This window comes from Lycorma delicatula, chromosome 1, assembly GCF_047948215.1.
Source record: "Lycorma delicatula isolate Av1 chromosome 1, ASM4794821v1, whole genome shotgun sequence".
Lineage (NCBI taxonomy): Eukaryota > Metazoa > Arthropoda > Insecta > Hemiptera > Fulgoridae > Lycorma > Lycorma delicatula.
In genome coordinates this window covers 395,201-517,236 of record NC_134455.1, presented here as the reverse complement: position 1 = coordinate 517,236, position 122,036 = coordinate 395,201, and the positions used below count along the sequence as shown (strand labels likewise).

General features: G+C 29.1%; 2 protein-coding genes and 1 pseudogene across 2 annotated transcripts; 2 read left to right on the top strand and 1 right to left on the bottom strand.

Annotated features, from left to right (window-relative positions):
* Positions 1–4,479: 4,479 nt before the first annotated feature.
* On the top strand, positions 4,480–17,719 carry LOC142318554 (E3 ubiquitin-protein ligase HERC2-like). Its single transcript, XM_075355108.1, has 5 exons — positions 4,480–4,630; positions 5,935–6,126; positions 6,938–7,072; positions 13,423–13,591; positions 17,707–17,719. The coding sequence occupies exons 1-5, from the start codon at positions 4,480–4,482 to the stop codon at positions 17,717–17,719; spliced, it is 660 nt and encodes a 219-aa protein (XP_075211223.1).
* On the top strand, positions 13,460–99,157 carry LOC142318553 (tyrosine-protein phosphatase 10D-like; annotated as a pseudogene).
* An 8,296-nt stretch (positions 99,158–107,453) lies between these two features.
* On the bottom strand, positions 107,454–120,175 carry LOC142318552 (vacuolar protein sorting-associated protein 11 homolog). The gene is made up of 5 exons (XM_075355107.1): positions 119,996–120,175; positions 119,103–119,276; positions 114,975–115,173; positions 110,538–110,704; positions 107,454–107,543 (listed from the first exon to the last, which is right to left on the bottom strand). The coding sequence occupies exons 1-5, from the start codon at positions 120,173–120,175 to the stop codon at positions 107,454–107,456; spliced, it is 810 nt and encodes a 269-aa protein (XP_075211222.1).
* Between the last annotated feature and the right edge of the window lie 1,861 nt (positions 120,176–122,036).

The following is a 122,036-nucleotide window of genomic DNA, read 5'->3' as shown; positions in this document are numbered from 1 at the left end:
ATTTTATTATAAGCTGATTTTTTACATAAAAATGGCTTTTAAGTAAAATGTGTTGGCCTACTTTTTAAATGTCATTTGAAATTTATATTTTTTTCTGATAATAATAGTTCAGATGAAACAGATAGGACATTTAATTTGAAATCAAAATTTTCTTTTGGGTATAAACCAGTTTATTATTAAGTAAAAAAATTCATAAAAATAGGACTCAACTAAATCTATTTAACTTGGTTCATATAAAGTATAATTTGATGAAAACCAATAAAAAGTTATACAATTTGCTTTAAAATTGATATTAGTTTAAGAGAAATGAGCATCATGAGAAGCAGAATAGCGTTTTATATTAATGATACAAAGAACAGAATGATGAACAACTATATAGACAAATTTTTGACATATTATATCAATGTTACCAATTACCAAATCTAAGGTCTTATTATGAGTAGTATTTCTAATACTATATAATAATTTTAGAAATACTAACATTATTGTGATCTAAAATCTTCTACATGTTGTGATCTAAAACCACAAAAGTTAAAAAAATGCAGCAAAGCTGTACAGGAAACATCACTTTAAAAGAGATCATCAACTGAACCAAAAATATACAAATTAAGATCATTTGTTATTATTAAATCTCCTTTACAGTTAGATGAATTGTAGAAATCTTCAAAATCACTGTAAAAGCATACAGGTATTCACCAAGCAGTGATTCAGCAAAATTGATACAACTAAAAAAGTTGACAGTCAGAGATATTTAACCCACATAAGTTTTCCCCTATCAGCTCTAACTGATAGCAACTTTTGGAATAAAACTGTTATAAGCAGTTAAAATTGCTATTACTTCATCCATTTTTAATTTCTAAGCATACAATACTTCCTAAATACATTAAATTTATAACCCAGGAACAATTCAGATTTCGTAGCCTTATCAATAAGCCATATCTCAGTGGTACAAGTAGTATCATTAACCAAAGATAAAATAATCATAGAGAACACTTCTGTCATCATCCTTTGACTTCTAATACTTTGATAGCAAATTAAAAATTTCCTCAAACAAATAAAAAATAATGAATTGCAGAAGGAAAAAATGAATGAAATAAAAGAAATTTAAGCAAAGAAGGTCCATTCTCACTAAATCCCACACAACTCACAATACAAGCATTGAAAATAATTTGTAAAAGTGAAGTCATTGTTTTTTTAAATTGAAAGAATTATATTTAAATTTTCATTAGTCAGAAATAATTGTTACAAACTTAAGTTACTGTAGGAGTTGAGGTATTTGAATGTTGTATTTTTTTATGTTTTGAATTGTGAAGACTTGGTCATTATTACAATGTATTACCCCTTTTGTGATAATAAAATAGCATTTTAGTTTTATAGACATTCATCATAAATAAAACTTTTTTTCTTTTTTTTTAACCTCTGGGACCACTGTTATGTATTGCTTCAGAGGATGAAATGAATGACAAGTAGCATATGAAAATGCTATACCTGGTCAAGATTCAAATCCAGGGCCTCCAGATGAAAGGCCAAGATGCTACCACTCGTGCCACAGAGGCCAACCATAAATAAAACTTGGATTTATATAAATATATATAATTTTTTTTTTTTTTTTGTTCAATTACAGATAAGTCAATCTATACTTATATATTTATAGAAATTTAGAATCATATTTTTTCTTTTAACAAAAAATTTTTTTTCTATTTTTCTCTAGGTTATTCATGCTACAATGGTTCGAGATAGACAGCATGGTCCTGTTATTGAACTGAACTGCATTCAAGTGAAAAGAGCTCGTGGTAAAGGTGGTCTTGCTGGGCCTGATGGTATCAAATCTGTATTTGGTCAGATGGTCAGTAAAGTTTCATTTCTTACTACTGAAGCTCTTTGTTTGCCACACCGTGTTTGGAAAGTGAAGTTTGTTGGTATGTAAATTCTAATTTTGAACTTCTTTTATTTTTTTAAATCTTTATACAAAACTATTTTTTAACATAATATTTTTAAAATCTTAGAACATAATGCTTTCAGTCACTTTTTCAACCATCTTTGTTAAGTATTTAATATTGTTTTTAATTGTTTGTGATTTCTCAGTTGTAAGGGTCTTAGCAGTCTTGACAATAGTATCACTAATTGCTAAACTGAATGTGATGGATTTGATGCACAGCTAGGATCTGGAATTCCATGGTGAAATTAAGCATGTTTCAAGGTCTCCCTTAAAAAAAAAATGGTTCGCTTGGAATTACCTATTCTTATAATCATATGCTGTTAGTTGTTTCTTACTTTTTAATTTAATTCTTTCGGTTTATTTTTATATAATTTTGAGCAGATTTTAAAATCATTGACAAAGTAACAATTTTGAACGAAATTTTAAAAACTATGCAGTTTCATAGATAATGATTTTTTTTTTAAATCTAAATTTTTTACGTGGAATCTACTGATATACCGTTGTTAGACACTAAACTGTTTTTCACTGTTAAATATTGGCCCACAAAATCATTACCTCTATTGTATTAAATTGCTGAGAGTTCATTGTAACTTCAGATTGCTTGACTTGTTTCATGCTCACTTGTTAGATGACATTAATTACAATATCTTTAACAGTGCATAAAATTTTTCTTTGTTTTTTAAGATTACACATATAATAATTGACCTTACCATCCAGCCAGCTAATCAGTGCCAGGCTGCAATAGCAGCAAATTTAAAGTTCTTTAACATACACAATTCAATAAAATTGTACCCAGTAACCTGCTAAGTTAGTGATCAATGGAAACTAGTTAATTAAAAGGAATTTCAGATCTTTGTATGTGTAATTCTTACCTCACATTCTTAAATTTCTAGAATCCTACACTCAGAACACCCGATTTTTTCATATTGCTCCAAAAATTAAGTGAAATTACTTTAAGAAATAGCTGACACTTCTTTGAATTATGTGGTTATTTGGAGCTTGGTAAATGGCTCTTTTAAGGGAACAATAAAACTAGATTAATTCTCTTCCGTTTTACTTAAATTTTTTTTTGTAAACATTAAATAAATTCAGAATTATTTACATAATTTTCTCATTCGGTGTAACTAGTAAAATTGTTGTATCATTTCGTTTGTCTATTGTTGCCACCATGAAAATATTATAATTAAAATATAAAAAACAGGACTTTCATCCCATAGTTAAGAACATGTATCCAAAATCGAAGTGATCAAACATTTTTTCATATTCTTTTAAATTTTGAGATTGCAATTGTTTTTTAGTTAAATCTATTGATGGAGAGTAACATACTCTTCTCTGCAACACCTTTAATATGCCTTTGACAGTGCCCTCTTCAGAAATTAATGCTTTCACTCTGCATTTTTCACTGATCTCTTTTCCTCCAACTTCTATCTCTCATCACATCTGCATACTTAAACCCCTTCATGTTTATAGCTTCCTCACTTTTGCCAACTCTATGACCTTTTGTAAGTCTAAGACCCAAATATTTCCAATGACCTTCTTGCATTTACTATTAGTTCCAGTGCTGCATGTGGAAGTTGTTCCTCCATTATATAATATGACCAAACCATTTCAATCTTCTTCACTCATCTGAGTTTCCAAGTCTGAACTCCTGTTTCCTTTCTTATAATATTCCTTATATGATCTACAATAATTAACTACAATTTATTAATATTGGAAATATACAATGTTGTCAGTACTGTTTGTCTTCATTCTTTTTTATAATAAACAATAATTATTTACATTAAAATTAGTTCATATTATGTTTTAAAACCATCACTTTTTTCTTCTTTGGTATTCCTTCATTTTCTGAATGTATTACTTATATACCACAAAATTAAAAACTACAATAAAATTAGGTGCTGTATGTTCTCATACATTTATTTTTATATATTTATTTTCATCCCATATGAGATAAGATAAGACTAAATTACCTCAATTCGCAACAAATCTACACTAATATTATAAAGAGGAAAGATTTTTTTGTTTGTTTGTATTGACTAGGCTCCGAAACTACTGGACCGATTTGAAAAATTCTTTTTCCATTAGAAGCCGACATTATCCCTGATGAACATAGGCTACTTTTTACCGCATTATTTAAGCAACATATTTTAATTTTTCTATCTTTGTAATTCATTAACTAGCAACTATCCGTCATCGTTGTCGTGTCTCTCTTGATGCTCGTGTTCCCACCACTGCTTGCCTCTGCTCCCTCGCCCCGCCCACACCCCACTCAGCTAGCTAGGCAGCAGCATGTGACCTAAGCGTCACTGCGGTGCAGGAGGGGAGTTAATGTCACAAAATAAAGTGCCGTGCGGTTCATTCGCGCGGTCGGCTTCCTACGCAGCGGTTGTGTGCGATATCGAATATTTTTCCTTGAAAATATTTTGAATTTTTTATAATTTTTTAATCACCACTTCATATACAGGCTAATTCCTGTTCAACGTGTAAGCGAATAATTTAGTATTAGTTGATGTAGTATTTAGTTTTTTTATCATTTCAAAATGCCCAAAAGATTAAGATCTCAACTTTCTAGAAATAGTTTACAGGCTAGGGCAATAAAAATAAGTCGTGATAGAGAATCTCCATCAAAAACTGAAAATCGTCTTGCAAGTCAGAGAGAATACGCGTCGCAATCGCGTGCAAGAGAGTCAAGTATTGAGCATTCACAACGGCTTGCTGAACAAAATTTGCGAACGTCTCAAGTCCGCACGCGAGAGTCGAGTATCGAGCGTTCGCAGCGGCTTGAAGAACAAAATATTAGAAATGTACAAGCTCACGCTAGGGAATCGAGCTCTTAGCGTTCCGAACGCCTTCGGAATCAGAGAGAAAGACAACAGACGTCAACGGCTAGAGTTCGCAATCGAGTTTTAGCTCACAGTAACTGGCTTTCAGATACGATCCACAGATTGATTATGCTCAACAGACTTCCGTCCAAATCGGAGCCATGAATAATGCTCTAAATGTTCTGCCAAAAAATGGGTCGATGAACCTAATGGTTTGTGCTGTGCTTCTGGAAAAGTCAGTCTCCCCAATATTCAGGAGCCTCCACAGCCAATAAAAAGTCTTTTGACAAATAATCATCCACTATCTAGACATTTTTTAACCAACATATGTAGGTACAATAGCCTATTGCAAATGACTTCGTTTGGCACGAAAGAAATTAGAGAACAAAATTTTATTCCCACTTTTAAAATAGAGGGCCAAGTTTATCATCTTATACCTCCACCACCAGCGTCTTTTACCACCATCAGGCCAAAATCCGCAATTCTTGCAGATTTATTTCATTTCAGACGCAGATCAGAAATAATACATAAAACAACAAAAAAAAAAAATACAAAATATACTGAGAGAATGAAAATAGGTGTAAGTATATAGTATATAGTAGCCATAGGTAAGCACAAAAAAATTACAAATATAACAAAAATATTTGTACTGTAGATACGCGCATAACTCTGAACGACTGCAACAAATATCTTATTTTTTTAAATGGGTACACCAACCGTGCAAAGCCGGGCCGGGCAGCTATATTCTATAAATTAAGTGATTCCGACGCGGGTGAAGTTGCAGGTTTCAGTTATGCATCATATAGTCGTTAATTTTTGCAAATCAATTTTCACAATGAAGTACTATTTGTAACTATTGAATAAATCCCACGCGGACGAAGTCGCGGGCCACGGCTAGTTATACCTAATCAGGTATTATGGCTCGTCCCAAGTACCTTTTTAACTTTATAAGTATGAATACAGATCTCTTTCCAACTGATTGAATAGTATTAATCACCTGTTAACCTTAGCTGGATCTGAAATTGAAACATTTAATTAAATTGAATCAAAAAAATAGCTCTTTGCTACTGATTGCCCTTCACTTAAAATTTTATTAAATTAAAAAATAAAAAATTTCTGATATATAATTGTATTATTTCTAACCTAACTGTATGTTTATTTATAATATTTCAGGGGAGAGTGTTGATGATTGTGGTGGAGGTTATAGTGAAAGTATTGCTGAAATGTGTGATGAATTACAAAATGGTTCCTTACCTCTTTTGATAACACCAAATGGTCGTGATGATACCGGTACCAATCGAGATTGCTTTTTACTTAATCCAACAGCAAAATCTCCACTGCATATGTCTATGTTTAGATTTTTAGGTATAGCTTTTTATGTGTTTAATAAATATATTTCTATTTTTATAATAATACAGTATCTTTTTTACATATAGCTATTACTTGAAGACCTTACGAAACAAAAAAAAAACTTAATGACCGACTGTTGAAGTTGTTTTTTATTAATAGTTATTTATTTCTTGATAATGCTGTAAGGATGATGTGAGTCTTGTTTAAATATTATTTTACTTTATCACATTAATTTTCTCAATCCTCTTTACAGCAAGAGCTATTTAAAACGTATATCACAATTTATTTGTCAGTCATATTAAGTCACTTAACAGATAATAAATTTTTCATTTTGCTTCAAAGATCACTGTTGGAGATGATAATGTTTGAAGAAATATGGTGAAAAAATAATTCAAAAAAAAGTTTTGTGTAGCATATTCTGAGTGATAAATTCTGTCAAGGAATAATCAGAAGTTTGAGTTTCAGTAGCAAGTTGCTGAAGAATGCTTTAGAATGATTTGAAAAAACATCATGTTTGTTTCCCACATTGTCTGATGTTAATAGCTTATGATTTGATGCTGGTGAAGACTTGTAACTTGTGCAGCCCAGAGTAACATCACCAGTACAACTATCATATTGTGTTGTCTTAAGTTAGCACCGATTAACCAACTATTTTTTTGTTTTCTTCTCACTTGAAAATAAAAATTCTGTGGAGGAATCTTTGATGCTACCTCATTTATAGATCAGTAATTTATAGTGATATATTTTGTTGTTTTGTTTGTAGTATTTTAGATTTAATGCTGATGCTGATATTTAGTAGCTGCCATTTTATTAATCTTGTTTGTAGGTATGTTGATGGGAATTGCTATTAGAACCGGAAGTCCTTTAAGTTTAAATCTTGCTGAGCCTGTATGGAAACAATTAGCTGGCATGCCATTGACACCTGCTGATCTTACTGAAGTAGATCGTGATTATGTTCCTGGTAATTAACAAGTTTAATTCATTTTTAATCAATGTTATTGTAATTTTTTTAAACCCATTTTAAATTAAAAAGAACACTTCAATTGAAGCATCTGTGTATATTTCTATAATTATTTTCAAAACCAAATATTTGAAAATATTTTGAATAGAAAAAGCAAGGAAGTAAATATAGGTGTTTAGGAGAAAAGTTTTGGAATGCATAGTTTTATTTAAAATCATCCATTTATTGGTCATTTTTGAATAAATTTTATCTTATTTATATTAAACAACCTGCTGCCTTCAGTATTTTTTTAATGCATGTAGTTTCTATGTATTACAAATCCCCCATTGTCATCCGGTATTCACATTCTATTGGTGTGTTACAGGACATCTGTATCATGTAAGTTTTTGCCTCGTCTAACACTATTTGTTTGTCAGTAATAGAAATATTTATAAATTTTGTATTGAAATGTTGCAGTATCGTTTACCCAGGTACAAATTTAATCTTTATAATTACTCAGTATGACAAAAAAATAATAAATGGTAGAATAGATAAGAAATAGACCTGATATACAGATGGAAAATTGAGGGGAGAATAGGATGCCTCACTTTAAATGCTTATACAAGACGTAGTAACCAGTATCAAAGCCTGTGTGTTAAAATGAGAAAATACTTTTACAAGTAGCTCTTTTTTTTAGCATACACTTAAGTTTATCACCAGAAAGGTAGAGATAATTTAATAGGAATCAATTACAAATAAAATTTAAAAAGTTGAAAATAAATCAGAAAGGATATTTAGAAGCGACATTCTTTGAATTCTGTTAAATTCATTACAAGTAAATAATTGGTTTGTAATAGTTTCAAAATGCAAAATTATGTAATTATATCAAAGGAATTTTTTTGTCAATATAGTTTTGTTAGTTCATTTTAAGGTACCCGTATTTTTTTTTTTAAGAAATAGTATTTTTTCTCTTTTATAATTTCTAAATTTTAAGTTTTATTTCCCTGTTCATTCCATAGAAGTAACAGTTTTCATTTGGTAATTTTCAGTGAAATTTGGAAAATAGTTATAATAATAAAAATAGTTAATAAATAATCATTTTTTTTTTTTAATTTAATTAAAAAAGATGTATTACTTATGAAGTATGCAATACTTACTTATTACTTAATAATATGTTATATATAAATTACAATAATTATAATAAATTTAATATTAAGTATTAATTGTAATGGTTATTTATATACAAAGGAAGAACTATGTAAAATAGTAAATGAAACAAAGTAGTACTAAAGCAGTTTATTAAAAAATTATTTTTCCAGCTGAAATTAATTGACTATCTCAATTGTTGTATCATCAAATGACAATAAAAAAGTAGTACATATGTAAAAAAAAAAAGCTGACAACACAGTTGTAGGACTTTCCCGTCGTACGGCTTCTTTCTGATGCATAGCTTACACACACAACTTAATTTAAAATATTTCTAATTTCATTTAAATATAATATTTTTTGTTTATTTAATTAAATGATTCCAATTAAAACACGCACGCTTACTGTATTTCATTCATGCAGGTGTGACGCAGTACTAGCAATCACTTTAAGTACTTTTTTACACTTTAAATATTGTTCATTTATTTAATTGTACCACTCACTTGTGATGTCACAACATAGCAAACTACAGCAGCTGCATATCAGTGCTACACTAGCGCTTTTTGTGATGAGAGGAGGCACTAATGACACAGTATATCCACTTAGCCACTAGTTCATTTAGAGAATTTTTTGAGGTGGACATGCGGTTTTGCTAAAAAAATTTTAGAAATATTATTTTTTAATTGTTAACAAATGCGCCTAAGAAAAATAAGAACTTAATTAGCCGAAATCTTGAGATACTGAGAGTGACCTTTCCTTATAGTCTCACCCCCTTGTGACCTTTTAAGTTGAGAATTTAATGGCATCAGTGCCCCATACATAAAAGTAGTCTGACCAAGTTTGGTCAAAATTGGTCAAGTAGTTCTGAAGATATAAAGTGATTTAGAGACACACATACTTCTGAACATCCAGAAAATTTCCATCTGGTTTTTGGGTTCCTTAGGTGTCAAAACGTAAATATCCAGTTAAAACCACATATGCCCAAATTGGACAGATTACTATACTTTCCCTTCTAAAGCTATAGCGCTTGACAAGAAAGTAAAAGTAATAATAAAAAAATGATAAAGACAATAGAAAATAATAATGTATAATTAATTAATAAATAATACTTATGAAACATGACATGATAAATATTTCTACCCAGTGCATAAAAATAAAAAATAAAAACAACTTGACCAAAGAGTAAGATGTACTGTTTTTTGATCCCAATAAAAAGTGTAAAGTTAGTTTAAAAAGTCTAAACAACTGAAACCTCCAAATCAGATTGCTGAGCACAACTTAAATAAATGTGCTTAAGTCATGTACAGCAATCTGAGTAGCAATTTTCAGTTGATAAGACTTTTTAAGCTAACTTTAAGTTTTTAACTGGGATCATCAAAAAACAATACAGTTTGGTCTGCATATGTTTTTATATTTTATTTTATACACTGATAAAAATATTTCTTTATAGTACTTCATAAAAATTATTTATTCATTTAAATTATGTACTATTATTGCTTTATTAAAATTTTTTAATTTGTTTTTAATTTTATTTTTTTATACATATTATTTCCGTATTTACTGATGATGGTTTTATTCAAAATGGTCATCGAATTGAGATTTTAATCATTTTTTATAAATAATCTAAAAATGTTCTTTTTTACCAGTCTATTTTAATAATTTTATTAATTATAGGCTTACCATACGTTCGGGATGAGACTGGACAGTCCTGGTTGTTTAATGCTGTCCGGGGTTTGAGAATTTTATGATTGTCTAGGATTTTTTTTTTTTAATTTTAGACCTATATGTTCAACATCACATTTTTAAACATTCTCTTACAGCCGTGTATCTCTCAGCCAACTTTGGAGCAAGTGTTGACATAGATTTTGACGGAGGTGTGGCTACTGTTCTTACCACAACTTTTACTTAGTCATTTAGCAACACAACTGGGATACGTGTTTATTTTGTTTTCATGTGTGAAGAAACTCAACTACTTGTTTTTTATCATTTTATCTCTATTTGTTTTTTTGTCTAATCTGTCTCATCATTTAGCAATGGGCAAAAGAAAATGTGTGTTTAATGTTAACCAGCAACAGGAATACAAATTTTTGAAATTGTGTGTTGACAGTAACAATGAATGTGTTTATTGCACACTATGTACTGGAGAATTTTCTGTTGCACATAAAGGAAAGGGTGAAATGGTGATATTGAAGACCATGTGAAAACAGCTAAACATAGGAGTGCTATTAATGCTACTGCTTCAGCAAAGAGATTTTTTTAAAGCCAAAGAAGCGAATAACAATAATAGTGATTTGGAGTGTGCTGCTAAAGAAGCTACATTTTCATACCATACTCAAATTTTGACTCTGTATCTTTGTCAATGTGTGAAAAAATACGAACTTGAAGAAAAGTTCGTTTATTATACTGCTGATAATACTAACAGTAATTTTGGTAGTGTGAAGAAAAAGGAATGAAAATGTGTTCAAAAAAGTTCAAATTGATTTAAATAGACCTATTTTCGGAATTGGTTGTTCATCCCACATTGTACATAATTCATTACAAACAGCATGTGATTCTCTACCCCTGGACATAGAAGTTATTGTTTTAAAAATTTATAAATATTTTCACATATATACAGTAAGAGTAACAAAACTTAGAGTTCTGTGATTTTGTGGAAACAAATTACAAAAAAGTACTATCTCAAAGCAGCACAAGGTTCCTTAGTTTGTTACCTGCAATAGAAACAATTCTTTCCATTTTTGATGGCCTAAAATCATACTTATACTTATAATATATACTCATAATTGTACTTATCATGCTTATCTTGTAACAAATGCCCAAAATTATTATTTGATTTTTTTGTAATCTAGGAAGTGAACTGTTATTGAAATTTTTATATGGCACTGTACAGTTATTTAATAATGTAGTTATAATGAAATGTATTTAATAATGAAATTGGAAGCTAATTAATTCTATACACCAACAGAAGCATTTCAGACATATTCTGAATTAATTTGTAACTTCAGGAAAGAAAAACCCACAAATTTATACCATCTTCTGCCAAAGAATTGCTATGCACTCTAAAAGAAAATAATGATGTTGTGGAGAGCCAATTTTTATAAAGCTAGTAAGTCTCAGTGGATAAATTTAGCAACTGAAATTGCCTGGTCCGATTTAGAAGAGAGTGCACAAGTTGTTAATGAAATTATAAAAGATTCCATAAATATTGACCTGTTTGATGAATGTACATTGTTGAACCAAGTAATTCAAAACTAAAGGGTAGGTTGTGGTTCAAGTTCTGAAAAAGTACTAGATACTATTGAAGAGAAGTGGAAAGTAATTTTTAAGGATTTCAAAAGATTGATATTTCATGTTGTAATATTTCTAAAATGGTTGAGTTGGCAATGTCTTTGCCTGGGATATCTGCTCCAGTTGATAGTTTTTTCAATTACAGGTAACATTTGGTCTGCAGAAAGGGGTAGACTTTTAGTATCTGCTAAATTTTAAAATTAATTCAGAATTTTCTTGTTGTGAATTTTATGATGTAATTAAAACAAACAAACCATTTCTGAAAAAAGTCGTCTAGTGAAAAATATAACTGAATAAATAAAATTTAATGTTTCAGTAAACTGTTAAGACTTTTAAGTAATTTCAAAAATATGTCTTGGGTTAGACCCAAAAAAATATGGTAAGCCTAATTAATTATAATTTTTTATCATAATTATTTTTAGTAATTCTTATTTCTTTTATAAAGTTTATTTTGTAACTTTTCAATGAACTTTATCCAGATTTGTCTTTTGCAAGTCAGAGATCAACTTGCCTGATAAGGTATTGAAAAGAATTTTTTAATTCTGTTTTTTGTGGTTAGAACATGATTTTATTTGAAGATTAAAGATGTTCAAACAGCCCCAGTTATTATGGGGTGGAGTTCTGTAAAATATTCTTTACAGTCATTTGAATGATGTAACTTTACTTGGCATTGAAATCTGAATAAATTAATTAAAAATCATAGAGGTCAACCAGTTTTTTCTTATTTAATTTTTTTATTTTCATTGGATGGATAAGATGGTGTCAAGATTAGTTTTAGAACTAGTAAAAACAATTTTTTGTGTAGTTAATAGTTGTTTGTTCTTAGAAGAAATTGCAGTAAAAATAACAAATGATTTTTTTTCAGTTCTTTAAATATTTTCTTTTGACTACCACTTTCAAATTAAAAATTTAGCAATCATCTACAACTTAAAAATCTTAAAACTTAAAGAACAGAGAACATATTGTTTGTTACTTTTTAGTATTTTTTAAATATTATATATGTATGTTAAAGAAATTTGATTAATTCACATAATTACCGGTTAATATGCATAATTCACCTCCAGTGTTGAAAATTTTAATAAATAATATAAGTATTATATAACATAATAAATTTATTAAATATACCATTCATTTTACATATCAAAATAACTCAACTATAAGCAGTAATTACTGAATTTATTATTTAAATAATCAAAACATTACACATTAATCAACGTTAGCAAGCGTAGGTTATGTTTGGTTTGATTGTTGATTCTTTGTAGTGAATATAATACATGGATTCCTGGATTGTAAAACAATGAACAAACTATGAGCTCAATAATTTGTTTGATTCTCAGCAATCTTTACTTATACATCAAAGATACATAGATCTATGTATCAAATATCTTACTCATTATATTTACTCTTTTCATTTAGATCATGTTAATCCAAATTTTTTTTTTAATTTTGTATGAAAATAGTTTGAATATAAGAATGACTTCAAGTTGACATTTCTCTACACTATAACAATTTGTTACTAAACAGTGGACAAAAAATCAATAATATTCAAATTACATATATCACTTGCTTTAAGAAAATTTTGTAAATTGATGTGGAAGAGACTTTTATCGGACCACCCTTGGAGCTTAATAAATGTAATCTTCAAAATTAGGTGCATTTGGTAAAAAGTAAAACTTGAGGGTATGTAAAAAGATCTTTTTTTAGTTTGTTAATAAAAATAATTAAAAAAAGGAAGTTAAGTTAAAAGATAAGAGTAATTCTTTATTAATTTTTTTTTTTTTCAGTAAGCAATATTAATAATAATAATATAATAAGCAATATTAATACCTATTAATATTAGTCATATCTAACAAGGAATAAATTACAGATGTATTATTAGAATTATTGTGAATTGCATGATCATTAATTCAGTATTTTTGTAATTTATTGTGATCTAGGATTACTGTGCATTCGTGACATGAATCCAGATGAAAAAGAATTTCAAAATCTTGACATGCCATTTTCTACACCATCTGCTGCTGGTGTAGATGTGCCTTTGTCATCATCTCACAGACGAATAACTTACAAAAATCAAAATGAATATATAAGACTTGCTCTTCAGTATAGGTATTATTGTTTGTTTTTTTTTAATAATATTAAAATTACCACATTTTATGTCATTTTTATTGTGTTTTTTATAAATAAACTAACATCTGCAATAGTTAACTTGTAGCTTCACTATACTTCACTATAATTTAAATAGTTGGTTGCCTACATGGTAAGAAATCAAGAGTAAAGCTGTCATAACATGTTCTAATGTGATGTGTAACAAGTCCTTTTTGCTCTTTCAGGTTTGTAGGAAGGAAGTCATTTTATTAAGCACTACATTAGAAATTCTTACCTATGCAGCCCACCAGTCTATGTTGATTTGCTCACTATAACATTTTTGTTATGTTGTGTATCCTTGTTTGGATAAATTTGTTTTATTTCTAAATATAGATTATTTATGTATTGAAAATTCTGTTTAGAAAATAAACACAATTTCAGTTTATGGATTTCAGTGTATGACTTTAGGATTATTTCTTATATATTTATATAATATATTTAAATAAATAATTTGATCCATCAAGTACAGAATAAAGTTAAATTAGGTAGGATGACACTTACCTTATATCATTAAATAAACATAAAAGTACTTTCACAATTTTTTCGCACCTTCAATAGATCCAATCTTTTAATTGTTCACGCAAAATAAAAATAAAAATAAAAATCAAATAAAAATATTAATTAAAAGTTAAAATGATAAATATGTTAAAAAAAATGATATGTGTGTGTGGTTGGCTAGCCAATATTATATTACTGTGTAGGGTTTTAAATAAATTAAACTAAAAATTAACAATGTATGATAAAGTTCTGCTATCTATTGCAGTCTTTATAATGATGTCATCGTCATATTCTGTTTGTTGATTGATCAAGCTGAATCCATTTTTATATTTATATATATAAAATCTCTCTAAAATGTCTAAACCCCTATTATTATTATTCATATTAGATTTTTTAATTTCTAATATTTCTAAGTTAGTATAAATATCAGATATTGAATATTTATTACGAATAAGATGGTCAGAAACATTAGAAAACCCCAATTTCCATTTTTGTAATATCTAAAGTGTTCAAAAAATCTGGTTTTGAAAGATCTAGTGGTCTTTACTATATAAATATGATTACAGTCGTTGCATTCTATTTTGTAAATTCCACCCAAATTATATACAGTTTGTGAATCAGTATGTCTAATGTTTTATTATGTGATTGTTTGTCTGGAATGCAAGTTTAAACCTATTTTTGTCATAAACCTTTGTAATATTTTCAACTATGCTATCAGTATTTACATATTTTAAATATACATTCTCAATTTTTTTTTTTTTTTTTTTTTTTCATTTATTGGTATTAGACATGTATTATTATTAATTTGTAATATTTATTTTTTTTGTATATGTTATCAGTTTACTGTAACCATTAAATATAACAATTTGTTTTATACACAATATAATGAAAATAAAAATAAATTAAAGAATAGATATTATAAAACAAATTGCCATATATAATGGTTATAGTGAATTTTTGATTGATAATAAATACAAAAAACAAATATTGAAAATTATCAATAATACATATCTAATACCAATAAATGAAACGCAAAAAATTGACACGGTATATACTGATAGCATAGTTGAAAATATTACAAAGGTTTATGATAAAAATAGGGATTGATAATTATCTTGAATAAAAGAAAAAGTAAATTTCAAACAAAATAATATTATCTAGATTACATCATCACATTAAAAAAATATATAAATAGTTAAAGAAAACTTGTGCTGTAAGAGCAATATTGTGGTTGATATTCTCTTAGCGTTCAATGTCCTCATTAAATTATTAAAAAAAAAAACAATTTTCAGTTGTTTATATTGTTCATAGTATTTTTTTTTGTTTTATCTAATTTATTTTTAATGTATTCTTTATGTATTTTTTATTTTTGTGTTGCTCAAATAAAGAATTTATACTAAACTTAGAGATTTTCAAATTATACTTTTCTTCTTATTTATAGATAATAATGTAATTTATAGTACATAATGGTATGTACTTCTAGATCACTCATTTGATATGTAAATTATTTTAAAGTGTAGTAAATGAATTTGTATGATATGATAATGAATTTAAGTTATGAATGAACGTATAAGTGGGTTAAGTGATGTTTAAAACTAAAAAATAATTTTAATTAACAACTATTCATACTAGACTCTGCGACTAATTAATCTACTCCACAGTTATGGAAAATACATTAAAAAATCTGTGTTTTAACATATCCCAGGTGTGCAGTTTTTTAATAATTTTCAGAGTTAGTAAGAATAAATTAAGAAAAAATTAATAAAATAAAAAAGCGAATTCAAAAGTGTCATTTGTGTCAAAAAAAATAAGAAATGACCACAAAAAGTGTGATCTTATCATACTTAAAACGTAAATCTTATCTTTTTATAATTTTTTTAATTTTATGTTTTTACTGTTCACAAGTATTTTATTATAAGAAACTTCAAAAACATCAATTTATTATCTAGCGGATTAAATTAATTTTCACTGCTAGTATGTGAAGTTTCAAAAGATTGAAAATAATAAATAGTTATATTTTCTTATTTGGTTACTTAACTTTGCATAATGTTAATCATTGGTCCTCTCCATTCTACTTGATTAATGAAGACAAAATTTGTTTTCATTTTAAATTAGTAATTAACTTAATTGTTTTTTCTAGTAAGATGTTAAAATATGCTGATTTTATTCATTTGTTGCACAAAACACATTCACAATCAGCATGTAAACTATATATTTGCTTATCGATATATTAAATTTGTTGCTGGTTTACATATTTACAATACTATGTATGCTTTCCATATTTATTTCTATGTTACCGTGTATTTTTCTGAATTTGACAAATCATCACAGCAATTAGCATTTTTCCAAATCTGATCGCTAAATACTATACCTTTTCATTTGCAAATCTATCATTTATACTTATTTTTAAAAATCCACAAACATGCAATTATAAACAAAATGTAATGTGAAGAATGCATTCCAGATTTATTTATTATTTTTATATTATATTAGATTTTATATTATACATAAAGAGGCTTATCATACGTTCAGGAATAGCCCGGACAGTCCTGGTTTTTTAGTGCTGTTCAGGGTTGCAAAAATGTCTGAGAGGTTTAAGAATTTTATGACTGGCAAGGATTTTTTTAATTTTAGACCTGTATGTTTGACATCTTGTTTTTAAACATTCTCTTACGGCCGTGCATCTCTCAGCCGACCGTGAAGCCTGGGCTGATGTAGATTTTGATGAAGGCATGGCTACTGGTCTCACCACAATTTTTTACTTATTTGGCAACACTAGATATAAAGTATTAAATAAAGTATGGTAGTATTAAATTTAATAGATTCTTTAAAACAGACCATGTCTAAACAAAAAAAATAAATAAATTTTGTTTTCACAAAATTACTTATTTTATTAAAAAATTTATTTACAATGTATGCGGGTCAAACCAACTTTTAATTATTGATAAGTACTGTTAACCTGATTAACTTTAAAAGTTAACTTTTCTTATTAATTATGAATTTAGAAAAAAAATTATCTTTAATTTTTTTCTATTCTGTAGATATATAGCAATAATGTTTTTCCTTTAATGTTTTAATAATGTTTTTACTTAATAAAGTTTTTTTTATTGTCTTATATATATATTTATTTTAATGTAAGTATTATTTGATAAAGCTTTACAGCATTTCAAATTTATTTAAATTTAGTATTTGCTTATTCACCTTATTAAATGACTATTTAAATTATTTATTATGATTGTGACTAAACATGTAAGTATATTTTTCAATAAATAAATTATTGTATTCAGAATACAATAGGTCAGTTTGGTAAATTGCATCCCAGTTATTTAATACTTTCACTTCCGGGTTCTTAAGATCCAGACTATCTCTGGCTGTACCAGATTTTTTTGTAAAAACATTTTCTCCAAATTTAGTAATTTTCAGTAGTAATATAATGAACCATAATCGTATAATTTTCACTTTGTCACTTTTAATCTCTCTTTTTTTTAAAGTCTGTTTAAATTATTTTTTTACATTTGAATTAAATTAATTACAATTCGTATTATCAACTTTAGGATTGAATACTAATTTTTTTTCAGGTGTAGCAGATGATGTTGAGGCTGTTACTACTATGACAATTGATGAGAGATTAACTTTGACTCACTTGTATCCTGGTGCCGGTTACCAAATAAAGGTTTTTGCAATCAGTCATGGCCTGCGTAGTGAACCTCATGATTATTTTCAAGCAGTGTGTAAGTAAATGTGTTTTATTGTGGCATGTGTGGAACATAATAATCTTATAAAAATAATTTGTAACGTACAATTACAGATAAATTCTTATTTTGTTTACTTCCCCAGCAATGCCCATGTAGCTGCTGCATCAGCTTTAGCTGTAAGAGAAAAGGGGTGATCCATCGAAATTTTGAGTGAGGATTTTTTGGAGTGAAGATTTGCAAAAAAAATCCTCACATTTCATGATCACCCCCCTTCTAACTGAAAAAAAACAAAAATTTATAAACGTCTTTGAAATGCCTACCGTTGGAACTTGAAATGTAGCTCAATTATTTCTGTATACAAGGCATTGATACCATTAAATTTTAACTTAATCTGTCAAAAAGGGTGGAGTATTTAATGCCATATTAATATTTAAATTTTTTATGGGGCCATTGTAGGAACTTTAAATTTGGTACAGTAGTTTTACTATAAAAGTTGTTAACAGTACTGAAATTTTAGTCATCAGACTTAGGGATGGGCATATAATCGGTATGAACAATTATACATTTTAGAATTTATTAAATGAAATGAGGACTATTAAAACTTGAGAAACCTAGAACTTTATAGGCAACTCCTATCCAACAAGAGATTATGGCTGTACGCAAAATAATTGATTTTTGATTTTATTAAATATTTCTAAAACAGAATAACCATTTAGCATCAGATTATGTCAAGATGAGATTCAAGTTTATTTTTTAAATAGATCTCTTATGACTCACCCCCCTTCTAACTGAAAAAAAACAAAAATTTATAAACGTCTTTGAAATGCCTACCGTTGGAACTTGAAATGTAGCTCAATTATTTCTGTATACAAGGCATTGATACCATTAAATTTTAACTTAATCTGTCAAAAAGGGTGGAGTATTTAATGCCATATTAATATTTAAATTTTTTATGGGGCCATTGTAGGAACTTTAAATTTGGTACAGTAGTTTTACTATAAAAGTTGTTAACAGTACTGAAATTTTAGTCATCAGACTTAGGGATGGGCATATAATCGGTATGAACAATTATACATTTTAGAATTTATTAAATGAAATGAGGACTATTAAAACTTGAGAAACCTAGAACTTTATAGGCAACTCCTATCCAACAAGAGATTATGGCTGTACGCAAAATAATTGATTTTTGATTTTATTAAATATTTCTAAAACAGAATAACCATTTAGCATCAGATTATGTCAAGATGAGATTCAAGTTTATTTTTTAAATAGATCTCTTATGACTGACTGTCTTTTTTTAATAATTTTGGCTGAGCCTCCACATCATCAATAATAAAAATAATTTACTAAGGATACTTACCTAAGGATAGTTGCACTCTTATATACTGATAAAAAAAATAGGAGATGGATTTTGTTGTATTGTGAAATGCCATGCCTGTGTTGGTATTTAAATCTAGAACCCCAAAAGTCAGAAGAAATGAAATGAAAGGAAGACGCCGTTACTCTGTCACAGAGATCAATTACACCTTATATAAACAATAATTTTTCATAAAGGATTCATAATTTAATCGATCAAAATATCTAAATCTAAGTTTTTAGTGTTTATAATTCCTGCCGCTTTCACTTTTAATTTCTCCTAAGCCAAACATATACAGAATGAACAATCAGTTTTCATTGTATATTTTTTTTAGTCATGTTCCATATGTATTTAATTTATTACAGGTATCCATTATAATAATTAATGAATGCAAAACATTACACAAACTTTTGAAGCATTTATTATATCAAAAATATTGAAAAATTTGTTAAAAATCATCGATTGCTGTAATTGTTAGCAGGATTTGTTCCTGCTTGTAAACCAAAAGACTAATTTTTATGATATTGTAAAATTAAATTGCTAGTTTTTATGGTAATTTCTAGATAAAATAGTAAACTTGCACACAATTTATATGGACAAGTGTTTTAATTAAATATCAAAATTTATTTGTTTTACTCTCTCCATTTATTATTTATTGTTATTTCTAATGTTTATGTTGTGCACTATGTTCAATTAGTGAACAATAAGCAATCCCCATGGTCCAATGAGATGAAGATGATATGTATCATATGGAAATGAGGTGTAGTCTTGTATGAACTCAGGCCAACCATTCCTAAGTTGTGTGGTTAATTGAAATCCAATCACCGAAGTACACCGGTACCCACTGTCTAGTGTTCAAATCTATATAAAAGCAACTTACCTTTACTAGTATTTGAACCTTCAGCTTCAAAAATCAGATGTTAAAGAACTGATTTGCGATGACAAGTTTACCATTAGACCAACCTGGTGGGTTTAGAATATACCCAGAATTTAATATTTGAAATTATTTTTTGTTAATTTTTAAAGTAATTTGAAGATAATTACTTAAAGATGAGTGAATTCACGAAGTAGCATTGAGAATGGTCGTTGCAAATGGATTTAATATAACTTAATTTAAGGAACTAAGAGAAGGTTTATTTGTGGCAGATTTTTACTATAGAGTATTAAATGAACTGGAGGTATTAAAGTTGGGAGGATTAAAAATATAAAGATTTGAATTGAAGAATTGGTTTTTACTTAATTATCTTTAATTTTAATTATTTTTACTATCTTTAATTTTAATTATTTCTACAGTCTTTCTGCTGAAATGTATAAAATATATTTTTTTTATTTCAGTTCCAAGACCTCCTACTAATTTGACTATTGAAAAAGTTACCAGTAATTCAGTTGTTGTTAGATGGAAAGAACCAGACAATTCTCTATTCTCAGAATATTCTATAAGGTGTGTACTTGCCAACCTTTCATATGTTAATATTTATAAGTATTTCTGATTATATGTAAATCAAAAAATAATTTGTCGGATTTTTTAGTTTTCTTTGTTGATAACAAAGAGTGAACAGATATTTATCCCTTCTGTTTGTCTTTTGGGACAAACAGATTATTTTATTGATTTGAACCGTTTGAACAGATGCTAAGTGACTGAAATCAATTGATTTCAAACGGTAATGGTTAATCAGTTTCATAAAAGAAATTGAATTGAAACCTATAAACATTACAACTTAGCTGGATGGATTTCCTATTCATGTTGTTGTGTGTTTCTTTGTAATTATCAATTCTAAGAAGTATATTTCACTTATAAAAATAATAATACTTTTATTATATTTATATAAAATAAAAATAGCAATGTTTAAACCACATGTATTACAACTTTATTGATCGATTGAGGCTCATAGGCATCTATACCCTTGTTAGTGTAGTGAGCATGCCTTTAACTTGTTATGGTATTTAGATCACCTGACCAGGCTGTTATTAATCAGAACCCATCAAAAGAACAGCGCCCAGAGTTCATTTTCAAGAAGCCATTTCTGTTAAAATGCAACTGATCTCAAAATGTCTTTCTCTTTTAATGTAATGATTAACATTTTTTTTTGTCACCTAAAAGATTAATTACTGCAAGATAAGGAAAGTTTCAACTGTAATTGAGTTAGAATAATAAAGTCTAATCAGAAAGACAATAGGAAAGCTGGTAAATGATTCTGTCATTGGTAAAAATAATCCTTGAAATAGTAGATAATGAAAAGAAGTTTTATAGCACTTCACTCACCCATTAATCATTACCTGCTTATTTTTGTTCTTCTGAGTTTGTATTCATACTATTTTTTTTTTATTATATCAACGAAAACTAAGTAGTTCAACCGCTACTCTTAGATCATGATAATGGCAATCTGTAGTACATACAAACATCTATAAATAATAAAAGTGTTATTTTTTATAGAATAACATATTTTGATGATTCCTATATAAATTTTAATACCCAGAAATTGCTTTTTACTAATTTGTGAGCTTTTTCATGATATCATCATTTTGTTAAGAAAAAATTGTTAATTACAAGGAGCAGTGATACTTTGAATGTTCTGTTTGAATTAGCAAAGGGGTATTAAATTGAGTGATTTAACCAATTACATTTTAGATCTTTAATGATAGTTGTGCCCAGTATCATAACTAAAATCAACAGAGTTTTAAAGGTGAGTTAATTATTTATTTTTTGTTAATAAATGTGTTTGTTGTTATTAAATACCAGCTTCCCGTTGCAGCTATATGGTATCTTGTGGTTCCCGTAGCTGTCAATCTTTTTATTTTTTGTTTTTGGTTAAGTAACAGGAGGCAGATGCAGCCAGTTAGATATACAACAGTAATGGTGGCAGTGGCCATTGAGAGGGGGGCATCCCTTAAAAAATCTGAATTAAAAAAAAACCTGAAAATGGTTTTTAAATATTTATCTGAAGAGTATGTGCTAGCCCTTTGCTGTAATGGGGATCGGGAAGAAGTACAATCACTGTTAAAAATTTTTTTTATCTTGATTCCCTTTCAAGGTCGAATATCAAAAATTTAGAAATTGGTTTATTCACATGAAAATTACACTCACAAAAAATCAGGTTGATTTCTTCATTTGTTACCAAGAAATTAAAACAGGGATTCAAAAAAAAATCTAAAAATCTGTTCAGAATTTCAAAAAAATCTAGAAATTGGTTTTAGATATTCATAATCATTCAGTTCAAACCCAGCTCACACAGTGATACTTGCAGTTCACAATTCATTAAAATGTGTGCTTCAACTGGCAAATCTCTGCTACTGCATAAATAAATAAAATATATATACTTTTTTTTGAGATTAATTATATCCAGAAACCTTCTCAGTTATGCCAAGAAACATGGGTAAACATTTAGTAGCAATAGATCGGGTAGTATTTTTATTTATCCCGATCAAAAAAATCTTCTTCCTCTTTAAATAATAGTATAGATTATTAAAACACAATACCTGTTATTTACAATTATTATACAGTAATTTTTAGATTATTTTTTTCTGTTTGAATAGGTATAAAACAGAGGAGGATGATACATGGGTTAAACTGCCTCCTGTAAGAGGCCATACTGAATCTGAAGTAACAGATATGACACCTGGTGAAAGATATACTATACAAGTTAATACTGTTAGTTTTGGTGTTGAAAGCAACCATCCTCAACAAGTCAATCATACAATCCGTAAGTTATACATTTTTTCAACTTTTTATTAAGATTTACCTTAATATTTTTAAAATTAGTTGCAGGTTTTAACCGCTACTTTATTTTTAGCACAGTGTGCTGTAATGTGATATAAAAACTTGTAAAGAATAAAAGCTACAATTAATCTACTATTTGTAATATATATATATATTTGTTCAAGTAACTTTTTCAATGGTATTAATATGAAATCACTGGAATTAGATGGTAACTGACGATTTTGAAATAACTTTATCATTACTACTAAAATTAATATATATTAAAAATATTTAGTTTTTAACATATGGGTTTTAATATCTAAAAAGGATTGGTCATAAACAGAATTATAACTTAAATCTGAGATGTAGACATTTCCATGAAACTAGTAAGATTCGTATTCAGTAATCCCTCATGTAGTGTTCTCTGCAAATATTGTGAAATAGAAAATTGCAAATACTGAAATGTTTTAAGTTAGTGGAAAAATGGGTGATGAGGTCTTTAAATTATAGAACAGTACTTATAGATTTTAGTTGTAATAAAAATCAATTTGGACTTACAGTTTATTTCACATTATGTTTTTTATTTTTACTCTATAGTCACATTTGTGAAAATACAAGACTTTTCAGTTGATTATTTTCATTACTTTAAAATATTACAATTCTTAGCAAATTATTAGAGGTGTGGAATAAAGTAGCTTTTAGTATCATTATTACTATTATTAGCAGCGGCAGCTCGTAGCTAAAATTAGTGGGGGTGCTACTCTAGAAACTTTTTTCTGTGACTTTTCAGGGCCATGGTTAAAGTTTTCTGTAAAATAAAGGAACTGAAAAAAATTAATCAAATAGAATAACTGGAAGCAGATGATAATCTAATTCTACACTTTATCACATTCAAGAATACGGTATATGGTTTTTAAGCACACTTTGATTAAAAACCGTATTCCAAATAAAATAAAATGTCAATACAGATAATTTTTTTAGTATTATTAGTTAATGTCCACTTAAAAACACTAGTCCAATGGTGCTTAATTTAAATTTCTATGTACACAAAACAAATACATAATTAGTAGTTACTAATTACCTTCTCTTTCACTCTTCCAGCATGATTTGGGCAGATTTAGCAATTAAAGAGGCCCTTGCTTTCCGTCATCTTCTGATCCCTACTGAAAAAACAACTAAACCAGTTTCATATTCCTTCCACCGACCGACTAAACTATAAAAGGGAACAAGGAACGTTCCATACACACGCAGAGTAAAAAAAAAAAAACTAACTACTTTCCACCAGATGCGAGAGTCTGCACTGCAGGAGTGACAGTGCTCTTTCTCCCTCTCAGCCTCGTATGCAGCTTCCTATGTGTGCATGCCCACAACAGCCTAACACCATGTTGCTGAAACTGTGAAGCGCACAGTTCCATAAGAAGATTTTTGTATCTTTTTCATAAACTGGGGGATGGCTAACTGACATTAAGTTTAAGCATTATTTATTGTACAAGTATAAAGAGAGAATTAAAGAAAAAATGATTCATTATATTAAATGTTATAGACGACATCAAGTGAAAATACGGAGTGCTGCAGTTCCGCAGTGCTTATATGCGAGCTGCCACTGATTATTAGTTCTTTATAAATGTTTCTATATTAATTCCTGCTAGAAGTTTGTACCAGTGCATTAAAAATGAGATAAATTTGTTTTTTTTATTTGGCTGGAAAGTCGTATTGGTTTGTGCATGCTGCTTTAAATCAATTAGTCCCAAGCACAAGGTCTGGGATTTTTTCACTTTTCCAGTTTCATCTTCCTTGTTATGTTCAACACACCTGAAGTGATAATATAATAGTTTTTATATATTGTTTATTATTTTTCTTTATCACCACTTTCCAATAATTATACTTTATACAATGATTTACTAATTTTAAACCACAAAGAATGGAATATTGAGATAAGAATTTCATGAAAGTATTTTCACAGGATCCTGCATCCTCAGTCATGATTGAAATAATTCTGTTATTGCCTAATAAGAATGTTAAAATAAAAATAATAAAGAAATTTCACATATTTGTATTCTAGTGCTACTATCTGTTGCAGTTTTTTATAAGACAGTCACTCTCAAACACTGTATGATGGTTTATCAAATTGAAATTTTGTATGCATTTAAAATGTAATTTTTTTTTAATATATTTAATTTTATGTCATCTTATAATATTTTTAAATTTGTGTTAATATCAGAAGTAGAATGTTTGTTGTTTATTAAATGGTATGATGCCGTGTTAGATAAACCTAATTTATTTCTGAAATTTTTATAATGTTCAAGAAATTTAGTTTTAAAGTCTCTATTTGATCTTCCTATAGAAATACCATCAAAATCATTACATTTAATTTTGTAAATTCTACACAGATTGTTTGTTTTATTATTATTTTTTATTTTTAAATATTTTATTATGTTAGGTTTGTGTGCTACTTTAAATATTTCAGTATTGTAAGTTTTAGAAATGTTTTCAATGATATTTATTATTGTATAAATACTTTATGTATATTTTTTCACTTTTTTTAGTCTTATTATGTACTGGATGTAAGGTAAACTAATACAAACTTTTTGAAGGTTTCTATCTGCACATATATTATTGTCTGAAAGAGAAGAAATAAAAACATAACTTTTAAACTTTTGATCACCTAATGTGTTAATTATCTTGAATAAAAGAAAAAGTAAATTTCAAACAAAATAATATTATCTAGATTACATCATCACATTAAAAAAATATATAAATAGTTAAAGAAAACTTGTGCTGTAAGAGCAATATTGTGGTTGATATTCTCTTAGCGTTCAATGTCCTCATTAAATTATTAAAAAAAAAAACAATTTTCAGTTGTTTATATTGTTCATAGTATTTTTTTTTGTTTTATCTAATTTATTTTTAATGTATTCTTTATGTATTTTTTATTTTTGTGTTGCTCAAATAAAGAATTTATACTAAACTTAGAGATTTTCAAATTATACTTTTCTTCTTATTTATAGATAATAATGTAATTTATAGTACATAATGGTATGTACTTCTAGATCACTCATTTGATATGTAAATTATTTTAAAGTGTAGTAAATGAATTTGTATGATATGATAATGAATTTAAGTTATGAATGAACGTATAAGTGGGTTAAGTGATGTTTAAAACTAAAAAATAATTTTAATTAACAACTATTCATACTAGACTCTGCGACTAATTAATCTACTCCACAGTTATGGAAAATACATTAAAAAATCTGTGTTTTAACATATCCCAGGTGTGCAGTTTTTTAATAATTTTCAGAGTTAGTAAGAATAAATTAAGAAAAAATTAATAAAATAAAAAAGCGAATTCAAAAGTGTCATTTGTGTCAAAAAAAATAAGAAATGACCACAAAAAGTGTGATCTTATCATACTTAAAACGTAAATCTTATCTTTTTATAATTTTTTTAATTTTATGTTTTTACTGTTCACAAGTATTTTATTATAAGAAACTTCAAAAACATCAATTTATTATCTAGCGGATTAAATTAATTTTCACTGCTAGTATGTGAAGTTTCAAAAGATTGAAAATAATAAATAGTTATATTTTCTTATTTGGTTACTTAACTTTGCATAATGTTAATCATTGGTCCTCTCCATTCTACTTGATTAATGAAGACAAAATTTGTTTTCATTTTAAATTAGTAATTAACTTAATTGTTTTTTCTAGTAAGATGTTAAAATATGCTGATTTTATTCATTTGTTGCACAAAACACATTCACAATCAGCATGTAAACTATATATTTGCTTATCGATATATTAAATTTGTTGCTGGTTTACATATTTACAATACTATGTATGCTTTCCATATTTATTTCTATGTTACCATGTATTTTTCTGAATTTGACAAATCATCACAGCAATTAGCATTTTTCCAAATCTGATCGCTAAATACTATACCTTTTCATTTGCAAATCTATCATTTATACTTATTTTTAAAAATCCACAAACATGCAATTATAAACAAAATGTAATGTGAAGAATGCATTCCAGATTTATTTATTATTTTTATATTATATTAGATTTTATATTATACATAAAGAGGCTTATCATACGTTCAGGAATAGCCCGGACAGTCCTGGTATTTTAGTGCTGTTCAGGGTTGCAAAAATGTCTGAGAGGTTTAAGAATTTTATGACTGGCAAGGATTTTTTTAATTTTAGACCTGTATGTTTGACATCTTGTTTTTAAACATTCTCTTACGGCCGTGCATCTCTCAGCCGACCGTGAAGCCTGGGCTGATGTAGATTTTGATGAAGGCATGGCTACTGGTCTCACCACAATTTTTTACTTATTTGGCAACACTAGATATAAAGTATTAAATAAAGTATGGTAGTATTAAATTTAATAGATTCTTTAAAACAGACCATGTCTAAACAAAAAAAATAAATAAATTTTGTTTTCACAAAATTACTTATTTTATTAAAAAATTTATTTACAATGTATGCGGGTCAAACCAACTTTTACTTATTGATAAGTACTGTTAACCTGATTAACTTTAAAAGTTAACTTTTCTTATTAATTATGAATTTAGAAAAAAAATTATCTTTAATTTTTTTCTATTCTGTAGATATATAGCAATAATGTTTTTCCTTTAATGTTTTAATAATGTTTTTACTTAATAAAGTTTTTTTTATTGTCTTATATATATATTTATTTTAATGTAAGTATTATTTGATAAAGCTTTACAGCATTTCAAATTTATTTAAATTTAGTATTTGCTTATTCACCTTATTAAATGACTATTTAAATTATTTATTATGATTGTGACTAAACATGTAAGTATATTTTTCAATAAATAAATTATTGTATTCAGAATACAATAGGTCAGTTTGGTAAATTGCATCCCAGTTATTTAATCCTTTCACTTCCGGGTTCTTAAGATCCAGACTATCTCTGGCTGTACCAGATTTTTTTGTAAAAACATTTTCTCCAAATTTAGTAATTTTCAGTAGTAATATAATGAACCATAATCGTATAATTTTCACTTTGTCACTTTTAATCTCTCTTTTTTTTAAAGTCTGTTTAAATTATTTTTTTACATTTGAATTAAATTAATTACAATTCGTATTATCAACTTTAGGATTGAATACTAATTTTTTTTCAGGTGTAGCAGATGATGTTGAGGCTGTTACTACTATGACAATTGATGAGAGATTAACTTTGACTCACTTGTATCCTGGTGCCGGTTACCAAATAAAAGTTTTTGCAATCAGTCATGGCCTGCGTAGTGAACCTCATGATTATTTTCAAGCAGTGTGTAAGTAAATGTGTTTTATTGTGGCATGTGTGGAACATAATAATCTTATAAAAATAATTTGTAACGTACAATTACAGATAAATTCTTATTTTGTTTACTTCCCCAGCAATGCCCATGTAGCTGCTGCATCAGCTTTAGCTGTAAGAAAAAAGGGGTGATCCATCGAAATTTTGAGTGAGGATTTTTTGGAGTGAAGATTTGCAAAAAAAATCCTCACATTTCATGATCACCCCCCTTCTAACTGAAAAAAACAAAAATTTATAAACGTCTTTGAAATGCCTACCGTTGGAACTTGAAATGTAGCTCAATTATTTCTGTATACAAGGCATTGATACCATTAAATTTTAACTTAATCTGTCAAAAAGGGTGGAGTATTTAATGCCATATTAATATTTAAATTTTTTATGGGGCCATTGTAGGAACTTTAAATTTGGTACAGTAGTTTTACTATAAAAGTTGTTAACAGTACTGAAATTTTAGTCATCAGACTTAGGGATGGGCATATAATCGGTATGAACAATTATACATTTTAGAATTTATTTAATGAAATGAGGACTATTAAAACTTGAGAAACCTAGAACTTTATAGGCAACTCCTATCCAACAAGAGATTATGGCTGTATGCAAAATAATTGATTTTTGATTTTATTAAATATTTCTAAAACAGAATAACCATTTAGCATCAGATTATGTCAAGATGAGATTCAAGTTTATTTTTTAAATAGATCTCTTATGACTGACTGTCTTTTTTTAATAATTTTGGCTGAGCCTCCACATCATCAATAATAAAAATAATTTACTAAGGATACTTACCTAAGGATAGTTGCACTCTTATATACTGATAAAAAAAATAGGAGATGGATTTTGTTGTATTGTGAAATGCCATGCCTGTGTTGGTATTTAAATCTAGAACCCCAAAAGTCAGAAGAAATGAAATGAAAGGAAGACGCCGTTACTCTGTCACAGAGATCAATTACACCTTATATAAACAATAATTTTTCATAAAGGATTCATAATTTAATCGATCAAAATATCTAAATCTAAGTTTTTAGTGTTTATAATTCCTGCCGCTTTCACTTTTAATTTCTCCTAAGCCAAACATATACAGAATGAACAATCAGTTTTCATTGTATATTTTTTTTAGTCATGTTCCATATGTATTTAATTTATTACAGGTATCCATTATAATAATTAATGAATGCAAAACATTACACAAACTTTTGAAGCATTTATTATATCAAAAATATTGAAAAATTTGTTAAAAATCATCGATTGCTGTAATTGTTAGCAGGATTTGTTCCTGCTTGTAAACCAAAAGACTAATTTTTATGATATTGTAAAATTAAATTGCTAGTTTTTATGGTAATTTCTAGATAAAATAGTAAACTTGCACACAATTTATATGGACAAGTGTTTTAATTAAATATCAAAATTTATTTGTTTTACTCTCTCCATTTATTATTTATTGTTATTTCTAATGTTTATGTTGTGCACTATGTTCAATTAGTGAACAATAAGCAATCCCCATGGTCCAATGAGATGAAGATGATATGTATCATATGGAAATGAGGTGTAGTCTTGTATGAACTCAGGCCAACCATTCCTAAGTTGTGTGGTTAATTGAAATCCAATCACCGAAGTACACCGGTACCCACTGTCTAGTGTTCAAATCTATATAAAAGCAACTTACCTTTACTAGTATTTGAACCTTCAGCTTCAAAAATCAGATGTTAAAGAACTGATTTGCGATGACAAGTTTACCATTAGACCAACCTGGTGGGTTTAGAATATACCCAGAATTTAATATTTGAAATTATTTTTTGTTAATTTTTAAAGTAATTTGAAGATAATTACTTAAAGATGAGTGAATTCACGAAGTAGCATTGAGAATGGTCGTTGCAAATGGATTTAATATAACTTAATTTAAGGAACTAAGAGAAGGTTTATTTGTGGCAGATTTTTACTATAGAGTATTAAATGAACTGGAGGTATTAAAGTTGGGAGGATTAAAAATATAAAGATTTGAATTGAAGAATTGGTTTTTACTTAATTATCTTTAATTTTAATTATTTTTACTATCTTTAATTTTAATTATTTCTACAGTCTTTCTGCTGAAATGTATAAAATATATTTTTTTTATTTCAGTTCCAAGACCTCCTACTAATTTGACTATTGAAAAAGTTACCAGTAATTCAGTTGTTGTTAGATGGAAAGAACCAGACAATTCTCTATTCTCAGAATATTCTATAAGGTGTGTACTTGCCAACCTTTCATATGTTAATATTTATAAGTATTTCTGATTATATGTAAATCAAAAAATAATTTGTCGGATTTTTTAGTTTTCTTTGTTGATAACAAAGAGTGAACAGATATTTATCCCTTCTGTTTGTCTTTTGGGACAAACAGATTATTTTATTGATTTGAACCGTTTGAACAGATGCTAAGTGACTGAAATCAATTGATTTCAAACGGTAATGGTTAATCAGTTTCATAAAAGAAATTGAATTGAAACCTATAAACATTACAACTTAGCTGGATGGATTTCCTATTCATGTTGTTGTGTGTTTCTTTGTAATTATCAATTCTAAGAAGTATATTTCACTTATAAAAATAATAATACTTTTATTATATTTATATAAAATAAAAATAGCAATGTTTAAACCACATGTATTACAACTTTATTGATCGATTGAGGCTCATAGGCATCTATACCCTTGTTAGTGTAGTGAGCATGCCTTTAACTTGTTATGGTATTTAGATCACCTGACCAGGCTGTTATTAATCAGAACCCATCAAAAGAACAGCGCCCAGAGTTCATTTTCAAGAAGCCATTTCTGTTAAAATGCAACTGATCTCAAAATGTCTTTCTCTTTTAATGTAATGATTAACATTTTTTTTTGTCACCTAAAAGATTAATTACTGCAAGATAAGGAAAGTTTCAACTGTAATTGAGTTAGAATAATAAAGTCTAATCAGAAAGACAATAGGAAAGCTGGTAAATGATTCTGTCATTGGTAAAAATAATCCTTGAAATAGTAGATAATGAAAAGAAGTTTTATAGCACTTCACTCACCCATTAATCATTACCTGCTTATTTTTGTTCTTCTGAGTTTGTATTCATACTATTTTTTTTTTATTATATCAACGAAAACTAAGTAGTTCAACCGCTACTCTTAGATCATGATAATGGCAATCTGTAGTACATACAAACATCTATAAATAATAAAAGTGTTATTTTTTATAGAATAACATATTTTGATGATTCCTATATAAATTTTAATACCCAGAAATTGCTTTTTACTAATTTGTGAGCTTTTTCATGATATCATCATTTTGTTAAGAAAAAATTGTTAATTACAAGGAGCAGTGATACTTTGAATGTTCTGTTTGAATTAGCAAAGGGGTATTAAATTGAGTGATTTAACCAATTACATTTTAGATCTTTAATGATAGTTGTGCCCAGTATCATAACTAAAATCAACAGAGTTTTAAAGGTGAGTTAATTATTTATTTTTTGTTAATAAATGTGTTTGTTGTTATTAAATACCAGCTTCCCGTTGCAGCTATATGGTATCTTGTGGTTCCCGTAGCTGTCAATCTTTTTATTTTTTGTTTTTGGTTAAGTAACAGGAGGCAGATGCAGCCAGTTAGATATACAACAGTAATGGTGGCAGTGGCCATTGAGAGGGGGGCATCCCTTAAAAAATCTGAATTAAAAAAAAACCTGAAAATGGTTTTTAAATATTTATCTGAAGAGTATGTGCTAGCCCTTTGCTGTAATGGGGATCGGGAAGAAGTACAATCACTGTTAAAAATTTTTTTTATCTTGATTCCCTTTCAAGGTCGAATATCAAAAATTTAGAAATTGGTTTATTCACATGAAAATTACACTCACAAAAAATCAGGTTGATTTCTTCATTTGTTACCAAGAAATTAAAACAGGGATTCAAAAAAAAATCCAAAAATCTGTTCAGAATTTCAAAAAAATCTAGAAGTTGGTTTTAGATATTCATAATCATTCAGTTCAAACCCAGCTCACACAGTGATACTTGCAGTTCACAATTCATTAAAATGTGTGCTTCAACTGGCAAATCTCTGCTACTGCATAAATAAATAAAATATATATACTTTTTTTTGAGATTAATTATATCCAGAAACCTTCTCAGTTATGCCAAGAAACATGGGTAAACATTTAGTAGCAATAGATCGGGTAGTATTTTTATTTATCCCGATCAAAAAAATCTTCTTCCTCTTTAAATAATAGTATAGATTATTAAAACACAATACCTGTTAATTTACAATTATTATACAGTAGTTTTTAGATTATTTTTTTCTGTTTGAATAGGTATAAAACAGAGGAGGATGATACATGGGTTAAACTGCCTCCTGTAAGAGGCCATACTGAATCTGAAGTAACAGATATGACACCTGGTGAAAGATATACTATACAAGTTAATACTGTTAGTTTTGGTGTTGAAAGCAACTATCCTCAACAAGTCAATCATACAATCCGTAAGTTATAAATTTTTTCAACTTTTTATTAAGATTTACCTTAATATTTTAAAAATTAGTTGCAGGTTTTAACCGCTACTTTATTTTTAGCACAGTGTGCTGTAATGTGATATAAAAACTTGTAAAGAATAAAAGCTACAATAAATCTACTATTTGTAATATATATATATATATATTTGTTCAAGTAACTTTTTCAATGGTATTAATATTAAATCACTGGAATTAGATGGTAACTGACGATTTTGAAATAACTTTATCATTACTACTAAAATTAATATATATTAAAAATATTTAGTTTTTAACATATGGGTTTTAATATCTAAAAAGGATTGGTCATAAACAGAATTATAACTTAAATCTAAGATGTAGACATTTCCATGAAACTAGTTAGATTCGTATTCAGTAATCCCTCATGTAGTGTTCTCTGCAAATATTGTGAAATAGAAAATTGCAAATACTGAAATGTTTTAAGTTAGTGAAAAAATGGGTGATGAGGTCTTCAAATTATAGAACAGTACTTATAGATTTTAGTTGTAATAAAAATCAATTTGGACTTACAGTTTATTTCACATTATGTTTTTTCTTTTTACTCTATAGTCACATTTGTGAAAATACAAGACTTTTCAGTTGATTATTTTCATTACTTTAAAATATTACAATTCTTAGCAAATTATTAGAGGTGTGGAATAAAGTAGCTTTTAGTATCATTATTACTATTATTAGCAGCGGCAGCTCGTAGCTAAAATTAGTGGGGGTGCTACTCTAGAAACTTTTTTCTGTGACTTTTCAGGGCCATGGTTAAAGTTTTCTGTAAAATAAAAGAACTGAAAAAAATTAATCAAATAGAATAACTGGAAGCAGATGATAATCTAATTCTACACTTTATCACATTCAAGAATACGGTATATGGTTTTTAAGCACACTTTGATTAAAAACCGTATTCCGAATAAAATAAAATGTCAATACAGATAATTTTTTTAGTATTATTAGTTAATGTCCACTTAAAAACACTAGTCCAATGGTGCTTAATTTAAATTTCTATGTACACAAAACAAATACATAATTAGTAGTTACTAATTACCTTCTCTTTCACTCTTCCAGCATGATTTGGGCAGATTTAGCAATTAAAGAGGCCCTTGCTTTCCGTCATCTTCTGATCCCTACTGAAAAAACAACTAAACCAGTTTCATATTCCTTCCACCGACCGACTAAACTATAAAAGGGAACAAGGAACGTTCCATACACACGCAGAGTAAAAAAAAAAAAACTAACTACTTTCCACCAGATGCGAGAGTCTGCACTGCAGGAGTGACAGTGCTCTTTCTCCCTCTCAGCCTCGTATGCAGCTTCATATGTGTGCATGCCCACAACAGCCTAACACCATGTTGCTGAAACTGTGAAGCGCACAGTTCCATAAGAAGATTTTTGTATCTTTTTCATAAACTGGGGGATGGCTAACTGACATTAAGTTTAAGCATTATTTATTGTACAAGTATAAAGAGAGAATTAAAGAAAAAATGATTCATTATATTAAATGTTATAGACGACATCAAGTGAAAATACGGAGTGCTGCAGTTCCGCAGTGCTTATATGCGAGCTGCCACTGATTATTAGTTCTTTATAAATGTTTCTATATTAATTCCTGCTAGAAGTTTGTACCAGTGCATTAAAAATGAGATAAATTTGTTTTTTTTATTTGGCTGGAAAGTCGTATTGGTTTGTGCATGCTGCTTTAAATCAATTAGTCCCAAGCACAAGGTCTGGGATTTTTTCACTTTTCCAGTTTCATCTTCCTTGTTATGTTCAACACACCTGAAGTGATAATATAATAGTTTTTATATATTGTTTATTATTTTTCTTTATCACCACTTTCCAATAATTATACTTTATACAATGATTTACTAATTTTAAACCACAAAGAATGGAATATTGAGATAAGAATTTCATGAAAGTATTTTCACAGGATCCTGCATCCTCAGTCATGATTGAAATAATTCTGTTATTGCCTAATAAGAATGTTAAAATAAAAATAATAAAGAAATTTCACATATTTGTATTCTAGTGCTACTATCTGTTGCAGTTTTTTATAAGACAGTCACTCTCAAACACTGTATGATGGTTTATCAAATTGAAATTTTGTATGCATTTAAAATGTAATTTTTTTTTAATATATTTAATTTTATGTCATCTTATAATATTTTTAAATTTGTGTTAATATCAGAAGTAGAATGTTTGTTGTTTATTAAATGGTATGATGCCGTGTTAGATAAACCTAATTTATTTCTGAAATTTTTATAATGTTCAAGAAATTTAGTTTTAAAGTCTCTATTTGATCTTCCTATAGAAATACCATCAAAATCATTACATTTAATTTTGTAAATTCTACACAGATTGTTTGTTTTATTATTATTTTTTATTTTTAAATATTTTATTATGTTAGGTTTGTGTGCTACTTTAAATATTTCAGTATTGTAAGTTTTAGAAATGTTTTCAATGATATTTATTATTGTATAAATACTTTATGTATATTTTTTCACTTTTTTTAGTCTTATTATGTACTGGATGTAAGGTAAACTAATACAAACTTTTTGAAGGTTTCTATCTGCACATATATTATTGTCTGAAAGAGAAGAAATAAAAACATAACTTTTAAACTTTTGATCACCTAATGTGTTAATTATCTTGAATAAAAGAAAAAGTAAATTTCAAACAAAATAATATTATCTAGATTACATCATCACATTAAAAAAATATATAAATAGTTAAAGAAAACTTGTGCTGTAAGAGCAATATTGTGGTTGATATTCTCTTAGCGTTCAATGTCCTCATTAAATTATTAAAAAAAAAAAAAAAACAATTTTCAGTTGTTTATATTGTTCATAGTATTTTTTTTTTGTTTTATCTAATTTATTTTTAATGTATTCTTTATGTATTTTTTATTTTTGTGTTGCTCAAATAAAGAATTTATACTAAACTTAGAGATTTTCAAATTATACTTTTCTTCTTATTTATAGATAATAATGTAATTTATAGTACATAATGGTATGTACTTCTAGATCACTCATTTGATATGTAAATTATTTTAAAGTGTTAGTAAATGAATTTGTATGATATGATAATGAATTTAAGTTATGAATGAACGTATAAGTGGGTTAAGTGATGTTTAAAACTAAAAAATAATTTTAATTAACAACTATTCATACTAGACTCTGCGACTAATTAATCTACTCCACAGTTATGGAAAATACATTAAAAAATCTGTGTTTTAACATATCCCAGGTGTGCAGTTTTTTAATAATTTTCAGAGTTAGTAAGAATAAATTAAGAAAAAATTAATAAAATAAAAAAGCGAATTCAAAAGTGTCATTTGTGTCAAAAAAAATAAGAAATGACCACAAAAAGTGTGATCTTATCATACTTAAAACGTAAATCTTATCTTTTTATAATTTTTTTAATTTTATGTTTTTACTGTTCACAAGTATTTTATTATAAGAAACTTCAAAAACATCAATTTATTATCTAGCGGATTAAATTAATTTTCACTGCTAGTATGTGAAGTTTCAAAAGATTGAAAATAATAAATAGTTATATTTTCTTATTTGGTTACTTAACTTTGCATAATGTTAATCATTGGTCCTCTCCATTCTACTTGATTAATGAAGACAAAATTTGTTTTCATTTTAAATTAGTAATTAACTTAATTGTTTTTTCTAGTAAGATGTTAAAATATGCTGATTTTATTCATTTGTTGCACAAAACACATTCACAATCAGCATGTAAACTATATATTTGCTTATCGATATATTAAATTTGTTGCTGGTTTACATATTTACAATACTATGTATGCTTTCCATATTTATTTCTATGTTACCATGTATTTTTCTGAATTTGACAAATCATCACAGCAATTAGCATTTTTCCAAATCTGATCGCTAAATACTATACCTTTTCATTTGCAAATCTATCATTTATACTTATTTTTAAAAATCCACAAACATGCAATTATAAACAAAATGTAATGTGAAGAATGCATTCCAGATTTATTTATTATTTTTATATTATATTAGATTTTATATTATACATAAAGAGGCTTATCATACGTTCAGGAATAGCCCGGACAGTCCTGGTTTTTTAGTGCTGTTCAGGGTTGCAAAAATGTCTGAGAGGTTTAAGAATTTTATGACTGGCAAGGATTTTTTTATTTTTAGACCTGTATGTTTGACATCTTGTTTTTAAACATTCTCTTACGGCCGTGCATCTCTCAGCCGACCGTGAAGCCTGGGCTGATGTAGATTTTGATGAAGGCATGGCTACTGGTCTCACCACAATTTTTTACTTATTTGGCAACACTAGATATAAAGTATTAAATAAAGTATGGTAGTATTAAATTTAATAGATTCTTTAAAACAGACCATGTCTAAACAAAAAAAATAAATAAATTTTGTTTTCACAAAATTACTTATTTTATTAAAAAATTTATTTACAATGTATGCGGGTCAAACCAACTTTTAATTATTGATAAGTACTGTTAACCTGATTAACTTTAAAAGTTAACTTTTCTTATTAATTATGAATTTAGAAAAAAAATTATCTTTAATTTTTTTCTATTCTGTAGATATATAGCAATAATGTTTTTCCTTTAATGTTTTAATAATGTTTTTACTTAATAAAGTTTTTTTTATTGTCTTATATATATATTTATTTTAATGTAAGTATTATTTGATAAAGCTTTACAGCATTTCAAATTTATTTAAATTTAGTATTTGCTTATTCACCTTATTAAATGACTATTTAAATTATTTATTATGATTGTGACTAAACATGTAAGTATATTTTTCAATAAATAAATTATTGTATTCAGAATACAATAGGTCAGTTTGGTAAATTGCATCCCAGTTATTTAATACTTTCACTTCCGGGTTCTTAAGATCCAGACTATCTCTGGCTGTACCAGATTTTTTTGTAAAAACATTTTCTCCAAATTTAGTAATTTTCAGTAGTAATATAATGAACCATAATCGTATAATTTTCACTTTGTCACTTTTAATCTCTCTTTTTTTTAAAGTCTGTTTAAATTATTTTTTTACATTTGAATTAAATTAATTACAATTCGTATTATCAACTTTAGGATTGAATACTAATTTTTTTTCAGGTGTAGCAGATGATGTTGAGGCTGTTACTACTATGACAATTGATGAGAGATTAACTTTGACTCACTTGTATCCTGGTGCCGGTTACCAAATAAAGGTTTTTGCAATCAGTCATGGCCTGCGTAGTGAACCTCATGATTATTTTCAAGCAGTGTGTAAGTAAATGTGTTTTATTGTGGCATGTGTGGAACATAATAATCTTATAAAAATAATTTGTAACGTACAATTACAGATAAATTCTTATTTTGTTTACTTCCCCAGCAATGCCCATGTAGCTGCTGCATCAGCTTTAGCTGTAAGAGAAAAGGGGTGATCCATCGAAATTTTGAGTGAGGATTTTTTGGAGTGAAGATTTGCAAAAAAAATCCTCACATTTCATGATCACCCCCCTTCTAACTGAAAAAAAACAAAAATTTATAAACGTCTTTGAAATGCCTACCGTTGGAACTTGAAATGTAGCTCAATTATTTCTGTATACAAGGCATTGATACCATTAAATTTTAACTTAATCTGTCAAAAAGGGTGGAGTATTTAATGCCATATTAATATTTAAATTTTTTATGGGGCCATTGTAGGAACTTTAAATTTGGTACAGTAGTTTTACTATAAAAGTTGTTAACAGTACTGAAATTTTAGTCATCAGACTTAGGGATGGGCATATAATCGGTATGAACAATTATACATTTTAGAATTTATTAAATGAAATGAGGACTATTAAAACTTGAGAAACCTAGAACTTTATAGGCAACTCCTATCCAACAAGAGATTATGGCTGTACGCAAAATAATTGATTTTTGATTTTATTAAATATTTCTAAAACAGAATAACCATTTAGCATCAGATTATGTCAAGATGAGATTCAAGTTTATTTTTTAAATAGATCTCTTATGACTGACTGTCTTTTTTTAATAATTTTGGCTGAGCCTCCACATCATCAATAATAAAAATAATTTACTAAGGATACTTACCTAAGGATAGTTGCACTCTTATATACTGATAAAAAAAAATAGGAGATGGATTTTGTTGTATTGTGAAATGCCATGCCTGTGTTGGTATTTAAATCTAGAACCCCAAAAGTCAGAAGAAATGAAATGAAAGGTTACTCTGTCACAGAGATCAATTACACCTTATATAAACAATAATTTTTCATAAAGGATTCATAATTTAATCGATCAAAATATCTAAATCTAAGTTTTTAGTGTTTATAATTCCTGCCGCTTTCACTTTTAATTTCTCCTAAGCCAAACATATACAGAATGAACAATCAGTTTTCATTGTATATTTTTTTTAGTCATGTTCCATATGTATTTAATTTATTACAGGTATCCATTATAATAATTAATGAATGCAAAACATTACACAAACTTTTGAAGCATTTATTATATCAAAAATATTGAAAAATTTGTTAAAAATCATCGATTGCTGTAATTGTTAGCAGGATTTGTTCCTGCTTGTAAACCAAAAGACTAATTTTTATGATATTGTAAAATTAAATTGCTAGTTTTTATGGTAATTTCTAGATAAAATAGTAAACTTGCACACAATTTATATGGACAAGTGTTTTAATTAAATATCAAAATTTATTTGTTTTACTCTCTCCATTTATTATTTATTGTTATTTCTAATGTTTATGTTGTGCACTATGTTCAATTAGTGAACAATAAGCAATCCCCATGGTCCAATGAGATGAAGATGATATGTATCATATGGAAATGAGGTGTAGTCTTGTATGAACTCAGGCCAACCATTCCTAAGTTGTGTGGTTAATTGAAATCCAATCACCGAAGTACACCGGTACCCACTGTCTAGTGTTCAAATCTATATAAAAGCAACTTACCTTTACTAGTATTTGAACCTTCAGCTTCAAAAATCAGCTGTTAAAGAACTGATTTGCGATGACAAGTTTACCATTAGACCAACCTGGTGGGTTTAGAATATACCCAGAATTTAATATTTGAAATTATTTTTTGTTAATTTTTAAAGTAATTTGAAGATAATTACTTAAAGATGAGTGAATTCACGAAGTAGCATTGAGAATGGTCGTTGCAAATGGATTTAATATAACTTAATTTAAGGAACTAAGAGAAGGTTTATTTGTGGCAGATTTTTACTATAGAGTATTAAATGAACTGGAGGTATTAAAGTTGGGAGGATTAAAAATATAAAGATTTGAATTGAAGAATTGGTTTTTACTTAATTATCTTTAATTTTAATTATTTTTACTATCTTTAATTTTAATTATTTCTACAGTCTTTCTGCTGAAATGTATAAAATATATTTTTTTTATTTCAGTTCCAAGACCTCCTACTAATTTGACTATTGAAAAAGTTACCAGTAATTCAGTTGTTGTTAGATGGAAAGAACCAGACAATTCTCTATTCTCAGAATATTCTATAAGGTGTGTACTTGCCAACCTTTCATATGTTAATATTTATAAGTATTTCTGATTATATGTAAATCAAAAAATAATTTGTCGGATTTTTTAGTTTTCTTTGTTGATAACAAAGAGTGAACAGATATTTATCCCTTCTGTTTGTCTTTTGGGACAAACAGATTATTTTATTGATTTGAACCGTTTGAACAGATGCTAAGTGACTGAAATCAATAGATTTCAAACGGTAATGGTTAATCAGTTTCATAAAAGAAATTGAATTGAAACCTATAAACATTACAACTTAGCTGGATGGATTTCCTATTCATGTTGTTGTGTGTTTCTTTGTAATTATCAATTCTAAGAAGTATATTTCACTTATAAAAATAATAATACTTTTATTATATTTATATAAAATAAAAATAGCAATGTTTAAACCACATGTATTACAACTTTATTGATCGATTGAGGCTCATAGGCATCTATACCCTTGTTAGTGTAGTGAGCATGCCTTTAACTTGTTATGGTATTTAGATCACCTGACCAGGCTGTTATTAATCAGAACCCATCAAAAGAACAGCGCCCAGAGTTCATTTTCAAGAAGCCATTTCTGTTAAAATGCAACTAATCTCAAAATGTCTTTCTCTTTTAATGTAATGATTAACATTTTTTTTTGTCACCTAAAAGATTAATTACTGCAAGATAAGGAAAGTTTCAACTGTAATTGAGTTAGAATAATAAAGTCTAATCAGAAAGACAATAGGAAAGCTGGTAAATGATTCTGTCATTGGTAAAAATAATCCTTGAAATAGTAGATAATGAAAAGAAGTTTTATAGCACTTCACTCACCCATTAATCATTACCTGCTTATTTTTGTTCTTCTGAGTTTGTATTCATACTATTTTTTTTTTATTATATCAACGAAAACTAAGTAGTTCAACCGCTACTCTTAGATCATGATAATGGCAATCTGTAATACATACGAACATCTATAAATAATAAAAGTGTTATTTTTTATAGAATAACGTATTTTGATGATTCCTATATAAATTTTAATACCCAGAAATTGCTTTTTACTAATTTGTGAGCTTTTTCATGATATCATCATTTTGTTATTGATTTATTTTTTCTTATAAAAATTGTTAATTACAAGGAGGAGTGATACTTTAAATGTTCTGTTTGAATTAGCAAAGGGGTATTAAATTGAGTGATTTAACCAATTACATTTTAGATCTTTAATGATAGTTGTGCCCAGTATCATAACTAAAATCAACAGAGTTTTAAAGGTGAGTAAATTATTTATTTTTTGTTAATAAATGTGTTTGTTGTTATTAAATACCAGCTTCCCGTTGCAGCTATATGGTATCTTGTGGTTCCCGTAGCTGTCAATCTTTTTATTTTTTGTTTTTGGTTAAGTAACAGGAGGCAGATGCAGCCAGTTAGATATACAACAGTAATGGTGGCAGTGGCCATCTTGTTGAGTCAGTGGCCATTGAGAGGGGGGCATCCCTTAAAAAATCTGAATTAAAAAAAAACCTGAAAATGGCTTTTAAATATTTATCTGAAGAGTATGTGCTAGCCCTTTGCTGTAATGGGGATCGGGAAGAAGTACAATCACTGTTAAAAATTTTTTTTATCTTGATTCCCTTTCAAGGTCGAATATCAAAAATTTAGAAATTGGTTTATTCACATGAAAATTACACTCACAAAAAATCAGGTTGATTTCTTCATTTGTTACCAAGAAATTAAAACAGGGATTCAAAAAAAAAATCCAAAAATCTGTTCAGAATTTCAAAAAAATCTAGAAATTGGTTTTAGATATTCATAATCATTCAGTTCAAACCCAGCTCACACAGTGATACTTGCAGTTCACAATTCATTAAAATTTGTGCTTCAACTGGCAAATCTCTGCTACTGCATAAATAAATAAAATATATATACTTTTTTTTGAGATTAATTATATCCAGAAACCTTCTCAGTTATGCCAAGAAACATGGGTAAAAATTTAGTAGCAATAGATCGGGTAGTATTTTTATTTATCCCGATCAAAAAAATCTTCTTCCTCTTTAAATAATAGTATAGATTATTAAAACACAATACCTGTTAATTTACAATTATTATACAGTAATTTTTAGATTATTTTTTTCTGTTTGAATAGGTATAAAACAGAGGAGGATGATACATGGGTTAAACTGCCTCCTGTAAGAGGCCATACTGAATCTGAAGTAACAGATATGACACCTGGTGAAAGATATACTATACAAGTTAATACTGTTAGTTTTGGTGTTGAAAGCAACCATCCTCAACAAGTCAATCATACAATCCGTAAGTTATAAATTTTCTCAACTTTTTATTAAGATTTACCTTAATATTTTTAAAATTAGTTGCAGGTTTTAACCGCTACTTTATTTTTAGCACAGTGTGCTGTAATGTGATATAAAAACTTGTAAAGAATAAAAGCTACAATAAATCTACTATTTGTAATATATATATATATATATTTGTTCAAGTAACTTTTTCAATGGTATTAATATTAAATCACTGGAATTAGATGGTAACTGACGATTTTGAAATAACTTTATCATTACTACTAAAATTAATATATATTAAAAATATTTAGTTTTTAACATATGGGTTTTAATATCTAAAAAGGATTGGTCATAAACAGAATTATAACTTAAATCTGAGATGTAGACATTTCCATGAAACTAGTTAGATTCGTATTCAGTAATCCCTCATGTAGTGTTCTCTGCAAATATTGTGAAATAGAAAATTGCAAATACTGAAATGTTTTAAGTTAGTGGAAAAATGGGTGATGAGGTCTTTAAATTATAGAACAGTACTTATAGATTTTAGTTGTAATAAAAATCAATTTGGACTTACAGTTTATTTCACATTATGTTTTTTCTTTTTACTCTATAGTCACATTTGTGAAAATACAAGACTTTTCAGTTGATTATTTTCATTACTTTAAAATATTACAATTCTTAGCAAATTATTAGAGGTGTGGAATAAAGTAGCTTTTAGTATCATTATTACTATTATTAGCAGCGGCAGCTCGTAGCTAAAATTAGTGGGGGTGCTACTCTAGAAACTTTTTTCTGTGACTTTTCAGGGCCATGGTTAAAGTTTTCTGTAAAATAAAAGAACTGAAAAAAATTAATCAAATAGAATAACTGGAAGCAGATGATAATCTAATTCTACACTTTATCACATTCAAGAATACGGTATATGGTTTTTAAGCACACTTTGATTAAAAACCGTATTCCGAATAAAATAAAATGTCAATACAGATAAATTTTTGTAGTATTATTAGTTAATGTCCACTTAAAAACACTAGTCCAATGGTGCTTAATTTAAATTTCTATGTACACAAAACAAATACATAATTAGTAGTTAGTAATTACCTTCTCTTTCACTCTTCCAGCATGATTTGGGCAGATTTAGCAATTAAAGAGGCCCTTGCTTTCCGTCATCTTCTGATCCCTACTGAAAAAACAACTAAACCAGTTTCATATTCCTTCCACCGACCGACTAAACTATAAAAGGGAACAAGGAACGTTCCATACACACGCAGAGTAAAAAAAAAAAAAACTAACTACTTTCCACCAGATGCGAGAGTCTGCACTGCAGGAGTGACAGTGCTCTTTCTCCCTCTCAGCCTCGTATGCAGCTTCCTATGTGTGCATGCCCACAACAGCCTAACACCATGTTGCTGAAACTGTGAAGCGCACAGTTCCATAAGAAGATTTTTGTATCTTTTTCATAAACTGGGGGATGGCTAACTGACATTAAGTTTAAGCATTATTTATTGTACAAGTATAAAGAGAGAATTAAAGAAAAAATGATTCATTATATTAAATGTTATAGACGACATCAAGTGAAAATACGGAGTGCTGCAGTTCCGCAGTGCTTATATGCGAGCTGCCACTGATTATTAGTTCTTTATAAATGTTTCTATATTAATTCCTGCTAGAAGTTTGTACCAGTGCATTAAAAATGAGATAAATTTGTTTTTTTTATTTGGCTGGAAAGTCGTATTGGTTTGTGCATGCTGCTTTAAATCAATTAGTCCCAAGCACAAGGTCTGGGATTTTTTCACTTTTCCAGTTTCATCTTCCTTGTTATGTTCAACACACCTGAAGTGATAATATAATAGTTTTTATATATTGTTTATTATTTTTCTTTATCACCACTTTCCAATAATTATACTTTATACAATGATTTACTAATTTTAAACCACAAAGAATGGAATATTGAGATAAGAATTTCATGAAAGTATTTTCACAGGATCCTGCATCCTCAGTCATGATTGAAATAATTCTGTTATTGCCTAATAAGAATGTTAAAATAAAAATAATAAAGAAATTTCACATATTTGTATTCTAGTGCTACTATCTGTTGCAGTTTTTTATAAGACAGTCACTCTCAAACACTGTATGATGGTTTATCAAATTGAAATTTTGTATGCATTTAAAATGTAATTTTTTTTTAATATATTTAATTTTATGTCATCTTATAATATTTTTAAATTTGTGTTAATATCAGAAGTAGAATGTTTGTTGTTTATTAAATGGTATGATGCCGTGTTAGATAAACCTAATTTATTTCTGAAATTTTTATAATGTTCAAGAAATTTAGTTTTAAAGTCTCTATTTGATCTTCCTATAGAAATACCATCAAAATCATTACATTTAATTTTGTAAATTCTACACAGATTGTTTGTTTTATTATTATTTTTTATTTTTAAATATTTTATTATGTTAGGTTTGTGTGCTACTTTAAATATTTCAGTATTGTAAGTTTTAGAAATGTTTTCAATGATATTTATTATTGTATAAATACTTTATGTATATTTTTTCACTTTTTTTAGTCTTATTATGTACTGGATGTAAGGTAAACTAATACAAACTTTTTGAAGGTTTCTATCTGCACATATATTATTGTCTGAAAGAGAAGAAATAAAAACATAACTTTTAAACTTTTGATCACCTAATGTGTTAATTATCTTGAATAAAAGAAAAAGTAAATTTCAAACAAAATAATATTATCTAGATTACATCATCACATTAAAAAAATATATAAATAGTTAAAGAAAACTTGTGCTGTAAGAGCAATATTGTGGTTGATATTCTCTTAGCGTTCAATGTCCTCATTAAATTATTAAAAAAAAAAAAACAATTTTCAGTTGTTTATATTGTTCATAGTATTTTTTTTTTGTTTTATCTAATTTATTTTTAATGTATTCTTTATGTATTTTTTATTTTTGTGTTGCTCAAATAAAGAATTTATACTAAACTTAGAGATTTTCAAATTATACTTTTCTTCTTATTTATAGATAATAATGTAATTTATAGTACATAATGGTATGTACTTCTAGATCACTCATTTGATATGTAAATTATTTTAAAGTGTTAGTAAATGAATTTGTATGATATGATAATGAATTTAAGTTATGAATGAACGTATAAGTGGGTTAAGTGATGTTTAAAACTAAAAAATAATTTTAATTAACAACTATTCATACTAGACTCTGCGACTAATTAATCTACTCCACAGTTATGGAAAATACATTAAAAAATCTGTGTTTTAACATATCCCAGGTGTGCAGTTTTTTAATAATTTTCAGAGTTAGTAAGAATAAATTAAGAAAAAATTAATAAAATAAAAAAGCGAATTCAAAAGTGTCATTTGTGTCAAAAAAAATAAGAAATGACCACAAAAAGTGTGATCTTATCATACTTAAAACGTAAATCTTATCTTTTTATAATTTTTTTAATTTTATGTTTTTACTGTTCACAAGTATTTTATTATAAGAAACTTCAAAAACATCAATTTATTATCTAGCGGATTAAATTAATTTTCACTGCTAGTATGTGAAGTTTCAAAAGATTGAAAATAATAAATAGTTATATTTTCTTATTTGGTTACTTAACTTTGCATAATGTTAATCATTGGTCCTCTCCATTCTACTTGATTAATGAAGACAAAATTTGTTTTCATTTTAAATTAGTAATTAACTTAATTGTTTTTTCTAGTAAGATGTTAAAATATGCTGATTTTATTCATTTGTTGCACAAAACACATTCACAATCAGCATGTAAACTATATATTTGCTTATCGATATATTAAATTTGTTAATAATTTTGTTTATTAAAAATCTTTCTACATTCTTTTTAATTATAATAACAGAGTGTAATAAATTATTATGTTTAAATTTCAGGTCCAAACCCAGTGTCCAGTATAGCACCGTTAGTGGACTCTACAAATGTTACGTTAGAATTCCCCCGTCCAGAAGGCCGTATTGAATGGTACATAATATCATGGGCAGTTGTTGAAGGTGATGAAGAGATCGTGAAAACTAAGAACATGACAGGTGGAGGCAGTGATGATGGAAAACCTGTTCGAGCTTTGATAGAAGATCTTATGCCTGGAGTTAAATATAGATTTGAAATTCACACAGTATCATACGGGCTGGAAAGTGACATCACACCGTTAACTACTAGGACCAGTGAGTCCTCTTAATTCTATAAAATTTTCTTTTAATAAATTTACATTGTCTTTTCTTTATTGTTTGCTGTTCTTTTAACTTCATTTTTTTATTATTACTGTATTTTATTAATTGTAATATTTATAACATGTTGTTTCTGTAAGGTGCTTTATTCTTTTTGGGAGTCGATTTTCATATTGCTTTAGAGAATATATTTTATTACGATTTTTATCTTCTTTTTTGTATTTTTATCCACTTTTATTGTCTTTATTTTTTTTGTAGATTTTTATTTTATTATGTTTTGTTAGCCAAATTAATGTAGTTAAATATTAAATACCAGTAAATAAGTTTTATTTATCTGCTTTGCTTTTGTCTTCCTCTCTCATTCTCTTTCTCCCTCCCTTTCTCTCTCGCTGTATCTGGGTGTGTGTGTGTACAGTATGTGCACGTACATGTGTACACTTTTATACATGAATGTGTATTTCATACATATTTTCTTTGTTTACTTATTATGATTATTTAGTGTTCTCTGTGCGTGATGTTATATCATCATAGATAAGAATTTTTTTGTATTATTGTATTTTATAATTTTTGATTTGTAACCCTTCTTAAACATTTAATGAAAAACTTTAAGATTTTTCTCAGAAAATAGGTCAACATTATTAAATTTAGTTTTCTATTAACCACTTTTGCATATCACAAGGCTCCAATCAATCTTTAAACACTGTAAGCTTGACACTGATGCTACAGTTGCAATTACTGTAATATCAGTACAGCCAGTTTATGCAAATAACATGATAAAAATGAGTGGAAGTTACTGAAAATGAGTTTTCTTCTTGATATTATGCCACATCTGCTAATAAATGATGTAATTCTGCACATTTCCATCTGTTTAAGATCATCATATAAATGTTCCTATAAATTCAGATTTCCGAGCCCTATATTCCATTTCAGAGATGCTTGTTACTATACATCAAAATAAAGACTCAATATTATACAGCTACATTGCACAGTTTAAACACTTGCCACAGTTAAAAAGTCTATCATTTTTTTAAAAAGAGTGTTTTTTGGTTAATTCATAATCAGGTTTGTATAAAATGACTTACAGCTTTTATTTAATGTTGTACTTTTACTATTTTTATCTGGAATATTTCTTCAATTTTCTGTTATAATTTTTATGTTAGTCTCTAGTGTTTAACCCATTCTTTTCATTTATCTGTCATGTTATATTTCTCTAATCATTAATAATTCCTTTTTATTGCTTTCAGTGCCGTTAATGTTATCAGAAGTGCTTGTGTTAAACAATCAGCAGGCAACTGATTCTGTTACATTGCGATACACACCAACACCACAGACATCATCGCATTTTGACTTGTATAGATTTTCATTGTCAGATCCTAGCACACCTATTAAAGAAAAACTGGCTAATGATACCGAATGGAAAGTAACATTCAATGGTTTAACTCCTGGTCGATTGTACAACATTACTGTTTGGACTGTATCTGATGGCGTTCTTAGCCAGCCTCTCCAACGCCAGGACCGTCTTTGTAAGTTAATATTTTTTTATCAATTCATAATAAAGTTGTGTTTTTAAAAATAATAATTTAATTTAGGTAGTAGGGAAGTGTTTTACTTATCCCTTGTGTGTTTAGAGTAGTTTTAAATATGATCTATAATAATATTATAACAATTATATATATATATGTAATAAAATTATAATGGTAAATGAATTTAATTAAAGAAGTTATTTAGATGTATTATTTAGATAACTAGAGTAGTAATTGGATATCTGTATTTATTTAGTTCATAGTATTGCTATTACAGAATAAAACTGTTTGTATAGTGAGTAATTTTAAGTTAAATCAAATCATTTCTTATAGAAACAAAAAAAGCAAAAATTTAAATGCACTGTCTCAAAAGGAGAAAATAATCTCATATTTTTTTGTCTTATTTCCGCTTCTGAAAATGAACCTTCATTTTGTACAAAGGAGTAAAAAAGGAAGAGGAGGGTCATTTAGCTAGCTACTGCTAAATTCCATAAGTAATTATTTTTTTCAAATTGATAAATCATAACTACATAATTTGTAGTTAAACTTTATTTTATTTAATTTTTAAATTTGAATATGCAGTACAACATTTGTTTAATTAGTTAATTAGACTTGCCTTTGTTAGAGTTGCCTGTTGTTATCAGAGTAATTAAATAAATGCTTAATTTTGTGCGTAGTTAATTTCAGTACTTTATATTAAATTGCATTTTTGTAATTTTTCCTCTTTGTAAGTAGCAAAAAGATATTATTTTATGAATACATAATTATTTGTTTAGGTGCATGAAATATGTACATATAACTTTTAATATTCGATTTTTGTCTGTAAAACAATTTGTCAGGGTGGTGGCAAAAGTTAGAAAATTTCCTTGTCATACTGAAGGTTGACAATTTGAGGCCAACCTGAATATTATATTTCAATAACATTGGTTCCTTGTTTCAGTGCCCCGGCCATCATTTTGGTGCTAGGTTTTAATTAACAATCCTGTCATGAAAGTGCAGGATTCATGAAACAACATGATTCAACAAAGCTACACAAGATATCTAAATGTAAAATTCTTACATTTCAGTCAACCATTAAAAATACTGTTAAGATAAACTCTTCTAATTTTCTTGTCCCCAGTGCATGTACATTTCAAAATTTTGAACTTAATTGTTTCAAATATAATGGAATTTTACTATGTAATGTAACAAGTATTACATTTATTTATGCAGTAACAATATGCCTATGCCCACTTACAGTTATCAAAGGATGATAAAAGAATTTTGTAGTGTGCAAAAAATGCTTGATTGGGATTCAAACCCAGGACCTCTGGATGAAAGGCTGAGATGCTACCACTTTGGCATGACGATTGGCATAGATTGAGAGAAAAAATTAAATCATTGTTCATAAGCTCCACTTTATAGTTAAAATTGTGGTATCGAATAATTCATTATGATAGACTGAAATAACTTAATAGACTAATTGCCATATATTTTTAAATCGTCATTATTGGTGTGCCTTAACAGAGTTCCTGTGCCCGATACTGTCACTAAGGCTTAACAGATTATGGCAATAGCAATAATATATTTTATTCAGTGTGCATCCCTGTGGGCATGTGTCTTCATTTTTAATTTTTTTAAAAACAGTTATTTATTGATGCATTTCAGATCCAGAACCTATTACTGGTATAAATGCCACATCAATTACTGACACAGCTATCACCTTAATTTGGGACACACCAAAAGGAGAGTTCAATGCATTTGAGGTAACACTTATTTTATTTTTTATTTAAAATTTGTTTAGTATGGAAATTTTTTCCCCGCTATATTTTCACTGGATTATTTCTTCAGTTGAAGTTATATAACTGTCCAATTCAGAAAGCTGTGAAAACAGTATCTGGTTTGATTTACTGTCCCGATTATATCTGTTATATTAAATGTACAAAATGTCACTTTAAATGAATATGTAATAAAATCTTTATTGACAGCAATATAATAAAACCTTATTATATAGATATATTTAAACATTTAAAACATGCTCAGGGCTGTTGGAGTGTGACAACATTCTGTCATGACAGTTAGTTACAGATTGAAATTAATTTAAGTGTTCAGTCAGATTATTAAAATATGCTGAACAAGCCAGATCTTTTGTGTTGTGTTAGTGATCACATTTTCATATATTTCATTTTGTCTCAAAATTGACCAAATCTGCATATAACACAAAGGTGGTATGAATATCATTCATTTTTATAATAAAACTAACATTATTCACCAAATATATTATTTCAACTAATAAATTTAAGATTCTTTCAAAGAATAGAACTTTTCATTTAATGGTAATGGCTTTCAATTCTTAAAGTTAATTGGCTTTCAATTCTGGTTATTACTGTGTCTTAATCTATAAATCTTTATTTATGGATAAATAATTTTTTAATTTATAAATAAATCTTTAATTTAATTACAGATAACCTATATCAAGATTTAGATAACTGTTTTCATTAACATTGCTTGGACATCATATATGTGTGAAAAGTAGAAATTCTTGAATTTACTTCATTAATTTTAAAATAACCTGTTACTTCTACCATGTTATAAATCTAATAAATACTTTTGTACTTAAAAACAAGAGAAATCAGTATTGTAATTTTTGTTGATATTTATTAATGTTAACAGTATAGTGCTTTTAAGTTTTCTCCAAAGAAGTAGAGATATTTAGTTTGATTTTTTTTTTCAAGGTGCAGTATCTTAATACAGAAGGTTTACTTATTCAAAATCTAACTCTTCATGACTCTATAACTATTGGAGATTTGAAACCTCATCGTAATTATACATTCACTGTTGTTGTACGATCTGGTACAGAGTCATCAGTTTTAAGAAGATCTTTACCTGTTTCTGCCATATTCACTACTCAGGAGTCTGTTCCAGGAAAGGTATGTAAAATTTTACTATTATATCTACTGAATTGATTATAAATGACTAAATGTACTTGGTGTTTTCTTTTTATAGATATCTTTTTATAGTATTGTTACAATTTAAACTTGAATAAGTTACAACAATACTTTTTGCAACATTTTGACAATTCAGGTTTATTTTTTTCCCTAATTACAGGTTGAGAAGTTTCATCCAGTTGATGTTCTGCCTGGTGATATATCATTCGAATGGACTCTTCCTGGTAACGAACAAAATGGAGTCATCAGAAAATTCACTATAACATATGGGCTTGAGGTATGATACCCAGAATTTTATAAAGAAATGTGTAGGATAATGTAATACTTTGTTGTGTGCCTAAAGTATGATCCCAGTCTATAAATATGTATATATTTTTTTTGTCTTCAGTCATTTGAGTGTTTGATGCAACTCTTCAATCCCTATCTCTAATGCCAGTCGTTTCATTTCGGTATACTCCTTACATCCTACATCGCTAACAATTTATTTTACATATTCCAAATGTCGCCTGCCTGAACAGTTTATCCCTTCTACCTGTCCATCCAATATTAAAGTGACTATTCCAGGATGCCTTAATATGTGGCCTATAAGTCTGTCTCTTCTTTTAACTATATTTTTGTATGCTTCTTTCTTCATCAATTTGCCAATACACCCATCTGATTTTGAACATTCTCCTATAGCACCACATTTCAAAAGATTGTCCAAGTTTCACTTCCATATAAATCTATGCTCCAAACATATACTTTCAAAAATGTTTTCCTGACATTTAAATTAATTTTTGATGTAAACAAATTATATTTCTGACTGAAGGCTCATTTCGCCTGTGCTTGGGCATTTTATATCGTTCGTCCATCTTCAGTAAATCTACTTCCCAAATAACAAAATTCTCCTACCTCTGTAATTTTTTCTCTTCTTATTTTTATATTCAGTGGTACATCTACATTATTTCTACTACATTTCATTACTTTTGTTTTGTTCTTGTTTATTCTCATGCAGTAGTTCTACTTACTATCAGCTAGAATTACTATATCATCAGCAAATCGTAGCATCTTTATTTTTTCACTTGTACTGTTACTCCGGATCTAAATTGTTCTTTAACATCATTAACTGCTAGTTCTATGTAAAGATTAAAAAGTAATGGGGGATAAGGAACATCCTTGTCAAACTCCCTTTTTTATTACTGCTTTTTTCTTATGTTCGTCAATTATTACTGTTGCTGTTTGGTGCCTGTAAATGCTAGCAATTGTTCTTCTATCTCTGTAAATTGAAACCTAATTTATTTTTTTTAATGTTGAACATTTGAATCCAGTCTATGTTATCGAATGCCTTTTCTAGGTCTGTAAATGCCAAGTATGTTGGCTTGTTTTTCTTTAATCTTCCTTCTACTATTAATCTGAGCGCTAAAATTGCTTCCCTTGTCCCTATACTTTTCCTGAAACTAAATTGGTCTTCTTCTAACACTTCTTCCACTCTCCTCTCAATTTTTCTGTATGGAATTCTAGTTAAGGTTTTAATGCGTGACTAGTTAAGCTAATTGTTTTATATTCTTCACATTTATCTGCTCCTGCTTTCTTTGGTATCATGACTATAACACTCTTTTTGAAGTCTGATGGAACTTCCACTTTTTTGTAAATATTACATACCAGTTTGTATAATCTATATTGTTTCCTCACCTGCACTGCGCAGTAATTCAGCACGTATTCCGTCTATTCCAGGAGCCTTTCTGCCATTCAAATCTTTTAATGCTCTCTTAAAATCAGATCTCAATATTGTTTCTCCCCTTTCATCCGCTTCAACTTCCTCTTCTTCCTCTATAATTTTCCTCTATTCATTTTCTAATTCATTTCCTCCATATAACTCTAAAATATATTCCACCCACCTATCGACCTTTCCTTTCGTATTATAAATCGGTGTATCACCTTTGTTTAACACAATATTAGATTTTAATTTATGTACCACAAAATTTTCCTTAACTTTTCTCTATACTCAGTCTATTTTACCAATGATCATTTCTCTTTCCACTTCTGAACACTTTTCTTTACTCCACTATTCTTTAGGCTAGTTTGCACTTCCTGTTTATGGTATTTCTTAATTGTCAATAGTTCCTTTTACTTTCTTCATCACTAGCATTCTTATATTTTCTACGTTCATCCATCAGCTGTAATATATACTCTGAAATCCAAGGTTTTCTACCAGTTCTCTTAATTTACCAGTTCCGCCTAATTTGCTTCTGCTGATTTAAGAATTTCCTTTTTAACCTTCTCCCTTTCTTCTTCTACATCTTCTACCTTATCTTTTTTATTCAGACGTCTTGCAATGTCCTCCTCAAAAATCTTCTTTACCTCCTCTTCCTCAAGCTTCTCTAAATTCCACAAATTCATCTGATACCTTTTCTTCAGGTTTTTAAACCCCAATCTACATTTCATTATCACTAAATTATGGTCACTATCAATCTCTGCTCCAGAGTAAGCTTTTGCAGTCAATGAGTTGATTTCTAAATCTTTGCTTAACCATGATATAATCTATCTGATACCTTGCAGTATCTCCTGTCCTTTTCCATGTGTATATTTATTTATTATGATTTTTAAACTGGTTGTTGGCAATTACTAAATTATACTTTGTGCAAAGCTCTATAAGTCGGTCCCCTTTTTCATTCCTTTTGTCCAGCCCATAATCACCCACAATATTTTCTTCCTTGCCTTTTCCAATGCTTGCATTCCAATCTCCAACTATTATTAATTTTCATCCCCTTTTATGTGTTTAATTGCACCGTCAGTTTCTTCATATACACACTCTTCCTCATTATCTTGGAACTTGTAGTCATATAGACGTTAACAATTGTCAGCTTAGGTTTTGATTTTATCCTTATTACAATGATTCTGTTGCTATGCATTTTGAGATACTCTACTACTCTCTTCTATCTTCTTGTTCATTACAAAACCTACTCTTCTCTGCCCTTTATTTGAAGCTGTGTTAATTATTCTAAAATAACCTGACCACAATTCGTTATCCTCTTCCCACCAAACTTCACTAATTGCTACTCTTTCCTTAGTAGTCACCACCCAGAGATTCGAACAGAGGACTAGTTTACCTCTGGAATATTTTACCAAGGAAGGCACCTCCATCTTTGTTAATACAGAAAGTTACATTTTCTTGGAAAAAAGCAGCTGTAGTTTTCCATTGCTTTCAGCTGTATATAATATTTATAACTAATATTCTCTTAAATTCTAGAGCCGTGGGTTTGAGTATTCTTATGATTGATATTTGTTATTATATTTCAGATAGTTGTTTAATATTTATTGACAAGAAATAAAATTAGTTGAATTTTTTTGTATATTTTTTTTTTTTTTTTTATTTTTTTTATATTTTTTTTTATATGATGTACTGTGTAACAATAGGCAGGTGTAAGTATAGTTAAAGAAAATCAATGGTTATCTAGGCCAAGTTCGACTCTTTCTGAGCATTCCCATTAATAATTGGCACTGACTAATTAAGTTTAATTGTTAAGTTCCATTAATATGATCATAATTTGTAGCTTGATATGTTTGTTGTCTTTAAAGTAGGAAATTTAAGCACTTTTTTTATTGCATTTTTCTAATTGTAGAGATTTATACCAAATAAACTGCAAAACAAGATATTTGTAATTTTACTCCTGATATAAAAACATTGCTAAATGTTCTTTTTGTATTTTGCTGCATGTTTATCAGTGTTGTTTAATAATCAAAATAGCCATCTAGTTTTAGATTTTAAATTAAATTTTTATAAATGGTTTTTGTAATCTTATTTTCATTCATTTCCATAGTCATTTATCATAGTTCTTTATGAGATTTCAATGTTTATAAAATTTAGTATATTTTAATTGTTGTAAATTTTTCTTCAGTATATATGTACTTTCATTGACAATGGAAAGTTTATATTCATTCTGCGGGTACAGTAGGAGCTTGTAGATTCATGTTTTAAATCCCTACCCCCTGCTAATTGATTATAAAAATATCGGTTAATGAAATTAGTTAACAAAAATGTTGCTGGTGAAAAAAAATTAATAATAGCCAGAATAGATTTCTTGTGCATTATAACTCTTGATTAATTATGTCTATTAGCAAATCCCTTCACAGTAATTTAAAATTAAAGTTACAGTACCATAGTAGATTCAGTCTACAATATATGTATCTTAGGTTTTAAATTATGAAATTTTATTTTTGTAGGGTTCTACACATATACAAGTACGAGATTTTAAACCGTGGGAGCTCCATGGCACTATTAAGAATCTCATTCCTGGAAAGAGTTATATATTCCGCATACAGGCTGAAACTCGTATTGGTTATGGACCTGAAGCTATTTGGAAACAGAAGATGCCTATACTTGGTAAAATATTCATTAACATTATTGTATTGTGATATCATTATTGTATTGCATATTGATTCAGACCAGTGTTTTTAAAGAAAGAAATTGCCTGCTTCTAACATACAAATTGAATCCTCCGTTCACATTTTTTTCTGAAAAAAGGCTACATGATGTGACATTTCATTATCTTTATTCATAATTATTTAATTTTCATTGATTCATATGAATTGTAATAATGTAATAAAAAATAATTATACTGCAATTTTTGTTTATTTTGTTCACTTCATGGTGATCTCATCATGTAAAATACATGGCTAATCTTTTTCCAAAAATGTTTATTTTGATACAACCTTCAGATTGTTCAGCAGTTTTTATTTAAGGACTTAAATATTCATAAAATGTTGTCGTTTCATGGTTGGTGTTGTAACATTAATGACATCTTTTATGATTCCCAATAAATCCGGGTAATGAAAATTTTTTTTATCGTCCAACTGAATTATATCCCGTGTTGGAAGTGTTTTTATCATTCATAAACTTGCTGCTGCAAACTAGATCTGTCAAGAAGCCTTGGACAGTATTTTCATTATATTAGACAGTCAGTTTTTTAATCTCAAATTTTTTTTAACAAAATTTAATGAAACTTAAATTGTGTACTATAAAATAGTATAAGATTTCAATTATCTCTTTATACATTGAGAAAGTAGGTAATGCTTGCTATATGGTTTAAAACCTTGGCCCTGGATGAAAGGAAAATGCATCTTATTGCAACCTGTGATAGCAATATCTCATGGAATAGTAATATCTTAAAACTAAAAGAATACAAAGTAAGGCTATGATGATAATGGACAAAGTTTTATTTTATTAATACTCCAAGGTCATCATCTCAAGTTAAACTATTCTGGATGTAGTTTCTGTTTAGTTTGATAACTGTTCTTTTTAAAAATTTGTAGTGATAATAATATAGCTTTAATAGCTTCAAGATAAATCTTCTGTTTGTTGATAAACATTCATTTTCAAGATTTAATTTATATACGTATAAGATTTTTTGATTTTTTTTTACATATAGATTAAAAATCTAGCAAGTTTTTAACTATTATAAACAGCGTAATGTATAATGAATAGTGACACTAAAGATAATAATAAATTAAAAATTGCCATCAGTAATGTTAAAATAGATGACAACAATAAATAGTAAAATCAAAGATACAATAAAAAATGAAAGAATTGCATTGAAATAGATTTTCCATAAAAAGTTTCCAACAGTTTAGATAACAAAACTTGACTAACAAGAAGTACATAAATAAAAGAATGTGAACAAAATTATGTTTCAGCAGAGAGATATCAATTTTTAAATTGTATAAAAGTATCTCATTAATAATTTACTCTCATATATATATATATATATATATATATATAAGACCTATATTCCTCTGTACCAACTTGAACAAGTCAAGTACAGAATTACAGAGTAATTCTTATAAATGATAGTTTGAAATATACAGTAAACTCAAACAAATAAAACAAAATTAAAAACTTAGCTGACAGGAATAACTTTATTTTTTTAATCGGTTCAATAATACATGTCTTATCTGCTTGTGTGAAAAGCATGTTTATTTCGTAAATTTATTTGCTTATTTATTTTTGTAACATAAATTTACTTTAAATGTTAGTCTCTCATAATCAGGTATTAAATTTTTCAATAAATATATTACAGGGAAACAGAAAGTGAGGTCCAATGATTTGATTTAATCTTATATTTATTAATTGTATTAATTTAACTATGTATCGATGACACAAAGGATGTAATAATTTATTAATCAAAAGCAAGTTAATTAAATATTAATTTAATTTTACAATTTTTTTTGCCTGTATAATATAATAATAACTTTGATTTTTTTTGCTGTTTATTATTATTAGAATAAATAATTTATGCTGGTTTTTATCTTTTAAAAATTGAATTTCACTCCATGTTAAGAGAATTAGTATGCTAATCTAAATCAAACAAAACTATACTTGTAATTTGTTCATAAATAATTCAAGCTGTGTAGCAGCTTTATTATTATGTTAATTTTCAACACATTTAACATAGCATAAATTCAATTTATTTATTATTGTTTTCATGTAGCACTACCACCACCTAGTTCCAAGTAGTTCCTACTGAAGTTTGCCGTACAAACGGCAGTTTATTTATGTATATGTAAGCTTATTACTGATATGTCAATTTTTGATTACTCAAAAACGTGCTTGCATTTTTCTCTATTTTGTATCAGCTCTTTCTAGTTGTAAACTTTTAGTAAAGAAGTCTTCAGCAATGTTACCTAATCTACTCGTACAAATCCTCTTCTGTTAATACCGATCATTTGATTGCTTTCCAGTAGATAATTTCTATTTGCTATACTGTTTGTAAAGACGTGTTTAAAAATAGAACATTAAATAAATATGTTTAATCAAATTAATATGTTTAATAAAACATTAAATATCAAGAAAATTTACATTAGCTCAAACCAGCTTTAGGTTTTATTGATAAATCTAAATGAAGGGATGCCTGTCATAGGGAACAGTAGCAGCTGCACCACTTACAATCCCTATTGTAACATACCTACTAGACAATGGCAATTGTCTTTCTTCTTGAAATGCCTTTTTTATTAAAAAAAAAAGGCATTGGGAGATAGAGACCTTGGCTCATAGGCGTATTCAAATATAAAATTCATTGTCAAAATGACACGAATGAGTTTGTAAGGGCGTTGACAGGATTTCTCAATGAGGATCTGCTGCAGTGCAAATAAAGCAGAAAAACTAATTTTTCCTTAATTTTTTTACTAGATGCTCCATGCAACCATCGACCTGAAGAATTCTGTCTTCAAAGAATTGAATGTGTATATAGTGATGTAGCCATAAGTTTCAGGGTTAAAATTTGTTGCCATTTTTTTCTGTTTATTCTATTTTGTAATGTGATCAATTTTAACTTTATGATATTGTTTGTTTAAGTGTACTTAATTTCTAAATTTAAATAAATTGAAATTTTTTACTTGATTAACTTTGTTGTTTTTTTTATGTACCAAATGGTACTTATATTTTGATTTTTATTATGAGGGTAAGGTTGCAAATAATTTTATATAGCATAATCACATGAAATTATTATTTTATTTGTTTTCAGGTAATTGCATATACAATAATTGTAGCTGAAGATGATAGCAAAAATGCATCAAGTTTAGAAATGCCTAGCTGGAGAGATGTACAGGCATATAGCATTTGGCCTCCATATCAGGTATTTATTTCGTCCAGTTTTTTCTCCTTTCCCTTTATGTCCATGGCACTTCATCCTCATTAAACTTTCTTCAGTTCTTATTTTCTGTCTCCTTTTCATTTCCTCCCTTACTGTTCTGAATAGATCATTGAACTTGTAGGTTTGCCTCCAATTTGTAAACATGCTTTGTCTTTGTTAATGTAATTCTTTTCCCTCCCATCCAGCATACATGATCAAATCGCTACAACTATCTAAACTTTGATTTTTTAAATATTTTTCTAAATTTTAAAAAATCAAAAATATATTTTTAGCATAATAACTTCCTAATTTGCTACTCTGTTTTTGGTTTATGGAATTGTTACTAATCCTACATCCTTATTTGCCCAGCATATTTATTGTTTCCTGACTATCTTACTTCAAATTTTTTTATTCTACATGGGACTTTTTTTTTATTTTTCTGCAGCTCTATCGATTCCAATATCTTCAACCTTTACTTACTTACCTCTTCCATCAACTCCTGTTTCATATCTTTTTTTCTGTAGTTGTGTGTTCCAAAAATCACATCAGTTTTGAAATCCACTGCTGTTTTCCTTTATTCTTGCCCTGTTTTCAAAGTATTAATCTCTGAATTATGATATAGCGGATGGGAGATTATTGCTTTGCCAGGGCACTCTTTAGATCTCTTTGTTGAGCAAGGTTCAGTATGGCCAATTTCATCACATTCAGCTGAGATCATTTGCTGTAAGAAGTTTTTTATTCAATAAGAAAAAATAATTTAAAAAAATTAACAGTGATTTATACCTTATTGTAGATAATTTGAATGAAAACTTGCCAGGTTTCTAGAAACTTAAAAATGTATTGATTTGGATTAATCGATTTAGGTATTAGGTTACAGTTTTTTTAATTCAAAAATTAACAAACTTCCTGTCAATAAAATATATTCCTTTCCTTTCTTTTTCTTTGCATATTCATAATTATATGTAATTTGTGAGGAATAGTTAATATTATTATTTTAAACAGAGATAAAACAAGAAAAAACTGTAAAAGACAAAGATATACTGATAACATATGTTATTTATCATGTTGAATATTATAGAGATAAAGATCTTTTGGATTTAAGAAGGAAAAAAGATGTAGTGATTTCAAATTTTATTTCAAATTTAACTTTAACTAAAATCAATGGTATAAATCAAAATCGTATTAATCTGTAGTATAAAACTATAAATCAAAAATGGTATAAATAATTAGACCTACTAATAGATAATGTCATTAAATTCAATCAGATCGATAGATTGATTGTTAGTGTGTTTAATTTTTGATATCTATTTAGATATGTGTCTTTGGATATTTAACAGGTGATGGAACCTTATTATCCATTTAAGAATTCATCGGTTGAAGATTTCACTGTGGGTGAAGAAAGTTGTGAAGGTCATGCTGTTGGATACTGCAATGGTCCTCTTAAAAGTGGCTCTACATATCGTGTGAAAATACGTGCTTTTACCACTCCTGAAAAATTCACAGATATATATTATTCTTTTCCTATACAAACAGGTGATGTTCTGTTGTTTTCCTACAACATTTATATAATTATTTGATTTAACAAATGTAATTACGTGTCAATAATTGAAACTAATTGAGATGTAGATCGGTTTCAATTTACAATGCGTTAAAATTATTGAACATAAACTATTAAAGTAGCAAAATAATAGAAATTTTAAAATTAATTAGATTAAGACAATATTTATATTGATTTTAGTATATTTCTATTTATTTATCTTATTTTTACTGTTGCAGAGAAAAAGGTAGGTTAATGTTAACTATACTGCTTAATTTTAACTATATTACTTAACTTTATTAAGCACGAAAAGCGCTTTAAAAAATTCCAAATTATGTTAGCCTTCCAAAAGATTACTTTTTTCGATAAATGGAAAGTTTTTTAAAAATAATTACTAATTTTTCTGTACCATTTTTCAATTTTCATTGCTGGAAGATAACTTTTTTATAAAGATTACAATTCATTTCAAGTCATACAGTTCATGTACTAAGCTAGTGAAATTTTTAATGCAGTAAAATTTTCATTATGAACAGCCCAGTGTTGATGTCATCTTGAAGTCATTCTCACTAGCACTTTTTTTTTAGAAATCTTATTGTTTCATTTTCACTTAATGGTTAACTTTATTATATTATGTAACCATTCTTTTGTATTTTTTTTCTCTTTGACATTCTTCAAGGTCAAGAAGCGAATGAAAAGTTTAGGTCATCTCTTTGAATATTGGTTTGTCATCACCTTCAAGTTTCATCCATATATATGTATCTTCTGTGAAAAACTGAAATTTTTCCATGCATTTTGTAATTTAAGGTAGTAAAACAATTATGTTCTTTATTCATTAAAATACAATCGTTACACACTTTTTTCATGTGTTTCATCGGGAAAAAAGTTTTTTTTTTTGAAACCCAGAATTAAATATGTAATATATACAGTACATGTACTAATAATAAAGTAACAAAATCAAATTTAAATTAATGTCGCCATTGTAAACAAATGACTAGAATATGGTGCATCCATTAGATATTTACACATATGTAAACACTCATAATTTACTAGTAGTATGCAACTGTTTTTTGAACATTATAAAAATAATTATTAATTTGCATATTGCAATTCTAATGCTGTTCAATTAAACATCTAAATTTTACAATTAAATATACAGAGCAAAAGTATGGAAACCTCTCAACAACTTTAAAACCATTCCAGATAGAATACTGTAATTCTCTGGATAAGGTATCTATCGGGCAACTACTTTACCTTTTGACAAGAAATAGAATTTCAACCACTCTCTTTAGGGGTGGCCCAGGGGTTGAAACTTAAATACTTTAAATGGTAACAACCTTTGTGTGATAAAGGTTTCTTTAAAATGGTATAAGATCTCTTTAAGAAAAATGGTATAAATAAAAAGTCGGTATGATATCTATACCCAAAATGGCAATGAGATAAAGTTTGTAGTTTGAAAAAATTACATTGATTACTCAAGCCTGCAAAATTTGGGTTGTGGAATGTTTTTTAACTTTTGATATATAATTGATTCATATGCATTTTTTTGCAAATTTCAATATTTGTTAAAAGTCGAAGACTGTAAATAAAGCTCTGGCACACAGCTACCTCCAGGTTCATACTCCTCAATGTTATCTTCATTTAAATCGCTTGTGAAACCGTCTATTTCAGGTAAATTTTGTGGTGGAATTGGCACCGGTACATCAGGACCGTGAGGAACTGGGCATAAAGTGGATGGCATATCTGGATAGATGATTTTATTTTTTATTCTTCAAATTGAAGCTGTGAACACCGGTCGAACAAAAGTAACAATCATCGGTGTGATTTTGTGGCTCTCGCCACACCATTGGAAATCCAAATCTGAACACTTCTTGTTCATCCTTTGACCGCCGTCTAAATCCTTCAACACATGTGTAGCAAATGCGGCGGGGTGCCCAAGTTTTGTCTTAATCCCCTATTTTGACTCCATAATATGTGAGGTACACTTGTTGACTGAAACTTGTTATACTTTTTTTTGCCTTTCCACCATTAACTTATCGCTAATGTAACAAAAAGAATCTGTAGAATTTTTGCAGCCTCTTTTAGCCATTTTTAAAACGGAAGTTTGCTATGTTACATCTTGTTAAGTCTTGTCACAACCTGTCGGCCAAGCTTCAAGCTTGGCTTGGTGTCTCATCTTCAGGCTATAAGAATGCATAGTATAATTCAAAAAAGTGAATATATTAATTTATTATCAAAAAAAGCTTTATCTATTTTATTGTATCACATTTTTTGCAATTTTTAACTTTTTACAAATTTTGAAATTGCAAAAAATCCTGACATGATGGAAAAATTGAAGGTTATTGTCAGATTCAGCGCTAAAAAATACAGAAGAATCAATTATCAAAGACTAAAAAACACAACCATCTCAGCCTTGTTTTATTTAAGAGACTGTTATGATTAAATAGATATTATCGAATAAATTTATTAAAAAAACTTTTTATTTTTGCTTATTACAGTTGCTTGACAGTGTGCCAGTCAGTTAAAAAAGGATGAAACTACATTATTCAATGATTCCCTAGAGGCATTTTCTGCTGATTATTGAATTCTCTTTTGTCCATATATAGATGATGTATATCATATATCATCATATCTTGTGGCTTATTATGATAAACAATACTTTTTAAATTGCCCCTAAGAAAGTAATCCAATGGTGACAAGTCGGGTGATCTTACTGGCCATTCTATTTGACCTCCTTCAGCTAGTCCATCTTCCAGGAAAAATAGATTTCAAATTTCATGTACTTGAAGACCAAATTGAGGCAAGGCACCAAATGTTCTGAAAGTTGGAACAACAACATTTTGATGTTTGGAATGACATGGTCGTGAAGCAAAGCCTCATACTTAACTGCATTCAAATTTCCATTAACAAATATATGATATATATATATATATATATATAGAGAGAGAGAGAGAGAGAGAGAGACAATGCCTGCCCATAAATTTACTTTGTCTGGATATTATATATATGCCTCATGATACCGTGGATTAATATCAGTCCAGTTTTAACAATTATGGCAATTTACGTGACTTTTAAAAAAAAAATGTGGCCTCATCACTAAAAATTCTGTTGCTAATAATTTAGGATCTTCTTCGCAAAGATATTCATAATAATTTTGCAGACCTCACAAATCTTCTTTAACTGTATAAATCTTCATTAAGTTCTTGCAGCAGACAAACTTTGAAGGGTTTGAGGTTTTCACTTTTTAATGTTCGAATAATGTTGCGTATGTTCTCATGTTGCTGTTTGAGTCAAGGAATGAGGATTCTCAATAAATACTTGCATAATCTCTTAACGGTTTCTTATTAACTGTTGGAGATTTAGGCCTCCTGGTTTTCTCGTATTATTAATCTTAATCTCCCTGTATTAAATTGTTTGATGATTTTTGACACTATATCTTTTGAAACTTCATTATATGACCTAACTCTTCACCAAATCCTTATTTCATTAAATGTGAACACACTAGTGTGTTTTCAATAGCAATGTTGGCAGTAGTACAGAAAAGATTAATTCAGTAAAAAACAGTTATAAAAAAGGTAAAAAAAGATATAAATAACAAAAGTGGCTTAAAAATGCGGTTAAGATAGACAAAATCAATTAGTCAACCGATCATAATAAATTCTTAAAAGAAACTAGTGTTGTAATGAAAAACTCTAAATGAAATATTACATAACAATGAAGTAGCTTAATTTTTCAGTAATGGTAAGAGATCATTGATGATGGTCAGCATGATTGGTGAAAATATTTTTATTTACTAATTAAATTTGAACAAAAACAATTTTTTGTGATAAAAAATAAATTTTTTTAATTTTTAAAAATTCAAATTTAATTTTAATTAGATTAAATTTTAATTTAATCTAGTTTATTTATTTATTTATCCTCCTCTATGAATCATGAGACCTTGCCGTTGGTGAGGGGGCTTGAGTGCTCAGGGATACAGAGTAGCTGGACCGAAGGTGCAACCATATCGGAGAGGTATCTGTTGAGAGCCAGACTAAGGAATGATTCCTGAAAGAGGGCAGCAGCTCTTTCAGTAGTTGTTAGGGGCGTGAGTCAGGACGACTTAAACGGCCGTATCAACATCACTCAGTCCTCTGAGTACTGCGCAGCTGAAAGCAATGGAAAAGTACAGCTGCTTTTTTTCCAAGAAAATGTGGCTCTCTGCATTTTCACATAGCAATAATGGAATATTTTACCAAGGAAGGCGCCTCGCCTTCTTTGGTAAAATATTCCGGAGGTAAAATAGTCCCCCGTTCGGATCTCCGGGTGGGGACTACTAAGGAAGGGGTCACCAGAAAATTAAAAAATAACGAATCGGAGCGTGGAATGTTAGAAGCTTGAAAAAGGTTGGTAGGCTAGAAAATTTAAAAAGGGAAATGGGTAGGACAAATGTGGATATAGTAGGAATTAGTGAGGTTCGGTGGGAAGAGGAAGGCGACTTTTGGTCAGGTGATTTTAGAGTAATTAACTCAGCGTCAAATAATGGGCAGGCAGGAGTAGGTTTCGTGATGAACAAGAAGATAGGGAGGAGAGTGGAGTATTTCAAAACGCATAGCGATAGAATCATTGTAATAAGGATAAAATCAAAACCTAAACCGACAACGATTGTTAACGTCTATATGCCTACAAGCGCCCATGATGATGATGAGGTAGAGTGTGTATACGAAGAGATTGATGAAGCAATTAAACACGTAAAAGGAGATGAAAATTTAATAATAGTTGGAGATTGGAATGCAAGCATTGGAAAAGGCAAGGAAGGAAATATAGTGGGTGAATACGGGCTGGGCAAAAGGAATGAAAGAGGGGACCGACTTATAGAATTTTGCACGAAGTATAATTTAGTAATTGCCAACACCCAATTTAAAAATCATAATAGAAGAATATACACTTGGAAAAAGCCAGGCGATACTGGAAGGTATCAGATAGATTATATCGTGGTTAAGCAAAGATTTAGAAATCAACTCGTTGACTGCAAAACTTACCCTGGAGCAGACATTGATAGCGACCATAATTTGGTGATAATGAAATGTAGATTGGGGTTTAAAAACCTGAAGAAAAGGTGTCAGATGAATCGGTGGAATTTAGAGAAGCTTGAGGAAGAGAAGGTAAAGAAGATTTTTGAGGAGGACATTGCAAGAGGTCTGAGTAAAAAAGATAAGGTAGAAAATGTAGAAGAAGAATGGGAGAATGTTAAAAAGGAAATTCTTAAATCAGCAGAAGCAAATTTAGGCGGAATAAAGAGAACCGGTAGAAAACCTTGGGTTTCAGACGATATATTGCAGCTGATGGATGAACGTAGGAAATATAAGAATGCTAGTGATGAAGAAAGTAAAAGGAACTATCGGAAATTAAGAAATGCTATAAACAGGAAGTGCAAACTGGTGAAAGAAGAGTGGATTAAAGAAAAGTGTTCAGAAGTGGAAAGAGAAATGAACATTGGTAAAATAGACGGAGCATACAGGAAAGTTAAGGAAAATTTTGGGGTACATAAATTAAAATCTAATAATGTGTTAAACAAAGATGGTACACCAATATATAATACGAAAGGTAAAGTCGATAGATGGGTGGAATTTATTGAAGAGTTATACGGAGGAAATGAATTAGAAAATGGTGTTATAGAGGAAGAAGAGGAAGTTGAGGAGGATGAAATGGGAGAAACAATACTGAGATCTGAATTTAAGAGAGCATTAAAAGATTTAAATGGCAGAAAGGCTCCTGGAATAGACGGAATACCTGTAAAATTACTGCGCAGTGCAGGTGAGGAAGCGATTGATAGATTATACAAACTGGTGTGTAATATTTATGAAAATGGGGAATTTCCATCAGACTTCAAAAAAAGTGTTATAGTTATGATACCAAAGAAAGCAGGGGCAGATAAATGTGAAGAATACAGAACAATTAGTTTAACTAGTCATGCATCAAAAATCTTAACTAGAATTTTATACAGAAGAATTGAGAGGAGAGTGGAAGAAGTGTTAGGAGAAGACCAATTTGGTTTCAGGAAAAGTATAGGGACAAGGGAAGCAATTTTAGGCCTCAGATTAATAGTAGAAGGAAGATTAAAGAAAAACAAACCAACATACTTGGCGTTTATAGACCTAGAAAAAGCCTTTCGATAACGCAGACTGGAATAAAATGTTCAGCATTTTAAAAAAATTAGGGTTCAAATACAGAGATAGAAGAACAATTGCTAACATGTACAGGAACCAAACAGCAACAATAACAATTGAAGAACATAAGAAAGAAGCCCTAATAAGAAAGGGAGTCCGACAAGGATGTTCCCTATCTCCGTTACTTTTTAATCTTTACATGGAACTAGCAGTTAATGATATTAAAGAACAATTTAGATTCGGAGTTACAGTACAAGGTGAAAAGATAAAGATGCTACGATTTGCTGATGATATAGTAATTCTAGCCGAGAGTAAAAAGGATTTAGAAGAAACAATGAACGGCATAGATGAAGTCCTACGCAAGAACTATCGCATGAAAATAAATAAGAACAAAACAAAAGTAATGAAATGTAGTAGAAATAACAAAGATGGACCGCTGAATGTGAAAATAGGAGGAGAAAAGATTATGGAGGTAGAAGAATTTTGTTATTTGGGAAGTAAAATTACTAAAAATGGACGAAGCAGGAGCGATATAAAATGCCGAATAGCACAAGCTAAACGAGCCTTCAGTAAGAAATATAATTTGTTTACATCAAAAATTAATTTAAATGTCAGGAAAAGATTTTTGAAAGTGTATGTTTGGAGTGTCGCTTTATATGGAAGTGAAACTTGGACAATCGGAGTATCTGAGAAGAAAAGATTAGAAGCTTTTGAAATGTGGTGCTATAGGAGAATGTTAAAAATCAGATGGGTGGATAAAGTGACAAATGAAGAGGTATTGCGGCAAATAGATGAAGAAAGAAGCATTTGGAAAAATATAGTTAAAAGAAGAGACAGACTTATAGGCCACATACTAAGGCATCCTGGAATAGTCGCTTTAATATTGGAAGGACAGGTAGAAGGGAAAAATTGTGTAGGCAGGCCACGTTTGGAGTATGTAAAACAAATTGTTGGGGATGTAGGATGTAGAGGGTATACTGAAATGAAACGACTAGCACTAGATAGGGAATCTTGGAGAGCTGCATCAAACCAGTCAAATGACTGAAGACAAAAAAAAATATATTTATTTATTTTTATTTATTATTTGAACTTAACTAAATTTACTAATTTTCAAAATCCAAACTTTATCCAACTGCTATTTTAATAAAGACATTGTATCAACTTTTCATTTATAGAGTTATTCTTATCTTAAAGAGACCTTTAAATGACATATCACACAAAGGGTGTTACCGTTTAAAATATTTGAATTAACAACCTCTGGGCCATCCTCAAGAATTTATTTCTTGTCAAAAGGTAAAATAGTTGACAGACAACTTATCCTAAAAGTTACAGTGTTCTATCTGAAAAAGTTGTTGAGGAATTTCCATACTTTTGACTTGGTCTGTATATCCATTGAGAATGAAAGTGAGGTATATAGTGCAGCAGAACTGATTAAGCAGTTTAGAGGGGTCAATTTTCTGACAGTAGTGAGGGTAGGCAAGTAGTGCACATGGTCTCCCTCTTGTTTCATCATAGCCAACATGGTTTGGATCGGAGCTCATCTGTGATCGCGACACAGAGCTTTTCAGAGATAGGTCAACATTCTGTGCAAAAATGACATTCCTAGTGCAAACACAATTCAGTCCTGGGTTAGGCAGTTTGAGGAAACTTGTAGCACACTAAGAAGAGGTACACATGGCTGACGCAGGTCCATTATAACACCGATCAAGCAGTCATCAAGACATTCTGTTCGGAGGCATGCTGTGTGTGTTGACTTGGCAATGTCAGATCACAGTTTAAGAAGGATTCTGCATTTTGATTTGAGTTTTCAACCCTTGAAAATAATGGTGTCTCAATAATTGAGCCCAGGAGACTATGTCAACCACTAAAATCTGTGTGAGCAAATGCTTGTACAGAACTCTCTCAAGGCAGCTTTCTTCAGAAGTAACAAGGCACATTTTCACCTTAGTGGGGCTGTGAATAAGTAAAATTTCTGCTGTTAGGATGAAAATAACCCCTAAATTATTAATGAAAGACTGCTACATTCCCCTAAACTAACAGCTGCTCTGTAACACAATTTGGTGTGATAGGCCTGCACTTGTTTGAAGAGTATGGCATGACCGTGATTGTAAATTCTGAACATTATGTCTCAATGTTGCAAAATTTTCTGTCACCTAGAATGAAGAGATTGTTGAAGAGAGACTTGTGGTTCCAACAGGATGGAGCTACAGCTCACACCGCCTGAATTCACTCGATGTTTTGACAGAAAGTTTTCCTGGAAGTTTGGTCTGTGAGGGTTGATGTGGAATGACCTGCACAGTCACCCGGTTTGAGTATTTGTGATTTCTTTCTTCGGGGATATCTGAAGGAAAAGTTGTTTAAATGTTGTCGCTATACCCCGTGATATGTGCAAATGAACTGTACAAAGCTTCAGAGACCGTCTCCAACAGTATTCAAAACTTAATGATTATTAGATGGTATGTATCGCTAATTTAGAAAATAAAAACATTTTTTCTCTATATACCCCATTATGTTTTTATAACTCCTCAAAACTGCTTAATTGTTTCTGCTACACCCTGCAGAATCAAAACTTTAATTTATTTCAATAAGAAGTTATTTCTTTTGTTTGGAATTTCATTTTTGTTAAATGAATCTGAGATAGTTAAAATTCATCTTTACAGATCAAGATAATACTCCATTAATGGTTGGATTGGCAGTACCACTTGCACTTTTGTTTGTATTGGTGGTTATCATTTTGGTTCTACGCAGGCGTCGTTATGCAGCTAAAAATGCAACAGAGAATCGAGCCAGTGATACACTATCATTACCTGATAGTGTTATGGAAACTAGGTAATAATAGTATTAAACTAATCTTGTAGGATTTGCCATGTAATTTTGTTAATTTTAAATTGATTATTTTTATGAAACCAACTTATAGAATTAGTATTTATTAAACACAAAACTTTTGAGTGTTTTAATATTATTTTTATTATTGGTGACATATGCTTGCAATCATGCTGTTTGATTATTATTTTTTTTTTTTTTCATTTAATTTTCATGTTTTATAAAAAAATCTCTACATATGTATGCTGAGGAAAAGTATAATGGTTTTATACCATTTATAAGTTGTTATCAACCCAAACCCCCATAAATGTGATAATTTCTGGATGGGGAAGTACTCCACCATATTTATCAAACATATTTAAGACAAAAACAAATGAAACTGTGTTGAAAGTGTAAAAAAGTTAGTTAAAATACAAATCTGTTTCACTGGATCATTGATGTGTCCAATAACCATCGTCCAGTTGATGTTACCCAACCAGAATCACTACTAATGTTTTGTAGCAGCTATATTTTTCATGTTTTTTTTAATATTCTTACAGTTTTTTACTGTAACATTTCAATAATTTTACCTCTGTATACTTCAATCATTGTACAAATGTGTTTTTGATAATGCATTTATGAATGTATCAGTGAGCATACTAATGTTTATAGCAACTATATTTTTCCTGTTTTATAATGTTCTATACAGTTTATTACTGTAACATTCCAGTCATTGTACTTAACTTTTTCTCTGTTTAGAAATAAATTATTACTGCAGTTAATGCAATTTATTTTTAATTTTGTTAAAATTTAAATTGCTAGATTTTTGCAACAGTCTGCTTGTTAAATATTTTAACAAATAAGTACAAATAATTAGCATTATGATTACCCGATCTGAATGTTTGATTACCCAGACAATAGTATTTATTTGCATTTGTTTTGTTTTTTATTAAAAATTTTAATATTTCATTTTTTGGTGTCTTACATTCTGCAGTTTGTAATCTGAAACAGTTGGCATTCTATTACTTATGTTTCTCAGGTGATAATAAACATCTTGTTGTTTGCTTTAAAAACATAAACCACCAGATTTAGTTCTGTTATTATAAACAAAAATTTTTGTGCTATTGAATATTAATATTATCAATGTGTTTGTTACAGTCGACCGATACCATTGGATAAGTTTGTTGAACACTATAGGATAATGTCAGCTGATTCGGACTTCAGATTCTCTGAAGAGTTTGAAGAACTGAAACATGTTGGCCGTGAACAACCGTGTTCTGCTGCTGATCTCCCATGTAATAGGCCTAAAAATAGATTTACCAATATATTACCATATGATCATTCCAGATTTAAATTGCAACCAGTTGATGATGAAGAAGGATCTGATTATATTAATGCCAATTACGTTTCAGTAAGTATAATTTGATTTTGTCCTTTTCCTTTCTTAGGCTGCAGTAATATTATATGTAATTGTTAGGGCTGAAATGTGTATTTCTTTTCTTCCTTTTCTTGAATTGGCCACCTTAGGACTGCAATAAATATCTTAATAATTTTTTTCTCTTGACTTCCTTTCTTCATTCTATCTTCATGCTTTAACTTTCTTTACTCCATCTGCAGTCATATTTCTTTTTCAGTTTTCCCTGGAAACCCTTATTTTCTAAATTTAAGATTATTTCTTCTCTGATATTTAGTTCTCTCATATCCTTTAAAGCTTTATTGTACGAGGTGTTGTTTGGTTTTTGATTATAGACAAAATTAAAACTTCTTTTATTCAGTCCTTTTCTTCCATTTTGAAAAGATCTCCAAAAACATCATTAGTTTTTATTCTTGTAACATTTGAAAGTCTGACATTAAATCTATAAATCTCATCAATTTTTCTAATCCTTCACTTATTCTCTTGAATTTTAACTGCCCCTAATATTTTTCCCCCTTTCTTTATCTCTTCAATTTCGCTTATCTTATTCATACATAAACACTTGGAGGCATTCAAACATTAAGGTCTAATAAATGTATTATAATGCCTAATTTTCTTTTTTTCTGGAAATTGATTTTTCATTGTACAAACGCTTTGTTAAGTGATAACATAAGATACATTTTATTAGGTATAACTATATTTGATACTTTATCTAAAAGCATTAGCTTTAATTATTTCACATAGATATTTAAATGTTTTCACTTTGTTATTAAAATCTATAACGTAAAACAAAATGTATATTTCGTTTTTAAAATCTTTAGAGCATAATATTTGTCATAAATTCAGTTTTTTGGAAAGAAATTTGTAAACCAGCTAACATTTTTAAAAGATTAGTTTGAATTTCTGCAGTTTTAATATCCGGGGGGAAAAAATTGCCAGATCATTTGCAAAGGCCAAACAATTTATTCTTACTTCCTAGTTTCATATTTTTTAACTTTAAAATTTCCATCTGTTCTTTCCATTCCCTAATAATTACTTTTTGTTAAAGAAATCCTTACAAATACTTATAAGGATTTCTTTTACTAAATGCAAAGTTTTATCGGAGCTCTTATATGGTGAACAAAAATTTTCTGTTTATTGAATCGTAAGCTTAACTAAAATCCACAATAGTGATTACAATACCTTTACTCCTTTTGAAATAACCTTGAATAGTTGTTTTTAGACTAGAAATTGTCTAAACAAGACAACCATCCCTTTCTGAAAATTCCTTGTAATTCTCCAATTTAAGGTTCTAATTGTTCTTCCATAATATTTATGTAATAGTTTTTTGAGAAAATTTTATAAGTTAAAAGTAACAGTGAGATGCCTCTACAGTTATTTACATCGTTTTTTAAGGAGAGAGCAATTTCCAACATCAGAAGGAATTTTTTTCTCTTTCCAGATTTGAACAAATAGCTTTTTTAAGCTTTCAACTGCGTATTTCCACATTTCAGCTACAATTGAGTCTTCACCAGAAGCCTTAGAAAGTATTATTTTTTAAAGTTTTAGTTATCTCTTTTAATTCTTTTATCTGGTGGATTTGAATCTGAACATTTTTTGATGGGCTCAGTTTTTGTAAATTATTCTTTTGTTTCTTCACAATTCAGTAGATTTTTAAAATGATTGGCCAAGATTTCACATTCACTGATAGGGATTCATCTGTTCTTTTGAAACTTAAACTTGGAGGCTGATAATTCTTTTGGTTATTTTTAAAAGTTATATAAAAATCTCTTGTTTTGTACTTTATAAACATTTTCTTCTATATCATTTAGCTGATTCTTCTCCTGTGATCTTTTAACATACCTTAAAACTTCAGGAAACTATTTTTATCTTATTATTTACATTCACTTGAATTTAAAAATAATACAGTACTTCATGCCTTAATATGTTACGGTAATTATATTTGTTAATCTCTTTTAATGTATATTTTAATGTTGTTAAGATATAGTTCAAACATTCATGCATGTTATGGTGAAATATTTTAATTTTGTTTAAATTTTTTGCTGTAATTTTATATAATTCGGAGCTGTTAAGAGCTGTTAATTTTTGTACATTTTAAATACGTATATGATGTTATCTCTTGTACATACAAAAACTCAATCAGTTTCATTATATTAGCTTTCGTTTACAATATCATTCACTCTTTTGTTTCTTATACAGATATTAATTTTTTTTTTAATTTCTATTAATTACAGGGTTATAATTCTTCAAGCGAATTTATAGTCACACAGGGTCCCCTTCATTCCACTAAAGATGACTTCTGGCGTATGTGCTGGGAGAGTAATTCACGAGCGATTGTCATCTTAACACGTTGCATTGAAAAAGGTCGTGAAAAATGTGACCATTACTGGCCTTATGATACCTTGCCAGTTTATTATGGTGATATATCTGTAACAATGCTCAATGATAGTCATTATCCTGACTGGACAATCACTGAATTCATAATGTGTCGGGTATGTATTAATATAAAGAATTAGTTATATGATAGTGGTTATGTCATAAGAGATTAGATGTGATCTTTGAATGTGTATGCTCTTTGATTGTTTATTTTTACCTCCACCCATCCTTTTCTTGTGCATTTCCATGCTTATACCCTATCTTACTTAATTTAATAATTTTAAAAACCAGTAAAAATCACCAATGTTTCTATAATTAAATTTTTTTTATTATTTCAATTGCAGTTGTGATATTTTTAATGATCACTATCTTTATTAAGTTGAAAAAATATTTAGTCGAGCTGGGAAATTTATACTTCTTTTAATTATGGAAGATAATTTGTGAGAATAAATTAAATTTGTAATACTCACGTTTGATGCGAGTATAACTATACTTTTTGATGGAAACTACAGGTTACTTAAAGAATTTACATAAGCAGTTGTGGTTTGTTTTTAACTAACCTCCTTAACCCTTAACTACTTGAAACCTGGAAACCAAATAACTATGATCTTTTCACTAAGGTGAAGAAGGTTGACTAGTTGCTATCAGCATTTTGAAGCCAATGAGAAGGGTTAATAATTGGCTAGTATCCTGGTGGCATAGTATTCAAAGAGAATCTGTAATATGTGATGTGCAGTCTGATGGATGCCTAAATATGGGTGGTAATTATACAGTGCAGAGAAATAACATTATGTGTACAACTACACATCTATATATCATGGCAAGTCATCACTTTTCTATGTAACAAAATCTTCTACATTTATATTTTTTGTTTATTTTTACCAGCTTACCAGAAATTTTTTTTAATAGATTTCATAACACTAATTTTATAAATATATTTAATTCCTGGAAATATAATTTCAAATATTATTTTATGATTACTGTTTGTAAGTTTTAATGGGGTTAGTCATTTGTTAAGATCACAATGCAAGATGTGATGAGAAGTGTTTTGTGTTTGGATTCTGACTTCCAGAACCCTATTATGTTAGCAGATTTATGAATAAAAAACATTTTAAGCAAAAACATTGATTACAAAAATATAGTGTAAACTTCCTTTTTTGTGGGAGGAATCCGTATAAAAAAAAACTTCTTAGAATTTTGTATTGACATTTATTCATTGCTTAGCATAGTATAGTCTTTTAGTAATATGAAATAATTATATATTTGGAAGTTAAAATCTAGAAAAAATATTTCAGATAAGTTTTCATCTTTTCATAACACATGCGCATATGCACATGTTCATATATGTCTGTTTGCTAAAGCAATGATTATATGATTGAATGATTGATCTCTGGCATGTTGCAATCAGAAATCTGGGGATTGTAAAATCCTAATATTTTATTTCTTCGTCAATTTAATGTCGATTGTGAGCTGTATCAAAAATTCAAAAAAATAAATTATACTATACAGAACAAGTATTCACTTTAATTATAAAACCTGTAACCTGTGATGTAAACCTATCGGAAATACAGTAAGAAATGTTTTCAATGAATTATTGTCATATTGTGTGTTTTCCCAGGGAAGGTTTTAAGTCGTAGATCAAAGCACAACTTTACATTTTAGAGTCTCCTGAACACGATTTGCAATGTTCTATATACATATGTAGTTTTTTTTGTTTTTACTAAGTATTTCAAAATTTAATTTTGTAGATAGCTTGTGTAGGTCTAAACACTAGGAATTTCAAACATAAAATATTGTTCAATTCAATTACGGACATAATAATGAAATAGTTTTATTTCATTTTTAAAGAAGATGCAAAAACAGACCTGTTACTGAAATATTATTTATAATTTTTTTTAAATCATCATGTAGCTGGATAATTTACATATTATATACAATTAGTGTTTGATGTACAGTATTCTATTGTACAAGGCGCAGTTCAAAAGTAAGGGCTGATAAATAGTGGTTTGCAACATCGATTGGTTCGCATATTTGCAGTAGCTTTAAATGTCCATTGAGCACTTAAAGCCCAACCACCACATGTGTAACCGCCACATTGCTGTCAGTTCATTGTTGTTTGCCTGTTTGTATGATCACTGATTAGGTTACAAGAGAACATAATGCTGCCGAAATTCACCATTAATTGTATTAAACCTGTGTACCCGCTGCAATGAGTGAAAGAAAAATGAGGCAACGGTGTCATGATTTTAAGGAAGGCTGTTCAAATCTTCACGATGAACAGAGAAGCGGCAGGCCTATTGTCTGGACTGACAAACTCGTTGAACGTGTGAATGCAGTGAGAAAAAATCGTCGCTTTATGATTAGCAAGTTTCAAAGACAACATTGTTGAGAATCACGACTGACACTCTAGGCTGATGTGTGCGTGATGGATGCCGAAAATGTTGACAAGTGCTCACAAGATGATTTGCACATGCCTTTCTCAACCGCTTTAACTTCAAGGGAGATGAATTTTTTCTCATATTGTCAGCGATGATAAAACATAGATTTTGTATGTAATTACCGAGACGAAACTACAGCCCATGCAGGGGCTTCATTCCAGTTTACTTAAACTGAAAAAATTCAAACACAAGCCCAGTCTCAAAGTAAAACCATGGCAACTGTATTCTGGGATTAAAAGGGTGTGCATCTGATTGATTTCATAAAACCTGGAACATCCATATATCACAAGTTTATTGTAAACAGTTCTTAAACTGTGTCGTCCCATTCAAAACAAACGACAAGGAATACTGAGATCAGATATTGTTCTTTTTCACAATAACACACATCCACATACAGTTGCATGCACAATAGAAACGATTCAAAAGTGGATGGGAGATTTTTGATTCAAAGAAAGTGAAGAGTTGAAAATCTCTGTGTAAAACTGGCTGCTATCCTAGGTGGCAGAATTTTATGCAGTGGGTTTGAAGAAGGTTGTTTCATGATATATCAAAAGCGTTTGAAACAGAAATTTAAGTAGAAAAATAAATATGTAAATATTTGAAACCGTTAATAAATTTTTCATTTTTCAATCGTTCTCATTTTGTTACAATCAGCCCTTACTTTTGAACTGCACTTTGTGAAATTTTTTTTCTTTGTATAGTGTTTTATGAAAATAATCAAACTCTGTTAATTTTTTTATAGGGTGATCAACAGCGTGTAATCAGACATTTTCATTTCACAACATGGCCAGATTTTGGTGTCCCAAGTCCTCCACAAACGTTAGAGTGAGATTTGTCAGAGCGTTTAGGGAAAGAGTTGGGGCTGATCAAAGGCCTATTGTTGTACATTGCAGGTTTGTGTTTAATTATCCTATCTTCCTGTATTCATAGATTATAAACACATATTCTGTCTATGTATATTATGTTTCTTATAATAATTGTACCATATATAATTAAATAATTAATTATGTCTGTAATATTTTATTGTCATTCTCAAACTTATTAAAAATGATTTCAATTAAAAAAATATTCTGCATTTGCACTAGTGATAGTCGATAGGTATTTTATTCGTGTATTTTAAACAAGTACATTCATGCCTACTGCTGTAATAGAAATGTTAAAGGTTACTATTAGTAATGACATATACTAATGCAAGTAATAAATGAACATTAGGTCTGAAAAGAAAGTAATAATGCAAGTAATAAATGAACATTAGGTCTTAAAAGAAAGTATAGAGGTTTTTAGAATGCAGTGTTAAATAAGAATATTTAAACTTAAATTTGATAACAAGATTCATTCAGAATGAATAGTCAGTGGATGAATTTAATGAAAAAGAATTCTACAATTTCTCTGTTGATCTACTGGTATGTTATTGGAATATACCCTATGCGCCACAAAGTAAGTGAAATACTTTAGGAATATATTGCACTGATGAAATTTTTAAAAAAATTCTTATAAACACAACTGTTTAAAATGGTTTCCTTTTTAGCTACGGTACAGATAAGCTCAAATTTTAATATAAAAGTGTTACTAATGATTCTATACTTTTTATATATAATATACAATTTTTATGTTTAATTAATTTAATCTCTTTTGAAAATATCTAAAGTTAAAATGCATTGTTGGGTAAAAACTGGATACTTTTAAATGTAATGCTTTACAATCGGTACAGATTTTTTTTTCAAATAAACTGAAACTCTCATTAATAACAGTTTAATTATAAAAGAATTATAATAACAGAGAACAAAACATTTCCAACGGAGATAAGTGTTTTGCATAGTAGTTGTTTGTTACGATAGCTTTTAGTATTATCAGTATTTTAAATTAAATAGTTTTATTGTCTTTTTCAATGGTGATAATTAGCTTTGTTTTATTTCACAGTGCCGGTGTAGGTCGATCTGGTACACTTATAGCACTGGATAGAATATTACAACAGATCAACCATTCCGATCAGTGGATATATTCGGAATTGTCTATGCTATGCGAAAAGAATGAGTATGGATGGTGCAGACTGAACAGCAGTATATTTGTATACATATCAGTGTTTATTAGCCGTGTTGGAAGGTAATGAAGTACAAGGTCCTCCACGTGAAATACATCATAATCAGGGTTTTGAAGGTAAGCTGACTTATTTTTTTCTTATTTTTATGACTTATTATTTTTTTCTTATTTTTATAACTTACTATTGTTCATTTAGCACTATGTTGTTTAATATACATTTTGTGCTTTGCAACTACATTACACATTACATTACTAAACTACATACCCTTAAGCTGATAAAACAAGCTGTTTTGAATAAAATTTACTTATGCATGTTTAAATTACTACAGAATTTAGTAAAATGCTAGTATTATTTCATTTATAGTGATAAAATTGATATAAAAAACATAAGTGATAATCTTTTTACATGAATGGTTTGAAAATATGAAAAAAGAATGGTATTAAATTTAGATGAATATACATTAAGAAATTATTTTTGTTATAACAATAAAAAGTACTTTTTACCTAATGATCATCATTGTTTCATTTCATTTTATTTCTATTTGTTTTTACAATATTAGCTTACTACTAAGGAAATAGTTTTAAATTTTCCTGCTTACAAAATGGATTTGATATTCTATTCTAAACTAATGGCCGTTTAAAAAATACTAGTTTTTATTTAAATAATGAATGTTTTAAAATAGTTTATCCAGCTTGTTAAAAATGTAGGTTTTAATTTTAACGAAACTGTAGAACTTATAAAATATTTTAGATGCCAACAATTGCTGTTAAATAGTTGAACAGTATTTCATCAGTAAGAAAATATACTTGTAGCTGAATTTCATTGTCAATTATCTTTGGTCTGTATTTTGTCTGTTGTGAAATTTTATATTATGCTAACATAAAAAAGATGTATACTTATATTCAAGGTAATAAAAGTAAATTTATTTACAATCTTTTCCTCTTATGAATAATATTCTTTGATTGCTTTGTAATTTTTACAAACTATAATGTCAATATTCTGTTTTAAGTTACTTTATTATTAACTTTGCTGTTACTGGCGTACTCGATCTTAGATTTTTTTTAGGAAGTTTTATTCTTAAAATGTCATATGCAATTGTACTTTTATCTTTGGATTTTCTTCTCTCTTCTTTTGGAATTTTAAAAATATTTTTTCTTGCAAGTTATTTAATTGCTGAAAATTATATAAGTTTTATGCCTTTTTTTATAACTGTGATATGAGAATTGCGTAATTCTTTTTGTTTAATTAAAACTGATTTTTATTCACTTATCCAATGTTACCTACATTAAATATCCTCATTTTCATCTCTGCTTCTTCAGAACAAATTTTTATAAAATATATTAAAAATATTAATTTATTAATATAACAATGTTAATATATTAACATAATCATTTAAATCTTTTAATTTCATATTATTATTTGGATAAAAACTTAATTTTTTTAGTTTTGTTTGTATTATTTGTATATTATATAATTTAATGTAATTTAACAACTTACTAACTCTTTTATAAAGAGATATTTATAGACAAAATGATAATAAATAAATACATAATAAATACTTCCTTCCTTAAAATAAATTATCAGCATAATGATTTGTTTGATTTTCATCAATGTTATCAGTATTTATTTGTGAAGATTATTTTGTACAGTGCAGCTTCTGTTAGGGGTGTACTAGGTACAAATTATAGATTGAATGATAAGTTACCCCATTTGATTTATATTGTGCCAATTTTAAATTAAACCGGGAAATTGTATGGAGGAAAAATTAATATACCTTCATGACATTTATAAATAACATATATATTATTACACTACCTGTAAGGTGGCCTATGACACCCCTCCACAGCTAGGCCCTCCGGGCGGGTTGCCCTGGTGGATGGCATCTCAGAATAGGATTATTAGGTGCTAAAAATTGATTACCTCTTGTGTAAAAATATTTTTTTTTGAATGATGAAAACTGATATAATAAAAGTTAAATTAGAAATTTAACTCTAGAAATTGATACTAATGAATCAGGATTTTCCGCTAGTGTTTGGTAAATTCTGGTGCCTACTTTTTGGTTATAGTTCATTATTTCATGAAGAAAAACAAATCACATAAATAAATAACAAGTATGTAAAAAAAATTTAAAAACACCTCTCTTAAATTAAATTCACTAAAAGATAAAAAAATAATTTTAGGAAGGTATCTCAGAATGGATTTGGCAACAAGCTTTGATGGTGATGTATAAGATTATGTAAAAGTCATAGCTTCAAATTAAAAATTTGATGTTTTTGCCAATTTTTTTTCTTATGCGTGTTTGCACTCCCCACTCTTTAAGCCATTCATCACATAAGAAAAGATTGGCAAAAACATCAAATTTTTAATTTGGAGCTATGACTTTCAGATAATCTTACATATCACTGTCAAAGCTTGTTGTGTCAAATACATTGTGCGATACCGTCCTAAAATTATTTTTTACATTTTAGTGCGTTTTAATTTAATAGTGTGATGTTTTAACAAATTTTTTTACATATTTTTTATTTTCTTCTTTTAAGTGCATTTAATATAAGAGTGGTGTTTAAAAAGTTTTTTTTATTTCTACATATAGTCTAAATAAGTTTATACTGTACAGCTGTGCTAGCGCACAGGTTTGAGCGTATTTAGCGAAAGATCGAATCAGTTGGTTTTACGATGGGTGAGTGCAATCAAAACATAGGGCTAAGTGATTTAATTTCCGGATAACCAAGAGCGTTAAGCAGTTAGCACTCAACCTGCTGATATATACGCCATTTGAATCGTGAAAATCAGATGAGCGGTAGACCTCGCAGCGTTCGAACTCCACAGAACATTCAACTACTCCAGCAAGCAGTTAGACGATCTCCAAGGCGTCCAGCCCGTAGGTACGCTGCCAGCTTGTGAATAGCTGATCGAACAGTGAGAAGAATTTTACACAAAGACCTGCACTTCCACCCGTATAAAATAATGGTTGTGCAGGAACTTAGTGAACGTGATCGAGCCAGTCGTATTGCATCTTGTCACGCTATCCTTGAAAATGTTCCAAACAATGCAGTCGTACTCTCATCTGACGAAGCGCATTTTCATTTATCAGGTTATGTCAATAAGCAAAATTTTCGTTATCGGGCAGAAAATAATCCTAGACAACTGCATGAGCGACCTCTCCGTAGCCAACATGTTACAGTTTGGTGTGCTGTAGCAGACTTTGGAATCATAGGCCCGTATTTTTTTGAGGAGGAAGGGCGAACAGTTACAGTTACGTCTCAACGTTATGTACACATGCTAAACAACTTCCTGAAGCCAAAACTGAATGAAATTTGAAATCGTGTTGTATGGTATCAACGGGATGGTGCAACCGCTCGCACAGCAAGACAATCTATGGAAGTCCTAAGACAAATGTTTCCAGGGCGTTTAATCTCACCGCGAGGTAACATGCCGTGGCCAGCTCATTCACCCGATCTTGCTGCTTGTGACTTCTTTCTATGGGGCTACTTAAAGAGTAAACTCAAAGCTGCTATCCGACACGAAATCGCGGAAATTCCACAAGAGATGACGAGAGTAATGCACAATATCCGAGTGAGGCTTCAGTCGTGTATAGACAATGACGGTCGCCATTTAAATGATATTATTTTTAAGTAACTGAAACTTTAATCATTTAGATATACAATAAATGGCAATTATAATTCTTATTATGGTATAATAAAAGTTTGACTAAAATCTATTACGTATTTTTTTATTAGCCCTTCAAACTGGGAAGTTATTTCTGCCACTGGTATATAGAAATTTTGGGATATATAAAAAAAATGTATATGTATGTATGATTATATATATATATATATATACATACAAATGCCGTTTATTAGGGTAGGATTATATGGTAATACATCCTTCAAGTTCATTTTTATTTGCTCTTTATGTTCTAACCTTTATTCTCCTAAGTTTCACCTACGGTTTACTTTCATCACAAAATAATTAAATTAACCTAGGTGGCTTAGTGTGTGTGGCACCAATATACCAAGTGTACTTTTTGTGAGTACACATTTTTGTACAAAATTCTGACATATAACTAAATCTCCCTCTTCTGATTTCTTTTAAAAAACATTTTAGTTGCTTTCAAAACATTTACTTAAATATTTCATTTTTAATATTACATTTTTTATTGATTGTCAATATTTTTTTTGTATGATTTTATTTTCCCTAACACTTTTTTAAGATTTTTTTTCTTAAATTTTTACTTCTGTCTAATTTTGAGGACCACTTTTTCATTCATGACCTGTTCATGTGCGATTCTTGTGTTCGGTTACTTTCAAATGCTAATATGCTAATGCCTCATACCATAAAGGTGCTGGAACATTTTAACACAGATACGATGGTCATCTGAACAGAAATTGGGTAGTATCAGGGTAGTATGTTTATATAAATTATTCTTTTAAGTAAGAAGAAGAAATAACAAATGAAAAGTAAATAAGAATCATCATGCCTACGTGATCGAACATACTGCTTTCAAAAAATCATATGATTTTTTCCTTTCAAATATTTAGAAACAACATATAAAAATTAATTTAGATAATAACAATAAATAGCAAATGAGTAATTGTCTATATTAACAAGCATCATAATAAGTTAAGTGAACATTATTATTAATTAAATAAGTGCGTAGAACAAGTAATTATATCATAAACAAATTTGAATTAAAACAAATAGACAGTGTTAGTAACCTTAAAAGGTGTTTTACCTTTTAAGGTGCTAATAGTCTTGATGGCATGAACAATTTGAAAAATTGAATATTTTCAATTGATAAGTCATTAACGATTTATTAAATTACACAGAAACCTCTTAAATATGGAACAGGAAATTGTAAAAAAGCAGTTCAAATTTTTATGATTGGTAATAAACATAACTTGTGTACTGGTCTCTGTAATATTCTGAGTGGTGTTTTGACATCCACAACATGTACTAAATTATCTGTTCCTGCAAATGTGTTTATTATTAGACCGTGTTTACCCACTGTAGAGGAAAGAAATTTTGTCTGTTATCAATACTAAGTCTCCCTCTCAGACATTCCTTTTAGGAGTTAGCAATTTGTTGCAATTGATTTCAGTAGTTCTTTGACCACTTATTCCAAACACACTGGGTAAATTTTTTAAATAATTGCCATTGGCCTAAACAATCAATAGAAATTTCAGTGACATCACAGTCAGAAATTGAACTAATAGCAGATCCAGTGAGAAGGTGTTCGGTCGTTGATGGTTGTGGATCTTTCAGATCAGAAGAATTAGCAGGCGTGAATTTAAAATAGCTTCATCAGTTTGGAAGTACGATAGAAGATATCGCTTTAAATTTAAGAATAGTTTGTCCTCTTATACAACAAAGATAATATTTAACACTTTTTATCCCGCTTTTCCACAATCCACCAAAGTACAGGGAAAACTGAGAGATAAATGACCACCAATCTATCCCTCTCAAAGATCTGAATATTGTGTTGGGATGCCTTTGATTTGAATATTATTGTAATAATAATAATATTGATTTGAATATTATTGTAAATAACAGTTCATGGAGAATGTTATTTGTGGCCTTAAAATTTGTTTTGTTATCAAAAAAAATTTGCTTTGCTATACCTCTGTGATGTGGTAATGAAAGCATCTGACATTAAGTTGGGTACTAACTTGTCCTGAATGGGAACTGATTGTCCTGAATGCCCCTCGTATATACCTTTCAATGATAAATCTGTGAATCCATGAATTTGAAAAGAGAATAGAGAATTATTGAATTAAATCTATTAATCATAATATTGCTCAAGCTGACTTTAATTGGATGTATAAATATTTCCATCAAGATAATAAATGATAGGCAATATGTCGTTCTATTGACATTTAGCTTGCAATAATAATTGCATAAAATGTTCACATAAAAATACTATTGGCCCACATAAAAATGCTATAACAGTTTTTGTTTAATAAATTTGAATATCCAATTGTCAAAATGGTTATTCCGTAGGATTCCTAATGTGCAAACATCTTCATCCTTGTTTAATAAGATATTACAATTAGTGTTTAATGGAAAGAGATTCAAATCACTAGAGAACCATTGTGTAAAGAAAACCCAAACTGATTTAATAAATGAGTTATGTCTGCATTTAATTTCTTTAACATATTTAAATCGTCACATCCTGTAATACATTCAACATAGAAGTTATTTAATATGGTTTTGTAAGCAAATGGAAATTGATCTTTATTTTTTCACTGTGTGAACAAGACATCTCATAGCTAGGAATGATGCACTATTTGTTTTGTAAGTCACAGTTCTCGAAGCGTAGTATTTTAATTCTTTGTTAGTGAAATCCTCTGTTAGTAAGATCCTTTGTAGATTACTACTATCTTCTGACCTAACTAAAATTTGTATTAACATTTTCACAATGTCAGCTGTAAAAACATACTTATGTAACCTGAATCTAAGTATTATTGAAAAGAGATTCTGCTGGACAATAGGACCAACTTGTAAGTTATCATTAATAGACAAGTTGTTTGATGATTTAACAGAACCATCATAAAACAACTTGTTTCTTTAAGCTGATGTGGTAATTAAATACATATGGTTCTGTAATTATGAATTCAGTATACTTCCTTTTGAGAGACTGACTACGGTTAAGATTGTTTACCAAACTTAAAAATCTTCATTTCGCATTGTTTCACCCAGCACAATTTCTGGTTTACGTGGGAGTTTAACAACAAATCTTCTATGTACATTTCTAAATGTATTTTTGAAGAATGGGTTTTTTCAGAATCAATGAACAATTAAGCTTGTGATTTCAAGTAAAGAATGCTGAATGATGTAATTTCAAACAAAGTTTACAGACATATTTTTTTACTAGGGCAATGTGTAATAAAATGACCAGGATGTAGACGATTGAAGACAAATGGTTTTTTTTTTTTGTTAGAACTCCCTTTCGATTACTTATATTTTAGTCTTCAAAAATTGTGCATTTGTAAATAGGATGGTTTGAACTGCACATGTAACAAACAAATGGTTTGGAATGGTAATCAAATGATTTGTATTTGTAAAATTTTATTATAATATTATTGTTAGTTACCTTGGTTATGTCTTAATGTGACAACTCGATCTAGTTTTAGAATCCAAATTAACAGACACATTTTCCAGTAGTTGTTTTCTGTTCTTGAGAAATTTGACTAAATTCTGAAAACTGGGAAATTGTGTGAGATAATTTTTCCTTCCACAGTCTGTGATAGGGTCCATTTTGGAAATTAAAGATTGTGTTAGTCAATTCAAATGCATCAGTTGGCAAATGAGTTACAGATGAACAAATTACAATAAAATGATAAGTGCTAGATATATTCTTTACATGATGAATGGCAATATGTAGATATTATATATTATTGTATCTATTTTTTAATAAAGTGATACCTACTGAATAGTTCTCATTGGTAATGGATAAATTTTTTACCATATCAAATGCAGTGCCTTTTAAGAAAGAATAAGGGGATGTAGTTTTTGTATATCAGAAAGGTCAGCTTTTGAGTGCATTCGATCGTTGAACATAATGAAATAATATTACCATTCTAATAAAGTACCATCAAATACTGGTTACTTATTCAGCAACAATTGAATCGGGTTGCCTAGCACATTAGATGTATTTTGACAAACTCTGGCTATCAAAATTATAGAAATCTATTAATGACCTCAATTACATTCTGTGGCATGCAAGAGTTCTCCCCAATGTGAATCCTATCATTAGCGATAATGGGATCAGAATCTAATTCTTCAATTTTACATTGGATTGTGTCATACTTTTATTATAGTTTTATAAATTTCTCAGTTTAATGGTTAATGAATAACCATTGTGAAAGTGAATAATAGATTAATACCTAAAAAAAGGTATCATCAGTGATGATGTAAATAAATAAATGTAATAAACAATTAGTTACTTAGCTATATGACATGAAAGAACTTATTATTGAATATTTTTGTGGAGATAAATCTCTAGACGACCAGTGTTCACATGTGATTCTTGCATTCGATTACTTTCGAATGCTAATGCCTCATACCATAAAGGTGCTGGAATATTTTAATGCAAACACAAATATTTACGATAGAATAGATTTATTTCACTGAAACAAAATATGTAAGAATTGTGAGGAGCTATCTATGGTGGTTATCTGAACTGAACAGAAAACTAATAGAAACTGCTGGGAAATATGTTTAAATAATCTATTCTTTTAAGTAAGAAGAAGAAATAACAAATGAAAGATAAATAAGAAGGAATCATGCTTACATGATCAAGCACAAAAATTTACAAAAATAATGATTATTAAATTTAATCGTGAAAATGTTTTTAGTGATATCTTACTTTTTTCGGTTTTGTTACTACCCTAATACAATAGTAAGTTGTCTGTAACTGTTGTATCTTTACAGAATAGTTATTCTAAAATTTTGTCATATACCTCCTACACTAGGACCGAAATATTTTGTAATTTAGATAAGTTATCCAATCATAAATGTTAATTTTTTACTTCCTATACGATGTAAAGGAAATATTGTGATAGCGAAAAATCTCAGTTTTCAGATTTCAACAGAAATACCCATTTTGACCATCCCTAAATCCATTTTGACTAATTTCGGCATGACGTCTGTATGTACGTATCTCACATAACTCAAAAATCACCAAATAAAATTTTAATCGATGAAATATTTGGATCTTACAAAGGAAGGCACATCGGTTTGAATCTGGCCTCACCATTTTTTTAACTTTTTTTTAAATTTAAATATATTTATTTATTAATAATAATAACAGTAAAAAAAAAAAAAATGAACAAAACATTCTTTTAATCTATTAATAATTTTATTTTTACAATAAGTATTAAAATTTAATACACAAGTCTATAATTAAGAAAATTTATGCATAACATGTTTATCTACTTGGTTTAACAGTAATGTGTTAGCCTTTAAATTAAAAGGTGGGTTTGATAAGTAATGTAAGCTATTTTTATTATATAATATCATCCACATTACTTGTACATAATTTGTTATGGCTTATGTGAACATAATCAAGAAAAAACAAAATCCTTATATTCTTTAATCTTACTCCTTTATTATGATAATTAATTTACACGCATATATATTTATTATTTTCTTAGTTTCAGAAGTATTTATTATGAAATATTTTTCTTCTCCTTTTTTAATAATTATTTTCATTTGCTTCTTAAACAGTAAATAATTAGATTAAAATATGTTATATTAGGTCTGTGATAACATTAGTTTTATTTTTTATCAGGGTGTATCGATGATATCATTCTAAGATGTTGCATGTAGGGTTTGTATCCACTTTTTTTATATATATGTATTCATGTCCATTTTTATTTTAATGTTATCATAGCATGGTTTGTTACAAACTTTTTTAGATTTTTTTTTTTTTTAACAAGATTTAATTATTGTTGTTTGTGACATTATTATTAATTAATATAAGTACCATGTTCTTGAATAACCTTCTTAATTGCTGTAAATGAATAACTTAGCACTGGTTTTACGTCACTTCTATAAATGAGTAAGCTCATTTCCAGTACTTTTTTTTTAGTTTGGTGATCAAATTTATTTTTTTGTATTTTCCTACATTTTCTTATAAGAAACATCAAATCATTTTTTATACAATAATGCGGCATATATTTATATCCTACATGGAATTTTTTTTATAATTTTATATTATTTCTTATGTTTTCTCTGATAATTAGTTGTGAATTTATTTTACCCATTGATAATTCAATTAAATCAATTACTAGAGTAAAACACTTGATCCTTCAGATTTGATTGTGAAATATAAATTACTTTTATTAAGTGAAATCTTTTAATTTATTTCTTCCAATCTTTTCTGTTTTCTTCTACCATCTCGATTTGTAACTCAGATTTATAACTGGTGTAGTTAATCGTAGTTAATTTAACCTTTTAGTTGATTTATCTTCTTAGTATTAATTGAAGTGGTTGTTTTGCTGACATGTAGTATTTTTACCGGCAATTTCTTTATTGTCTCCTGTAAAATAAAAAAATTTAGCAATTGTTTTATAAATTCTACTTAAAACTATTTAATTTAAAGATAATTTACTGTTATTTTTCTTTTTTTAACAATTAATGTAAGAGCAACTTTTGAATATTGTAGATAAAGTAGTGTATCTATATACATATGTTCGCATTTGTTTATCGCTATTATATTAAAAGAACATTACAAAATACAAAAAAGAACTCTTGAATATTCGTTTGAGACAAGTAGATCTCTAACCAGATCGGTACAAACTAAGAATATTTTGCCTAGTACTTTTCAAAAAAACTGTGACCCATATCTGTCTGCATTTTGCTTCAAGTAAAGTCTGAAATGTAATAACTATTTTTTCTTTATGTGTATATATCATCTAAAACATAATAAATTGACATTGATGTTTAAAATTTATAATTCTTACAATCTTCTTTTTGCACTGAAGATAACATGTAGTATTTTGTCATTAGTATTTTTCAAATTATCTGTATTTATTTATTTTTACTTTTTCAATCTTATCATCAATAATTCTATAAACAAATGTCAAACATATGGTGGAAGATTTTTTTGCTTTCATCAACAGTACAACTGCAAATTTGTCACTGGTGATTATTGTATCTGTAATTCATTTTCTTCATTGTTTAAACAACCTTAGGTAATAGTATCATATTTACACAGGATTCTAATTTTACTTTAATGAACATTTTTTCCAAGATTGACTTGCAATGGAATAAAAAGTTGCAAAAGTAAATTTAGACAAATTTAATATTTGCATGCGTGCACAGGCTTAAATTCATCATTTGTAATATTATAAAAAGCAGTTCTGTATTTGCATATATTATTATATTTTTGTACTTATAGTACACAGTAATACTGAATTTCAATATTATATAATGTTTATAAGATTGCTTTTGACAATGTTCATATACAAATGATAACAAATTAGGTCATAATTAAGACTATTGTTATTTTTTTAAGTTATTTATTTTAAGTTACTGTTAAGGTATGCCTGGTTATATATTTCTTAATTTTATTACTGTAAATACCTAAAAATTCAAATTTTTCATCCATTTTACTCTTTATATACGAAGATCAGTCAAATATAAACTGGACTTTTGTTTAACATTTTTTGGTACAGAGTAAAAATAAAAAATATTTGTTGATTTTCTATGTAGTCACTTGAAGTTTTGTACATTTTCCTCAACATGTAGGGAACTTGTTGATCCATCCTTCATAAAAAGATTGAGGACATTTTAGAGCCAGTTGTGCACAACTGGCTCAGTGTTTTCATCACTCTGGAATCAGTGTCCTCCCAGTGAGTGCCATCTTCAATGGCCCAAATCCAAAAGAAATCACAAGGGGATAAATGTGGACTATACAAGAGTTGTTTTGAGGTTTCCCAGTAAATTTTATCCATTTTTCCAAAGTGTTGGAACATGGAACAGTTGTGTAGGCCTGGTGTTGAAGTGAAGGTTAATCACATCTCTGATTGGCTGACAGCATCTTTTGATCCTATAGGCAGCTTTCACTTTGTGCAAGAGTTGGTAGTAGTATGCAGCACCACCATGTGACATTTGTGAAGAAAATTGACAAGCAAGATGCCTTTCCAGTCTCAAAAGACGGTTGCGAGAACTTTTCCAGGTGACAGACATGTTTCCACCTTTACTTGCAAGGCTTTCCACTCCTATGCCACTCCATACTCACTGATTTCAACATAGGATTGTAGGGATGGACTTATGTTTCATCATGTAAATACGATGAAAAAAATGTTTTCCCTCAGGAGCATTTGGCAAATTCCCTGTCAGCCTTTGGTTATATTCCTTGTTCGTAATTTTGTGACAAAAGTCTTGTAATCCACCTTGTTTGCATAGACTTTGTAGAATCCAAGGTGTTTTGTGATAATGTAACGGGCACTTCCTTATATGACTAATACCACTTCTGAAGCAATTTCATCATCCATAAGATGCCAGCTGTCATCAGTGAGAGTCATGGATCGATGGAATCCAATTTCCATTACACATTTGTTCTTAAATGCCAATTGTGACATTAAATTTACTGGCCCGTTCGTAGACTTGACATGTGACAGTCATATCCTTAAACTGTGCTTCCAGTTTAGTCAAAATTTGGAGGGTATCTTGTTAATGATGGAACCTGTTGCTCTGACATGACACTACTGACAGAGGGACATAAATACCAAGGTGGCTGGAACATCCATTCTATCCCACACATCCACTGTCAGTATAAAGGTTTTATATATATTTCAAACACAAAAGTATAAAAACACCAAGAGTACAGAATTCAATAATGCTTCTTACCGTATGCTAAATTTTTGTTTTAATAGCGCTTTCGAGGTTTTCCCTCATCATCAGTTAAACTTTTTCTTCCATATTTAAATTTGTATCTGAATCGGTGATTGAATGTTTAGTGATTATTAAATGGTCTGCAAGATTGGAGAACCCTAACGTGTTTTTATAAGATCATATGTTCTGCAAACCTTGCCCTAAATGGTCTTCTAATTTTCCCAATATGAATTTTGTTACAATCATTGCATGTTATTTTATAGATACCATACAAATTATTAGGATCATTTATTTTACATAAATATTTTCATCAACATTTTTATTATTTATTGGTATCAACAGTGTTTCATTATTAGATTTTAATTTTTGTTTTTTATAAATATTATCAATTAATGTCGAGTTACATCCATTTTTTACTGCAATACATTTTATATCTATTTCTAAATCTAGTTTTTCTTTATTATTATGTGTGTAATGCATTACTCTACTTAACATGTTTGTAAATGTATTAATTCTGTGTGCCCAAGGATGATTTGAACTTATGTTTATAGTTGTTTTGTTAGTTGTTGTTAGTTTCCTATATACAGCTGTTATAATTTTATTGCGTTTACTAATTCTCTGTCAACATCTAAAAATTTATTTTTCTGTATTTGTCAGTTTCGAAGATAAGTTTTAAATTATTATGATAGGAATTAAGTTTTTTTTTTTTAAATTACTAATTGTTCATTATTCATAACAGGTTCATAGACTACCAAAATATAACGAACCCATAATTAAATTTTATGAATATGGATAATCCCATATACTATTCTGTAAATATAATTCTCCATAATAGAGCCGATAATGGAAATCACACGGGTAAAGTATTATGTTGAGTGTAAAATTCATTGTTAAACTCAAAATAATTTTGTTGACATATATTTCTGATGATAGTTATAATATTATCTATCTATAACTTAAGATCAACCAGTAAGTTTAGGCCCTAAAACTTTACTGGTCTTCCAAAGATACATAAAAAAGATAACCCAATATGACCATTAATTAATTTCAAATCTGCTCGTTGTTACTTTATTACTAAAATAATAGATAAAATATTCAGATCTAAAATCAGTTTGCCTAATAAGAATATTATAAAAAATGGGTACAATTTAATTAAAAATTAAATAGTTTAACTGTAAACGAAAATGATAAGTTATGATGTAACTAACATGTGCCCTAGCATCCCTAAGATTAAACTGTATCTATAATAAGAAATAAACTGAAAATTAATAATGAAGAACTGAAAAACAATTTGAACAATAGTTATTTGATAATTACTGATTTACACTATGAAAAAATTATTTTTATTTTCATAAAAATCATAATAGTAAGCCCCTATAGCTTAAGCAACTCTGGAGAATATTTTTAATTAGTGTTTTGAATTTAAACTTTCTAAACCTTAAACAACTGAAAAATCCATCTGCACTTTTACAAGTTTGTGTTTAACGCAACCTACTTACATACACAATAGTAATCTGTTAATATTATAAATTGAATAAATATATTTATTTTTTATTTTTATAGGGAAGGATACAGTATGATTGTAATTATAAGAAAATAAGCAAATAAATGAAGAAATAAGTAGAATGATTTTTATTCCTTCAACTGCATTAGTTTTGGATTTACTAACAACGAAAGTGTGATTTATTTTTAGCTGTTTAACTTTGTATCTCAATGAGATACAAAGTTGATTTGAGTTAAAATTTTATTATAATAGGATGTACGGTTTCTATAATTTTGCTTGTACCATTGTTTATTATTAAAAAAAAAATCATTCAGTTTTTTAGTTAGTTCTGACACATTAAGTCTTCATTATATCTGCTTACATTTGTAGATTTTTGTGCATGAAGTTTGATAAAAAGGAAAGAGTGAACCCTGTCCTTTTCATATAGGGTTTTCCATAGGGGGGGGCTTAATCTTCATTATTATTTTGGTTTTGATATTATCTGCAAAATTTTGTTCGTACGAGCTTTTATTAATATGTTTGTTTTTTCCTTCCTACCATGCACATTTTATTGTTTTGATTGCATTGAGAATACTGAATGTATGACTATTATTGGAAGGATATTGGATTATTGGAAAACTGAAATATGATGTTGACTGAAAGCATTTTTTCTGTAGTCAAGGGGATGGTTTTATACGTTGAGTTACAAGGTCATTAGTTACAGATGTTGCATTTGTTACAGTTCAGGGCAGGAATATGTAAATGTTATGCGATTACACTGGTCATCATGATGCAATGTACTTAGTGCAGTTCTTCCTGTTTTCAAATATGTATTCGGGTGATGTTGAAATATGAATTTCTCATCACCCACAGTTTTTTTAATTTTTTAAAATATTATAAAACGTTCTTTCATCCATTTGTCCGTTGTCAAGTAAAAGCTCGTACAGCATTGTATATATGATGGAACCAAATAAGCTAACTCATGGGTAACGTCGCTATTATTATGCAGGTTCAGACGTGTATAGATATGTACGCATATGTATAGATATGTATAGCTATTATTATGCAGGTTTAGATAACCTGTGACCTTAGATAACCTTATGATAACATATGTGTATAGATATGTGATCTAGTGTAGCACACATTCATCAGAACAATGCCAGTTGTGAGATAGTAGTGAACCAGTAAACATGTCATTGTGAATGCTTTGTGTGTCTGAATTGTGTATAACTTATTTACAACTTTATTTCTTTTAATTAGTCAGTTCAAAATGCCTAGAGTTTGAAAGCTTACTCCATTAGTAAAAGAGTGTTATGAACTTTATTTTGAGTGTAAAGTCATGGACCAAACAAGAGCCTGGGCCCCACATAACTGTTGTTTATTGTGTTCTAGGCTTCTCACTGCACGGAAAGAATGGCACACGCCACATGCCATTTGCTATCCCTATGATTTGGAGAGAACCCAAAGATCACTCTCCTGACTATTATTTCTGCTTAACAAATATTAAAGGGATTACATCAAAATAAAAATGTGCAGTGGTATACCTAACTTGCAATCTCCAATGAGACCAGTTCCACACTGCAAAAAATTGACCAAACCAAAGTTTCCAGAACATGTGACATTAGTTGAAGAGAGCTCAGAGTCTGATGAAAGTTAGGAAGAAAAAAAAAACAGATTCTGGTGATACAACTTTTGAACAAAGCAGTTCATCTGTATCTAATTTACTGACTCAAGAAAGTCTTAACAATCTCATATGAGATTTAATGTTAGGCAAAAAACAGTCTGAGATGTGTGCGTGCCAGCTAAAAGGATGGAATCTTCTTCAAAAGAATACAAAAGATATGTACTTATCGTAATCGTCATTCTGAATTTAAAGAATATTTTTCTGAAGAAAATGGCTTAGTGTTTTGTAATGACATTTCTTCTCTTATGTAGACACTTTGTAATGATCACAACCCAACAGAATGGCACTTGTTCATTGATTCCTCTAAAGTTAATTTAAAGCGTGTACTTCTGCATAATGGCAATAAATTCCCATCAGTACCTGTGGCTCACTCTGCTAATATAAGAGAAACATATGAAAACTTTCAATTTATATTGGAAAAGCTTGAAATGTATGAATGGAATATTTGTAGTATTTGAAGGTAATTGCACTTATTCTTGGTCTGCTGCTTGGTTACACAATGTACTATTGTTTTTTGTGTGAATGGTGTAGAAGGGACGAAAAAAACCATTTCATTAGAAAAGAATGGCCTAAATGCAAATCACTCATTCCTGAACAGAAAAAATGAAAGATGACCCATTGTGTAATCCTTAAATTGTGTATCTGCCTCTGTATCAAACTAGAATTAACAAAGAATTTCATCAAGGCCATGGACAACAATCCTGGTTTCATGTACTTCCAAAAATGAGTGATGCAAAAATTAAAGAAGATATATTTGTGGGTCCACAAGACAATCACTAATGCATGATGAAAAGTTTGAGGAACTATAGAATCCACTGGAGGATGCAGCTTGGCAAGTATTCAAAAATTTTACTCAGAGTTTTTTGGGAAATTGAAAGGCAAAGGAAAATTACTGTGATATTGTCAGTGATCTTATAAAAATTTGAGTTGCAATATTTCCTTAAAAGCACAATTCCAGCACTTGTACCTAGATTTCTTCCTGGAAAATCTTGGTACAGTGAGTGAGATGAGCATGGGGAGCAATTTCATCAGGAGATTTCAGCTATGGAAAAGAGGTATCAAGGCAAATGATCCTAATGCTGGTCTATTATTATTATTGGACCATCAAGAGAGATGCTTCACAGTCAAAATAGAACACAGAATTGTCATTTCGTACTTTCTAGAAGAGTCAAATGTTTTAATATTCTGTAGTTAAGAATGCAGAAAGTATTGAAGTATTTAAAATTATAAATGCTTGTCTCTCAGAAACCTTGCATGATGGGGAAAAACTGATATCATATTTGAATTGAGGAGAAAAAATATTACCATAATCACATACTTTTCTTCCAGAGACAAAAAAAATTTTTTTTTGTTTCCTAGTATTATCTAGAAAGATTAACTTTGTGATACAATTCAACAGGATATATCAAGTATTTATGGATAAGTATTCATTTCCATTACTATATTGGTGATATTCCTGGAATTTGTAATATTATTTCTGTATCATGCTTAAAATGAAAACTATATGACATAATTTTAGCTGTAAATAGTATTTTTTTAGTGCACGCTTCCTTCTACTGTTTCTTTTTCATGACTTTTTACTAGTACTGTAAGTAGAAGCCAATCTGTCTATTAGAAAACTTGTTAATATAAGCGCCTACATAAAATCAAGTCCATGTTTTACCTGTAAGCTGCAGGGCTGTGTATAATAATAATAATACTTAATTTCTTTGCTTGTATCCTAGAATAATTGTATAGCCTGAACTGCAAATTATTTATTTACAATTAGCCTCATATAAAAACTAAATTTACAAATGATTATGAGAATATTAATTTTAATTAAATGAGTTATATTTTAAAATTTGATAATGCAAATAAGTACAGAAACTTGTGTATTTAATGAGGAACCCTGGAGATTATTAAATTGAAAAATTTGTCTCTGAAAATCTGAATTTCCAGAATTGTAAAACAAAAATAATAATTATTTTTAGTAAGACCTTAATATTCTGTATGAATGGTATTTTTAAAAATGTGCTATTTGAATAATATTTTTTTCTACTTTTAAAGATTATATAGCATATTGTAAAAATTTCTTTAATTTTTTTTTTTAATTTAAAGGTATTATAGTATTTTCACTTTTCCAACAATAAAACAGTGTGGTACATTGAGTTATTGAACAATTAATATAATAATATATTAAGTGTTATCTTATCCCAATTTGTTACAATTGTTGTCTCTACTATAATTAAATTTATGAGTTATAATTGTTCACAATTCTGGTAGAACTATGTAGAAATTATTCTTCTACAATTAATTATGTAAACTCGTTTGCCCCTGGAGTTACCAGCAGCTCTGTTGTTAACGGCATACATCGTAAAAAAATTAAGAAACCCTGATATATGCTGTCATGTTGTAATTCTTTAAAAACCTTTATTTTGTTTTATTTAGTTTATTAAACACCCAATGCAACATACTAATAAAAAGGTTTTGTTCCATTTTTAAGTCAAGCACCATTAAATAGCTGTGTTACTCTTTACTAGTAACATCAAATAATAAAAAACGAAATACGAAAACCAGCTTCTACCGATGAAGAAGCTGAACAACTATCTCTAGAAAGATCTCTAAGAATAATTTTCACATAGTTTGAAAGTCATTTGATAACATTTTTTAAAAGTGTGGTCATATTTTGTTATGCCGAGCAATGTATTTTAAATAATATTTTATCATCAGAGAAAGCTAGGAAATCTAGTAGGCGGATGACACTTAAAAGTAAGATCATTTTTTTAAATATTTTAATTGATTATTCTTATGTTTAAGTATTTATACAATTTCTCACCTTAAGAATCACGAGGATGGTTGTTAATTATAATTCAGTATGTATGTTATTGGCAGTAACTTACATTGTTTAATTTTTACTTATTTTAGAAGTTAATATGTCTGTAAGGGTATTTTGTGCCAGTAGTGTGCACTGTAAATTTCCTCCTGTTTTACAGATAGAAAATAAAATGTTATCATTCCTATTTAAGTGTAATTGTTCACATACAGAAGTACTGCTCATTGATAAGTAAAATAAATTATTCTTAGAATAAGGGTGTATATTTTATGCACAGGTAAATTTTACTTTAATCTTCTTGTCAGATGGCAACACTTTATTCATGGTTAGTTGCACGTAACAGTTGAAGTAATCCTGTCTTGCACTAATGTCCATTCAGTATGTATTCCTTTGTATTGTGTCAGCTGTGTTGTTTTCAAAGGATGACAAGTATGTAGTGTAAATGACCTGAAAAAATAATAGTAATTTGGTTTGGTTTTTTGTTAATGAGAGTTGGGTTGTATCGCTGGATCATATTTATTTTAGTAACTAAGAGTTTATTTTTTCACCTTAGTATATACAGTTAAAATTGGCAGAAGTCCTTACTCTTTCCACTATTACAGAAAAATTGAAAACTTGTAGTTTTTCAGAACAATTCTTATATTCAACTAATCAAAAACTTATTGAGATTTTAAATATTACTGAACAAGCATTATGAAAAGCGACTGTGAAAGGAGGGCTTAAAAGTTTCTTCTTTGTTTTTCCATACTGTAATCATATATAAATAAAATACTATATAAATATATCGGTTACCTATGGTAAAAAATTCTTAAAAATATTTTATTTGTATCTTAAGTATAATCTTTGGTTAAATAACTTAATATGACTGTAATCTGAATAAAATTGTAATTGATTTTATCATGTATAAGTTATGTATTAGATTATAATGTGGTGGTTGTAGGTAAACCAAGTAGTGATGAAGGTATTGATGACATTGAAGGTGATATTGATGATGATGATGACATTGAAGGACCCAAATCGGGAATCACACCCCTCACTGATATTTTGGTGGTGGGGGAAAAGGAGAGGTGATGGTGTAATATGTAACTGATGCTTGCTTTTGCACGCTACATGCACGCTTTGTAGGATGATATGATATTGCATGTTTTTAGGATTATAAGTTTATTATAAAGCTAGAGCTGCTCTTAGGCTTTTACAGTGTTAATTTTTTTTTGTATTTAGAAGGTTTTACTTAATTTTATCTTTGTAATTGTTGTATTGTATTAGGGAAAAAACAGTTGCTGGTTAATTTGGATATAACTGTAAAGGTAATCTCAAAACAAGTTAGGAACAACACGTAGCAAGTGTAGTTTTCCGTACAATGTGTAGTGCATGGAGTGCTGAGAGAATGATTTGAGTTGCCAGTACAATGAAAGGCAGATTTTGTAACAGTCCATTATATTTTTCAGAAAATTATTTACTAATATAAAGTAAAAGTTCAGAATCTAAAAAAAACATTTTTGTCAAGCAGTTTGTATCATTAATTGTACAGTTTCAGGATATGTTTTTAACATTTTTATGTTAAAAAATATTCAGTGCTTTATTTTAGTCATTCAATTTAAATTAACTAAATATTTATACTAATATGTATAAAAAAGTACTCTACTTTTTCCTATTTTCATGGTACAAATTCATCATTCTATTCTTTGCCGTATATAAAAGTAGGTGTTAAATATTTTTAAGATTGAGTTTACCTATTGTTTTTAAATTAAGGTATTTTAAATGAAGTATTTTTTTTAACTTCCTGATGGTTAATTTATAACCATTTAAAAAACTCATAATAAGTAAAGGAAATGAGTAAAAAAGCAAATATAAATATAAGGGGTTTAGTAAAAAAAATAATAAGATTGTAGAAATTTTCACTTTAAGAACTGGGATCATATGTATTTCATATTAAGGCACCTAAGGTTAATTTAGTAATGGAAGGTTGTAGGATAAAACCTATTAATAGTGTCAAAGATTAGAACGTGTGAAAAACAAAAATACCTATAGTTGTTTGGGTATATCAGTTTTGTTGAAATAAAATTTAAATCCACTATAAAAAGGTTGGGTGGAATCCAATTAGACAAGTAATTAATAAAAAATGTTTTATATGCATGGATATACAGTGAAAAAATTCAGAAAATACCATGAAAAAATCCAGAAAATCAACTGTGTAATGTCTTATTTGAAATTTTTTTACAGGTGATACTGTTTTAACTAAAATGCAATAATAATAAAAATAGTAGTAATTGTTCTTTATATATATATATGTATTGATATAGAGCCAAGCAGTGTATTTATTATTGCCAAATTTTTACAGTTTGTTTTTTTTTACTTTATTTCAAATATTTTAGTTAACATTTGTAGCTTTTGTGTTTGGTGTTTGTTATTTTATAAATTTTCTAGTTTTAATTTCATGGTATAATAATTTTTTTATAAATTTTTTTTAAAAATTAAGAACATCTGTTGTAAAAAAAAATTAAGTTAACTTGCATGGAATAAATCTTATTTTTTATCAAAATAATCTAAAGTTTTAAAATTTAAGCGTAGTTGGAACTATTTTGACAGACTTTCACCTTATCTTTCTCTCCTACTCTTTACTCACCATGACATTTTTGGTTTTAATTACAGATGTTTTCATTACCCATTGTTTTTTATGAATATGTTAGTTATTTCTCACCCAATTTCTTTGAGATTTTTCCTTAATTTTCTATTCCACTTTGTTGTATTTTTTATTTTATTCTACTCTATTTCCTGTATCATTGTTCCCCCTTAAAAATGTATTACTATTATTAAAGTTGTGTATAGCTGATCCTGTCTATTTCAATCATGAAACTCGGTTAATGGAGAGGAAACATATGACATATAGTGAGATCCCTTTGTTAAGTCCCCTGTTAAACGACAAATCTACCATAATAGCCAGTACTATCCAAAAAGCTATAAAATATAAGTTTTTAAATATCTTTTCTGCCTAAAAGTAGATGCCATAACAGCCATAACAATGGTCACAGCTATCAGCAGCCTGACATACCTGAGATACAAACTGCAAATTACAATCTGTAATTGGCGAATGGCAATTATATGGCCATTCTCAAGAATAAAAAAGTATCTCATTCCAGACTTATAATGAATTAAATTGTTTCTCATTGCTTTCTTTAGTGAGCTAAATACAGTGTTGTACTTAATGGCCAAGTTCACCCAAGTGAATGGTGATATATTCGGTTTACACAATGGTATAAAGCACACCTTCCATGTGTTTGCATCATGGACTTATTATGATGTATAGTAAATGAACATTGTCACTTGGAGAAAGCAACTCTAATGTGTTGCTTTTGCAATATTCATTTATTTACTGACATGTGAAGACTAGGATAGACATTGTAAAGGCACAGTAAGTTAACTTACCTTTTTCTGATCTTATATATTTTTTTAAACATATTTAAAAACCACTTTCAAAAGTGGTTTGAAAGTTTGACAAACACTTTCTTAAATAAACTGTCATAAAATTAACCATAAATTAACATGAAAATAAATTTACTATAATTCAATTTTTTAAATAAATTAACCGGTTTGCAAAATTGATATGAAGTTGACCACTTGAAGTAGAATTAGTATGCACGTACAGAAATCTCTAGTGTTAACTGGTTGTTGTTTTTTTATTATTATAATTAAGCCATAAATTGTTATACCACATCACATTTGTTTTTTTAACTGAATTGCTTATGTAGAAGTGTTGATAGTACCACTGCTTTGAAAAATGATTTCCGTGAAAGTACAAAATCTAGCTTTTATAAGAATTTGCGGTTGTTTTGAACAAATTGAACACTAGTTATATTGTTATAAAGTTGTCAATTTTTTTTTTAATTTGTAGAAAAACAACAATTTATTAACTGGGAAAAAGTGGGTAATTTCGGTAAGTTTGTTCTTAATTTATGAAAATTTAACTCTTCTCCTGATGAATTTTCTAAGTGGTACTGCCAACTTGAAAAATGTTTCTCTTTGTAGAAAATAAAGTTATTATACAATTAATAATTAAAAGAACCCGCTTGCCAGCAATTCTTTTATATATACATTCTTCGAGCTCTTTCAGAATAAAATTCCATTATCAGGGACTTAAACATTTTTATGTTTTCGTAATAAAACTAAAACTTCTTTGTCATGTAAATTTGTTTATGTAACATAATATAACAGTGGTTGACATATATTTAAGATTGTCGACTTAACATCCTGTCATTATAAATGTTTCCACTATTGGTGGTTTTAGTTTTTAAGATTATAACAAAAATTTTTAAGTTCCTGATGATGGAATTTTATTCTGAAAGCGCTTGAACAGATGCAGAAGAATTGTTGATAAGTGGGTTCTTTCATTTTTAATTATATAATTATACCAACGGGCCATGTTTGATAAAATTATTATAAAGTTGTATACACTGCCTGCACTCAGTTGGAAATCCTTGTTAAAACTATTCTAAAATAAATAAATGTGTATTTTGCTTTCATAGAATGATACATAATGGTTGTAGTTCATTCTGTATCGTATAACTCCCCTTAATCTCTTGGTGAGTACAGTGTTACTACGTTCATTACTGTAGCACTTTCATTCTTAATGAAACCTATGGCAAAATAATTATTGAAATTTCATATCAAGTCTCTTACAACCATTCTATTCATAGACCCTGACATAACGTAGCAATTATCATATAAGACATGAAAGGATTTTGTACGCAGCTGGAGTTTGTCAGTGCTGACAAACTATAATAGTTAATGTATGGTAAAAGTCTATGATATTATTAATGTTTTGTAGTAAAATCTGGTAAGCTTTTTTATGTGTATAAAAAAAATTTTATTTACTGGAGAGTAAATAACCGAAATTAAACATTTTAAGAATCATTGTTTTATATGTTGAAATTTATCAAGTTCAGTTGCCTTCCCAAATTTTGTAAATGTTTTTTGCTGAAGTTTTAGGGGAATTTTAGTTTTTATAAGGATCTAGTCATTCATTAACCAATTAACTAATTGTATTTATATCCAATTTTTTATGTATTATGCTGAAATTTGTTTGGTTAATAAATATTGGTATTAGTTGTTTTGATTCAGTGTATGTAGCTTTTCTGTTTATGCATGCATAAGTCTTAGATTGGATATTTTATTTACCATGGTTTAAGCTATTAAGCAAATTAAAAAATAGTCTATATATAAAAATAAACCAATATATATATATATATATATATATATATATTGCTCTAAATAAAATGCATTGATTAACTGTTCTATAACTTTGTTCTGTAACTGCATTTCTTTAAAATTTTATTACATTATTAATTACTGGATATAGTGATTTGCAAAAGATTTATGACTTCACAAGTAGTGAAACCTCTCCAATTTCTCTCTTTTAATTCATTATCATTAACAATTTATCATCTTAAGAATTCTTAAGAATTTGTGATTACTCATCTCAATGAAATTTTGTTTATGTAGTTTTCACTGTAATAGATTCAGAAAGCTAAAAGCTAAAAGATGAATTTAGAATTAAAAGGAGATGAAGATTTAAAAACTAGTCTAGGCCAGTTATACAGATTCAGAGTGTTCCATGGAAGTTTTCAGTTTGACATGAATACAAAAAGTTAAGCAAAAACTTTATAGAATAGACAAGAGCATTCAGCATTCATTGCTGATGTTAGAGAAAATTGCAAGTGAAAATGAAACCAATAAAACCAAAAGAAAATCTAGTTTTATGTGTAGAGGTAGTAAAATAATACGATCTGCTTTGACAAGGGGAATATTGACATTTTCCTTTCCTGGGGTAATCTGATTTCTTTTTGGCCAATCTTTAACAGCGTAGTGTTTATCTGTAGCCTAACTAATCCCACAAACACAAGAAACACATATATTTTGTAAAGCCACTCTAGAGACTAAGAAGAAGCCCTATTGCTTTCAGATCAGCAATGATTCTCCATGAGTGTTTATCATACTTAATAGCTTTTAAAATTTTTGACACACTCTCATATGTTTCTTTCATTCTACAGCATGTGCATACGGGTGTAGAAGAAAACTTACTCGAGTTATGTAACAACACTGCCTTTAAGCTTTTTTTTGATGAATCTATAAATGCCGATCATGAATAACATTCTCAATGTCCAGTTCAGACATTAGTCCCTAACATCATGGCAGGAACAAATTAAACCATCCCTTCTAAAGTAATTTAAGTAAATTTTCGTTTTGATTTCTATTTACTGAAACTTTATTATCATTGTATAATAATTTGCATTCTTTAAGTTGTGAACCAAGGAATTCTGTATGCTGTTTCAACAAATACATGTCACAAATTAGGTCCCTCAGTTCTGCTGAACTCATGTGATGAGATGAGGTTCAGTATTTCATTCTTCTGGAATCAATATCTATTGAAGATAAGGGTTCATTGGTTGAGCCTTCTGGAGAATCAGGAATTTCTTTCCAAGAAGTTGGAGCAATCTGAATCTGTAAATCAACATCATGAAGGTACTGGTCTCATAGCTGAACGAACATTGGGTATGCAGTACTGCTTTTATTGTTTGAATTAAAATCAGTAACATTTGTTAAGCAAAAATAACAGTCATCATAATGGTTAGTAGGCTCTTGCCAAATTATAGATATCCCAAAAGGCAAATGATCTTTTTTTCCTTTTAACCACTGGGTTAGTTTAACATATGACTTGATGCATGCTACACGTGGAGCCCAGGATTTATCTTGGGTCTCCCAAGGAACAGTCAAAATAATGTTTATAAGCAGTTTTCAGGAGATTCAATACTGGTTTTTGCTGACTTCATAGTGAATTCTCTGCAGATGTAATAAAAAATATTTGAAGAATTTTACAAGCTCAATTTTTATTCATTGTAAAATTCCAAATTTTTAATGAATGAAAGTAAACTGAAATATCACATAATTACTTAAAATAATTCATAAAATTGTTTCACTATAGAGTGCAATAAAATACAGTGTGAAACACATGCGTGCACGTGCGCACACACACCTTAAAAAATCTTGATGTTCAATAAAATAATACCAAAAGTTCTGTCGTAAAAATGTTTCACTAAATTTATGACATCACTTGAGTATGATAAAACCACTACCACAACTGAAGAAGCAAGTCATAAAGAGCTCATACTCATACTGAAGAAAGTTTCATCATGTTGAATTACTCATTACTTGACTTACTGTCATGGCTGGCTTGACATCATTCGACTGTTATGTATCAAATATAGGTCTACAGCCTGCATCACAATATAAATCAGATGTCAGTAAGCAAACATATACAGACGTATTAACTTATTTATATTGTTTGTTCCATGAATGATGGAACAAATAAATTTAAGAGGTTTTAATTTAAGAATGTTACATGATGGGTTGTTTCGGAATTCATATTCTAATTCAATACTATATAGAACACCTACTCCTTTTTCAGTTCCAAATTTTATGTTGATAGTGTAATAATAATAATTTGTCTACTATTTCCTTATTTTTATTTACTTTGTAAATAGCCCTAATTAATTTTTTAACATAAAAGTTACTTTTAACATATTTTATTTATCTATAGTTAATTAGAACACAAAATAAAAAATAAGTTTTTCTTTCTTTTCTAACAATTAACCTCCATTACAATTATTAGTATGGAAATACTAGTTATCTTTTATTCGCTTATTGTTAAAAAAAAATTCATCACGATCATCTGGGGATTTAAATAACAAAATGAAAAATAAACTTTTTGAAAGTGTTGATGAAAATAAATACAGTTTTTTGATGATGTAAGTGTTACACAAGTTTGAAAAAAAATTGTACGAGGGTTATTTTTTTTTCAAGGTCCGATCGGTCATGAAATAAAAACCCACGCAAAAATCGGATGTACCTTTGCGCATATGTGTTGCACAGCGTCCCTAGTATGGCCTTCAATCACGCCGCATCACTTTGTTTAGTTCTGAACACGCAGCTAGCACGTAAACATGTCTACAACAGTAGCATCTCTCGCCAAGTGTGAAGTGCGTGCGGTAATTCGATTTCTTCAGTCTGAGGGGTGTAATGCAGCTGAAATTCATCGACGAATAAGTGACAGCAAAGTGCGACAATGGTGCAGGAACTTTAAAACAGGACGTACAGATGTTCATGATGCAGGCGGTCAGGGAAGGAAGCAAGTGTCAACCGATGATCTCGTTGAGCAAGTGGATAAGGCAATTCGAGAAAATCGTCGGTTCACAATTTCTATATTGAGTGATTCGTTTCCTGAAATTTCAAGGTCAGCTCTCCTACACCATTGTGAGTGAGAGACTTCAGTACCGCAAACTTGTGTGCAAGATGGGTTCCCAAGATGCTGTCTGACCATCACAAAACAATGAGAATGGACATCTCCCTAACGTTTCTCCAGCGCTACCACAATGAAGGAGAAGATTTTTTGAACAAAATTGTCACGGGATGACACATGGGTCCGTTTCAAAACTGAAGAAACAAAAGAACAATCCAAACAGTGGATGCATTCTCATTCTCCCAGTAAACCAAAGAATTTCAAGCGAACCTTCTCCAACAGAAAGTGTATGGCTACTGTGTTCTAGGACCGGAATGGAGTTCTCTTGGTGGAATTCATGGAACGTGGCACGACAATCACTGCAGCCTCATACTGCGTGACTCTTCAACATCTACGAAGGGCAATTCAGAGTAAGCGGAGGGGAATGTTGTCATCAGGCATTGTCTTTCCCCATAATAATGCTCGGCCGCACACTGCAGCTGTAACAAAGAAGCTCCTGCAGCGTTTTCGTTGGGAAGTGTTTGATCACCCACCATACAACCGGACTTGGCTCCATCCGATTTTCACCTCTTTGCTCACATGAAACGCTGGCTAGGAGGATAACATTTTGGCACAGACATCGAGCTGCAGACCAGCATAGAAACATTCCTGAAAACACAGGTCAGGTTGCTCTGTTCTATGACGAGGGTACTGGAAAGTTGGTACCACGCTATGACAAATGTCTAAATCAGAGTGGCGACTATGTAAAGAAATACCGTAACTATGTAAGTACTTGTTACAAATAAAAAATTTTTTATTTTCACTGTGGTTTTAATTTCATGACCGATCGGGCCTTGAAAAAAATAACTCTTGTAAAATGTTCATACTGGAGTATGCTTCATGACTATTTTACTGAGTCTCCCTGCCTAATGACTGCTGTGAATTTTCAAGCTTAATATATATCTTTTAACTACTTGTTCTTTTCATTATCCATTAGTGTACTTTTCCACTATAGACTCTTAGACCTCTCACTTGTCACTTTAAGAAAACTTATTCTAATCTCCTCATATTCCAACTGTAGTTATACACATTTATTTGCCTGGTGAAGCAGTTATTACACTGATGGGTCTAAGCATAGTAATTCCTTAGATGGTTTTTTTTTGTCACAAAATTTGATATTTCCTTCATTGAACGTGTATACTTTTGAATCGAATGCTATACTCATGACTCATCATGTTCTGTTGTGCATAGCTCAGCAAGTGCTCTTTAAATATTCTTTGATACTTACTCTACACATCTAATAACTGTAGATATACATATGTCGATCTTTAGTTTCAGTTGGGTTTCTAGTTGCTTAGGAATCCCCAGTGACAAAAGTGCCCAAATAGCCACATAGGAAACATATACCCAGCTAGCTTTATTGGACTATTCATACGTTCTGGTTGAAGGCAACTTGGCAGAATGAGTGATTGACAGTTATTGAAAAGCTGCGACACAATTGAGTATTACCATAAAAAGTAATTGGTGAAAAACAGTTGTGAAGTGAATTTTGTTTATAATTTGTAGTTTAACATAACAGGTTAATTTATGGATTCCTCATGTCATGGTAAAAGAGGACCAATGTGACCCTTGAGTATGCATAATATTCTTTTTGATTATTTACATTAATTCATTTGTAGTATATTCAGTATATTCAGTTCATCTGTATGTATATTATTGCTTATTTATTTTATATAAATTATATTTTGGTTTATGTTTAGTGCTTTTAAATTACTAAAGTATTGCAAACTTGTTGTTGTTATTAAGAGTAAAGTATCATTTTGAAGACTGTTTTGTTACGACTATTAATAATAATTTTCTTAATTATTTAGAAGTTCAACATTCCATGTTTAACATTACTTTTGAAACAGAACATTTATTTTTACTATATTCAGTATTAACCTCTGAACAATATGATAGAAGGAATTTCATTACTGACTTTATTAAATAATATTATGTCTTACTTCTTCCTTCTAAACAAACAAAAAAAAAAAAACTTATAACAAAAACAAAAAAGAGCTTATATTTATGAGTTTATGTAATCTTTATCTGTTATGTAGACATTTTCATAATTCCGTTTTATAAAAGACATTACAAAAAAACGTTTTACTGTACTTGTCATTTTTAGAAATGAACAAAGTTCATTAGATTCAATTGTAAAATGTTTGACTTACTTTACTATCTACTTTGTTCTAAGATTTAATACAAAAGATTTTAAAGTATTAGTGTTTTTATTGTTAGGCTTCTTTTTTTTTCTGAATTTTTGTGATTGAAATTATGTGAAACTGGAGGTAACAAATGCACATGGAATGTTGGCTGATTTAAAATTTGTAACCAAATTTTTTTATTAAAGACCTACATTGATCAACAAGATGAAAACAGTATGAAAATTATAACCAACAAACATACATTGAGTCTTTAACATGTTTATGATGTAACCCTCTACCCTAAGATAATTAAAACTATGTAGTTTTAATACATAATACAGAATTGTGCTTTTTATTTATTTAAGGAATTGAATGTTTTTGTGTTAAATATTCAAGACGTACTTTGATTTGAAAGCAAATAAGTACTATATTTATTATTGATACTGCCATCTCATGTAGAATTCAATAGCTTTCTCATTTACGAGTATTGCGTAGTGTTAAGTATTACAATTTATTTCCAAATGAAAGAAATGGTATGATATTTTTATTATTAGATTATTTCTTATTAGATAGCTTAACAACAGAATTATGCAGTAAATTTTGTTTATATATTTTGTGATAATAAAACCTTATCTAAGTAATACAGATATTTTTAGATATACAAATGTGGAATAAACTGCAATATTTATAAATGTAATTTATATATAAATAAAAACTACTTGGAATTTTGTATTTTTTTAATTCTCTATTTTGCAATAGATTTAAATTCATTTGATGATGTGTGCTTACATATACTCATTTCATTACATTTTGATTGGAATATCTCTTACAGTATTGATTACATTTTACTATAGATTTTGTTGTACTCTAGGATGATTGCTTTATACCGTCTCTTTAAAATTAACTCGCAACAAAGAAAAAAAAATCTAGGAGAGATGCAACCAATGAACATGGCGTAAAAAGATTTTCAGATAATTTTTTATCATTGAAGAAGTTGCTAAGCATCGTAATTATTTCACTGAAGATTTGACATGGCCTTGTTGTAACCAACAGTAATATTCATTGCTGCAAGCACACCTATAGATTGATGTATGATGTCTTCTTCATACAATCTTAATATGTCAAATAAAAATAAGATTAACAATTCATTGACTAATTGATACATCACATTCCTTCTTTTTCTGGATCTCGTGCGGTGAATGAGAATTTTTACAGCCTAAATCTGGATATTCTGGCTGTTAAGATATAAAAATAAAACTAAACCCCATCACTCAAAGAATAACATAAAAATGTACTAAAAAAAAATTAACTACATTATTATGAGCGAGTCTCTTAAACCACTTATAACAGGTGTTACAGTTTTTCTGAATCCAAAAATGTAGTTCTGGAACTAATCAAATTTAATATGATCATAGCTTCAGATGTTTAATAGCCCTTTGGCAGGTTAAGGTATTCTTCAACTTGCCGAGGCAACTGCCACAGTGATTTACCCAAAAGTAAGGCATCTTCTAGGCTATTTTTAACATTTCTATAATCACAAAAACGCTGAAGAATCATGGTTGTTTCCCTTGAATAAGAGCACATTAGGAAATTCCTCTTGAAACAACTTAATGCAATAGTTATGATTTACAATATAATCTCAAAGTGCCCTTCTGATTCTGTGTCAGATTCATAATAGACAACATTTCTTGCCAATTTCAACACATTTGATTGTGTAGAGTGATGATGCTCATCCTCTAGCATGATCCAAGATCACCCATACTTTTGATTAGCAACAATATTAACAGTCTTCCTTAGTTTTACAGCAGATCATTTAAAAAGCTATTTCTGGGGATATTTTAATCACTATTATGTATGGTACATGTTACTGAAGACATTTTTGTAGTTATATACATATTAAATAATATATTACAATCTCATAAAAATGAATATCATATTTTCTACTTTTGCCTCTCCAGTAATTTCATTTTAATTACTGTAGAGTCCTTGTAATGTAAAAGTGATTTGAATTTATGAGCGCTTCTGTTATAGTGTATGTGTTGTTTTCTTTTTAATTTTGTGATTTTAAATTATTACTTTCTTCTATTTGAGTTTACCTGTTTTCATTTATAGCTTATTATTTTTCATAGGAAGGATAATTTGCGTGTTATCTTGTTTGTGCTTTTATATTGTAGTTCAAATGTAGGTGAGCTCTTCCAAGTTTTTCTTGCTTTCAGAAATTTTTTCCAGTTTGTTAGTCTTGTACTCTCATTCTAATGAAATTTAGTTCTAAATGTTATAATTACCTGATCCAGCAGCTTACAAAATAATAAGTAAATGTAAGTTAAAGAGATAGTCTTTTTTTAAAGGGTAATGTATGCAACATTTTAGTTCCTTTTTGTTAAAAGCAAGTAGAATTGAACTAAGTCAACAATTATTTATGTAGTTTAATACTGTATGTAGAAAAAATTTTTTGAGCTTATGAAATTTCAATTTTATGTTTATTAAAATTTGACATAGTTTGTTCAGTTATCTCAATGTTTTAAATTTATTTAAACTTGCAAGTATTTGAATTGAACTAAAGAAATTTTTCTTGTTTTATGTACAGGCTGTTCAAAAGATCTGAGTTTTCATTCAAGTTTAATATTATAGATTGTCCATATGCCCTCTGCCCTAGAATTTGAGTGAATGTTGTATATTTATATTAAAAATACAGTCTTATAGGTATTTCTGATTCTCTGTTTAAATGTGTTATAGTTATTAACTTTAAATATGATAGTTATTGAAGCTAGTTATTATCAATGTTTATTGTCACATTTCAAAAAAAGTCAATGCGAATAAACCTTTTCATTTAAAATATTTTTTTCTATTTTAAAAAAAAGATTTCTTTTATTTTTCTACTTTAACTTTTCCTTAAGGAATGCTAAACGTTCTTTCAAATTTTAACTTTTTAGAGCTTCTGGGGTCTGATTTGTGTACTTTTCTTTGTTGGAGAGTATTTAAAAATCGGTTATGAAATTTTTTGATAAGTTTTTACATAATAGGCAATGTATTTTTCCTTTAATGAAACATATAACTCTATAATAGTAATTATTCATTAAATTTAATAATGATGTAGAATTATGATATTTATTTACTGTTACCATTTTATTTTATTTTTTAATAAATTTCATATTTATATATTAATATATTATGTAGATCAACTGTTAATCATTATGATGCATTAATATGTATATTTTTAAATATATTAGATATATATATTTCACTGTTGACATAATCATAGATCTATTATTGATTCATTAATAGATAGCATATAATTTGTACTTGAAAAATCAAGTACAAATTATGGCATAAGAGGCCACCATTCATGTTCTACACTGAATTTATTTAACACAAAAAAGTTCAATGAGATCCACTGCCAGAATACTGACCAGTGTAGTAACTAAATTTAATTAAATCCAACCTGTCATAAAACATTCATTATAATATGTGGCGTCAACAACTGAATTCCCCTTATTTCATTTACATTTATTTTCATCATGCTAATAATCTCTGAATCATTTCAAGAATTACCTTACATAAGAATACACAATGTTTCATTTCCTCAAGATCATAAGGTATTCTTACATAGTTTCATAATTTACCACATTAGCTTAATATGTCAGTTTACTTAACATGTTCATATACTAATAAATTTTATTTCAATCTAAGAAAATGTTTTTAGCTTTTTAATTCCTTTTATATGCAAGTTCAGCAGTCTTATTAACATCTATGTAAAGTCAGTTTATGTGGATGACAATGTGCACATGTCGCATTTGTGCGTGGATTTATATGTTGATTGTGTTATGACTTTGTGTGTTTATGTATAAGTTTATTTTTCATTTTTCATTTTATCTTGATATGATGACGACCTCCAGTGAATGATTTTCTGAGAATGGAACAGAGTTCCAAAAGATGTTAAAAGTAAGTGGATACAATTTTGTTATGATTAGATTACATTAAGATCTTCGTTAATCGATTTCTATTGTAAAATACATCTTCTTTCCATCAAAATGTTTCAAAAAAGTGCCATCCTAATATTTTATTGAATAGATCTGTCTATTAAGAAATATTATGTATCATAAGAAATTGGTAAAGTTCAGTATACACTGTGTTCTAAAAAAAATATATGTTATTTTAGGAACTGTTAAATTTATGTAAAGCAAAAATAATAACTACAAATAATATACTTTACAAAAAGTTAAAATTACCTTTACTTCTCTATCTTTATGTGTGACATCATAGAATTCTACACTAATCAATGTTACTACAAACAAATAAGTGCACTTATCGGTCACTCGAAATGCTAATCCTGTTATTGACTGTTTTCCTTCTTGAAGAAGTTTCTGTTTACTTGTTCTTTCTCTTCTTATATCACCTGTAAGATTTTGAAAAGATCTAACAATTTTACAAAAATTGTTGATAACATTCAGTTAATTAACTCTGTACATAAGTAACTTACTTCATACAAAACTCACAGAGACAATTTACTGTGTATGAGACTATAAATAAACAGATGTGCATGTGTGAGGTCCTTCCAAAAAGTTACCAACCACAGACTGGGAAAAACATCTTACCTATTGGCTTATAATATTAATCTCCAAGTAACACCCTTGTGACTTTGCATACTTAACACAGTAGTTCTTCCATTGCTGGAATCATTTCTGGGGAATTCCTCTTTTGGTATAATTATCAACTACACTGTTGTAATCTTCTTTATGTGGTTTGGCCCTCAAATCAATTCATCTTGAAAAAACAACCAGAAATTACAATTCTTACAATGTCTGAAGAATAAGAAACCTGGTGAGCCTAGAGAATTCTGCCCTTGGGCAAAAATCATGGATCAGATATAAAGAATGGACATGAACATTGTCATGATGAATAAGTCAGTTGAGTAACTTCCACATTATCTAGTGATTTATGTTGAATTATGACAAAAAGATGGCAGGAAACCTCTTAGTAATGCTGTATATCATCAGTTTTTATCTTTTTTAACTTTTTTGCTTATAATGTTATAATAAACTGAAATTACTCCAGCTTATAAGGGCATGGTAAATTAATTACCTACAGAAACAGAAGATACTGATTATTAACCTGTATAGAAAATGTAATGAAAAAGCAGCAATCCAAAAAAAAACATCAGACTAACTCATTCATTTTTATAATAAATTACTTGCTATTTTGATCTTCCATTTCAATTTCAGAAAAATGATTATCACCTTCTACATTGCTATTTACTGTACAGTCAAACTTTCTGAAATCATTATTGACATTAGGATAAAGGATTCAATGATGTCTTCAATCAATACCTTGTTGTTCTGTAATTTTCTTTTACCATTTTTATGTGACTGCAATTTCTTTGCCACATCATTTTTCATTTTTTTAAAAAATATTTTGTACTCGCACAGATGCATGGCATCTTCCAGATTAAATGTCACATTGCGAAATGCTATCTAGTTCTTCAGTTCGGTCCAAATTAGTTTAATTAAACATGTGGGATTCTATTCATTTTAAATGTTAATAAATGTGCTGCATCAAATGGAATTAATACAAAGGATTAAGAATTTCTTTAATAATTTCACTTATGAACTCATTTTTTGTGACCAGCACTCCAAGTATTCCTTCTTTTGCATTCTATAATATTGTTGTAGTTCCAAAAATTCTTTTTCTATGTCATAAATGTTCATTTTAAGCGAATTATTTATCTGTATTTTTTTACGTTTTTCTTTATATAGCCATATATGCACTGAATAATCATCTATCAATACACAAAAAACATCTTAGCAATTCTTTGAAGTTCAACCACACTATCACTACTTCTATTTATTTTATTTCTAATTACTTTCATTTCTTAAGTAATATCAGTTTTAATTTCGCTGTTTAACTTTTTAATCACTTCTAACTTGAATTTTCCAGATATTTTATCCATATTTGCAACAGAACAATTTTTATTAATTTTCTTAAAGGAAATTAATAAAAATTAATAGGTTCCACTAATGAATCGCATAATTTGATTGTTTAAAAAAAATTATTTTCATTTATACTGACACACAAAAGAAGTTAAAAAAAACAAACACCAAAAAAAAGTAATATTTTTTGACTCAAATAATTTATCACAACTACAATGATATTTAACATGATTATCAAACAAAACAAAATAGGCTTTGTGACTAAATATACTGCCCAATGTTATTTTACACCCCAGTCATGCAAGATACATAAAAGGTTGTGTATCAGTATTTCAATTCCACTACTGAGGTTCATATTGTTTTTTTGCCACAAAATTGAAACCATACAGTTTATCACAGAGACTGGCTGTATAAGGAACATCATTGCTCTCAAATAAAGCAATTGCATCTGATTCTCGTACCTCAAGTGATGAGAACCTAACATGATAAATATACATTTAGAGATTGAATAACAATGTGTTTTTTGTTGTGATTTATTTTAAGTATTTATAACATGTGTATTTTTTCATGTAACCATTGTAATCGCCTTGACAGTACACATGGTTCATTGTATCATCTTGAGGCAAGAATTCAAAATGCACAATTCCATTAAAACAGAGCATCACATTGGATTGAGACTAACATGATTTTGTGGGGCTGGAGAAGCTTTGCCAATCCATTGTGATAATTGAACTTTTGTCTCAGTGCCATAGCCATAAACCCAGCTTCTGTCTCCTACCCCTTCCTATTATGATCCTATTCTTCCTTATGATCTTCATTATGATCCTTTGCATGAATGTTTCATCGTCATCGGCTTGTTCAAGAAGTGGGCCAACAAATGTCCACTCAATGTTCTTTCTGCTGTTTGGTCATCAAATGAGAAACAAACTTTGCTGCAACTCGATGCTTGATGCATGTTCAATTCTTCAGTCAAAATATCATGGCATGATCCAACTGAGATGCTAACCTCTTCTGCAAGTTCTCTGACAGTCAATCAGCGATTTGCATACACCAGATCATTGATTTTCTGATCATGGGTGTCATCAGTTGAAGTCAAAGGCTTCCTGGTCGAGGATCATCCTCAATTGACTGATGACCACTTTTAAATCGTGAAAATCATTTGTAACATTGCATATGATCCAAAGCACATCTCCATAAGCTTGTTTCAAACACTGAAACGTTTCTGTGAAAGTTTTCCCCAGTTTCAAGCAAATCTTATTTTAGAATTGTTGCTCCCAAAAATTGCTACAACACATTGCAGTCAAATACCAACAACATGAAAACTGAACGAGATAGCAACGATCCAAGATCATGTGATTACAAAGAAAGTTATGCAGAACACAATATTACCTACTGCATGTCACTAAATATCTCCATTGGTGATAATTAAAAAATTATTTTCTGACTAGACTTCGCATCTTTGTCATTCTATTAAAAAAAAAAAAAAAATGCTTGGCTTGTGGGGGGAAAATAAATTCTTGCTGTAACCTAAAATAAAATATCTGGCAGTAAGAATAAACAAAAAAATAGTTACAATAATAACAAAAACTACTTGTAATTGTGTACTTTTTATAAATAAATGAGATTCAAGTAAAATCATATTATTATAATGTCATTTGAAACAACTATAAATGGGATCACATTAGAATTACACTAATGTTATGAAATTTTACTCCATTCAGCAAACATAACTAGTAAAGTGATAAATGTATCAGATATGTTTATTACTTCTTTTTTTTTAACCTTTAAAACAAGAACAATTTATTACTCTACCATTCTGTTTGATTACAAGAACATTGAGAAATACAAGACACATTCTATTTTATCAGATAATTAAATTAACAACTAATCAGTATACAAAATTTGTATTACTAATTAAAGTGTAAGAATATCTGTATACTGATCTGTAGGTGGTTATTTTAACGTTATTATTTAATATATATTATATCATTAACATTATTCAACATATGATTGATTATATTTAATAAAATTATTCTATCTTCCTTAATCCTTGAACAGTATTGGAGAAACGTGGAACTACCATCAAACCGTCCTATATGATGAGATCTTGAATTATAGAACTGATGGATAGTTATAAATTTAACAATGCTTAATACAATGAGGAACAAGGTTTACAATTGAATGTTATATTTTTGTTCCTTACGCTGCTAGTGGGTTATTAGTCCCAATAAACTTACTAGAGCAAGAATGCTAGTTGGAGAGGGGTTTAAATATTCTTTCAAGTAACTAATGATACAAAACCCAGTTTGGGAATATTTTTTACATGAGAAATGTGCCATTTCTCAATTTACTAATGTCTAATTAATTTATTTACTATGAACTATTTCTATATTTAACATGAGAAACATGCCATTTATGCAGACTGATATTTGAAGTAAGAACTTTTCGTAAGAAAAATTGAAATGCTACCACTCCAAGGTTGAATGTTGAGTGGTATTGTACTGACATTCACATCAATTTAAATTTACTTTTAAAATGGTGTTGGATATAACATCCAGTTTGTTTGAAAACTCACACACTCAGTACTGATTCGAAGAAGTTTTTGCCAAGAGAAATTTCATAGATCTATTTATGTAAGAAAAAGCTTGTAATAAACTAAATAATAGTAATGTAAATAAATGTATATAGCAATTACTGATAAAAGGAATTGGTAACAATAATAATAATAATAACAAATACCTCTGTATAATAAAATGGAGCCATCAAGAAACCCAACAGCCATAAAAGTTAATGAGTTATTAATACTTAAACAAAATGTTGAAATGGCGCGGTTTGGTAATGATGCACGTGAAATGCGCACACAAAGGGGATGACCCTGTCTATCTTCTTTATCAACATTCCACACTTTAATTAATGGATTAATGCCCACTTCATCCTCCTAAAATCAGTTTATAAATTTAAGGAAAATTAAATACAAATAACATAATTTTACAATAAAAAAGTAGTCACTGGTGAATTTTTTAAATCAAAATCAATAGTAGCCTTTAACTACAGTAATCACAAAATAAAAAGCTTGTCTTTAAAAAGTTATTTCTTATGAACAACTTGGTGAAAAAATTGAGTTTTATGCTAAATCAAACTTTTCTCTTTTCTGTGTTACTCTTGAGAGTTTCAATTACTTAAAGAAAACCTTTTGGAATTACTGCTAATTATGCATGGAAAAGTAGTCCATTTTTCATCTGTTTCTAAGGCAGTGCAATTTCATCATTTCAAAATTTTGTTCATAGACTGGTTATACAAAAAGAACTTGTGTTGAATATGCTACAAATTAAGTATATTTAAAAACAGAGTTTTTTAACCATGATATAACAATCTGAATTTAATTTGGGGGAGTTTAATATGATAACCACTTGAAAAATTTTACTATTTTCATTTTTTTCTAATTATGTATTTCAAGAATAACATTGTGATAATTAATATAATTCAATAAATGATTTATTAATACTTTTAAGGTTAATAAAAATAGAAAACAAAAAAGAGCTGTGAAGGATAGTAGAATTTCAATTAAAATGGGTAGGAATGTATGCTGATTATTAGAGAAGAGCACGGTCATTTCACATAATGCATAAGTGAAAAATGCAGTTGGAATTATACTTGTTATAATTGTTGGAATTATACAGCTATTTCATTATGAATACTGTGAGGAGTTTCTTACACTGAAAGCCAAAATTGGGACAGTTTATGTGATCAATATGCACGCGCGCACAAATTTGATTTAAAATTTATGAATACCTCTGCTTTTCATGAGGGCAAGTCAAAAACTAAAGTGAAATTCAAAAAATCAATGTATTTATTTGTACTTACATAAATGATACATGCACTATTTTTCGACATAATTGCCCCTACTACTATACACTTGTCCGTCTTTTAACGAGCTTTTGAATTCCTTCCTGGAAGAAAGTTTTCGGTATGGTGTGCAGAAAATTTTTCACCACTTCTAAGGTCTCTTCATCAGATCGATAATAATTCCTCATAACTCTTCTTTTAATAGGCTAAAAAGATGAAAATCGCTTAGAGCCAGGTCTGGACTGTATGGAGAATGGTCCAGCAGCTCAGAACTGAGATCAAGAAGGCAAAGGACTACTTTTTGTGGCCATATGAGGTCAAATGTTATCCTGAAGCAAAATCACACCTTCAGAAAGTTTACCACCTCTTTTGGATTTGGTTTTTTTCTTCAGTAAACCCAGCAGCTCACAGTAGTTGTGACTGTTTACTGACTGACCTTTAGGTGTAAAGTAAACCAAAAGTGAACCTTCCATATCCCATTATCATCACCTTGAGTTTTGAGCTTTTTTGCTGTGGGAGATGAAGGATATTTCCACACTAAACTTTGTTGTTTACTCTTGGGTTCAAAATGATGGACTCATGTCTCATCAACGGTTATTATTCACTTAAGAAATAAGTCTCCTTCATCTTTGTAATGTTTCAAAAGCTTATGGGAAGTTTTCAAACAATTCTCTTTACGGATGCTGGTCAATTGGCATGGAACCCAGCAAGCACAGACTTTTTGAAAGTTTAAAGAATCATGGATGACTGAAAATGCTGAGCTTATATATTTAACTCACTTGCACTGTCATCAACTGTAATTTGTCGATTACTGAGAATCGTTTACTTAACCACTTCAATATTGTTATTAGTCTGCCGCTGTTCATCATAGAGAGAAATCATATCATTTTTAAAGCGATCAATCCATTCGTAGATCTTGCTTCCACTCAAATAACTCTCTCTCCATACTGCTGCTGAATTTAACAAATAAACTCTGCTGGTTTCACCCCTTCTGAACTGTGAGCGGTGATCACTGCTCGCATTTCTTCCTTGGTGCAATCAGACAAAGGAGCACTCGTTTTAAACAGACTTTTAAACACAATCACAAATAGCTAATAATGAAACAATACTTTCAATGAACAGCTGATAGAGACTATGAGTTGTAGCAGAACAATCATTGCTGTCAAACATGTGATTGGGATGGAAATGAAAATTTCCCTTTACTTTTCGACTTACCCTTGTACTTTAATACACTCGTACCTTGGTACTATAAACTTAACAGGAGAAACATTGGCCCAATAAAGCCAATTGTTCATAAATACTGACACTAAGGGTAGGTTAAATTAGGAGAGGCTAGTATCTACAATTAAATTTCGAAAGACCGAGGAATAAATATAGTACCGTAATTTTAATCAAGCACATTATCCAGTCACCCTTTTCCTCTTTTCTATTTTTTCTTCAGACAGCATGGTTATAGAAAATTATAATTTCAACACAATACATAATAAAAAAAAGGTAAAAACCATGGAGCAATGAGCTATGCTGATCCAAACAAAGTGATTGCCTGCCAATTAGCAGTTAGTTCTTGAAACAGCACCTCATGTACAGTGTTGCCACAGCTGAATATGTCAAGACTTTTAAATTAAACCAGCTCCTCCAGATTTTGTTAACTGCATCCAAAATCCATTAAAGGGAGGTTCATACTACCAAGGAATGACTACATATTGTTCAGTACAACTGTTTGTAAATTATATGTAATTTACATTACAATAATATGTCAATATTTGACAGAGTAACATACCTTTTTAAATCTTTATTTTAATTTTATTATCTCATCTCAATAATTTAAAAACTCATTATTTTTATGATAAAACTGATGACGGAATTCACAACAAATTCTTCAGTTTAAGTAAGAATGCTCCATTAAGGTATCTTTAAATTTCACTGCTTAGGTAAATTCGTTGATTGATATATAAAAATTATATGGTGTTTCCACATTATTTAATGCTTAACTTTTGAAGGAGTTTATTATTTACCAGTAAACTCCCTTGATCATTGACAAATTTCAAAAATTACATTTCTGAATAATTCTAAATGATCAATTAAATTATATTTCACAAGAAAATTTATCTTCAAATACCTAAAATAAATTTAAATCGCTTCTAATTCATTCCTAAGCAGAAAAATCCAACAACACTGTCATAGCAGCTCCCATAGTTTGACAACTAAATTTATGGCTAAATCAGGTTGAGTACTCTCAACCTAATTGACCTTACCTAATTGACTAGAGTAGTTCAATAAATGCCTTCAGTTCTGACTAACTTAACTTTTTTTGCATTATTTCAGCAGCACAGTCTTGTTTTAACTTTATTCACATACTTATTTGCACACTGAAAAAGTCCCTGTTAATATTTTATTAATTAAAATTTAATTACATATTCAAATAGAGGGAAAGAGTATTTAGTTTTTTCAATGAGCTTAGAAAAACATCTAAGCAGGTAATGTATCATCTTGACTAGTGTACAAATCACTTTTAGCTCTTCAAAACTATCAGAACAGAATGCACATTTACATTTTTTTATTATTATCATATTCTAGCTGAAGAAAATTCTGGAATAACTCAGTAATGGTGGCACTGAGTCAAGACTTATATATAATGTATGTGAGTAAACATGATGTTCAAACAGATATGTAAAACTTCATACTTATAAATACATTCACATACAAATAAAGGTAAAACTATTTATTTAGAATATAATAAATAGTTAAAATTTGACATATAAATGAATTCAAGTAAAGAAGTACAAAGTAAGAGGTACAATTATAGTTGCTGGGTACACTTAAAAGTAAAACGTGTGACTAAAATGTAAAGAAGGAAAATGTACTAAGATATTTGTATTGGACAGTTTCCTTGCTTCCCCTTTTAGATATAGTATGCCCAACAGAAAGTTAATCCATAATACATCAATATTTGTTTATTAATCTTACCACACACACACACACACACATCACTTAAATAATACCACTGAATTGTAATCTGACCCCTATTGTGACAAGAAATGGTAGTTCTTTCGACATCTGTGCCAGGGTGACATTCCTGTCATAAGCACGAAACGTGTTGATGGTAAAATTACGAGTTATAAGATGTATGTAACCAACTGTATCGCCAAGAACCATGAGACCATTGCCACTGCTTGTTGCATTTATTTTCACATCCTGTCATAAAAAAAATTGATTAATTACAATTTTCATAAATTGAAAATGGATTACCATCAATAGCTATGCACAATCACAAAAATATATATTACATAAACTATTTCACTAATACTTTTAACAGAAATAAAATTAAAACAAATTATGTTTTTTTGATTTTCACAAAACTTATTTAAAAAAGTGACAGCTGTTTTGGTATACAGTACCTTCCTCAGAAGTTATGTGTAGAATATAAAAAATATTTTGTACGTACAGCAGTAACTTTTTAAATAAATTTTGTAAATATCAAAAAACATATTTTTTTTTAATTTGCTTTTTGTTATGATGAATTCTCATCAAATAAAGGCTTCATCTATCGATTATTAACACTTCTAAAAAAGGTGGTAACGTCATGACAGCTGCAATGGAAGCCAGACACATCAGGGAAGAGATGGGAGATGTGATAGCCGTCATGAACTTGTTCCATGTTGTGTATGTGGTCTCAGGTCAGGAAGCTGACCTTGCCCAGGTGTTAGTTGAAGTATTCAACAAGATTCAAAGGAACAGTGGTGGCAATCTTGACGCCACTCAAACAAAGATATATGGACAACAAACTGCAACCTATGTTTTGTAGAATATTGAAGTGCAAGGGAAGGAAGATGGGATTGAAGTATCATCTCATTGCGCCCAGGGCCAGACTCTCCTCGGCTTGGTGGTCTGAGGTCTCAGTGGAGACCACCCACAAGACCAAGACTCTGATTCTGAAGTCTACAATAATGTATGCGAACCTTCTGAGGACGAGTCACAGTTCCCTCCACTGCTGAAATTCTGTCCATCAGGAAAGCTGGTGAAGCAATAGAGATTAAGGTTAAAGATGGCAAAGTGAATGCAGAAGAATTTAAACAAGCCGTTGAAATAGCCATAACAGATGGAACAGTTTGTATTAGGACAAGGATGGTGGCCCTCAGGATAAGAGGTTTTGGAAAGAGATATACAACCACAGGATATAGCCTGCGGACTCTGTGAGGTGGCCAGACCGGAGATGCCTGGCTGCCTGCACTTCACGTTGGGGGCTGGCTATGGAGAGACCAAGGTTGAGATATGCAGATTACAGTCCTCCTTGGCCATGGCAATTGCACAAAGAGGTTCGGTCAGAATTGGCCTCCTGTCTTGCCGAGTAGACGTTACGGAGATGCACTGAGGTACTACCGGTGTCTGGAAGACACACAACGAGGAACTGCCGTGGGGAGGACAAGGCCATCTCCTGTTTTAATTGCGGAGCTGATGGCCATAAGGCAACGGACTGCAGCTTAGCACCCAGGTGCCTGACATATGGTATGGAGGGATACCAAACCGTTGCTACTGTATGCCCTAGAGGTGACAAAAAGAAGATGGATGTTGCAGGCCAGGGGAGGACTAGCTGTACTGCAACACGAAAATGAGGATACTACAAGTTAATCTACATTTGGCGTTGGCGCATGAATTGATGGAGAGGTATGTTACAGAGATGTTCGCGGACATCGCGCTCATCTCTGAGCCATATGCTCCTTGCACATGCACCAGATGGGAAGTGTTGGAAGATGGGAGAACAGCCATGTGGTTGTGCATGCGTACACCCCTATCTGATGTCCATCGGGAAAGGGGTTTGTGAGAGCGAGGGTTAGTGGAATCTTTGTTTATACTTGCTTTTCTTTTTCCTGTTTGCCTCCGAAATTACCGTTTAGATAATTCTTCAGAGGATGAATGAGGAAGATATGTATGAGTGTAAATCAAGTGTTGTAGTCTTGTACATTCTCAGTTCGACCATTCCTGAGATGTGTGGTTAATTGAAACCCAACCACCAAAGAACACCGGTATCCACGATCTAGTATTCAAATCCGTGTAAAAATAACTAGCTTTACTAGGACTTGAACGCTGTAACTCTCGACTTCCAAATCAGCTGATTTGGGAAGAAGCGTTCACCACTAGACCAACCTGGTGGGTTTGTTTATACTTGCTATTTGTCGCCTAACATCACTCTGGAAGCATATAAAAAGATACTGATGGAAATATCAGAGAGAACCTTCCCCTGCACTGGACTGTGGTCTTGGCAGGCGATTTTAATGTCTGGTCCACGGACTGGGGTTCTGTAAGGACAAATATACGCAGAAGACTCCTTATGGAGGCAATAGCGGCATTGGCAGTACTGGTCCCCAAACCTGGGAGGGATCCAACACTTCCATCCTCGTACCGGATGCTGGCAATGATAGACGCCTTAGCCAAGGTGCTAGAGCATGTGTTACAACAGAGAATATTAGAAGCAGCGGAGGAGGTGGGTGGACTCTCCCCCTGTCAATATGGATTTCACAAAGGCAGGTCTGCCTTGGATGCCCTGGCCAATGTTTGCGAGGCAGTGAGAAGGTGGTGAAAGGCCCTGAAAGAAGGATATGCATCCTAGTAGCACTAGACGTCAAGAACGCATTTAATTGCATAACCCATGCTGCTATAATTGAATCATTGGAGAGATATGGAGTTCTACGGTATTTACAGGAGATGGTGGGCTCATATTTTGTTGGATGGAGATTGGAGTGCCGTGTACAGGATAGATTGGTGGAAAGCACACTTGACAGGGGGGTTTCCCAGGGGTCAGTCCTTGGACCGACCCTCTGGAACCTTGTCTATGATGGCTTATTTCAAGTGGCTTTACCACAAAATGTTAAAATAATGGGCTATGCTGACGACTTGGCCCTGGTCGTCGAAGCAGGAACACAACGTGAGGCCACGGGAAAGATTGGAAACTCCTGT

What these genes read in the sequence shown, in the direction of transcription:
- LOC142318554 (XM_075355108.1), top strand. Translation starts at nt 4,480, where the DNA reads ATGCCCAAAAGATTAAGATCTCAACTTTCTAGAAATAGTTTACAGGCT. An exon ending in ATCGCGTGCAAGAGAGTCAA is followed by an intron (nt 4,631 to 5,934) that starts GTATTGAGCATT and finishes ATAATATTTCAG; the next exon opens with GGGAGAGTGTTGATGATTGT. An exon ending in AGATCGTGATTATGTTCCTG is followed by an intron (nt 7,073 to 13,422) that starts GTAATTAACAAG and finishes ATTGTGATCTAG; the next exon opens with GATTACTGTGCATTCGTGAC.
- LOC142318552 (XM_075355107.1), bottom strand. Translation starts at nt 120,175, where the DNA reads ATGGCTATTTCAACGGCTTGTTTAAATTCTTCTGCATTCACTTTGCCA. An exon ending in AGAATCAGAGTCTTGGTCTT is followed by an intron (nt 119,277 to 119,995) that starts GTGGGTGGTCTC and finishes TTTTTATGACAG; the next exon opens with GATGTGAAAATAAATGCAAC. An exon ending in CTCCATTTTATTATACAGAG is followed by an intron (nt 110,705 to 114,974) that starts GTATTTGTTATT and finishes AAAATCTTACAG; the next exon opens with GTGATATAAGAAGAGAAAGA.